This window comes from Dipodomys spectabilis, unplaced genomic scaffold, assembly GCF_019054845.1.
Source record: "Dipodomys spectabilis isolate Male_0828 unplaced genomic scaffold, ASM1905484v1 ptg000050l, whole genome shotgun sequence".
NCBI lineage: Eukaryota > Metazoa > Chordata > Mammalia > Rodentia > Heteromyidae > Dipodomys > Dipodomys spectabilis.
The window spans coordinates 6,903,115-7,047,293 of NW_024870727.1; the positions used below are offsets into that span (position 1 = coordinate 6,903,115).

Sequence of the window (144,179 nt, forward strand, 5' to 3'; positions counted from 1 at the left end):
GGGCTGGGAAGTTGGTTCAGCGGTAGAGTGTTTGCCTTGCATGCTTGAGGCCCTGGGTTCGGTTCCTCAGCACCACATAAGCAGAAAAAGCCAGAAGTGGTGCTGTGGCTCAAGTGGTAGGGGGCTTGCCTGGAGCTGAAGAGCTGAGGGACAGCGCCCAGACCCAGAGTGAGTTCAGCCCCCCACCGACCAAAAAAAAAAAAAAAAAAGACATGATGCTAACCAATGGAAGCTGAGCTCTAAAACAGGTGAGGAGGAGAGACATTTCCCAGTGGTGTGAGGGAGGAGTTTCTGTCTCTGTTTGGGGAAATAATTGGTGGCACTAGGGGTTGAACCCATGGCTTTGGGCAAGGTAGGTAAGGGCTCTACTGCTGAGCTACCTCCTCAGCTCATAACAATTTTTAGAAAGCCAATTCATCAAGAATACATAGCTGGTGGGCGGGGGGGGGGGGGAGGATGGGAAGGGGAAACAAAGGAGGAGGCTACAATGCTTGATTAGAAATGTACTCATTATCTTGCCCATGTAATTGTAACCTCTCTGTACAGTATTTTCACAATTAAAGAAAATACATAGGGGGGCTGGGAAGGTGGCTCAGTGGTAGAGCACTTGCCTTGCATGCTCAAGGCCCTGGATTTGATTCCTCAGCACCACATAAGAAAAAAGCCGGAAGTGGTGCTGTGGCTCAAGTGGTAGAGTGCTAGCCTTGAGCTGAAGAGCTGAGGGACAGCGCCCAGGCCCAGAGTTCAGGCCCCACGACTGGACCCCAAGAAAAACAAAAAACATAGTTGGGCAGCAGTGACTCACACCTGGAATTCTGGCTACTTAGGAGACTGAGATCCAGAGGACCATCTTTTCAAAGCCAGCCTGGGCAGAAAAGTCTACAAGACTTCATAACCACAAACAGCAGCAACAACAAACGGCAAGGCTGGAGTTGTGGCTCAAGTGGTAAAGTGTCAGCCATGAACAAGACTTAGTTTTAAACCCCAGTACTACAAATGAGGAGGAAGAAGAAACAGGAGGAGGAAAAGAAGAAGGAGGAAGAGAAGGTAGATAGGAGGAGGAGGAGGAGGAGAGGAGGAGGAGGAGAGGAAAGAAGAAGAAGAAGGAGGAGGAGGAGGAGGGAAGGAGGAGGAAGAGGAGGAGGAGGAGGAGGAGGGGGGAAAGAAAGAAAGAAAGAAAGAGAAAGGAAGGAAGGAAGGAAGGAAGGAAGGAAGGAAGGAAGGAAGGAAGGAAGGAAGGAAGGAAGGGGGAGAGAGGGAGTGATGGAAGGAAAGGAGGGAGGGAGAGAAGAAAAGGAGGGAGGGAACAAAGGAAGGAAGGAAGGGAGAGAGAAAGAAAAGGAAGGAAGGAAGAAAAGAAAGGAAGAAAGGAAGGAAGGAAGAGAGGAAGGAACGAAGGAAGGAACGAAGGAAGGAAGGAAGAAAAGAAAGGAAGGAAGGAAGGAAGAGAGGAAGGAACGAAGGAAGGAAAGAAAAATCTACAACCATCTTAAATGTGTACCAAATTTAGTACCTCTTGCCGGGTTTTTTAAGCTAACAAAAAATACTATGACTCTCATTTAATACAGGAGTTTGATTGGAAGATCACTTCCTTTACTTTTCTGGAATTCTATTCTATTTCAACTCACAGACCCGGGGCACAATCCCATAGTCTCCATAGTCACTCCCCACCTCCACCCCCCAACACCTCTGTTGTTTAGGTTCTTAGAACTAACAGTGTATATAAGTACTAATTCAGTTCTTCCAGCTGTGCGTTTCTATCTTTTGCTTTGGGTTTTTCACTTGTGTTTGTGGTGGTTGTTCTTGTTGTTTTACCATTCATCTCCTTGAACCTGGTTTAAAAAAAAAACAACAACCTTCAGCTACTGAAAACAAGTTGTTTGAAAGAGACTGGTAATCCCAAAAGACAACAAAGAGCCAAGCCAAGCAGCAGCTCCATGACATAAACCCTTCAGTTCTAAGTCGGTCCGAGCGCCTCTCCTCTGCTGCCAGCCCTGCACAACAGAAAAACATGAATCATTTAATTTCATCCACCCTGAAGAGGAGACACAAACTGGATGATGAATCCTGCTGTAAGTAGAATCATTCTGACATTTAGCAGCTTCTCCCACATCTAGCTTTTAAGGTGTGCGTAAGGTGGGGAGATTTAAATTGCTAGGATTCCTACTAAAAGATTTATCTCTGGCTTTTAGCTGATAAAACCTGAGTCAGATTTCTTTCACATTGTGTTCATGAGACATCTCTCCTCCAGGAAGCTTTCCTTACATTCATCGCCTCCTTCACCACCCAACCAGTCCCCAGGGGAAAAGAAAGCAGGGAAGTGGGCATTCTATTGATTCCCAAGAGGAATCACCGAAGCTTAGTAAACATTATAGAGAATTAAACTAATAAAAATAATGAAATAATAATAAGAGAGAAAATAATAATAATTCCCTTTTCTGTAACAATGAGTCCCCTGGCTCAGTCCAGGCCTTTGCCCTAGGTACTTGGTGTAAGGTCCGCTCCTGGATGGCCAGCAGACTCCTAGCAGACTCCACCCTCCTTGCAGCAAAGTCTCCACCCAGTACCTGAGTTACCTAGGCAACTGGGACACCTGGAAGAGGTCACATCTGCATCCACTGAGGTCACATCTGAATTTGATGTGGCCACACCTTTCTCCGCCCATACCCTAGATAAGGCCTAGCCCAGGCCCAGATGCCCTCTCTCTGCTCTTTTCTAGCTCTTCCTCAGCTCTTTCCTTCTCTTCTCTTTCCCAGCTCCCTTCTCTTTTCTAGCTCTCTGCTCTTTTCTAGCTCTTTTCTCTCTCTTTCCTCTCGCTTTCCCAGCTCTCTCTCTTTCCCAGTCATGTAGAGTGACACCCTTGCCTGGTCCCAGCAGGTCTACTGAATAAACCTACCCCTTACCTGTACTCGGCTACCTCTTTTTAAAAACCTAACACTTGGTAAGGATAAAAGATCAGAGAACATCTCCATCCCTTAGGGAAAATCATTATGTGTGGCAAGTAAAGCAAATTATTAGAGGATTATGGCCATGATTTGAGTGGGGATTTTAATAATAATGATGATACTACTACTAATAATAATAATAATAATAACATAGATGTCGGTACCCAGTAGATCTGTCTTTAATTCTTGTGTCTCAGGAGTCTGAAGTGTAGGGTCTCAAATCTGAAACGAGCCTGAGAAGAAGTCTGTGAGACTCTTAACCAGCAAAAAGCACCAGAAATGGAGCTGAGATTCAAGTGGTAGTGGGCCACCTTGAGTGAAAAAAAGAAAAAAAGTGAGAGCATGAAGCCCAGGGTTCAAGTACCAGTGAAGAAAGAAAGAAAGAAAAAAGAAAGAAAGAAAGAAAGAAAGAAAGAAAGAAAGAAAGAAAGAAAGAAAGAAAGAAAGAAAGAAAGAAAGAAAGAAAGAAAGAAAGAAAGAAAGAAAGAAAGAAAAGAAAGAAAGAAAGAAAGAAAAGGAAATGGATTATGAAAGAACCTTCTGCCATTCTGCTATTTTTTTATTATTGTGAAAATACCATATAGAGGGGTTACAATTACATGGGCAAGAAAAATTAGTACATTTCTTTTTTTTTTTGTCGGTCGTGGGGCTTGAACTCTGGGCCTGGGCACTGTCCCTCAGCTCTTCAGCTCAAAGCGAACACTCTACCACTTGAGCTACAGCGCCACTTCCAGTTTTCTGGTGGTTTATTGGAGATAGGAGTCTCACGGTCTCTCCTGCCCAGGCTGGCTTTGAACCGTGATTCTCAGATCTCAGCCTCCTGAGTAGCTAGGATTACAGGCGTGAGCCACCAGTGCCCGGCAAATTAGTACATTTCTTATCAAGCATTTGTTGTGCCCAAGTCGCAGGACCCCACCAAGAAAACCACGGAGAGTCAGACGTTTCAAAATGCAAAAGCAAGGTTTTATTTAGACTGGCTGTAGCTCAGGCCTCGTCCTACACTCCGACACAGCGGAGCCTAGGAGGAGAGCCCCAAGCTAAGGATTTGTAGGGCTTATAAAGGCACACAACCAGGTGTTTGATTACCACCACGTGTTGCTCTGCTAGCTGAAACAAGCAACAAATGGTTACTGCCTCATAACCCTTCATTCCCTCCCTTGACTTATTGTCCTGAGATACAATCTTGTGGCTCCAGCCCAAAACTAAACTCTAGTCCTTCTCTGACCTTAGCCATAAACAACAATACCAATAACAATCAGTCCATTTTTCTTTTCTTGAGGCATATGCGGAGTGGTTGGGTAGAATGCTTGGAGACTTCCAATGTTTCCCCACGGTCATCCAGGGCAAAGGGGTCAGCTGGTCTGGTGTGGGAGCAGTGGATCCAAGCAGCAATGCCATCCACCTTAAGGGCAGTGGGTGTAGCTAGTAGCACCATGTAAGGTCCCTTCCACTGTGGTTCCAGAGATCTCAAGTTGTGCCTTTAAACAAACACCCAGTCCCCTAGTTTAAATGAATGGGGGTTAGGAATAGAAGCAGAATCATATAATGCCCTAAGCTGGGGCCACATACTTTTGTGGACAAGCTGTAGATAGTCAAGTTTACATAGAAATTCAGTATCACTCAAATCGGCAAGCAATTCAGTCTGAAGGCTAGGGATAATGGGTGGGTCCATACATTATTTCAAAAGGAGTAAAGCCAAGCTGATAGGGTGAATTTCTCACTCTAAACAGGGCAAAAGGAAGGAGCGATACCCAGTCTACAACAATCTCCAAAGCCCATTTCGTTAAGGTCTCTTTTAGAGTCCGATTCATCTTGGTTTAGTTTTGGCATGTCGATATTTGCTAGGAAAAGTTCCATTTTTGCCAAGTTTTCAAACTTATTAGCATAAAGGTTTGAGATGTATTCCCTTATAATGTTCTGAATCTTGGTTGTTTCTGTGGTGATATTTCCATTCTCATCTCTGAGTTTATTTATTTGGGTGTATTCTCTTCTTTTTCTGATAAGGGGTCTGTCAATTTTGTTCTTTTTTTTAAAGAACCAATTCTTCATTTTGTTGATTCTTTCTATGGTTTTTTTTTGGATTCTAATTCATTTAATTGATTTAATTTTAATTATTTCTTTCCATTTACTGGATTGGGGTTTATCTTGCTGCTCTTTTTCAAGGAGGCTCAGATGTCTCATTAAATTGTTGCTTTCAGATCTCTCCAATTTGTTGATGTAGGAACTCAAAGCTAAATGGCCATTCTGGGTTTTTTTTGCCTTTTATTTGTGTGTGTGTGTGTGTGTGTGTGTGTGTGTGTGTGTGTGTGTGTGTGTGTGTGTGTGTGTGTTTTGGCCAGTCTGGGACTTGAATTCTGGGCTTAGGCACTTTCCCTGAGCTCCTTGTTGCTCAAGGCTAGTGCTCTCCTACAGCACTACTTCTAGCTTTCTCTGTAACTAATTGGAGATAAGGCTATCATAGAGTTTCCTGCCTGGCCTGGCTTCGAACCGTGATCCTCACATCTCAGCCTCCTGAGTAACTAGGTTTACAGGTGCCTGGCTCTTTTTTTTGTTTGTTTTTGTGTTTTGTTCATGGGGCTTGAACTCAGCCTGGGTCCTGTCCCTCAGCTCTTCAGCTTAAGGAAAACACTCTACCATTTGAGCCACAGCATCACTTTTGGTTTTCTGGTGGTTTATTGGAAATAAGAGTCTCATGGACTTTCCTGCCCAGGCTGGCTTTGAACTGTGATCCTCAGATCTCAACCTCCTGAACCCATATTTTTTACTCTTAAATGCATGGAACATTTAGCTTGTTTCATCTTTGTGTGGTGTATACTTTGTGTGTCCATGTGTGTGTGTCTATGTGTTTGTGTGGGATCTGAACTCAATGTAGTCTTGTTTAACTTTTATGCCCAAGGCTGGCCCTCTACCACTTGAACCATCCTCTATTTCTGGCTTTTTGGTGGCTAATTGGGGATAAGACTCGCACAGACTTTTCCCCCAGGATGGCTTCAAACCATGATCCTCAGATCTCAGCTTCTTGAGCAACTAGGATTCTAGATGTGAGCCACCACTACCCTGCTTTGCTCTATCTTAATTCCAGTTCATCTCAACATTTTTAATCAAGGAATTCACAAAATGGGAATGTTTCTGCCTCTAATGTTTTGGAAATATTGTGTTTGGGAAATATTGGACACACTAGGCTAAGTTCAACTTCAAAAGAGGAAGAGGAATCAATTGCGCCCTGGAGAGGTAGCTTCTCATAGAAGGCCTCTGAAGACTGTCCAGGACCTGGAATGTCTGAAGAGAAAAGGATTATGTGTATTTTTTAAGTATCTGCCAAAAAATATTCAAGGTTAAAGATACTACTGTCTTAGGCTGTGGCATAAATCTACAAATTAGTACCTAATGAGGTATAACCCACTCACATCATCGGTAACAGTGGTTTGAGGGTAGGATGTGGCTACATCAATTGACAGCCAGTTCAAATCTCTGAGGATGGAAGATGAGGTAGGGAGGCTCCAAGGAGATGTGGAGAAGGGAGGAAGGAAGGAAAGGAGAGGAGGAGGAAGGGAGGGAGGGAAGATTGTTACAAGAGTTTGTCACTTGCTTTACTGTGCTGGTCAGACTCTCCCTTGCTGGTTTTCAGAAAGATCTGCATTGCAAGAAATTAAGTCCAGCCTCTCTGGTTGACAGCTCAAAGTAACCAATTGCCAACAACCATGTTAGTTTGAACTACAGGTGTGGCTCAAGTGGTAGAGTCCCTGTCTAGCAAGCAGGAAGCTGGGAGTTCAAACTCCAGTAAGATCCCCTCCCCCCTGTCAAAAAAAAAAAGAGAGTTACAAAACATTATACCTTTGGGAAAATGAGAAAAGAATATGAATAATTCACCAAAGAAGTACAAATGGACAGTTAATACGCAATGTAAGTCATGTTCGATGACACTGAAAATAATCATTGTAATTGAATATTTGTGTTCACTCACAATGGAAATAAAACATCAGGAATGAATCAAGCCAGCATCTTTTCACCCAAAATATTAATAAGTGTTAAAATGAAAAATACCTAGTACTGAGGGGGAGCAAGGATTTGGCACTCATACACACTGCCTTTGGAAGACATAAATCTATAAAATCCTTTCAGATGGCAACTTGGCACTACATACCAAAAGTCTTAAAATGCCTACATAGTTTTGAGAAATTTCACTTCTAGGAATTTATCAAGTATCTTGTAATAAATGTAAAAGGGTTCTCATGACAAAATTGTATAAAACTTGAAAGTTGGAAATAGCTGTAATGTTCCATGAAAAGCAATTGGGTAAATAGATCATGGTCCATCACTGACATTAAGAGTACTCCAATATAAAAAGTGCAATTAATTCAATTAGTCTCCACTAAGAAAATACTTACTGGATAGTAAATGGCACAAAAGGAAAGTAGGAATTTTATCTATTTGGTCATATTTCAATGGAGCCAGAAATCAAATAATAATAATTTCCCAGATGAAGCACAAGTACAACTTCCCATTTTGACCTCCCAAAAGCTGGGCATCGTAGTACATGCTTGTAATTCCAGTACTTAGAGGCAGAGCAAAAAGGATCATGACTTTGAGGCAAGCCTGGGTTACAGATAGAGACAATCTTAAAACAAAGCTAAATGAAAATAGAACATCTCCTAAAAGCTTAGAATGAAATTGAAAGATGTACAAAAAGAAAAACAACAACAAAACGTAGATGAGGGTGTCGTGCAGAAATAGAGCACTTGCCTAGCACACAAAAGACCCTGGTTTCAGGGCCCTCCAGCCCTCCTGCCCCTAGGAACCCCTTCGAGGAGCCCGTCAGCAACAAACCCTTCGAGGTGGACCGTGATGGCCCTGAGGCCGAGGAGCCCATTGAGGAGGAGTTGCTCCTTCAGCAGATCGACAACATCAAGGCCTACATCTTTGATGCTAAGCAGTGCAACTGCCTGGATGAAGTGGAGGTGCTGACTGAGAACTTGCAGGAGCTGAAAGTGCACCCTGGCCAAGCAGAAGGGAGGCCCTGACTGACCAGCAGGGCAGCAGCCAGGGGACAGGAAAGGATTGGGCTGGGGGGCTGAAGGGAAGGAGGCAGGGAGGGCAGCTGGTTCCACAGGGATTAGGGGTAGGCATCTGCTGTATTGTGCTGGGCACTTTGGGGGCATTTCTACGCACATACAACAGGAAGAATCAGCATTCATTTGCTGGCTTTCCTGCTTTTTATTTTTTAAATTGGCGGGGAGGCGGCCCCCTGTCAAAGGGACATTCCATTTTGATGGCTGAGATCTACTCAACGGAGCTGTTGGGCATGGCAGAAATGGCTGCCAAGCACCTCTTGGCCTATTTGCTGCTACCTCACTTTGGTCTTGATGCATTATTACAGGGCAGCCTGTGATGAGGCCTTTCCTGTTGCCAAGATGGGCAGGTCCAGTTCTCCGCTCCAGCAGAAGCAAAGTCTGTGGGTTCCCTTTCACCAGGCCTCCTCTACCCTGCTCAGAGTTTCTGCTCATGCAGTGGAAGGAGGTGATACTGTGAAGGGAGGAGTTGGGTGCAGGAGGGCCCAGCCCCTTGGGGAGGAGGAGGAAGGGGGGTGAGCCCTGTCTGTTCTCCCCTCAGTGTAAGGAAGTTAAGCAGGGGTGTCAGTTTGAGTTTGATCATGGTTTTTTTGGAAATAAGAGTAGTAATATTAGTGTTGTCGGGGAGAAGTTTGTACCTGAACACTGGTCTGATGCAACGCTCAGGGGGAGCCCTCTCTCCCTCAGGGGGGGGAGGGCTGTGGCGGGGGATTCTGCTGTGAAAGGATCCAGCATGCAAGTCAGTAATTGGTGATCAGGAAGCTTCTGTGAAACGTCATCAGGAGAAAGAATTAAAATTACTTTCAAGGCTCTTGGATGAGCCTTTCCTTGAGGTTCATCCTAACCTGTGGCACTGATGAGCTATTTTCTTACACTTTCAGTATTAAGAAACTGCAGTGTTTGGCGAGGTTCAGGCCAGGATTACTTCCGTAGCCCTGTAGTACTTGAACTGTTCAGCGAAGGGCAGGAAGGGAAGTGGTGCATATAGCTCTGGTGCTCTGGCTGGCGGGAGCCATGCCCACAGTACCAGCCCACATGTTGCCAAGCAGGTGTGCTCAGCTCTGAGTAGAGTTTCTACAGTTATACTGATTAGTTAATGAACAGTTCCTGACCACTAGTCACTTTGTGTCCTTCACCAACCCTTGGCCATGCTTCCAACTTGCTGGTATGAGAATTGAGACTCATTTCCCACATTCTGGGAAGGTTCCTCTTTTTTTTTTTTTTTTTTTTTTTTTTTTTTTTTTTTATTGTAAAGCTACTATACAGAGGGTCACAGTTACATGAGTGAGGTTATGAGTACACTTCCTCTTGAACATTGTTACCCCCTCCATTGTTTTCCCCCTACCATCCCCTCCCTCCCTCCCTTCCCCGAGGTTCTTTTTTTTTTTTTTTTTTTTTTTGATTGTGATTAAATGATTACATAATTTCAAAGTCACAAGTTCATTCTAACTTCCCTGGAGCAAATTGTCTACCACAGTCTGTAATATATAACAGTGTTCACATGTTATATACCATATTTGTGATCAGCAGCATGAGGATATTTAGTAGTGGTTCAACCAGATGAGCGGGAGTTCTTTGTTTCTTAAGTCCTGTTAGTTTTGTCGTATCACTAACCTTTTGGATTTAGCATCCACTTATGAGGGAGACCATGTACCGTTTGTCTCTTCGTTCTTGGCTTACCTCGCTCAACATGATTCCTTCTAGCTCCATCCATTTCCCTGCAAATGCCATTATTTTGTCATTTCTAATGGCTGCATAATATTCCATTGTGTATAGATACCACAATTTTTGGATCCATTCATCTGTGGTGGGGCACCTAGGTTGTTTCCATATCCTAGCTATTGCGAACAGTGCTGCAATAAACATGGAGGTGCACGTGTCCTTGTATATTGGTTCCTGTTGTTCAGGGTAGATGCCTAGAAGTGGTATGACTGGGTCGTAAGGGAGGTCAATCTTTAGCTTTCTAAGGACCCTCCAGACTGCTTTCCAAAGTGGTTGTATAAGTGTACATTCCCACCAGCAGTGTAATAGGGTTCCTCTTTCTCCACATCCCCTCCAGCATTTGTCGTTGGCTGATTTGTGGATGTGGGACATTCTGACTGGGGTAAGGTGGTATCTCAGGGTTGTCTTTATTTGCATTTCCTTCACCACCAGGGATGATGAACATTTCCTCATGTGTTTCTTTGCCATTTTTATTTCTTCATTTGAGAAGTCCCTCTTTAGTTCCCTTGCCCATTTAGTAATTGGTTTGTTAGGTTTGGGAGGGATTAGTTTCTTGAGTTCCCTGTATATACAGGATGTTAACCCCTTGTCTGATATATTGCTGGTAAATATTTTTTCCCAATTAGTTGGTTGTCTTTCTAGCTTAGTTGCGATAGATTTAGCTGTGCAGAAGCTTTTTATTTTAAGGTAGTCCCATTTGTCGAGTCTCTCTCCAACTTGTTGTGACCCTGGGACTCTGTTCAGGAAGTTCCTTCCTGTGCCTATTAGTTCAAGTGTCTCTCCTACTCTGTCCTGCAGTAGTTTCAGAGATTCAGGTTTAATGTTAAGGTCTTTAATCCATTTTGAGTTGATGTTGGTGCATGGTGATAGGCTGGGGTCCACTTTTAGTTTTCTGCATGTGGCTGCCCAGTTTTCCCAGCACCAGCGGTTGAAGAGGCTGTGTTTCTTCCATTGTATGTCTTTGGCTCCTTTGTCGAATATCAGCTGGCTGTAGGCCTGTGGATTTATATCTGGATCTTCTATTCTGTTCCATTGGTCTTCGGGTCTGTTTTTGTGCCAGTACCATGCTGTCTTTGTGATTATAGCTCTGTAGTAGAGTTTGAAGTTCGGCATGGATAGCCCTCCCATATTGTCTTTATCCCCTAGAATTGTTTTGGCTATTCTAGGTCTTTTGTTGTTCCATATAAATTTTTGGACTGTTTTCTGTATTTCAGTGATGTACGTCATTGGGATTTTAATAGGAATTGCATTGAATTTGTATATTAATTTTGGAAGTATCACCATCTTTACTATATTAAGTCGGCCTATCCAGGAGCATGGGAGGTCTTTCCATTTCCTAGTGTCTTCTGCAATTTCTTTCTTTAACTTTTTATAGTTCTCATTAAATAGTTCTTTTACATCTTTGGTTAGGTTAATTCCTAAATATTTTATTTTTTGGGAGGTTATTGTGAATGGGGTTGCTCCCTTTATTTCCCTCTCTTCCTGTGCGTTATCAGTGTATAGGAAGGCAACTGATTTTTGTGGGTTTATTTTGTATCCTGCTATTTTGCCGAAGTGACTTATGATTTCTAAAAGTTTGGGGATGGAGTTTTTGGGATCGTGGAGGTATAGTATCATGTCGTCTGCAAAAAGGGATAGTTTCACTTCTTCTTTCCCTATGCGGATCCCTTTAATGTCTTTTTCTTGCCTTATTGCCCTGGCTAAGGGTTCTAGGACTATGTTGAAGAGGAGTGGAGACAGTGGACATCCTTGCCTTGTTCCTGTTTTTAGGAGGATTGGTTGTAGCTTTTCCCCATTAAGTATAATATTGGCTATTGGTCTGTCATAAATGGCTTTTATTGTTTTTAGAAATGTTCCTTCTATTCCTATTTTCTCCAGAGCTTTTAGCATGAATGAATGTTGAATTTTATCAAAGGCCTTTTCTGCATCTGTGGCGATAATCATGTGATTCTTGACCTTGGCTCTGTTGATATGCTGGATTACATTTATTGACTTACGTATGTTAAACCATCCCTGTGTCTCTGGGATGAAGCCTACCTGATCATAGTGTATTATTTTTTTAATGTGTTTCTGGATTCTGTTAGCTAGAATCTTGTTAAGGATCTTTGCATCTGTGTTCATCAAGGAGATTGGCCTGTAATTCTCCTTTTTGGTTGGGTCTTTGCCTGGTTTGGGGATGAGTGTGATATTGGCTTCGTAGAATGAGTTTGGGATAGCTCCCTCCTTCTCTGTTTCTCTGAAGAGCTTGAGGAGTATGGGTATTAGTTCTTCTTTAAAGGTCTTATAGAATTCTGCTGTGAATCCATCTGGTCCTGGGCTTTTTTTTGTTGGAAGACTTTTGATAGCTTCCTGTATCTCATTATAGGATATTGGCTTATTTAATTGGTTAACTTCTTCTTTGCTCAGTTTGGGTAACTTGTATTTCTCTAAAAATGCATCCATTTCCGCCAGATTTTCTTCCTTTAGAGAGTATAGCTTTTGAAAGTAGTCTGTTAGAATTGTTTGGATATCTTGGGTACGTGTTGTGATGTTTCCCGTGGCATCCCTAATCCTATTAATATGGGTTTCCTCTCTTCTTTTTTTAATTAATCTTGCCAACGGGCCATCAATTTTGTTTATTTTTTCAAAGAACCAGCTTTTTGTTTGGTTTATTTTGGTTATGGTTTTCTGATTTTCTAATTGGTTAATCTCTGCTCTCAATTTGGTTATCTGGCTTCGTCTAGTAGCTTTAGGTCCCATTTTTTCTTGTTTTTCTAGCTGTTTTAGTTGCAACATGAGATTATTTACTTGATCTGTCTCCATTCTCTTGATGTGGGCACTGAGGGCAATAAATTTGCCCCTCAGGACTGCTTTTGCTGTGTCCCACAAGTTTCTTTGTGAGGTGTTTTCATTTTCATTGAGTTCTAGGAAATGCTTTATTTCTTCTCTGATCTCTTCTGTTACCCAGGCCTTGTTAAGGAGTGTGCTGTTCAATTTCCATGTATTAGAGAAATTTCTGCGGTATGCTTTGTTATTGAGAGCTAGCTTGATTCCACTGTGGTCAGATAGGATACAGGGGATTATGTCGATCCCTTTGTATTTGCTTAAGTTCCTTGAATGAACTATGATATGGTCTATTTTGGAGAAAGTTCCATGAGCTGCTGAGAAGAATGTGTACTGTGTTGTTTTAGGGTGAAATACTCGGTAGATGTCAGTTAATTCCGCTTGAAGTATGGCCTCACTTAATTCGGTAGCTTCTTTGCCAATCCTCTGGTTGGTAGACCTGTCCTTTGGTGAGAGTGGCGTGTTAAAGTCTCCTAGTATTATCGTATTGGGATCTATTTTATTCTGTAAGTTTGAGAGCATTTGTTTAACATATCTGGGTGCACCGATATTTGGGGCATATAAGTTGATGATGGTTATATCCTCCTCTTGGATTGTTCCCTTTATTAATATGTAATGTCCGTCCTTGTCTTTCTGTACTGATTTTAATGAAAAGTTTATTTTGTCAGATATCAGGATAGCTACACCTGCTTTCTTATTGGGGGAATTTGATTGGTAGATCCTTTTCCACCCCTTCACTCTGAGTTTGTTTGTATGTTTGGCTGAGAGGTGGGTCTCCTGAAGGCAACAGATGGATGGGTCTTGTTTTCTGATCCAGTCCTCAGTTCGTTTTCTTTTAATTGGCGAATTCAGCCCATTTATATTAAGAGAAAGTATAGAGAGATGCATTGTTGTCCCTGCCATTCCGTTTTCCTAAGTTTTTCTTCTTTCCTTTCCTCCTGTGCTTGCTCAGTTAGACTTTGAGTAATGCCTGTTTGGGGCAGGTCCCAGTTCCTGGTTGCTTTCTTCAGGTTGTGTCCCCCCTCTTAGAATTCTTTGTAATGCTGGCTTAATGTTTATGTATTCATTTAGTTTTTCTTTGCTATTAAAAGTTTTCAGTTCTCCATCGAATGTGAATGCTAGCTTTGCCGGGTATATCAGTCTGGGTTGGCAGTTATTGGCTCTCAGGGCTCGTATGGTGCTTTCCCAGGCTTTTCTTGCATTCATTGTTTGTGTGGAGAGATCTGCAGTGATTCTAATTTTTTTCCCGTTGTAGTATAGCTCCTTCTTCATTTTTGCTGCATGCAGGATTGTTTCCTTATTATTCAGATCCATCATTGTTACTATTATGTGCCTAGAAGTGTTTCTCCTGGGATCTTGCTTGTTGGGTGTTCGATAAGCTTTTGTGATGTAGTTAAGATGGTCGTTTTTGAGGTGGGGAAAATTTTCATTGACTATCTTGTTAAATAGGTGTTGCATTCCCTTGCTCTGGAATTCCTCACCTTCGTCCACTCCGATTATGCGAAGGTTAAATTTTTTAGCATTATCTGCTTGCTCTTGAATTTCCCTTTGGTTTAATTTGAGTGATTTTTCCATATCTGTCACTTTTTGGTCCAGTTGGTGTATTCTGTCTTCTGTATCTGACACTCTACCTTCCATTTCATTCACTCTGTTGACCGTGGCTTCTATTGTGGTTTGCATGATGGAAATGGATCCCTTTATGGATTCAATGTTGGTTCTCAGAGTACTGATCTCACCTCTCAATGAGGTGATATCAGTATGCATTACCTCTAATTTGGCGTTTATCTCACTTCTTACTGAGGTTTGTGCAGCTTCTATTTTTGCATCCAATTTTTGTTTGATATCCTGTATATCTTTTGATAGTTCATCCTTGTGCTCTTTCAATTTCTGATCCATTTCTCGCTTTATTTCTTGAGTCATTGCCTCCAGCAACCCTTGGATGTAGTTTTTGTCTTCCATTCCTGCTTTGCTCCCACTGGGGCTCTCCCCTGCGTGGCTGCTGGCTTTTGAGGTGAGCTTGCTGTCCTGGGTAGTGGTAAACCTTGTGATTTTTCTCTGTGATTTTCGCATGGGGGTTCAGGAGACTGCTCTTCAATCTTGTTTTGGTGTGTCTGTCTTTGCTTGGTTGCTGATTCTCTATTGGTAGAGAGAGTCTGTGTCTGATCTGGATTCTGTTGGGAGCCTATTTCCAGCTGCTATTCACTTAGGATTCTCAGCTCTCTGCTGTAGCAATTCCCGCCTTTGGAAGGGTTGAGCAGCCTAGACTGCTTGTGTTTGCTCCTGCGGGTGCTCTTGGGAAGATCAGATGCTCTGGATGCACTCTCCCAAATACTGGAGTCTGCTATGGGCTCCTGATGTGTTTTTGTTTGTTTTGGGCTGGTTGTGGGCTTGAACTCTAGGTTTGGGTGCTGTCCCTCAGCTCTTCAGCTCAGGGCTGGCACCCTACCATTTGAGCCACAGCCCCACTTCTGACCCTTTTTGCTTTGTTCAGGCGCCGGTCCCCTGGCCTGGTTCCGGCCCCAGCCTGGAGCGCGCTCGTTAGGCCTGTGCTAATGTGTATACCACCTTGGTTATGCAGCCTGGAGGACACAGTTCAAATTTCTTCTACTGTTGGTAGTCTTGACCCAGGGGCACTGTTCCTGGCTTGAGCATTTAAGCTCCCTTCCCGGGGCGCTCTTGCTCTGGCCTGGCCAGCAGAGTGTGCTCCACTGGCTGGTGGGGCTCTCGAACAGTTCCCAGTTTTAGTGGGTCCTGTGGTCCGGGTGTTGGGGTAGGGAGTCTAGGTCAGGGTCTGGGGATTCCCTCCAGCTCTGGTCTCCCTTGATGGATTCCCTGTCCCCTGATGGGTACTCACCCTGTAGGTCGTCAGTTGTTGTTGCAGTCCGTCAGTTGTTGTTGCAGTCCGAGTTCAGTTGGGGTGGTTGCGGGCTGGGTTGGGCGGCCCCCCGCCGGGTCGTTGCGATCGCGACAGGTCCCTTTGTGGCGCTGCTGGTGCCGGGCGGCTTTGGCGGGATGGAGCCTCTCCGCTCCGGTGGAGAGTGATGGGTGGGGTGGGATCCTCCTGGAGACTCCCGGCTGGTAGGTTTCTCTGTTCCTGGCGATCCGCTGTTCTGCAATCCGGTACCTGGTGATCTGCAAGCAGCCCCCTGTGTCTCTGTGGCTCCGGCAGCCCCTGCCGGGCCGGCTGGCCGGCGGCTTGGCGCACTGCCGCGCGGCCAGTAAAGGTTGGGGGAGGGGTCTTCGCTCTTCTCTGTTCTGAAATTCTTCTTTTCCTCTCTTTCTTTTTTTGTTATTTTCCACCTCTGGTTTTTCTCTGAGTGTTCGTCTTTTTGTTGTTGTCGGTCTCTTGGGGAGATTAAAGGTTGGAACTCGAACTCTCTTTTTGGTTGGAGAGAGCTGTGGCGTTTCCCTACTGCCCCGTCGCCATCTTGAGAACTCCTCTCCGGAAGGTTCCTCTTGATAATGGGAATGCCTGAACTCTGGGTATAAAGAGCTTCATTTGTGTTTACTGGTTGTGTTTGTTTAGCACCTTCAGGGGCTTTGGGCTAAAGGAAAGTCCTGCAAGAGTGTGGGTGGGGGTGTGGAGGGACCTTTACATACAGGTTCTGTTCAAACAGGACTGGGTAGGGTTGGTTGCCAGTGTCAGCCAGGTGCCCACCTGGTGTCCCTGGCTGAGACAGGGACATCTAAGATGTTGCCTGTGTGGGCCTCTTTCTTCATGAGTCCCAGGTCCTAAAGGCCATTCCTGGGATTCAGGCTCACAGGCCTTTGCCTCTCTGCTTAGACTATGGTTTCCCTCTGCTTCCCATTATCATTGCTGTTCTTATAGAATGTGTCTCTTAATTTTAATTAGCATTGAAGTCACTATCAGTTAATATTCTGTAACTAAAACCTGGAGAAACACTTTTTTGTTGTTGTTGTTGGTCCTGGGATTTGAACTCAGGACCCAGGTACTGTCTCTGAGACACTTTCTGCTCAAGGCTAGTGCTCTACTACCTGAGCCACAGCACCATTTCTGGGTTTTGAGTGGTTAAGTGGAGATAAGAGTCTCCAGGGGACTTTTCTGCCCTGGCTGGCTTTAAAACATGATCCTCAGATCTCAGCCTCCTGAGTAGGTAGGATTACGAGCATGAGCCACCCGATGCCTGGCTACAAGAAACACTTTTCAGAGCTAGTTTCAAAAACCTTAGTTTTTGAAATCCAGCTCACTGGATACACTAAAACTAAAAGCAGATTCCTTGGGTCTTACTCTCCTGTGAAACATGACTGGAGAGAACTCATCCCTCACACACACACTTGTACCACTTATCAGAATTCATGGGTTACAGAGACAGGGTGATAGCTGAGAAAAACTGGCCTATGAATTGTAACCACAACTCCATGTCTTTACCTCTTGTCTTTACCTGACTCAGCTACTATCAATTGGTCCTATCATTCCTATTAAACAACTACCCCCCACACACACACTCTGTATTATTTAGTTTATTTTAAAAGTCATATAATTTTTCCAGTTCTCAAAAGAATGTGGTTGGTTTGATTAATTACCAAAGTCCCTGGCTGGACTTAGCTTTTGTGGCATTGAATATTGTAATTTTGGCCTATGGCTCTGGAGAAGATGAGAAGTTGAAGACAAGCCTTAGGTGAATTAAATCTGCCCACAATCATGATTTATTTGGCCTGTACTATGTTGGCCTACACAAAGAGGGAGCTCATAGCACTTCATTTTAAAATAAGAGCTATCAGCCAAGTGCTGGTGGCTCACAACAATAATCAGCTATTCAGGAGGCTAAGATCTGAGGATCAATGTCCAAAGCCAGCATAAGGAAGGAAAGATAATGAAACTCTCATCTCCATTAAACTACTCAGAAAAAATCAGAAGTGGAGGTTTGGCTCAAGTGGTAGAGTGCTAGCCTTGAGCAAAAGAAGCACAGCAACAGTGCCCAGGCCCTGAGGGCCAGAAACCTAAAAGAAAATAAAAGAACTGTCAGATTTTCTGGAAAATTCAAAGATCTGACAATACTTAGTTCTGTTGTTGCACTTCCATTTTACTTTGTTTTTGAGTTTCCATGCATTACAATCTAAGGAGGGTCAATTGTGGTATGTCCATACATGCATATGCACAGGCAATGTACTTGGAGCAAATTCACCTCCTCTACCACATTCCCCTTCCTCTTCTCTCCTTTTAACATGTGTTTGGTCAGTTTCCTTATGCTGCATACATATTGATATGTATGTAAAGTCTTTTAAGTCATCCCTCAGTACCCCTTCCTAGTCATTCATCCCTTTTTCCATTCCTGTTCTATTATCATTACACTTAGTTTTTGTTCCTATATTGCAGCAGTAGGCAAAAGCTAAATATTGGTCTCCTTAAGATGAACCATGTTGTCTATGTTTGCAGTCTCTTAACCAACTCCATGGCTTCTTCCATTGGCTGTCTCACTTCAGTTATGTACCTTGCCTGGCCCTTAAGTTTGTGAGGCTCTGGTAAGTGTTTTCTCATTGTTCCAATCATTTGCAACTGATGCTATTCTGTGGGTCTTGGGTCCTTTCTTTCTTCACCAAATAAAGAATTGAGCCAAGTGCCAGTGGCTCACAGTTATCATCCTGGCTACTCAAGAGGCTGAGATCTGAGGGTCACAGTTTGAAGCTAAGCCAGTCAGTAAAGTCCATGAGACTCTTATCTGCAATTAACCAAGAAAAAAACTAGAAGTGAAATTGTGGTTCAAGCAGTAGAGTGATAGCTTTGCACAAACAAGCCTGCCAATCCAGGTCCTAAGTTCAAACTCCAGAACCAGCACAAAGTAAGTAGCTAAAGAGATAAATGACAGATAGATAGATAGATAGACAGACAAACAGCTGACAAATCTTTGTATCCAAACAAAATCATACTTGCACAATTGTATTAGCTGCATAATTTCCAATTTTCTGGAGTTCTGTCAGTAGGTGTGTATGACTCTTTTAACCCCTTTCTCTTCCTCGGACTTAGAATAAGCATACAGCTGAACAAGTTCCCTATTCTCTGTACCATCCACTTCACTAAATCTAGCCTTCTTCACAAGATTTAGGATCTTTGCTTTGTGTTTATCACTCTCTGGAAACCTTGGAAGTCAGCAACAAATGGTGGGACTGGTTTCTCCTGTGGTCCATTCATTGTTTGTTATGCTACATGCCAAATGCAGTTGATAAATCTCAAGACCTTCTGAATGTCAAAACTCTGCCATAAATCCTTCGGTGAAGCAGCGTTGCCTGCCTCATCAGCCGTATATCAGTGCATAGGGGCCACCATCAGCACCATCATCGGCAAACAATATGCTGCATTTCCTGTGTCCAGAGGCTACCATAATGACACTAGGCAAAAGGCGAAAAGACTACTGTGATATGATCTCCATCACTGTCAACACAAGAAGGACATCTGGGAGCTTAATCTATTATAAAAAGTGCCTCGTTTGCAACTTGGACATCCTGTGTGATCTCTGATGAATAGAGCCATTTAGCGCCTTTGGTAATCACTGAAATGCTGCCTTGGTTGCCCAGTCTTTCCAAGCTGAACATAACAGGTCATTCTCTCTTCAATAGTCCCTAAAAGACACCGGGGTTTTGAAATGATAGACACCAGCAGAGGTTTGAGCTCAACTTCACAATTCACTTCAAAGCAATGTTAGCCTATTGTGGGTGTTTTATGTTGTGGCACATCCATCTCCTTTTCTGAAAGATCACATTTGTTTCCAAGAAAGCCCAACCTCATCAGCATTAAGATTGCGGTTCTATCACCTTCATCAATAGTTTTCTGCAAACCGTGGGCTCTGGTGCTTTCTTTCACAGGCTTTTCAACAGTCTTCGGAGATATTTGCATATAATAATATGGAGAATCTGATGAGTGAATGCACAATATGTTGAAACTGCTCAAGCAAAGATTGAAGATTATCACAAAGGCAGAGAATCGACTACAGCCCTATCTGTGTTCATAGCCCTGAATCTGTGTACCAATCAAAACAGTTTCACTGCTATGACAATATGGATTTGTAACACATTTTCCTTTCAAAGAGTAAGTTGAGGGTGTGTGTGTGAATTGTGTATGTCCATAAAACAAATATTTGGGTAGTGTAAGCCAGATAGCAAGGGATGTAGATCTTAGAATAAGAAAATAGAAGGATATATATGTATATGTATATATATGTATGTATATATATATGTGTATGTACAAAGACATATAAGTGTGCATATAGATATATGTGTATATATAGACACACATATGTATCAAGGTTAACAGCCACTATATCTAAAAGATGGGGGGAAAATAAGTAAAATAGGCCCTGCACTGCTGGCTTACACCTGCAATCCTAGCTACTCAGGAGGCTGAGTTCTGAGGATCATGATACCTAGAGCCAGCGTAGGTAGTAAAGTCCAATAAACTACTCAGAAAAAGCCAGAAGTGGCACGGCAGCTCAACTGGTAGAGTGCTAGGCTTGAGCAAAAGAAGATTAGGGATAGCACCCAAGCCCAGAGTTCCAGCCCCAGAACCAGCAATAGTAATAATAGTAATAACAACAACATTATAATAAGTAAAATAATAAGTAATAAAAAAATAATAAAAATAAGTAAAATTAAAAATAAAATAAAAATAGAGGGAGAGCAATTTAGCAATTTTTCTTACTTCATTGGGGCTTTTAATCTTTCTAAAATGAATATGCATCAAATTTATGGGTTAAATATGAGAAGTAGATAGAACAAAATATGGCAGAGTATTTTACACATGGAACACACAAGGACACCAAGCAGGAAAGCACCTCACAATATCTCCTATGCACTTACCCCGTAGGACTTCATTTAACATGTAACAGACTATTAAAACAGGCCCTTCTTGAGTCCCCTGCAGTGGAGGCCACCCGAAAGGTGAAAGTCAAACAATAAATGGCAAAGACCATTTGCAAATGTGGTGTCAGAACACACTGGCCTTCAACCTTTCCCTTACCACTACAGCCAAGGGAATAAAAAAGCTTTATTTATTCTTTTGTTTGTGCCAGTACTGGGGCTTGAACACAGGGCCGCCTCCTCTCCCTGGCTGGCACTTTCCCACTTGAGTCACATCTCCACTTTTGGCTTTTTGGCAGTTAATTGGTGAGAAGAGTCTCTCTTGGATGTATTATGCCAGGGCTGGCTTCAAACTGCAGCCTCAATGCTCAGCCACTTGAATAAGATCTCAGGCCTGAGCCAGACAGCAAAAGCGTTTGTAAAAGAAACCCACAGAGGAACAACTCTACCACGCAGCTGAGGTACTGGAGTCCCCTAGCACGAAAACCCAGGACCTGCCGCCAGACAGCAAAGATGCAATAAGAAAGAAGAGAGATTTGAGTTTCAAAAGATCACTTCCTCCTTAACACTAGCACTTTGGGTCCAAGCTACAGGAGGAGGCTTGTAACTTCAAACTTGTAAGTTCAAAGCTTTATAAGAAGACTGAAAGTAACAAGATAGACCACCGTATCCAAATGGAAGCATTCTGGGTTCTGAGACAAAGGAACACAGGACAGAAAATGTCACAAACAGGTAGAGAAGTCAACAGGCATAAAATAATGAGCCACCGTTGGGTGGGAGAGAAAGGTGCTTTAATTCTCCACTAGTTTCTGGTACTGAAATGCCACACACGCTGTACCTGTCTCCTTTAAAGGAGCTACAGAATACATCACCTACATCACCTAGGCTACAATACAGCTTCCATGCCAGCCCATGCCCATTCTGCCCCAGCCACTGTCCACTCTCCACACACAGCAGCTGCTTTTGTGTTACAGTTGTGAAAAATGCTGGTCTTGCTGGACATTGAAATGACTTCGGTTCAGTTTCTGGATGTGCAGAATAAAATGTGTGGTGCATTTCTTACAAGAAACTACTGCATTCACTTTGGGTATCAACCACATTCTTAGCTTCAGTTGACTGGCCCTACTCTCTTTCATCTTCTTTGGATAAATGTATTTTTCTTCTTGTATTTTTTTTTTTTTTTTAGATTTGAAACTGGGATTCGAACTTGGTACCTGACATTTTGCTCACTGGCTAATGCTCAACCAACTGGGCCATACCTCCAACCTCTATATAAATGTATTTAGGCAAGAAAACCTTAAGTCTTTCTGTAATATGCCAAGACAACACGTTCATCACAAATACCTATGGAACTAGCATAACATGACTTGCACTAAAAATTAATCTGGAATATAATTTGTGTTCTGATGATTATGAAGGTTTTAAGTCTGACATTGCCTCAAGGATACAAGAGAAGCATCAATTACTACTGTGCTATAAGTTTGACTAAGCAGATAAAGGAACCTAATGAATGGTAGATCTGATAATAAAAGAAGTTTGAACTTATTTCTAAATGATGAACGAAGAGTGGAAGCTGAACGACAGACTCAAATGAGGAAATGGAAACTCAATCCCAGAAAGAAGCAGAAAGAGAGATAGAAGGAGGAAGAGATGAGAAGAACAGAACAGAGGTAAGGAGGAGGGGGAGGGGGAGGAAAAAGGAGGAAAGTCCCTTATTCTTAACTGCAGAAACCCAAGGGATTCTAAATCAGGGTCAGAGGTAAAGAAAGCAAGCAGAAGTGAATCCTAAAAAGAAAAATTATTAAAATACCTCTACTAAACAACATTGGCAGGGTAGGGTGGGGAAAGGTAGATAAAGAAGGAAAAAAGTAAGAAATGCCAGTGGAAAGCATGTATAAGAAAGTCACATCCCTTATTTGCAATAACTAGTATATGTCTGAGTCAAGCAGAAAAGGTCAGATAAGTTGATATTAGGGGAATGAACCCCAAAACAAGTATTCAAATTTTTTTTTCTTTCTTGCTATTGTTTCTAACATATTTATAAGATGATTTCTATGTTGCTTTATATGTCCCTCCCCCACGGTATAATCCCTGCTTTCACTGTATTTGATGTTGGCATAATTTGTGGAGGGAAAGGGCAAAAACAAATCCTTTAACTAGGGATACAATGGTGGACCCATTGCAACAATGAGATGTTACAAAAACAAATCGTTTAACTAGGGATACAATGGTGGACTCATTGCAACAATGAGATGTACAAGTTGTTATGCTGAAAAATGAACTTGGGGGGGGAGGATCGGGTGGGGGAAGGTGGGGGGAGTATGGGAAGGGATGGGAAGGGGAAACAAGGAGGAGGCAACAATGCTTGATAAGAATTGTACTCGTTATCTTGCCCATGTAATTGTAACTCTCTGTACAGTATTCTCACAATTAAAAAAAAAAAAAAACCCACCAAGGAAAGAATTAAAAAAAAAAAGTCATGTCCAACAAGTATTGAAACTAATATGTGACAGCTTTTGAGAAATAGAAGGGAGCCCTGATAAGAAGCAAAGCTTCACTGGAACTGGACTCAGGAACATTGACCATTGTTTCCAGGGGTGAAACACCAAACTTATAATCCTAACACATCTTTGTACTGGATAATACTCAATTATAATGTCAATACTATACATTCATTTCCATCTTGTAAACTAACCTCTAAACAAAACCTAGAACTTAATGTTATTCAACAGAACATTATAATGGTAACAATATAAAATTGAAGGGGACGGGAGGGGTTCCATTGGCCTGCTCTGGGGGACAGTATAGCAAGATCGACGGAGCCAACCAGTTCTACCACTTACAATCTGGTAAGGTAACCTTGTACAAGTTATGTAACTGCTATCAGACTGTTTCGGCCTCTGAATAATGGTAAGCATATCTATTCCATAGGTCTGATCTGAGGATGAAATAAATTAATACATATAAAGGGTAGACCCATCTCATACCAGTAAGATTCAACCATTTAATAGTATCCAATACTAGCAGTTATGAAATGCTGCCTCACTAGAGTAAAAATAAAACAAAAGGGACCATTGTTTTCAACTGGAAGAGGAAAGAGCAAACTTCAGTTGATTAAATATGTCCCAGTTTCTCAGAAGCTTAATGAATGAGGTCTCAAGTTGACAAAAAACTGGCAGTATTTGTACTATAGTTAGGGAGTTATATAGATATAGCATTAAAAACACTGAAAACAGGGCTGGGAAGGTGGCTCAGTGGTAGACCGCTTGCCTTGCATGCATAAGGCCTTGGGTTCAATTCCTCAGCACCACATAAGCAGAAAAAAAAAAAAGCCGTTAGCGGCACTGTGGCTCAAGTGGTAGAGCGCTAGCCTTGAGCTGAAGAGCTGAGGGACAGTGCCCAGGCCCAGAGTTCAGGCCCCACGACCAGACCTCCCCCCCCCCAAAACAAACAAACACTGAAAACAGAAATAGTTATATATATATTGTCTCTTAATCGAATAATTATATCATTATTCTTTCAAAAATAATAATTTGGCAAAAAAATTAATTCTGAGCTGAAACTCTAAAAGCAGCATGAACATATCAAGCTGAATTATTCTTTTACAAGATTGCCTCACACTTGCTGGAGCAATAGCAAAGCCACACCTCTTAACAGCAAGACTCAATCCTTGGAGAAGTCGAATATTAATGCTTTATGTCACCTTTCAAATTCTACAGAAATGACACTGGCCTAGAGCCCACTTTATCCAAGCTCCTGTGGCTGTGTCTGAAGCTCCAGTATGTGGCTTGAACTAGCAGGGAGGGCCAGTCTCCCCCAAAGACTGCTATATGGGTTGTAGTTTCACATTTCTTTTCAATGATAACCGTGGACCATTCGGTATCTCAGTGATGCATTCTTCCCCACCTCTTAACATTCCTTCCTATGATGCTCAAATCTCCATTCTTCCCAAAGTACATCTTATGAAAATATGTTAGATGAACACAAGAGGAACTACAACACCAAAGATAATTAGACCTGCACCTAATGTGGTTGGTGTTTATCTTAGTGGAAGTACTGGTCCACTTTCCCCTATATAAACCTGTCTTATGTACCAGAACTATCTCAATGCTACCGAGCTCCTTCTGTCTGTCAGGTTCTGTGCTGAGAGGTGACAATCTCCTTTGACACATAAACTAGGTAACATTTAATACATTCTATGATACTGCACCAAGTATGTTGGACAGGTAAAAGGAGAACAACAGGGAAAGAGGAGAGTATAAGACTTTTTCAAGAAATCGGCCAGGAGCTGGGAATGTGGCTTACTGGTAGAGTGCTTGCGTAGCATGCACAAAGCCCTGGTTCAATTCCTCAGCACCACATACACAGAAAAAGCTGGAAGTGGCGCTATGGCTCAAGTGGTAGAGAGCTAGCCTTGAGCAAAAAGTAGCTCAGGGACAGTGCTCAGACCCTGAGTTCAAGTCCCAGGACTGGCAAAAAATAAAAAATTAAATTAAAAATAAAAAATTCAAAAAATAGGCCAGCAAAACTGGCATCCTAGAGAAAAGCACAGTATAGATAAAGGCAAGGTAAAGCTGGGTACCAGTGGCTCGTGCATGGAATCCTAGGAGGATTACTCAGGAGGCTGAAAGCTGAGGATTGAAGTTGAATGCCAGCCACGGCAGGAAAGCCCCTGAGATTCTTCTTTCTACTTGACTCCCAAAAGGTTGGAGGTAGAGCTGGGCCTCAAGTGGTAGAACTCCAGCCTTAAGTGAAAAAACGAAAGCACCCAAGTCCCATGTGCAGGCCCTAGTACCAGCACCAAAAAAGAAAACAAGGTAAAGAACAGAAGTAGAAATAATTGTTAAGAGGAATTGGCAAGCGACAGCTCGAGGAGGCAGGAAAGGACCTGATACTAGGTCTTCATGATATGCTAAAGAGCATGTATACTGTAAAGTTTTAGGGGTTATTGAACAATTATAAACAGCAGAAAACATTTGGTTATGGAAGCTCTCCTTAGCTATATCCCTACATATCCATGGATGAATAGAGGCTATCTATGAATAAAGGTTATAGAGGATGAACAGATGGACAAGACCAGTTTGGAGATTCATTGGACACTTTGCCAAGTTCTAAACCCAAGCAAAGTCTCTTCTTACTGAAGCCATCATTGAAGGAGGTACTTCCAGCTCACTTCCTTACATGGGGAGTTCTGAGACTCTAAGGTCTCAGAATGGCAAAGCCTTGCACACAAGTGCAACCTGGAATTGCCAGGAACTCAAATCATGGTGCTGGCATGGGAACCGAAAGCTGAGAGCAACCCTCCTACTTTTCACACGCCACGTGGAAACTTCCCACAGAACTGAGCAACTGTGGCCAATCCCGCTGAGCAATGTTAACTTTCCCTCCTTCTGTTTCTCTTCAGCATGGACAAGCCCAAGAAACCTGAAGAAAAGACTGCCTTGGATCCTGCTTTTGTGAAACTGAAAGGGACAGGGTAACTCTAGGAGAGTCACATGTGCCTGAAATAAAGCATGGTACTGCGAATGGAGTCGGGAGACTGGATCGATGCCTAGGATCTTCAAAATGCCCACAAGGATGAAGACGAGAGGTCAGCCTACCTGGCCTATCTGGATGACTCCTCCCAGGTCTGGCTCAGGTGACAAGGTAGACAGTTGTGTCAAAGAAAGCCAGAAAAAGGCGAAATGACAGTGGAGGGAAAAAGGGCTATTTCTATTCTTAAAAAAAAAACAAAAAACTGATTTTTAGTGTTTTATATGTTTCTAGAATACTTTTATTACGGAGCATACAGAAATTTGGACATGCAAAACTAATGAATGTCTTCGTTTTATATACATATATACACTAGTCCAGTGAGTCTGCAAAATGCAGAGAATATATATATCAAAATCCTAGAGCAGGTAGATAATGATGAAAACTAGAAGCATATCCTTTAAAATAAATAATTTCCTATTTTTTTTATTTTATTGCTAGTGTATATGCAACACTTTTTCCAGCTTCCTACTTTATCGCAGTTCTTACCTTGGAAAATGCCACCCTTTGAGGAAAATCATGTCTCCACTTTCAAGCAAATGATAAATATTTTCATGTTTTCCATTTTCTTGTCAGAAAAAAATGCATGCATACATACACATAAACACAAAATTTACCTAAAATCGGAAACCCACTACCCCATTCTGTAGGTTCCAGATTTTCAAGTTCTGTACCAGCTGGATGACGGTGGCTCATACCTGTAATCCTATTCAAGAGTGTGTGATCTGAGAATCCCCGTTTGAAGCCAGTCCAGACAGAAAAGTCCATGAGACCGTTATCTCTGATTAATTACCAAAAAGTTGCAAGTGGAGGTGTGGCCCAAGTGGTAGAGCACTATCTTTGAGCAAAAAAAAAAGCTCAGGGACAGCGCCCAGGCCCCAAGTTCAAGCCCCAGGACTGGAAGCTAGATTTAAAATAGAATTGGATGTAACTCATACAGAACTCTAGGCATTCATACACAGACCAAAGGAGGATACCTTAGGGGAGGAACCCCAAGGTATGTAACTCCTCTGAACATTTAAAGTACTACTTATCAAAACTAATTGCAGGAAATGGAAACATAGGTTTTGGTGCTGGCAGTGATGGTTGTGGTGTGTTTTTCACTTTTCTTCTTTGTAAAGGGGCACAAAAAAGGAAGGAGGAAGAATGAACAAATGCAGTCATGGTATTCAGTCAACACTACATGAAAAATGCAACTGTGAGCTAGAACCGGAGGGGGAAACTAGGGAAAAGTGAAGGAAGGGGTGACACTGTCCAAAAAGTACATATTACCTTGACTTCCGGATGTTACAACACCTAATAACAATAAAATTATGTTCTATAAAAATAACTCCCATATCAGATAGCCCAGGAGACAAAATGCTCTTTAGATTTAATAAAGAAATAAATAAGCCAAATACAAAGTAGAGCAGAGAGGTTAATGAGGCATTCACACATCTGTGAGAATTCATCTGAAGGAATTAAGACACTGGGAAGTTTTCTTGGGTTTGAACATTTATTTACAAGGTTTTTAGCTAATGTAACTATTTTTAAAATACAACAAAAAATTCATTTACTAATATCTGAAGCAGCACATACATAGTATAAAAAAAAGAAGCTATAGTCACTTAAACTATTAATGCAGGTAACTGAAAAATGCCCAACAATGAAATATTTGCAGTATCCCATAGGAAATTTAAAAAAAAACACATATTCCCAGAAGCTTGATTATTTTGTATCATCAACTACAAAAATACTATTGGAAATGGTAACATCAGACTTTGGAAGATACAACAGTAAATTTCTAATATTAAGACCACAATAAAATGTTACCACACATGTATATCTATGTACTTCACAGCAGATCATAATGCTAATGGTAAATTTGGAATGATTTCATAAAGAGATAAATAATCTTTACCACCATTTTCCATGGTCTTATCCTTTGAAATAAATTCCAATATAGTATCAAACCAAATCAAGATTTGCTAGTGGCTAAAATCCCCCAAAATATACTCACTGAAACAGATATAAGCTTATACTCATGTCTTGCTTTTACAAAATATACAGTTTTTTATAACTTTTCTTTCCTTATCTCAGTTTGTAACAATATGTTCAAACAATCTTATTTAAATGTTATACTTGTTAATAAAGGCAGAATTTAAAACCCACATGCTGGATCTTGAAAACATCTGAGACCAACTGAAAAAGAGCAGTTAAATACATCAAACAGTGTATTGAATGAAGTAAGGCCTCATTATTTAATCAAGAATCTCTGCAGGTTTTTATCTAGTAAGTATAATAATATCACTTAATCTCTGCACAAATGGAGATACACAAATATGTACTTCCATAAACATTCACGGATACTATACAAACAGAATCACAGTAGTATTTGACACCACCAGTAAAATTTATACCAAATAAATTTTACTATCAGGAGTTACAAAGCTACTGATACAATGAATAATAAATTACTGGTCTTCAGATGAGAATGTGAGCAAAAAGATAAATTACATCAAAATCAACATATTTTTTACATGAATTTCAAAAAATTTTCAAGAAGAAAATCAAATAACATAGTTTAGTGTTACTTATCTTCTTTCTAGCTTTCACCAAGTGCTAACACAAGTACCATTTAAGTCAGCTTCTTACTAGAGTATGAGGTGTTTATATATGCCTGTAATTTAAGATTTCTAAAGTTTCATATCAGATGAGTTGTGGATCTACTTAAAGTATGACTTCTCCTTTCAAAGAAGGAAGGAAGGCTGACAAGAGACGGAGACGGAATGCCCTGTAAAGACAAATATTTTACAATTAAAATTTTCCTTAAAAAACAAAAAATAAATTCCCCCCCAAAACCCATAACGTATAGTTCAGGAAGAAACGTCCTACTGATAATAGTGATGCTTAACTTTCTTCAGTGAGAAATTTTGTTGAGTAAGCAAGGTATATAAAATAAGTTCCAAGTCTTTGAAAAAAGAAAGGAAAAAACTAATGGTTTCTTCTTCCTCTTCCTCCTTCTCCTCCTCCTTTTTTGGGTGCTGGTGCTAGGACCTGAATTAGGAGCCTAGGAGCTGTCCTTGAGCTTCTTATACTCAAAGCTAGTGCTCTACTATTTGTGCCACAGCTCCACTTGCAGTTTTTTTTTGAGTAGCCCAGCCTCAGACCTTAGCTACTGAGTAGCTAGGATTGCAGGTAGGCACCATTGGGGTCCAGCTCTAATGATCTCTTATTGATTCATAAAGAGAAGTGAAAATCACTTCATTGGAGATAACTTTCTAAAATTAAGAAATTAATTTCCAACCACAGTTTGTATTATATATGCAACTTATATTTATGTGTCTACATATTATGTGCAATTTTGCTCCATATGAGTAAAACAGGAGCCCTTATTATAAAGCTGAGCTATCTAAATTCTTGTTTCAGAAGTCAGTTAAAACATGATCAGTAGTTTAAAAACAAAAGAAACATGAATATAAAAACCTAAGAATATATTAAAATGAATTATAAGACTCTGCTACTATGACCACACTTAGTGCCAACAAGGCAGCTGACTGTAAGTAAATTCTCACCAATGGAGAAAAATGAACTGGTCAAAGAGATAAAAGTAAGATCAAACAAGTGACAAAACAATGATATTTATACAGGTACAAAGCTTACATATGTTTACATAAATACTGTTAAGTCTAAAATTAAAAATCTTATTTGGAATGCAAATTTACATAAGAATTTTGTGAAATTTCTCTAAATTTCCTAAATAAGAATTTCTAATGGAATTTACTTTTCTGGACTGAAAAGAGTAATTGCTTTGCAAAAATATAGTAATATAAAAATATATTTACTGATGGGCTGGGAAGGTGGCTCAGTGGTAGAGCGCTTGCCTTGCATGCCTGAGGCCCTGAGTTCGAATCCTCAGCACCACATAAGCAAAAAGAAAAAAGCCGGAAGTGGCGCTGTGGCTCAAGTGGTAGAGCTCAAGCCTTGAGCTGAAGACCTGAAGGACAGCGCCCAGGCCCAGAGTTCAGGCCCCACGACTGGACCCAAAAAAAAAAAAAATATATATATATATATATACTGAGCAATATGCAAAGAAACTCTTTGACCTAAACAAGTTACATTTAAAGCAATAAAGTTGTGAATTCAAAAATCCCAACCCCAGTGGTGCTGTGGCTCAAGAGGTAGAGCGCTCACCTTGAGCTGAAGAGCTCAGGGACTGCACCCGGGCTCAGAGTTCAAGCTCAATGACAACAACAACAACAAAAATCCCAACCTGCCAACACCCCCCCCCCCCCCCAATAAGCTGAGTCAATGGAGAAAGAACATTTCCATTTCTTTCCATAAATACACATTTCAAATACTAATAAGCTCCCAATAAACTTCACGAGGCTTGTTTCTATTATTGCTTGGCATATCTCCTAATTCTTCACAAATGTCAAAGATGACTTTGATATACTTTTTTTAATTTGAAAAAAAAAATCAATATTTCCTTCTAGTAACTTTGAAAAAACTAGCTCAAAAGGCAGAATGATGTATAGATCGAAACCATGAATGCTGAGGGTGCCCACCAGTAGAGTCTGAACACTGAACATAAACACGCTTAGCAAATCCAATTACTCAGCTTGTGGAAACAGAATAGGTTATCCGTCAGAATAGAAACAAGCAATTGAGAAGAGGACATGAATGTCTCAAAAGATATTTTATGTTTTATGTACATAGTTTACATAAAATAACTACAAATAACTAATTCATTTTCTAAAAAAATTTCTATAAAATGCCTTTCTTTGAAGACTGTTTATAATAGTTATTATAGACTTTTTTTTAAAGTATTTTGATCTTGACAAAGCCTGTAATTTAACAAATGGATATTTATCCGCATTTTGTAAGCCAATTTGATGGATTAAATTACTTTGTATATATTTCTATAAGTACAACTGCTTTCTCATTGGTTTAGCCTTGATTCTTAAAAATCTATCAAGCATACTCATAAATTTGTCTATAATCTTTTGATGCGCTAACTGAAAATGTTTAACTAGCTTTTAAAAAATATTTACTGAATATTACGTGCTTTGTTTGTATAAATTTTCTATTATATAAAAGGCTACCACTGATTACACACTGGAGTTCCCACATGTGCTAGTAAGCACTTACGTGCTAACTCATTTCATCCTCACAGCTACTTAAACCCATTTTACAGATGGAGAAATTACAGAAGTATATGCAATAGCATGCCAAAAAACAGAGCCACGAACAGCAAAGCATGTCTTGAAGATCTAGGTTCCAAGAGTTCCTATTCTTAATTCCCATTCAAATTACTACTTGACCTATATGAACATCATAACACACACATGATTTTATGTATAATTCAGTTCTTATACTAATAGGCTAAGAACTGCTGACATCTTTTCTCATTGGTGAAAGGTAAAAGAAGAAGCATGCTGAAGGGAACACAGCTAAGAAGTGACAGTTTGCTTTTCTTATCCTACTGGGCTAATAAAACATTAACAAAAAGAGACATATCATTCCTATACTCGATGACAATAATACATGTCAGAAATTCCCTTATCTAATAATTATGAGTTGTGCTGTGGATTACCCAGAAAGTGTCTAAAACATAGACACAAATTTAGAATCCATATAATCCTCTAAAATTCAGTTTCAGAGACGATAATCCATTCATCAAAGAAAAAGTAAAAGGAATAATCTCAGTCAGTTATTGAAACCTATCTATATAAACAGAACCATATAAATATACATTAGTAAAGTGATCCAGATTGGAAGGGTTCTTTTCATCAGGATGGTAGAACATATATGAACCCCAGTAAAATCCCATACTGAACGAACTACATATTAAGTGTATCTCCAGTTAATGTTTTAGTTGCTTTAAATCAATAAAATTTAAAGATCTGATACATTAAAAAAAACATTGGGAGACATTAGTGTCTCCTTTTCAAAACAGTTAAATTCTCTATCAAGTCCATAAATATGTTTAAGTCTAGTGCATTAAAACACTTACTGCTAGTGATGACGTGCTAGACAGACGACTCAAAGTGTGCTTATCAGGACTTCTTCCCTCTGCCGAGCTATGGGCTGGCATCAGGGCCAATCGGAGAGCTCTCCTTGGAGTTTTGGAAAAAGAGAATGCTCTTGTGACCTACAGTTAAAATGAGTTGTAATTTGTTAAGGTAATACAAATTCAACACAGTCCATGAGACATTATTTTCTACAAGCAGAGTGTGCAGAACTTCCCATGATATAACAGTAAGAAAATACAGGATGCTGTAGAATACTGTGCATTTAGATAGTGTTGAAGTACACTGGAAGGAAGAAAGGGAGAGAAAAAAAGCTGGCCTGGGAGACAAGAAACCTGGATTCTTTTTAAGTTTTCTCTTTCTCTTTACCTTTTTTGAATTTGGCAGTGCTCAAAATTGGTCAACCTAAGATTCTTACCTGATTTTGTTAAGAACAGTTGTAAAATCATTCATCTCAAAGCACTAGTACCTCAATTTCTTTACTGAAAATGAAGTCATTCCTTAATCTTCATTCAATAACTTTATCTACTATACATGTTAAATGATGGGAGGGGGGATAATGTAAGGCCTTGCCTTCAAAGGGAAATCAAACAAAACAAAACTTGTAAACCTACCCAAACTACATGGCTACAAATTTCCCTGAACACTACAATTCTACTTCTTTTTCTAAAAAGCCCTATTACCAACACACTTATACAGTCCTCAGCAAGTCCAATGAGACAAGGAAGGAAGAAGACGGAAACCCACTTGTAGTGCCAGGAATGGATCAGATCTCTTACTTCACTGTGTCCTTTGCTGAAAAGATGAGATGCTATTTAAGATGAATGTGACACATCTAGATGTGATGCACCAACACTACATTACTATTGATCTGCTGTGCACAACATCACAGAAACAAGAATGAAAGGCACAGTTCACTACCAGAACCTCCGCCACAGGACAGCACTGAACTAAACCATTTTCTCTGTAGACCACTTCCTAGAACCAAGGAGTAGCTTTAACCCTGTATACACTGTCTTTACATTAGAGTTTATAGCAAAATTAGTTTCATATAATACCAAAAAGCACACTTTAGAGATATATGAAATAACTGCCCTAAAACTCACCTTCTTTGAAGTCTTTTTGATGGCTCTGGATGCTCTACTCAGCGTACTATCCATATCTTTTGTATTTACCTCAAAGGATTCTGGGTCAGCAGTGTAAATAAGGTTCTCCTGTTGAAAATTATACATCATTAATTTTTTTTAAGTACCAACTGATTCTAAATTCAAACCTATGTAAACAAACACAAACATACATACACTCACAATTTATAAATAAAGCTACTCAAATCTGTGATGCACTTCACAAAATTGCTACAATGAAATGCACCACTTTTATTGTTTTGAACTGTACTACTTTAAGGATAGTACACGATAAGTATTCAAAGTGAGTAATTCACAGAAAGAATCATGAACACCAAGACAAGGGGAATGAATATGCATCAATATAAACTCTTACTAATAACCATAAAACCAATCAGTTACAAAGTTACAAGATTTAATGCTTAGGTATAAAGACTACTACAAAATCAGTAACAAAAGCACTTTCCCTAAGAAAATCTGAAGCTGAAATTCAGACTTTTTTCTACTTTTCATTCCTTCCTGAGTTTGCATCTGAAAAGATCCCAAATGAGACTTAACTTGGGTGAGGCAGGCCTGGTGTACATACCTGTAATCCCAGCCCTCAGGAGACTCAAACAAGACAATGTAAATTCAACCCTGTGTCAAATTTTAAAAGGAGTTCCTGAGTAACACAGGTGTATAATACACAACTGCCTTGAAATGTACAGAATTTTATGTGAACATGTACTCAGTACTTTTTCCTGAGAGAGTTTCAGTTTCCATTGCTTTCTAGGAAAGTCAAAAACCTCATCAAAGACAAGAATCACCTGCTAAATTTAACCTTTAGATTTAACAAGATAATCAAGCAAAACAAAGTATTACTTGTCAAATTGAGTTGATTTTCAAAAGGAAATGAATGAGACAAAAATCTTTATGCATATGCCTATAAACAACTTTCCCTTGAAATGTACAGATCTAGCGTGTCAGCTGTTACACTGCCCCAGTCCTCTTACACTGTATTCTGTGGCCAGAGAGAATTTAACAGAGCCTTGTGAAAAGTGGGTTTGTCTGAAACTTCTCTCATATACAAAATGGAGTAAATACCTAAGCTCGCCTACAGAAGTTATACGGCTAAAAGAAGATAATACCCAGAAGTACTACGCTGAAGGGAAATGTGAAGCCTTTTTATAAACACAAAGTGGTAAATTATAAATGCCTGTTTGCTCTCTACCACTGACCACCACATAAGACAGACTCAGTTTGCTACAAGTTCTCTAATTTCTTCATTAGAACCACCATATGCTAAATGACTTCTGGGCTAATGTAATCCTAGCCAGGTAATAGTATTTACTTCTAATTGTCAATAATACTTCTTACTATTTTTACAGTTAAAAAGATTTGGGAAGACACACATTGAAAATTATATAAATCCCTAACAACTAGCTAGCTAGTATCTAAGTTTTTATATTCTTACAGGTATTTGCTTACATGTAAAAAAAAAGTTGTTTGTTGGAAAAGGTGAAAGAGAACAATGGAAGGGGTAACACTGATCAAGATGCATTATACTTATAAAACTGATTTGTTGAATTCAAACCCCTTTCTACAACTACCTAGAGAGTAATAAAGACAGTCATAAAAGCAAAAAAAAAAAAAAAATACTAGCTTTGTATCTTAGGTTTTTTCAATCCTGTATAACGTTATTTGTTTCCTAGACATTAAATTCTAAAACAAAGGCTGGGTGCCGGTGGCTCACGTCTGTAATCCTAGCCCTCAGGAGTCTGAGATCCGAGGATCATAGTTCAAAGCCAGCCCAGAAAGTCTGTGAGACTCTTATCTCCTATTAACCACCAGAAAACTGGAAGTGGCACTGTGGCTCAAGTTAGGTAGGGTGCTCTCCTTGAGCTGAAGAATTCACAGACAGCGCCCAGGCCCAGAGATAAAAAAAAAAAAAAAAATCTAAAAAATATATAGTTTTATACAAGCATTAAGAATATATAAGAATTATATATATATTATATTTGGGATATACAACATATTATATAATATAGAAATTATACATAAAGAATTATATCCACAAGATATATATATTTACATATACATATATATATATATATTCCTAATGAATAGTTGATGTGTCTTTTCTGATTATACCATTTCCTAAGGCAGAACATTAGAAATAGAGAAACATTCAGGTGCTGGAGGCTTACACTTGTAATCCCAGCAACTCAGGAGACTAAGACTTTGAGGATCATGGCTCTAAGCCAACTTGAGCAGAAAAGTCTGTGAGACTTCATCTTCAACTAAACAGTAACATGCTAGACTGCAAGGATGGGACCAAGTAGTAGAGCACCAGCCAAGAGCAAGAAAGCATCAGATCCAAGTTGTGCATACAATACATACAATAAACATCTAATATGGTTTGCAAATTTCACCTATATTTTTAAAAACTAATAGTAAGGTATATTTTCTCCATGTTCTCTGACTGTTAATACTTTCTTATTGTGAATTATTTCTTCATATACTTAGCCTATTTTTTGTATTGGAATATTAGCATTTTTCTAATGTAATTATGAATATGGTTTAAAGAAATAATTGGTCAGAGGGAAAGAATGATGGAAAGGATGACACTGAGCAAGATGTATAATACTCATAATTGACAGATTAATAAGATCTACAGCTAAACTCACAAAAGAATGTTTTTTTCATGTAAACACATTTCCATCATCCTGTTTTTGCTTTGTCTCTAAATTACAAAAAATTACAAAGCAATTTGCCAATGCTTTTTTGAATTGGGTCAACTTACACTTAAAAACTGAAAGCTGAAAATTTCAATGGAATTAGCTAGAAAATTACTTAAAGCTGTATGAGAATTTATTTAAAGTGACTGGCTAAAAAATTAACATTCAGTCTGGCAGGCATGGTGTTATATGTCGGCAATTCCAGCACATGGAAGGCTGAAGCAGGACAGTATCTCTAAGACCAGTCTGGGAGATAAGTTCAAGGCCAGCCTAGACTATATAGTGAGATCCCACCTCAACAATACAAAAGAGAGAGAGAGGGGCTGGGAAGGTGGCTCAGTGGTAGAGCTTTTGCCTTGCATGCATGAGGCCCTGAGTTTGATTCCTCAGCACCACTTAAGCAAAAAGAAAAAAGCTGGAAGTGGTACTGTGGTTCAAGTGGTAGAGCGCTAGCCTTGAGCTGAAGAGCTGAGGAACAGCACCCAGGCCCAGAGCTCAGGCCCCACAACTGGACCCAAAAAAAAAAAAAAAAGAGAGAGAGAGAACTACAACCTAATATATAGATAGAATTTGCATAAATTAATAATAAGATAAGCAACATCAATTTACCACAGTATTATATAGAGGAAATTGCCTAGGGCTAACCTAATAAATGCACATTTTCAAAGAAACTTTATTTATGGCTTTATTTCTGGAAAGATAGTCATGCTTCTGAAAGGAAAACCACTGGGACACGGGTATGAGACCTAATTCAGTGCATTTCATTTTTCTCTGATGTGCAAATATTATTTTCCAACTTAAAGAGTGAAAGTGATAGCATAGCTAAAAAGCTAAAATACTGGTAGACTTAAATTTACTCCTTAAATACCTAGAATGCAAAATATATCAATTATATATATCAATTATATATAATCTAAACTCCTAGGGCACCAATTTTGGTAATATAAATTACACATATTTAGACAAACTTTCTTCAATATAGGAAAAATATTCTCAGGACACTAATGCAATGCTTTCTATAAAGTTACTATGCATGAACTCTCTTTTGTTTGCTTTTCATGTAGCCTTGGGGCTTGAATGAAGGGGCTTGTGTTTGCTAGGCAGGTGGTGTTGCACTTTAGCCACCCTGCCCATCCTGTCAAGTCTTAAATGGATGAAAGGACTCAACTGAAAGTCAGTGAATATCTGAATTTATAAACAAATCATTTTTCATTACTTTATTTTTCAACTGGCACACATTTTTAGTATGAAGGGTTTATTATATATTTCCATTCGTGCACACAGGGCACTTTGAACAAACTCACCTTCTCTCTACCATATTCTCATTTCCTCCCATCCATCTCCCCCCACCTCTTTTCAAACAGCATTTGGTGGGGTCCATTATGCAGCCTTCATGTATATAAAGAACTCTAAAAGTAACATTTTCACAGCCTGAAATTATTTTGTGGTGTAAGAAAAAACAGAACATGAATATTTGCCGCCATCTGGTGGACAATACTTTATAAAATTCTTGCATTTTTGCTTATATCTTATTCTCATGTTGTTATCTTAGAATTTTCAGTAGTTTTTTTGTTGTTGTTGTTGTTTTTTGTTTTAAGTTTACATTTCAGTAGTGGGGTTATAAATCTGGAAAGGCCAGTTTAAACCCTCGAGTCTCACATCCTCACAAATGCAGAGGTCATTGCTACAACACTAAAAGAAAACCTCTTCTATACATGTATACCAGTCACTGTGAGAAAACATTCCTCCTTAAAACGACTAGCTCTGGAAGCTTCTGGCACACTGTTCTCCATCATTTTTTTATTTTGCCAGCATATGCTTATGTTTTCTACCATTGCTTCCCTCTATGAACCTTTTTGTGGAACAAATAAAATTTTTAAAAACTAAAATTAAAACACACACACACACACACACACACACACACACACACACACACAAAACAGTAACAAGCCATGTGCTAGTAGCTCACACCTGTAATCCTAGCTTCTCAGGAGAGGCTGAGATCTGAGGGTCAATTTGAAGCCAGCCTGGGCAGGAAAGTCTTATTTCTAATTAACCACCAAAATGCTGGAAGTGGAACTGTGGCTCAACTAGTAGACCACCAGCCTTGGGTGAAAAAGCTACAGGACAGTGCCTAGAACCTCATTACTGCCCTCTCACACACCCAAAAAAATATTAGGAACTGACCAGAAAATAAACAGGGAAAACCAGGAAGTAAATTTTAAAATGGCTATTTTAAAGAAACTCCATTTTCAAGTAAACACAGAAAAATGATTATCTGAGACTCTTAACAGATGGAATTGAAAAATGAATTAACAAAATTAAAAACATAATAGAAGGCATCAATATCAGGATAGATCAAACAGAAAAAAAGAATTAGTAAGTTCAGAGACTTACTTGAAAATACAGGCAAAGAAGAACAAAAACAAAAACAAAAAAGAAGAGGAAGAAATCTTGCAGCAACTTAGGCATTAAAGGAGTAAATATCTGGATTACTGAGGTTCAGTGATTTAAGCATGCCAAAGGAATATAAAAGCTTAATTAAACAAACGACAACAGGTAACTTCCCAAAGCTAAAGGATACACACATATAGGTACAATAATACCTGCTGAGTAAACACAAGGCCCTGAGTTCAAACCCTTGTACTGTCAAATAGTAACATTAACAACCACCAACACTATATTAGTATACTAAGATAGGCAATATAGAAAAATGCAAAATGGGACATTAAAACTTAAAAGTGAAAGGAGGAAAGGAGAACAAATAGGATTCTCTAGTACTGTATTTTCTCTAGTTTGTGGGAGAGTTTGATATTGTGATTTGTTTCTTTTTTCTTTTTTTTTTTTTTTATGGTCAGTCATGGGGCTTGAACTCTGGGCTTCAGCTCAAGGTGAGCACTCTATCACTTGAGCCAGTATCACTTCCAGCATTCTCTGCTTATGTGGTGCTGAGGAATAGAAACCAGGGCCTCATGAATGCAAAGCAAGCACTCTACCACTGAGCCACCTTCCCAGCCCGTGATTTGTTTCTCAACTTTAGGATCTTATTGAGTTGGTATCCTTTCAAAATAGTTATGAGACTTAAAAAGTTAGTTGAGACTTTAAACATGTTTTAAGTCTCATGATAATCTCAAGCAACATTCAGTAACAGACACACAATTAAGAAAACACAGTAGACCAAGAAGCACTGTACTTATAACCTGACTTATAAAATTATTAACACCTCTGTACAACTATATCATCATCATCGATGACAAGTTAATACCTTAACAAGATTTAAAGAATGAGAAATAGGAACTACAACCAAATTAGAAAATGAGTTATAAAATGTTGTGTATCAATAATTACCTTAAATATAAATAAATTATCCAATTAAACGACAGTGACTAAATGCAAAATCACATGGTACATTACAAAAATCTCACTAAATAAGTTAGGAGTTAGCAAGCTAAGAGAATGTGCTCTGAGCCAAGGACTCAGTCTGTTCCACTGTGCCTGACCCTTACAAAATATTTTCCGAAACAATTTATGAAACTAGTTTTTCTGCATCAACACAAAGCTAAAACTCCTATAGTCATTTGGAAGTCATTGGAAATGTACAGATTTAGTCTGAATGCCTGCCCTAGAAGTTTACACTTTGATTTTAGCCCAGCTTTCCAAAGAACTTACAGCGTCTGCTTTACAAATGGTGTTGGCTACGTGTCGACATAGCATCTTCAGCCAGTTTTCCTTGGGAAGGTCATCTGACGTCATCTGGAAACTGAGTAGCACATTTGCCTGCTCTGTTGGTGGCCTCACAAGCAGGGCAAAAGCATTATGGCAATCTAAGGTTCCAAAACAAGCATAAATATTATTAATTCCTTGAAGACTTGTAAGTTTCTTTGTATCACCAAAACTCAATGAACTTATCTCTTTTCCACATTACCTGCCCCTTTTTTTTATAGTTAAAGAACCTCATTATATCAAGTTGAAACATTGAATTTATAATACTGTTTATAATGCAAAGAGCCAACAAGAGAACTTGAAAACATTAAACAGTATTTTCTATTATACTTAATATTTCTATAATGAAGTTTAAGCAAATAAGAAATGAAGTATCGCTGGGCACCAGAGGATCACAGTTGGAATCCAGCTCAGGCAGGAAAGACTGTGAGATTCATTACCAATTAACCACCAGAAAACTGGAAGTGGTGCTGTGGCTCAAAGTGGTAGAGTGCTAGCCTTGAGTGAAAGAGCTCAGGAACAGTGTCCAGGCCCTGAGTTCAAGCCCCACGACTGACAAAAAAAAAAAAAATGTATCATTTCTTAAAAACCTAGAATTTAAGTTTCAAATTAGAAGAGCATTACAAGAATAACAACCTAGGGGAGGGATGGGTAAGCATGTTTTAAGAGATGACACATAAACTGCTCTGTTAAATGGCAACCCCTTTGTAAATAACTGAAGATATTAATTAAAAAATAACAACCTATTGAAAAGTAGATTTAAAGAAATAAATACCTAAATATTAAAACTTACGAACTACTTTGGATCAAGTTGCTAAAAAGAGAACTTATTTTAACCAAACAGCTCTTTTCTAACTAAAATATTCCTAAATGGATTTAAATAACTGATTCATATAATCCTTGTAAACCCAAACTTTGATCATGAGTGAAAACAGCTTCATTAGATGCTATGAAATTTTTCTCTAAGAATTTTTCAAGTGGCTTATGTCTATAATCCTAGTTATGCAGGAAGCTGAGATCTGAGGATCAACATTAGAAGACAACCCAAGCAGGAATATTCATGAGACTCTTATTTCCAATTAACTACCAAAAAGCCAGAAGTGGGGCTATGGATCAAGAGGCTCGTTAGTCTTGAGCAAATAAGCTCAGGGACAGTGCCCAGGTACACAGGTACTAGACAGGTAATTTCTTTTGGGTTCTGAAAAAATAAAAAAAGATAACTAGAATACTACTTTAATACATGACCATTTCAAAGCTCTTTGACTCATAAGGGATACATATAGTGCATAGGTTGAGGTAGCATTTTCATTTGAAACAACAAAACTTTGTACCTCAAAGTGGAACTGAGATCAAATTATGAGACCATCTGCCTCACCAGATCGACAACTATACCTAAACATAACTTATCCATTCATAAACACACAAGTAAATATAAGCTTTCGGTCTTTAACCAATAACTTACCAGTGGGCATACCATACCTTCTGTTTCTCTTATGTCCAGCACCTTTTTAATCTGAGAAAGAGGCATTAGATGAATATGCTTAAGAGAAGCAGGAGGTCGAGTATGGCCAGGAGGACTTTTAAAAGTGCCAATAACTTTATGCCGTTTTCTTGCTATCTGATTATAGAAAATAAAAATGTTGTAATTGGTAATACGAAGAAAAATTAGACCAAGCATTTAAAAATAAGTAACACTAATTACAAACACTGATCTAGAACTAATTTAGCACAGTTCCACTGTGGCAAAACCATGGCTGTAACTGTGTAGCAGAAATGCACATGGACGGGAATGTGCCAAAAATGTCTTAAGCCAGGGGCTGGTGACTCTTCCTTGTAATAATAACACTTAGGAAGCTGAGATCTGAGGATTGCAGTTAGAAACCAGCCTGAGCACAAAAATCCAAGAGTCTTAGTCTTCAATTAACCACCCAAAAGCTCGAAGTGAAACTGTAGCTCATGTCATAGAGTATCAGCTTTGAGAAAAAGAACTCAGGGACAGTGCCCAGACCACAAGTTCAAGCACCAGTAACAAAAAAAAAAAAGCTCCAGAGGTATGAAAGAGCTAGAAAGCAAGAGACTCAAAGTATGAAGGAGCTTTAAATAAAAAGCTTGCTCTTGGATCTCTGCCGAGTTCAAAACCAGAAATTTCAATTTAAGAGCAGAATTTTCAACATTTCAGATACTGTACACTGATTAAATAGCAGAGGAAATAATATAAAAAGTTCTTGCACTTACTATTTCATTCTACTAACCAAAGGAAGCATTAAAAAAGTAATTAAAAAATACATTAAACTGATGCTACAAGTTACAAATGCAATGTAATGTTTTAGGCTCTATCTTTCCCTTAACTGAATACACGTGTAAAAGAGACAGGTAAGGATACACTGGAAACTGAGCAAACTCAGAAAGGATCTTGTAATTTAGGAGATACCAAGATTTTGTGAATTTTATAAGATGTTCACACTTTCTCTCTTTTCACCTTCATAAAGTCCAAGTCTGTTTGCCTTTTTATTATTTTTTTGGGGGGGGGAGGGTCCGGTCATGGGCCCTGAACTCTGGGCCTGGGAGCTGTCCCTCAGCTCTTCAGCTCAAGGCTAGCGCTCTACCACTTGAGCCACAGAGCCACTTCCGGCTTTTTTCTTTTTGCTTATGTGGTGCTGAGGAATTGAACCCAGAGCCTCAGGCATGCAAGTGCTCCCACTGAGCCACCTTCCCAGTCCTGTTTGCCTTTTTAAAACATTACTTCCTACTGGGCACCAGTGGCTCAATTCTATAATCCTAGCTCCTCAGGAGGCTGAGATCTGAGAACTGAGATTTAGAGCCAAGGCAGACAAATCTGAGACTCTTATCTCCAATTAACCTGCAAAAAGCTGGAAGCACAAGTGTGGCTCACTCGGTAGAAAAAGCAGAGCAAAACTTGAGGCCCTAAGTACAGAAAAAAAGAAAGAAAAGATATAGGAAGAAATATATCCTTAATCCAAAATTAGCTTATTTTCTCAAATAATTTATTTTTTTAATTTTCTTTTTTTGTTTATGTGGTACTGAGGAATCAAACCCAGTGCTTCATGTATGCTAGGTGACTACTCAACCACTAAGCCACATTCCTAGAACCCAAAATTAGTTTAGTTTCAGTAAAACATCACTTGTCATATTAAAAAGAAAGCAGACTATAAAATGTCTATAAGTTTTCATCATGTTAAGAAAGTACCATGCTTCTCATTCCAACTTGCCAGAGTTTTACTTTTCTTAAAGAGATTAGACAATAAGAATTTACATAGCATTACAAACTTTGAAGTCCAAATTTATGTTAAGAAAAGGCCAGGGCTGGCTGGGAAGGTGGCTCAGTGGTAGAGCGCTTGCTTTGCATGCATGAGGCCCTGGGTTCGATTCCTCAGCAACACGTAAGCAAAAAGAAAAAAGCCGGAAGTGGCACTGTGGCTCAAGTGGTAGAGCGCTAGCCTTGAGCTGAAGAGCTGAGGGACAGCGCCCAGGCCCAGAGTTCAGGCCCCACGACTGGCAAAAAAAAAAGAGAGAGAGAGAATAGGCCAGTTCCTCTTAAACAATTCTGAGACAAAAAAGCTATAAGGGAATAGAGCAAAAAGTCACTAAATTTACTAGGTAAAAGAAATGGGGGCCAGCACTTGGAGCCAATAAGTGGTGGCTAATGGTGTGAATTAAAGTAGAAGGAAGCCAATGAGCCAGCTACAGGAGATATTGAGGCTATAAAAAAAAAAAATTAAAATATGTTACTGCTACACCAGGAATAAAGGACAAGACACTAAAGGGGTTGTTGCCATTGCCCAAGGATGAATGGAACCAGTAGACCTGGGAATAAAGGGATAAAACACTAATAGAACAGAGCCAGCAGACCTAGACATTTGAACAGGAAAAAATTTACAAAGCCTCAGGAAGTAAACAAATAGAAGAATAAAGACTATACACAAAAAAAGAAGATTAAAAATAAAGACTATACACAGTTAAACCCCTATGATAACTTAAAGTCAGATAAAAGAATGATTGAAATTGACTCCTTTGTCTAGCACTTATTTTCAAAAGTAGGAAGGAAAGACTAAAGTCCTTACTATGGGGACACAGTTTAAAATTAACTGGCACATATATTTTTTATGATCATTTATATAATGGTAATATTTTTAATTACTGTTTCTTGTTTTGGTCTTGGGGCTTAAACTCTGGGCCTGGGCTCTGTCCTTGAGCTTCATTTTGTTCAGGCTGGCATGCTACCACTTTGAGTCACAGCACCACACTCCAGCTTTTTATGAGTAGCTTATTGGAGCTAAGAGTCTCACAGACTTTTGTGCCTAGACTGGCTCCAAACTGCGATCCTCAGATCTCAGCTTTCTGAGTAGCTGGATTATGGGTATGAGCCACCATACCTACTGGGGACTACTTTTTGTACTTAAAAAAATACTATTGACCAAGTGGAAATATCATATTTCATTAACTTTATAACTAGAAAACTGAATCGTGAATACAAGTAATGCTGTGGTGAGATTATATTTCACTGCAACTATTCTGTCCAAGCATGCCTTGGTCTCTAAGATTCCCTTGTTTTATAATTAAATAATAATGTTCATGATATAAATAGGACAGTACTTCGAGAAAAGCAAAGTAGAAAAGGATAAAAGGAAGAGTGTCAACTTTAAAGAAAATGGAAAAGCATAATCATTTTGATGACAACAAAAGGAAGCTATCTAGTGTAACAGAAATATCAAATAACTCTTCTCCTTAATGTCTATTTCATCAAAATCAACTTTTTTCTGAGATAAAGAAAAGCATTTTTCATCCCTCTAGCCTGTTTAAAAACGTGCACTGAAAAGTTTTGCAAATGTACATAAACATAACCCAATTACTATTTGTCAGATATTGAGAATAGATGAACATTTTATTTGTTTTTGTGCCCATCCCGGGGCTTGAATTCTGGGCCTCCATGCTGTTCCTGAGCTTTTTTGTTCAACAATAGTGCTCTACTAGAATCAATTCCAAATGGATCAAAGACCTCAAGGTAAAAGCAGATATCCTGAAAACATTACAGAAAGGAATAGGAGAAACTCTAGGGCTCCTTGGTACCAGTAGAAATTTTCTTAATAAAGACCCAGAAACACAATAAATCAAAGAAAGGTTGGACAAATGGTATTGCATTGAACTGCAGAGCTTCTGCACAGAAAAGGACATAGCTAGCAAGATAAATAGAAAGCCCACAGATTGGAAGATCTTCACTAGCTATACAAAAACAAGAGCCTCAGATCCACAATATACTTAGAGCTCAAAAAATCAAATCCCCCAAAAACAAGTCCTTTCAGAAACAACCACCCCAAAGTGGGCTAAAGACTTAGAGTGACTTCTCTGAAGAGGAAATAAGAATGGCCAATATATGATAAATGAAGAAATGCTAAACATCTCTAGCCATAAAAGAAATGCAAATCAAAACACTGAGACTCTACTCCAGTAAGAATGGCCATTATCAAGAAATCTAATGACAACATATGCTGGCAGAGATGTGGCCAAAAGGGAATGCTACTATACTGTTGGTGGATGTGTAAACTTGTTTAACCATCTGGAAAGCAGAATGGAGGTTACTCAAAAGACTAAACATAGAGCTCCCCTATGACCCAGCAATCCCATTCCTGGGCATTTACCCAAATGTTTACAAACAAGACCATACTAAAGCTACCAGCACAACCATGTTCATTGCAGCATTATTTACCATAGCTAAGATATAGAACCAACCCAGATGCCTCTCAGTAGATGAATGGATCAAGGTGTGGTATATATACACAATGGAGTTCTATGCTTCCATCAGAAAGAATGACATTGCTACTCCATTTGTAAAGCAATGGAAAGACTTGGAAAAAATTATATTAAGTGAAGCAAGCCAGGCCCAAAGAAATGTAGGTTGCATGGTTTCCTTCATTTGTAATAACTAGAATATGTCTATGATATTCCTAGCAGGGGATCACAATAGCCCAATCGCTAAGTGCATAGGACCATATATAATGAAGCATACCAAGATGAACTTCAAGAATTGGAAACAAAAGATTATTATGTCTTGTATACAGTTATTTCTTTTTTTGTTGTTTTAGTTTTCTATATCCTTTGGCTTGTATATAAGTTTATCTGATCCATGGAAGAGAAAGGGAATCACAGAAACATCAGGGCAAAGGATATGAACTAATGCAATGATGATATTCACTAGACACTATGTTGGAAATGAACTTTACAAATTGGGGGGAAGGAAGTGTGGAGTGGTTAATGGGAGAAAATGAGGGAGGGGGTAACAGTTTAAAAAAAAATGTACTCATTACTTATGTAAGGTAATAATACTCATAAATAAATTTACAAATATAAGTTTATAAATATTTTATATATATATTTATTTTTAAAAATAGTGCTCTACCAATTAAGCCCCAGTTTATTTCTGGCTATTTGGTGGTTAATTGGAATTAAGTCTCATGAACTTTCCTGCTCAGGCTGGCTTCAAACCACAACTCTCAGATCTCAACCTCCTGAGTAGCTAGGATTATAGGCATGAGTGGCTTAATGCCTGACTTAGATGAAAGTTTTAGAATGATTACATCTAATCTCATATACTGATCACAATACATTCTGCTAATTTAGAGAAGAATCCAGAGTAAATAAGAAATCTGTAGCATTAAATTATCAAGTTTCTCTCTTCCCAACAAAATACTGGCTTAATCTTTGCTAGAAAAACTGCTCAGATTTCAGAAAGAACCCATAAAATAAGCAGGTTCCAAAATTCATAGCTTAGGCATTTATTTGTTTATAAACAAGTTATATTTTCATCTTGACTTAAATTTCAAGTTTTGGAAAATTAATCATACTTCTTAATTTGTATATGTTTGTTTTTTGTCAATTTACTGCAGTGCTAGAATCAAACCTACAGCTTTGCATATGCTAGGCACGAGATCTACCACAGAGTTAGTCTTAGCCCTCATACTTCTTAATAGTAGATCTTCTAAAAGCACTGTAAAAGAATATTAGTCTACTTCAAGCATCTATATTACACTTCAATCAAAGCTTGCTTGGTTGAAATATTCAGGAAAGTCACAGAGAACAGCTCTGTTATTATATATATCAAGTACAATCCTACCTCCAGGCAGTCATTGAAGAGGAAGAGAGTTACTTGTTCACCTCTGTCACAGGGGTACTCGCCTAGAGAAATTGTTTCAACTCGCTGCACTAAGCTTCGGTGAGAAGATAAAAGATTAGCCTGTAGAGATTGAAAACATTAATAAAAGAAATCAGATCATTTGGTACCAGAAATTTTTAAGAAGTTATCATTTAAAACAAAGCAGTGCCGAAACTGCTTATTTAAAAACTATAGAAAGAGATAGGCACTAGTGGCTCACGCCTGTAATCCCAGATACTCAGAAGGGCTTAGATTTTAGGATTGTAGTCAGAAGCCAAGCTGGCCAGTAAAGTTCTTAGGTTCTTTTTTCTACTTAACTACTATAAAACTGAAGTGGAGCTATGGCTCAAGAGGTAGAGCGACAATCTTAAAAAAGTTCAAGGAAAGCACCCAAGCACCAAGTTCAAGCTCCAGAAAACAGACAGACAGACAGACAGACACAGACACACACACACACACACACACTACAAGAAATAAACAATAATCAAAAAATTCTTACTGGGCATCCATCTACTTCATACACTACATCAAAAATTTGCTTTTGTGCTTCTGTTTTTCTCTTATCCTCATTGATATGCCTGAAAAAAATAATGGGTTACTTTCTAAAACATCTTTAAATACAGAATGGTACAAATACATCTCTTGTCACAAAAAAACCCCAAATGTTCTTTCATATGAATCTAATTTTGGTGAATGAATCAGATTTTTAAAAACCTATCTTAAAGTATCCTACTACATCAAACAATATGCCATACAATTTTTTTTAGTAAATTATGTCTTACACCCTACTCCATTTTTTATCACCATACATTTTCTAAACACATTAAGCCGGTACAAAACTTCCATGTTAACAAATAAAATGTCAAAGTTCTAAATGTAAGTTTAATCAAGGCTTATGTAAGTCATTCCCAAGTCATATGCTAATCACTTCATTGAAGCAAAAACTAAGACTATTGCTACCAGACAAATGTAATAAGATGGTGTGCATTTATCCATCTGCCTGAAACAACAATGAAGCCAATCAAAACAAAGAAACCTGATTTGATATCAGGGAACTGAGAATGTAATGATTGTACAAAAGCCTTGTCAGTGATCTTAACTCATTAAACATCAGAGTGCTCACACTGGTGACAAACCTTGTCAGTGTAAGGGAAAGCATTTGCTCATGGCTCACAATTAACACACCAGAAAATTCACAGTGGGGAGAAACTGCATGAGTGTAAGGAATGTATAAACCTCACTATTTTGTGGTGCAATACTAAAAAAGTGAGAAATATGGGAAAGCCTACACCAATTCAGAGTGTTAGGAAATCTTACAAAATGTAAGCAATGTGGGAAGACTTTTTTTTTGTGTGGGGGAGGGGGTTGTATCTTGTTCAACATGAGAAATTTCATGATAGAAAGCTCTAAATTTTAGAAATGCAAAAATCTTTTTAAATGGCTCAATCTTTAATTGACTTCAGAAATTTACATTAGTGAGAGGAACTATATGCAAGGAATGAGGAATATCCTGCTATGTGTGGTACAGAACTTAATTAACAATGGAAAATTCAAACTAGAGACTGTATGAATATGGAGAATGTACACTGAGAGTAATTATCTGCCAACTAAAATTACTGTACCCAGCAAAGTTGTCTTTTAAATCTGATGGAAAAATAAAGACCTATGTATATTAGGATTCCACGGCACAACATGCAAGAATGGCTGTCACCAAAACATCAAACAAATACTGCTAAGAATGGGATAGAGAATTATGCACTATTGGTTAGAATGTTATTTAGTCTGGTCACTAAGGAAATCAGTATGGAAGTTCCTCAAAAATCTAAAATTAGAAGTACCATACGATCCTACATGCTACATTCTATTTAATTATATATCCAAAGAAATCCAAGCCAACATGTTTACTGCAGCAATACTCTCAATAGCCAAGAAACATAAATCAGTCTAGGCACCTGCCAAAGCATGAACTGATGCATCGAATATTGTATATAAACTTAATGGAATATTATTTCACCATAAAGAATTAAATCACGCTTTTATTAAGAGGAAAATAAATGGACCTGCAGAGAATCATGTAAAGCAAGCCAGACAAAAGACAATCATGTCTGCAATTGTAGCTATTTAGGAGGCTGAGACCTGAGAACTGCAGTTCAAAACCAGCCTAGGCAAGACAGTCCATGAGACTCTTTATCTCCAATTAACCACCAACAAGCCGAAAGTGGAGCTGTGTCTCAAGTGGTAGAGCACTAGCCTTAAGCAAAAGATGCTTGGGCACAGCACCGACGCCCTGAGTTCAAGCTCTAATAATAATAATGATGATGATGATGATGATGATAATAATAATATGAAAAGATGAACTGGGTGACATTAAGAAGCACTAAACTCATAACCTACTTACATAATTGTAACCTCTTTGCACCACTACTTGATAATAAAAAACTAATAAATATACTTAAAAATCTTAAAATCTTAAGTTAAAAAGGTACTAAAAGAGAAAGCAAACCACAAGCCATGGGACTGTAACTGCAAATCCCATATATGACAAAAGGTTTTTTGTAGCTTTTTTTTTTTCCAGGGCTGAGGACCGAACCCAGGGCCTTGCGCGTGCCGGGCGGGCACCCTTCCGCTGGGCTAAACCCCCAGCCCCTGACAAAAGGTTTTTTAACTAGAAGATGTTCCATAAAGAACTCTCAAAATTTAATTATAATAACTGAGATGTGGCTTTGTAGTAGAGTGATTGTCTAGCATGTGCAAGGTCTGGAATCTGATCTTACTACCACAAAAAAACCAGTAAAATACAAAAATAAAATCTAGATGGGAAGGCACTGCACATCTGACAGAAATGACCAAAGTGAATGTTGACACTGGGTCTCGGAACTCACCAAACAATCTTAGTGGAAAAAGAAAATAGAAATTTTAAACTGGGCATCAGTAGCTTATGCCTATAATCCTAGCTACTCAGAAGGCTGAGATCTGAGGATCACAGTTCAAAGACAGCCCAGGCAGGCAAGTCTGTGAGACTCTATGTCCAATAAACTACATAGAAAAAGCTGGAAGTGGGGCTGTGGCTCAAGTGGTAGAATACTAGCCTTGAGGAAAGAGCTCAGAGAAAGCACCCATGCCTCAGAGTTCAAGTTCCAGGACTGATTTTTTTTTTTTTTAATTTGGCAGTTTATTAAAGAGTTGTCCAGGGCTGGGAAGGTAGCTCAGTGGTAGAGCGCTTGCCTTGCATGCCTGAGGCCCTCGGTTCGATTCCTCAGCACCACATAAGCAAAAAGAAAAAAGCCGGAAGTGGCGCTGTGGCTCAAGTGGTAGAGCGCTAGCCTTGAGCTGAAGAGCTGAGGGACAGTGCCCAGGCCCAGAGTTCAGGCCCTACGACCGGACCCCCCCCCCCCCCAAAAAAAAGAGTTGTCCATTCATTATTCTAACCTCATCAACCTTACCAGTAATTTAGCCAAGAGAAACAAAAGCACAATTTCAAAGATTTGTTTACAAATCCTCATAGCAATTTTCTTTATAATAGCCAGAAACTAAAAGTAATCAAAAAATAATTATGCTGGGGGGGTGTGGTTGGGGGATATGAGAACAAGACAAAAGAATATAACATTAGACTCAATTTAGATATAACCCTTAAAAATGTACATCACAGTGACAGAACAACAGTTGTCTTGGGATAGGTGGGACAGGAAGAGACAGAAAAAGGGATTACCAAGGAGCAAATTTTCTCCTCAGTGGGGAAAGAAAGTGTCCCTTACATTGTTGTGGTCAAGGTTTCAGGGGAGTATCACATATGTATCACAAAATTAGCAAATTATATTTTAATTATGTACTCACCCTAAGTAGAAAAATAGGCATATTAAAGTCACTAAAAACTTGTATCTATATCAATTTAATATCTGTAAAGTAAGCTGGATACGACAGTACATCTTTATAATCTTTGTACTAAAGAGACTGCTAGAGAGTGCTGGGGCAAGAAGATCTCATGTTTGGAGCCAGCCTGATCTATAGGGCAAGACTGTCTCAAATTTTAAAAATAAATATTTGGTTACATAAGCTATGGATATTTATGTTGTGCAAATTAAATTTTTTGTTTACTTCAATGGCAATTATTGAATTGGTGTTGTCATTATTTCCTTTATCTAAGAGGCTATGGTTGTTTCAACCAGCTATGATAAGCACTTAATCCCTAAACTCAAAAACCTCAAGAATTCTTATTTGACCAAATTCTATATGCCTTACAAACAAGTCAACATTACAATTCAATACTATAATTAGCTCTTGAATTCAACATTTACTAAAAATATATTATGAGCAAGACACATAAAAGCTAAAGATATTAAGAAGTAAATATGAATGTAAATGTAAACATACTAAAGTAACTTAGATATCCTTTGTAATTTGTCAATTTAATTTTAAATCTAAGGAATTAATAAGGAATTGAAACAATGTACTTACGTCATTACTTCTTTTAGTGATCCAATAGCTTTTTCTAATGTGCTTTTGTCAGGATTTTCATCAGCTGTATGCTTCTTAAGATCTGTAATAATAAATAATTTTTCCATGATTAAAAACAAACTTAAGCTGGGTATGATGGCGCATGCCTATACCCCTAGCTACTATTCAGGAGGCAACAACTAGAGAATCTTAAGTTCAAGGCCAGAAAAAAAAAGAGAACAAAACCTGCCTCAAAATCAAAAAGGGCTATGGGTATAGTTTGAAGTGCTAGAGTGCTCACCTGGCATGTACAAGGTCCAGTTCAATCCTTAATATTTTAAAAACAAAAAAGGAAATCAGGGCTGGGAAGGTGGCTCAGTGGTAGAGCACTTGCCTTGCATGCCTGAGGCTCTGGGTTCGATTCCTCAGCACCACATAAGCAAAAAGAAAAAAAAGCCGGAAGTGGCACTGTGGCTCAAGTGGTAGAGCGCTAGCCCTGAGCTGAAGAGCTGAGGGACAGCGCCCAGGCCCAGAGTTCAGGCCCCACAACCGGACCCCCCAAAAAAAGAAAAAAAAAAGGAAATCAGTAGCTTCCCATCTAAGGCTATCAATCTTAATATATTTTATTTTTAAAGATCCTATCTAATTTTTAGTTGAAAAAATGTTTAGCTGTGGAGCCAGTGGCTCATACCTGTAATCCTAGCTACTCAGGAGGCTGAGATGTGAGGATCATGGTTCAAAGTCAGCCCAGGCAGGAAAGTCTGGGCAGGAAAGTCCATGAGACTCTTATCTCCAATAAACCACTCAGAAAACCAGAAGTGGCTCTGTGGCTTAAGTGCTAGCCTTGAGCTGAAGAGCTGAGGGACAGTGCCCAAGCCCAGAGTTCAAGCTCCACAACTGACAAAAAGAAAAAAGAGAAAGAAAAAATGTTTAGCCAGGCATGATGACACAAGGTCACAGGTCTTCCATTTGAAGCCAACCTGGGCTCAAACAACCAAGACTCAAAATGAAACCAGTGGTACAGTGTTTGCTAAACCTCAACACACACACACACACACACACACACACACACACACACACACACACACACACACACACACACACACACACGCACGCACGCACGCACACTTAAAAGCTCTTTTATACATCCATCCTTTTAAAATTAACTATTGCCTCAAGTTCCTTCTAGTAAAACTTGGAGACTCCTCACTTCCTCCATTGTACTGAAAGATCCTCACACACAATGCTCAATTATGACGTAAATCATTATATATTTTGCATTTCACATTGATCCACATGTCTCAGTTACAAAGAGCATTTGGTGTCCTGAAGGGCCAAATTTTTTTCTCTAAGAAGCTCATACTAAATGTTATTATTAAATATGTTACTATGTTTCTTATACCATACTTGACACATATTAACAAACTATATTCAATCTAGTACCATGTGAAAAGCTCAGGATAATCATTTGATGGAATTCTATGCAATAAAAGTACTAGCTGAAACAACAGTGAAGACATACCCTGATTTTAAATAATCCTTAAAATCAGTAAAGCAAGATGTAGGGAAATCATTTTATAAGCCACTAATACTCAATTAACATAAACTAAAAAAGTGCCAATTTTAGAGTTTGTAGACAGTTCTTAACCAAAATATTTTACAGAAAAAATAAACACAAATTTAGCTTGTTATCTGCTCCATATACTACTTTAAGTTTATAGAGATCAAATTCTCTTATTTTTTGTACCTGGTCCAACTCTACCATCTAGCCTGGCCCCAAACTTGCAACCCTCCTGAGGGTAAGGATTACAGATGTGCACCATATCTGGCTCAAAATTCTTAACTGCAGACTTTCTTACTCTTTATAAATTAGCTTTTAGCTGGCCATTGATGGCTCACATCGGTAATCCTAGCTACTTAGAAGGCTAAGATTTGAGGATTAGTGTTCAAAGCCAGTCCAGGCAGCAAATTCCAAGAGATTCATATTTCCAATTAAACAACAAAAAGTCAGAAGTGGAGCTGTGGCTCTAGTGGAAAGCACTTGTCCTAAATGAAAGTGCTAAGGGAAGCATCTATACTGTTCAAGCCCCAGTACCAGCACATAAATAAATAAGTAAAGTTTTAAAGTATCTATCTTAGTACTACTATAGTAAAGCAAAGTATAAAGGAATATATGTATACTTTTCTTAAGCCAGAGCCAAAATTTATTCATAAAAACTGAGCTATATATAAAACTTACTACTGAGATTTGTAGTTTTATGTTCTTAAAAAGATAGATACTACAGGTTTCAACTGTATATTGAACAGTCTAAAATTAAAAGTAAAGTCTAAAATACACAGAAAGATCTAAAAACCTGGGACACATGAAATCATCTGTGAATTCTGTGCTATGTGAATATAAACTGATTATTAGTCTCATATCATCATAAGACTTTCTTTAAAAAATAGACAAAAGGATGCAAGTCAACACAGCTGACACCAGAAGGGGTTACCTTCAGGCAAGATTGTATTTTTATAGCAAGGATGACTACTTTTTACTTGTTTTTTTTTTATTCCTGGTCAGTCATGGGGCTTGAACCCTGGGCCTGGGCGCTGTCCCTCAACTCTTCAGCTCAAGAGAAGCACTCTATCACTTGAGCCACAGTGACACTTCCCATTTTCTGGTGATTAATTGGAGATAAGAGTCTCACGGACTTTCCTGCCCAGGCTGGCTTTGAACTATGATCCTCAGATCTCGGCCTCCTGAGTAGGTAGGATTACAGGCATTAGCCACTGGTACCTGGCTAGGATGACTACTTGTTAAGACAATTTACAATGATGTTTTCTAGGTAAAAGATAAATTTAAGTGCTAAAAACCTAAGAATCTCTGAAAAATAGAAGAATTTCAGCGATAAAACTGAGATGGAGACAAGGATGACTTACTGGTAGAGGCCTTCAGTTCAAATTCTAGTACCAACCAAAGAGAGAGGGCAAGCCAGAAAGAGCCAGAGAGACAAAGAACTATTCCAAAGAAATATCTAAAGTAATCTCCAACAGATCAGACAAGTACCATTTAAAAGTAATGCCACACTGGGTAACCTCTGCACTGGTCGGATGAGAAGTTCAACAAGGCTTTGCCGTCCACATTCTGGTTTAGCTTGGTTTATCTGAAAGAAATGTATTCCAAAAAACTTTTAAGTTTTTTTTAAGTCTCATGTAAACATTAACTTACACGTTTTAAATTACATTTTATCATTTGGGTCCTTGACAGGAACTAAAAAGAGACCTGGTAAATGAGCAGTACTTTCAGTTTTAAGCAAAGCACTGTGATGGAATCGTCTCCCAGGACTGAAATGACTCTTAGCCAACAAAGATCAACATCTCACAGAGAAAGTGTGCTTCTCTACACACCCCTAGGTATCCTGTCTTAAGTTTCATTTAAATCTAATTATTCAAAAGGAAAACATTAACTATGCTGACACCATAAGATAAACTAAAACAACGATGGAAAATTTTTTTTAAAAATCCTACTGGGAAATCTGTGTTTGAAGAGTTAAAAGTACATATAACTATTTTCCCTTTTCTAAATAAGCACTTACATTCAATATGGTCATTCATTCACCTGTCTGTTGACCTCTGCTACTTAACATATCTTTTAAACATCACTGTTACCAATAGGTCTGACCACACTTAACAGATAAACTTTACTCATTTCAATTTCTTTATTTCTTATTATTGTAATGTATTCCTTCAGCGATGATCCTCAGATTTTCACTTGAAAGAACATTAGTAGAGCACCTGCCTAACCACAAGGACCTGAGTTCAAACCCCATTTCTGCCCCCCAAAAATGTACATTACCTTCAGAAAAGCATGAAATCGGGGCTTCTGTTTTTCACATTTAATAATTGTTTCCTTGCTCATTTCAAAGAAGTTTACAAAAGGAGGGTAGGTTTTTACCAAATCTTTGGACTAGGAATAAGAAAGGGAAAATAACCATTAATTTCTTAGGCATGCCACCCTTGTACAATGAAACTTAGTCAGTCAGCAGTCACAATCTGATACATTATATGCAAAAGGAAACTCTAAGTTTCACAAGGCAAATGTATAAACTTATCCTATAAGCATCTCAGTAAGAAGATGCCAAGCAGCCTGTAGTCCTAGCTACTCAGAGGATGATATTTCAAAGATTTCTATTAAAAGCCAGCCCAGGCAGAAAAATTCCTAAGCCTCCATCTCTAAATAACCAGTAAAAAGCAAGGTTGGAGGTATGGCTCTAATGGGAAAGCACCAGCCAAGCAAGCTTGAGGTTGAGTTCAAACTTCAGTACTATCCAAAAAAACCACAAAAAACAAAATTACTGAACAAAGTGTATCAATTAGTACACACAGCATAAAACTTAAAAACTAAATAAAAACCCAGAAAGATCAAAGGTATTAAAGTGTACCATGTATCAATATAAACATGACAAGAAAATTTGAAAACATCCATAAGTAAGAAATATATTAATTACATTAGAGCTGATTCACACAGAAAATTTTAATTAACAATGATAACCACTATTAAGAAAACAATTCTATTATCGAAAAATCCAAGCAGAACAAGAAAATGTCTTGGCTAATCTTAGGACATTAAGAGTCATCAGAACAATTTCTGGAAATAATTCTGACATTTGGAATTCTCAACAAACCAGAAAAAAAAACATCTAAGACACAACAAGGAACGAAAATCAGGGCATGACCTCCAAAAACGGAAGTATTATGTTCCTGGTAGACAAGACTTTGAACTTTGCAAGTCCTATTCAAAGAGATTACAAAATTTATACAGTAAAGCCTGTTCATAGAACCTCATCATAATGAGTGCTTTGAATGTTTTATGTACTTACGCTAGGTATTTCTTGTTTTATTGGGTTTTTTTCTTTCAGTCATGGGGCTTGAACTCAGGGCCTGGGCACTGATCCTGAGATTTTTTTGCTCAAGACTAGTGCCCTACCACTTAAAGCCACAAAGCTAAATTCCAGTTTTCTGATGATTAATTAGAAATAAGAGTCTCACAGACTTTCCTGCCTGGGGTGGCTTGGAACCTCAATCCTCAGATCTCAGCCTCCTGAGTAGCTGAGTGAGCCACCGACACCCCACTATGATTTCTTTCTGTTTTTATTTTGGTTTTCTGAGACAGTCTCAATATGTAGCCAAGGCTGGCCTTGAACCTCTTGATCCTTCTGCCCTGCTCTCACAAGTGCTTAGACTGGCATGCAGCACCACATGCAGCATTTGTTTTTAAAGGACACCGGCCCTCATGCTCTGGACTGTACCCAGGGCCTCATGCATGCTAAGCAAGTGCACTACCATGAAGCTCCATCCCCAGATATGAGGTTCTTATCCTCAAATAGAAGCAGCAATTCATTAGGAACCTTTAAACAGAAAGACAGGAGAGTGAAAAGTATTATCAGTAAGAAAAAGAAAAGCTTATGTAGCAAGTTTGAATAAGATCACTAATCTGTGACCATTTATGAATAGTAAGTAATCTGACATAATATAATCTCACTGACCATAGTGAGATAATTAGTGTTATTCTAATGATGACCTTGTATTAGTCTATGTATAAGAAGCACAGTTTCAGCAGCTAAGAACAATACAAACGTATTTTATAAACTCAACTATGTCAAAGTTTGTAAACCTCTGATCATTTAAAGGATTTCCCTGAGTCCTTGATTAGATACTTCAATTTGAAACAGCAAAATTAAAATACTTACATATTTAAGAAAGATGTCACCAATGCTTTTGCTCTCATCCCAGTTAACAATTAGGTCTTCTAGATCATCCTAAAATCAAACCAATTGAAACATTTAAAATGTTTAAAAAGCTTGACAGCTTAATTGTACATCTTAATTGTGCAGCTTTTAATACGTCCAAGATATTCAACTGGAAAGAAGTGTCTTCATCTTAATTTGATGTGCAAAATAATATCCCACCCTTCTCCTCAACAAGGAATGTCTACAAACTAAAAATAAAGAAAATATAGTATCTAGTCAGTAAGACTAACTTCTCAATGTAATAGCTCAATAATGTGTCTTATTCATAAGTTAACTATTCTATTGAAACTATAAATTGATTGGCATTATTAATCTGAAAGTTAATCCTGCTGACATGCTGGTGCATGTCATTAAAAAGTATAGTCCATTAACAGGGTCAGCAAATTTTACTTAAAGGGACAGATGGTAAACAGTGAAGGCCATATAGTTTCTGTCATTACTGCTCAGCTCTGCAAAGTAGGAACCACCATAGACCATATATCAACACTAAGAGTGGCTCTGTTCTAAGACCCTCTGTACCCTATCAGGTAGTAGAAAAGATTTGGCCCATTAACCACAGCTTCCTAATCGCTGGTCAACAAAGATCTCCATGGTCATGTTAAAATATTACATACTCGTAAAAATTTAGAAGACATTTATAAACTTCACAAGAAAAGAAATGACAAAATGAGATGCCAAAAAATGACATTAAATAATTAAAATTCTAAGTAATTTTACTGCAAAAATCAGTAAGCTCTTTTTTGGGAGGTGGGAGTGATATAGGGCTAGAACTAAGGACCTCATCTGTCAAGTTCTTCACTCACAGTTGGCTCTCTACCACTTGAGCCTCCAATTAGGGCTTTTTGCTGGTTAACTGAAAATGCAAGTCTCTCAGATTTGTTTACCAGGGCTGGCTTCGAACTGCATTTCTCAGATCCCGGCCTTCTGAGTAGCTAGCATTATAAGTATGAACCACAGGGCCCATCTAGTAAGTAACCTCTTATCAGAGGGTCTCAATGTAGCATCTCAAAAGCCTAGGAAACACATTCCATGGACCCCATGAAATTAAAACTATTTTTCTAATAAAGAGAGGAAGGTTGGGCAAACAGGTATAATATTCAATGTACATAACGTGTGATAATAGAACTAAGTAACTATGGTGGCGTTGGGATAGATGGAGGGGATAGAGGGAGGGGGAGAACGATGGAACACTGATTAAGACTGAACTCATACATGCGTACGTTGAAATGAAACTCATTTGTTCAACAATTTAAACAATAATTTTTAAAAAAACTAGTTTCACTGTAATTCTAAGGTATTGACTTTTCTCTCTCCTGCAGCACACACAATGTGCAGTACTCTACCAGAGCAAAATCTAAAGTCACTTTTCTACTAAAAAGAAGGAAAAAAACCCTATACACAATGTAAATACTGTGCTTCTCACTGTATTGTCTTAGAAATTAGTTCTTTTTTCATAACAATGCCATTTGTTATTATGTAATGGGTCATTTTAAATAAATTAATACTTGCACCGGTGGCCCATACCTGTAATCCTAGCTACTCAGGAGGCTAAGATCTGAGGACCATAATTCGAAGCCAGCCTGAGTGAGACTCATACATGCAATTAGTCACCAAAAAAAGTAGAAGTGGAGCTGTGTGTAGCTCAAGTGGTAGAGAACTAGCCTTGAGCACAAATGCTCAAGGACAGTGCCCAGACCCTAAGTTCAAGCCCTAGAACCAGCACAGAAAGAAAAAAAAAAAAATAGATACACTGAGGCTGGAAATGTAGCTCAATGGTAGAATGCTTTCTTAGCATGCACAAGGCCTAGATATGATCCCATCACTGAGAAGCAAAACACAATCCGTTATCCCAAGCAGAAGAGGTTCTGCTGGAGGGTGGGTGCTATCAGAAGCAAGCTGGACAACAAAGGAGGTGGATGAGGATAAGTAAGGTTCCAAGTAGTTTGTTTGCATGTATGAAAAAAGAACAAGGAAACACATGGAAATTGCTTTGCGGAAGAAAGAAGGAGTAAAGTAAAAGTGGTAGAGAGGGTAGACTGACTTGGAGGGAGATACATGTAGACAATGAAACAAAATCCCCCACATCCTCCTATAATACTAATGTATTCATTTGTCAGATATCACACCAAAAGTACAGTCCATTTTTTAAAAGGTAATCAACTGGATTTCATCAGATTTTAAAACTTTTAAAGAAACATATCCAGAATTTTAAAATACTTCTAACTCAATAAAATGACAGCCCAAATAAACAGTAAGTAGGAGAGACTGTAAGGAGGAGGATCTCATTGAAGAGGCCAGCCCCTGGGAATAGGCAGGACTTTATCTAATTTAAAAGCAAAGAAGGGCTGAACTATATGGGAAGGGAAATAGGCAAGAGAAACATGACATTTGGAAAAAACTGTGAAACAAAACAAAATCCTCTCTACCAAAGAAATCTAGTGATAGCTTTCTAAAGCATAAAAGATATAAAAGATTAATGTCTTTAAAAGACCTTAACTGGAAATAAAGATAAACTAGCTTTTAGAGCAAAAAGAATTCCTTTAGAGTTCATATCAAGTTTTGGAAATTAAATGAAACAGATGGAGGATTCTGATAAAAGACAAAATACATTCAGTAAATGGTACTTTCACTAACCTACAGTTTTGCTAACTCACAGATCATTTATACTTTTTACTCATAAGGCATACTAAAAAGTTTTATGTATCTGTCTAAAAACATTCCATAGTTCAGACTGATCCTTTTATTGGACTATAAAAATAAACACCAATATGGGAATTTTTTTAACAGAAAACAGTGCTTTTGCTCAAATATCATACAGGAAAAATAAAAAGGAACAACACTGCTTTCCCCTAGTTCTTTTCTTCAGTAGTGAGAGTGGTAAAACCAACACCAACACATCAGATGAAAGCTCATTGCTGAGCGAGTCCCCAGGCTCCAAGCTAGCATGTTGTGCGTATATGTCCGTGTGTGCCTGTCCTGGGGCCAGAACTCAGGGCCTAGAGACTGTCCCTGAGCTCTTTTGCTCAAGACTAGCACTCTACCACTTGAGCCACAAGTTGATTTCTGGCTATTTGGTAGTTAACTAGAAATAAGAGTCTTTCAAGCTTTCCTGCCCAGGTTGGTTTCAAACTGTGGGCCTCACATCTCAGCCTCCGAGTAGCTAGGATTACAGGTATGAGCACCAGCACTGGGCTGTAAGCTGTTTTGGTTTTTGCTTTTACATAAGTAGTTTAATGAGACTCCACCTTGACAGCATGGAGACACAAATCTAAAGTCGCAACTATTCAAGAGGTTGAGGCAAAAGGCTCAAGTTCAAAGTTAGTGTAAGATTCTAACTCCAAAAACACGAACAAGTTTTTGAGTAATAAGAATGTTAAAATAGGTTCTATTGCGGGTAGGTACCAGTGGGATGGGGAGAACCAACTGGAGAGCAAAGGGGGTAATATGGTCAAAATGCTTCATATATAAGTATAAAAAACAATAAAACACTGAAAAGTAATAAGGGGTGAACTTGATCAGGATATACTCTATGCATATATGGAAATGTCACATGAACCTCCCACACACATAACTAGTGCATGCTAATAAAAACAATCTTAAAAAAAAAACCTAGAGATGAATAGAAAAAAATTGATACAAGAAAACTAAATGTAAATTAAGAAGTTTGTTTTTTGTTTTTGCCAGTCGTGGGGCCTGAACTCTAGGCTTGGGTGCTGTCTCAGCTCTTCAGCTCAAGGCTAGTGCTCTACTACTTGAGCCACAGTGCCACTTCAGGCTTTTTCTGCTTATGTGGTGTTGAGGAATTGAACCTAGGGCCTCATGCATGCAAGACAAGCACTCTACCACTGAGCCATCTTTCCAGCCCCACAGGTTTTTGAATGTTAGGATATGGACCTTATCTAAATATATTAATACACAATGTGCAATTTTGTTAAACTTGAGTCAAGTAATACCATCAACAGTGTGTAAACTTGTCAACTTTAAAACACTATGTGGTTATAGAAACTCAGTCTTTAGCCAAGACAATCACAAGGGAATGGAGCAGATCTTTCCAAAGTATAAGGTATTGGGGTTCAAGATGTGAAACAAGAAATAGAGCACATGCCTAATAAGCATGCAGCCTGGAGTTGAAGCCCTAGTACTGGAAAAAAAAAAAAAAGGAGGAGACTGGATATTGCTCTCCTTGCTTTAGAGACTACAATTTTTCTATCCCTATAAAAACAAAGAAAAAAACCCCACAAATACATGTTATTATGTTGGCAATACATGTTTATTGTAAGATCATTCTAAATTCTCCATACAATATTTTCATATGCACAAGTCTAGCCATTATACAAGGATGAGGAGTGAGAAAAGTGAAAAAAAAAAGGTTGTTGACCAATTAAATAGAAAGTAAAAGAACAAGTTTCAACTATATACCTAGTTAGGGCTCAGGATGCTTGTTCAGTAGTAAAGCTTTTGTCTGTCATATGCAAGGCCTGGGTCACATGCACGCATATGCAGTACACACTAACATATGCACAAACATATACACTAAAAAAGCAAACAGATACTACTTAGCTAATAGGAAACACATGTAAGGTTAAATATAGAACAACTCAATAATATCAATCGAACAAAATTTACCTTTATCTTAGTGTGGACATCAAAGATATCTGGGATGCTACCAAAGATAGTTTTAATCTCTTCTGGTGCAAGAATAGGCCCACCACGTTGTCCTTCTTCTTCCAATGGCACCTGAAATAACTGATTGGGGAAAACAGAAGAATATGTTAAGAAGACGGTGGTAAAAAGAAAAACAAAGGTAAAATACACACAATGACAAGATGTTGAGATGCTGATAGAAAAGAATTAAAAATGTTCCTACATTTAAAACATTTTTTCTTGCAACACTGCCTATCCTACTTATATTGCATACTCTGTATGTACATATGTGCACATAATAAACATAACCCTTAAAAATTAATAAAAGCCAAGCAACTACTCAGGAAGCTGAAACATGAGGATCTTGATTCAAAGCCAGCCCAAGCCAGTCCAATCATCATTTGCCAGGCACCAGTATCTCATGATTGTAATCATAGGTATTCAGGAAGCTGAGATCTGAGGATCACAGTTCAAAGCCAGCCTGGGCAAAAAGTGGGAAACTTATGAAAAAAACACCATTTAAAAAATAACCAAAGAGCTGGAATGTGGCTTAGTGATAGTGTGCTTGCCTAGCATTCATGAAGGCCTGAGTTTGATTCCTCAGTGCCACTTAAACAGACAAAGCTGGGAGTAGTGCTGTGGCTTAAGTGGTAGTTTACTCACTAACCTTGAGCAAAAGATCCTCAAGGACAGTGTCCAAGACCTGAGCTTAGGACTGGCAAAACAAACAAAAAAGTAGCTCCCCCCATTGTTTTGTATGTAGTGTTCCAACTCCATGGTGCACATTATCATTACAGCAAAATCAGTACAACAAACCACAATTTACAGTGCTCAGCAGCCCCATGTGGTCAGTAACCATCATATTGTATACCAGATGTACAGAGTTAAGGAAGAAATATAAAGCATGAAATCACTAGGACAACCTATCTTGAGACTATACAAGAATAATATAGGTTCTAGACTAGTCCTGAGAAACCCGTATCTCCAATTAGCCAGCAAAAAGCTGGAAGCAGAAGAGTGATTCAAGTGGTGTAGTGCTATCCTTGAGCAAAAAGTCAAGTGAGAATTCAAGGCCTTGAATTCAAGTCCCAGGATTGGCACAAAGGAAAAAAAAAAGAAGACAGTACAACATCCTTGGGTTGTGGGGACAGGAACCAGTGGGAATGGGGAGAGCTAAAAAGGAGAATAAATGGATATGGTAGTCTGTTTGCATGTATAAAAATAAAACAATGAAACTTGCTGAAGTTGTTTTAAGGGGGAGAGTGATAGACAGAGGTAAGGCTGAGCAGGATGCATTGTTTACATGTGTACAAATATCACAATGAAAACCCTAGTACCACTTACGTTAATTTAAAAATTTGAATTAAAAAAATGGATGAGTTGTGCACTAGTAGTTAATTCACAACTGTAATCCTAGTTACTCAGGAAGTCTGACCCCAACAGCCTAGGCATAGATGGCATATCCAATTATCCGTCAAAATGACAGACTGGAAGCTTGGCTCAAGTGGTAGCACTAGCAATAAGTAAGCAAGCCTGAGTTCAAGCCCTAATAATGGCATTGAAAAAAACAAACAACAGAAAAATAAAAACAGTCAGTTGTCGGCGGCTCACGCCTGTAATCCTAGCTACTCAGGAGGCTGAGATCTGAGGATCGTGGTTCAAAGCCAGGCCAGGCAGGAAAGCCCTTGAGACTCTTATGGACAGTGCCAAGACCCAGACTTCAAGCCCCATGGGGGGGGCGCAAGCAAAGAGAAGGAGAAGGTATGGAGGGTTAAATTGGAGAATTCTATACACATGACATGTATTAAAACAGAACAAAATCTACTGAATTTGCTCCAAGAAAGGGGAGAAGAGAAGTGATTGTAGGAGTGGGACACATTATATACATGGAGTACATCATGTTAACTCCATGGACTATAGGAAAACCTCACAGTGAAGCTCCTATGTACAACTAATTGATCCTAATTAGGGAGAGAAAAACTAAGTCTAAAATCGTCACAAAGAACTATAAACAGGTTTAGCAATCGGCATTCATTCGTAACTTTTGGCATCACATCTAGTTGTGGCACATATGCTTTTGTAATTGGTCCCCTGTCATATTCTGCTTGTGTCTCCATTAATTCCCACATTCTTAACAACAAAATCCAAGCCCAGATCAGAAACTACCTATCATTTTTTTCTATTAAAGATAACTGTGGTGGCCTCTACTTCATTTGCTTGACAATATGTCAGCCTAGCTCCTTCATTACCTAAGACAAATTTATTCCTTCTTTCCAAAGATACCAAAATAATGTCCTATTACTGTCTTTCAGAATCTGAATTTCAGTTTATTCCTTAATATCTTCTTCAATTATGTTCTGAGGAATCATCAGAATTACTGTTTATATTGAGAAGTAATTCCACAGTACATTTTATTATCAGTGAACAATGAGTTAAACATCCCAATGTGATTAAGCACTGTTGATTTCATATGTGATATTTAATGGTCAAGAAAGAGACTTCTTACATCAACTTGCCAACTTTGCAACTATTTGGACAATCTTTTGCCACATATACACAACAGTAAGTAAAGCAACAGCTCTGGAAAAGATATCTTTAAAAGTTTCTATCATGTCTGAGTATAAATGTACTCCCTTGACATCATAAAAATTTTTTTTTAAAAAATGTGATCTGGGTGCTGGTGGCTCACACCTGTAATCCTAGCTGAGATCTGAGGATCACAGTTTGAAGCCATCCCAGACAGGCCAATCCATGAGACATTTATCTCCAATAAACCACCAAAAAGCCAGAAGAGCTGTTGCTCAAGTGGTAGAGCAACAACCTTGAGTATGATAGCTTAGGGACAACATCTAAACCCTGAGTTCAAGACCCAGTATCAGCAAAATAAAAAGTAAAACTATGAAAGTTGTCAGGATCCCAAACGGAAGCACGAGTGTCAACTTTAACCCAAAAGAAGTTGGGGTGCTGGGAAGGTGGCTCAGTGGTAGAGCACTTGCCTTGCATGCCTGAGGCCCTGGGTTCGATTCCTCAGCACCACATAAGCAAAAAGAAAAAAGCCGGAAGTGGCACTGTGGCTCAAGTGGTAGAGCGCTAGCCTTGAGCTGAAGAGCTGAGGGACAGCGCCCAGGCCCAGAGTTCAGGCCCCACAAACGGACCCCCCCACCCCACCCCCAAAAAAAGAAGTAAAGTGGGCTGTCAGATACTAAGTAAGAGCACAAACACTGCCTGACAAACTGCAAGTTTGCAGAAAGGTCATCACAGCCTGGCACAAAAGGACCTCAGGAACCTCAGATTAAAACCACTACCACTGGGGCTAAGGATTACGGCTTCAAAATAGATGACATAATTTCCTCAAATCTGTCTTTAACAAGTCCCTCAACCTCAGTTTCTTTGAATAAATCCACCATTTACTATGACATGCATACTAGTCACAAATAGCTATCATTTGTGTTTAAAGAATCTGATTCCTTTAGATTAACAGGGAACCTGTGAAGCTCTGAATCAAATTAAGTCCTAAGATCAACTACTAAAGATCTTGAAAGTCATTAATAAAAATGGTGCTATTTCTTTTTTTTTTTTTTGGGGTCCAGTCGTGGGGCCTGAACTCTGGGCCTGGGCGCTGTCCCTCAGCTCTTCAGCTCAAGGCTAGTGCTCTACCACTTGAGCCACAGCACCACTTCCGGCTTTTTTCTTTTTTTTTTGCTTATGTGGTGCTGAGGAATCGAACCCAGGGCCTCATGCATGCAAGGCAAGCACTCTACCACTGAGCCATCTTCCCAGCCCAAATGGTGCTATTTCTAAATGAATAAAATTCCAACTATAGTCACTTACCAGCAGTTTGTCTGCTTAATCACAGACCTATTAACACTAACAAAGTACAGCCAATACAAGGTAACAGTAAAAGTAAATTTCCAAATAAAACTTTTAAATTCTCTACACATGCTATGCAGTTCAGTGGATGAAGAGGCTCAGTCAATCCCGAATCATTATCAAATTGCTGTGTTCTCAAAATCCACCCCTACAGAAGCAAGGGTGCTCAAAAAGGGTGCTCAATGTGCCTAATGACAGCAAATAAGTAAAAATTTGAAAAATAGCTTTCTTTAATGGAAGTTGGGCAGGGCGGGAAAAATGAATGCATGGCCTCAGTATAGCACTCAATTCTATGCAGGCTGCACATGTGGGGTTTCTACAGTGGTCTCCCTTGCACCACACAGCTGCAAACATCAAGGGTCTGCTATCTATTGGCATTTGTAGTATCTATGTTCAGTTTGTATTTGTGTATAATTTTCTTCCAAAATCCAGTATTTTTTATTTTTATTCTTGGGAATTTTTGTGTTGAATGCTAGGAATGAACCCAGTTAAGGTAAGCACTCTACCTCTGAACTACAACCCTACCTCTTAAAAACAGTATCTTTTGGAAAAAACAAAACACAACCAGAAATAGTGGTGTATGCTCATAATTGCAGCATTCAAGAAAATGAAGCAGGAATGCTTCTAGCTTAAGGCCAACCTAAGCTCTGCAGCCAATTTGATGGGGGTCATGGCAAGACCCAGTCTCAAAAAAAGAGTAAAATACAAATAAAAATACAAAGCCAAAACAAGATAAAAATCTTTGATTTTGCACTAACAAATGTGGAAATCATTTTACAAATTGATACTTACTTGAATAATTGTTGCCAAAATATTTACATAATTGCTCTCAGTCTGATAGAGCTCTTTTGCAACTTGCCACCTGGCTGACTGCTTTGAAGGAACTGGAGTAGAATTTTTGGAAGACTTAGTACAAGATTTAGGTGTATCTGAAAGTGTTTAATAAAAAACAAACAAACAGGTAAACACTTAATTGGAAAACAGATCTAAATACAAAATATTGTAAGATACAGATTTTTTATTAAAGCAGAATTAATCTCTCATAGGATAAAGGCAAAAAACAGAAGGGTTAAAAATATTACTATTCCAAATCAACATTATACTAATAAATAACTTAGGCTCTTCAGTAATGTCAATGTCATTAAAAAGGAAGGATTCCAAAGTAGAGGAAAATAGAAATAATTAACAAACTTTCTTTTGCCAGAAGTGAGAGTAAGCCATTAGTGAGAGAAGTAGAGAAATGAGAAATGTGCATGTTAATTTTTTCCTTATAATACATATAATTGTTATTTAAGAAATGCCTTAAAAGACTGTGATGGCATATGAGTTATAACCCCAGCATTCAAGAGACTGAGCAGGATAATTGTGGGTTTGAGGCCAGCATGAGCTACACATTGAGACTTTGTCTCAACACAATACGAGAGCTAGCACATAGCTTACTGGTATAGCACATGCCCAGCATGAACAGTTCAATTCCAGTATTAACAGGGTAAAAGACAAGAAAAAAGAAGTTCCTCTATACTTTCAGAAAGCCTTTTAGGTATTCTCAAATTTAGTGTGTGTGTATATGTATGTATATATGTGTGCACATGTGTTTATTGATGTGTGCTGAGAGTAGAAAAGACTTTAAAATTTTAAAGCAAGTATGGCAAAAACTTAGAGAACCTATATAAACATTAGTCTTTGTAAAGATAATAAAATGGAGAGCAACATGAAAAAACACTTAAGTTTAAAAAAAGAGAAGAGGGTTATGATGATTACTCGATTACAATAGTAGAAAACTATATACATATGGAGAAGGCCTCAAAAAAATAACCAACGTTGAATAAAAAGTTCTTTCTTTAGTTCAAAGTATCTTAATAGATTAGAGTGGCTGGTCATGCCTGTTTCAATAATTCCTTTTGTTCTCTAATTATTGGCCTAAACAATCTACTAAAAATAGGGGAGTGGCCAGATACCATGGCTCACTTCCATAATCTTAGCTATTCAAAGAGACTGAGATCTCGGGATCTTGTTTCAAAATCAGGCCAGGTAGAAAAGTCCATGAGACTCTTATCTCCAGTTAACCACCAAAAAAGTGGGAAGTGGAGCGATGGCTCAAGGGGTGCCAGGTTCAACCCCCAGTTCTGGCACAAAAATATAAAATAGAATTTTTAAAATAACTTTAAAAAAAAGACAAATATAGAGAGATAATAGGAACTATGTCAGTTCAACACAAAGTAAATTCACCCTCCTATGATTTTTTTTTTTTTTTGGGTCCGGTTGTGGGGCCTAAACCTGGCTTGGGCGCTGTCCCTCAGCTCTTCAGCTCAAGGCTAGTGCTCTACCACTTGAGCCACAGCGCCCAAACCGGAAGTGGTACTTTTTTATTTTGCTTATGTGGTGCTGAGGAATCGAACCCAGGGCCTCATGCATGCAAGGCAAGCACTCTACCACTGAGCCACCTTCCCAGCCCCCTCCTATGATATTTTTAAGCTAAGGTTAAGAATCTTTTTTGGTTACTCATAGGACTTGAACTCAGGGCCTAGGCACTGCCCCTGAGTTTTTTGTGCTCAAGGTTAGTACTCTACCACTTTGAACCACAGCTCTACTTCCAATTTTCTGGTGGTTAATTGGAGATAAGAGTCTCATAGCCTTTCCTGCCTGGGCTGGCTATGACCTGTGATTCCCCAATCTCAAAACCCCTAAGAAGTTAGGATTATAGGTGTGAGGCCACCAGCACCCGGCCTAAGAATTTGCTTTTTAAACAGTTCTTGTCATTCTTAACTGGACAAGTTACCTCTCTGTTCCTCAATTCAATCATCTGTGAAATGGAGATAATAAAATCTATTTAACAAATATACAAAATACATAAAACACTAAGCATGTAGTGAGACATCATCCAATGGAAGATTATGCTTAGTGCTTCCTGTCTTTTCTCCCCATTGAGAACAAAGGTATTAAAGGCAATTAAAGGCTTTTCATATTCATTGTAGTAAGGATTTACCTACATTTTAATAACCACTCTATATCATTAATCTTAAATTTTCATTTTTAAATGCCAATTACCTCCACAGTTAATGCTAGACTCTGGTGTGTTGGAGATATCTAAGAGTGACCCTATAGAAAGGGAATGTTCAGCAGATGGACGCTTCCGGGGAGGGAAAGGTGACATGTCTGTCTCTCTTGAGAGCTGAGCAAGTGTCTCTTTTAAACGACGTCTTTTGCGGTTGCTGTTTGGAGTATTTAGAGAAAGCAATGACACGGATTTTTTGAGCTCCGGAGTATGAGCCTACAATCAAAAGCACAAAGGATGTGTATTATTTCCCTGGTTCTTTACTGAGACAAAGAAAAATACATTTATAAGTCTGACAAAAACATGGAGTATGTACAATATGGTACCTACTTTAATACTTCACACTCTAAATCATTAATTTCCAAACTAAAACCTCAGAAAGACTGCTATTGTTTTAGTAAATGTCATTGCTCTTCATGTAGACCCAGCATGAAGGCTGGATTTTCAGGTTTCCATTCTTCTATTGACCATCTTTTTAAGGACATCTTCTCCCTTAGGATTCCCCATTATCCTAATGGATAAATCCTAACTCTTTAGTATATTAAAAACTTACTGATCCTGCCTATGTATTAAGTTTTAGTTTTATCTACAGGATTTCCCACACTAAACTACTTGCTATTTTAACACTATCGAACTTTTATAACCTCTCACCTATTGTTCTAACTTAAATGTCCTTTACCTGATTAGACTGGTATTGGCTTAGTTATTTGCCCTTCTCACTCCTGATTCAGTCTCTCAGAGTGAAGCTCTCTAGAACATACTTGCCAATAAAGTTGTAAGCTTCTAAACATAAGTCTCATTATTTATAATGGCATAATCAAGAATTACCAAAGAGAATGAACGTGTGTTATACTAAATTAAATGCATTGTTTCAATTAAATCTACATAGATTAAGGATTTTACTGGATATCTAGCTACTTAATTATTCTAAAAGCCCTAAACATATAATAAAATGTTATGTATACTAATACCAGGCTCACTAAGCCCAAACTATCATTTTTATATAATCAAAACAAATATGTGGGGATGGGGAACAAACCTGGGGGAGGAACATACCTTGTGATAAAAATACATAGTTTCTCCAGCACGGGCATCCATCTGAATGCTTCCCCAAAACCACTAGATGAGAGAAAGCATTTTAATTGAGAATTAACTTTAGCTTATGAGAGAAGTTATTAGTAACATTTGCTTATTTTTTATATCTAATTGCATTGACTTGCCTCTTGCTTGACAACATAAAGTTTCTTTGAAGGTTCAAATGGAAGTTCTTTAACTGTATTCTCTTCAACTATAAGGTGAGTGCATCTCTCATCTCCCACTGGTAAATAGTTACCTCCTAAAAGAGGAATGTGTATAAGCACAAGTAAGCCAAACTCATCTCTAAACCCCAATCTCTAGAGAAAATTAATTAGGAAAACATTAAGTAGGTCTGGGGAAAGAAATATAGAAAAGTTTTTAAACTACCTTGCATTTCAGTCATCTCTTCCATATTTGTCCTTTCTTCATCTGAAAATCCCAGGAAACTTAAAATGCAATCTTGAAATGGAGGAACTTTAAATTCATTTCTAAAGTCATCAACTGCTGCACAGAAATTCCTAAAAACAAAATACTTTTCTAAAACTAGCTTAACATATTCTATTATTTAAGTATATCAATTTGCAAGTCTGCAGTAATTCTCAAGGTCTCAACATAAGGTTACTGAAATACATCTGAATGAGGCAATGATGGCTCATGCCTGTTATCCTAGCTACTCAGGAGACTTGAGATCTGAGGATAGTTCATGAGACCCTTATCTCCACCAAAAAACCAGAACTGGAGGCGTGGGTCAAGGGCTAGTTGTGAGTAAAGAAACCATAGGAAGCCGAGCGCTGGTGGCTCATGCCTGTAATCCTAGCTACTCGGGAGGCTGAGATCTGAGGATGGCAGTTCAAAGCCAGCCCGGGCAGGAGAGACTGTGAGACTCCTATCTCCAATAAACCACCAGAAAACCGGAAGTGGCGCTGTAGCTCAAGTGGTAGAGCGCTCGCCTTGAGCTGAAGAGCTGAGGGACAGCACCCAGGCCCAGAGTTCAAGCCCCATGACCGGCAAAAAAAAAAAAAAAAAAAAGAAACCATAGGAAAGCATTCAAGCCCCAGTAGCAGAACAAAAAGAAATAAAGAAAATACATCTAGTTATGAAATGTTCACAAAAACTTGTTTTAAAAAAAAACTGTGGTTGAATGAGCCTTGAACTGAATTGTTCAGGGACAGCTCCCAGGCCTAGAGCTCAACCCCCACAACTGATAAGAAAAAAAAAAGAAAGAAAGAAAAGAAAAGAGAGATCTTTCATGCGATTATTTCTAACATATTTATAAGATTATGTCTTTGTTGCCTTGGATGTCCCTCCCCAATGGTATAACCCCTGCTTTCACTATATATGATGTTGGTATATGTGGAGGGGAAGGAAAAAAACAAATTGTTAAAACAGGGATACAGGAGGACCCATACGAAGGGATGGGAAGGGGAAACAAAGCAGGAGACTACGATGCTTGATAAGAAATGTGCTCATTATCTTACCCATGTAATTGTAACCCCTCTGTACAGTATTTTCACAATAAAAAAAAAAAACAAAAACTGTGGTTGAGAATATAGCTCAGTAGTAGCTTGTGCTTAACATATTAAGACTCTCTAGGGTCACAGCCTCTACGATGTATCTGTAAGTCATCCAGAAATTAACTTCTGAAAAAAAACGTTAGGATAAATATCTTTACAAAAAAATCCAAGCCCTAGCTAGATAGTGAAATTATACATGTATTCTAAAGGTCCATAATTTCACAAAATTATGTAATGATTTAGTACCACAGCAAGAACAGAAAGCATGAGATTGCAAAGCTTAGCAAACAAGGTAATGGTTTTACACATTAATTCAAATATCTCTACATACACACAAACAAAAAAAAGAACAATCTCAATACTCAGAGTCATTATTAGCAATTTTAGATTATTTATAACCAAAATTATTTCACAAAGCGAAATGAAACCCCAAGATATCTTAGATGTCTTTAATTTTTTAATTTAGATTCTACTCCCTAGCTACCCAAACACTGAATTCAGTTTTCTATATTATCTAGGAATTTAAGGGGATGGAGCATTTGTTATTGTTATGAGAAGTCTCACTATGTAGCACAAGTCAGCCTCAAATTCATCATCATCCTGCCTTAGCCTCCCAAATGCTGGGATTACAAGCACTCACCACCATGCCTGGCTAAAGAATTTAGTTTTAGGCACATGAATTTATCTTTCAAACATATGTTGAAAAAAGAAATTAATTGTATGTCCAATTCAAATACCAAATCACTGAACTTCTAAAAACTTACTGCTCATCCCGCCTTTCCCATGCTTTATAAATCCATTCTGGTTTCACAATTGGAGTACCCAGGCTCACAGCAACCTAGAAGTATTAACATTAAATATAATGAATTTTCATCTTAAATGACTGCATTTAAGTTACTCCTACATAATTACATACACACATTTTTCATACAGTTTTACATTATAGTTATAAAAGAAATGAATAGTAAGAACTGTCTCACAGTCAGGCACTGGTGGCTCACACTACGAGGTACTCAGACGAAATCAAAAAAGGATCTCAGATGGGAAGGGATGGGAAGGGGAAACAAAGGAGGAGGCAACAATGCTTGATAAGAAATGTACTCATTACCTCGCTCATGTAACGGTAACACCTCTGTAAGGTATTTTCACAATTAAAAAAAAAAATCTCACTTCCATATCAGCCAAATTGGTGAGGCTCCCCTTCCTTTCAGTGAATAAGGATTGGTTATGTCCAGAAAGGCCCAGGGAAAATATGTAACACAGGGCTTAGGACATGGCTCATGGAGAAGAATGCCCAGAGTTGAAACTCAGAGAAATAAATTTATTTAGATGATGGTTAACTAAAAACAATCTTTGATTAAGTGGACTGCCATGAAATTTCAATTTGTCTTTTGTTCCTGTTAACTTCCTTGGAAAATGACCAAAACAATGCCTACAGAAAAAAAATATATACATATATATAATATATACATGTATAATATATATACATATACATATATATAGCTGGGCACTGGTGGCTCATGCCTGTAATCCTAGTTACTCAGGAGGATCTGTGGATCGTGTTTCGAAGCCAGCCCAGGAAAGTCAGGAGGAAAGTCTGTGAGACCCGTATCTCCAATTAACCACCAGAAAACCAGAAGTGGCACTGTGGCTCAGAGGTAGAGTGCTAGCCTTGAGCAAAAGATGCTCAGGGCCTAGAGTTCAAGCTCCAGGTCTGGCAAAAAACAAAAGAGTAGAGTAGAGTAGAAAAGAGGAGGGGAGGGGAGGAAGGGGAGGAGAGGGGAGGGGAAGAGAAATCTGATTAAGTCACTTTAACCTTAGACATGAATTAAAAAATTTACCTAGGGCTGGGAAGGTGGCTCAGTGGTAGAGCGCATGCCTTGCATGCCAGAGGCCCTGGGTTCGATTCCTCAGCACCACATAAAAGAAAAAAGCCGGAAGTGGTGCTCTGGCTCAAGTGGTAGAGCGCTAGCCTTGAGCTGAAGAGCTGAGGGACAGTGCCCAGGCCTAGAGTTCAGGCCCCATGACCGGACCCAAAAAAAAAAATTTACCTAAAATTAACATCCACTACATAATGACACTGAGGAAAGTGGGAACAAATGACAAATCTGCAGTAGTATTAACCACAATTCTTAGGACTACAGGAATGGCTTAAGCGATAGAGAGCCTGCCTAGCTACAGTGAAGTTCTGAATTCAAACACCACTCTGCCAGAAAAATAAACAAAGTTTTCAGGTGGGCACAGTGCTGTAATCTCAGCATCTGAGAGTGAAGCAGGATGATTGCAAGTTCAAGGCCAGACTGGGGCTGCTGAAGGCACAGCGCAAGTGATAAAAGCTATGCCTAGTAGGCACAAGATCCTGAGTTCAAACTTGTTCTTTTATAAATTTTACAAGCTAAATCACAGATTGTTTATAAAAATAGAACTCTGCTCTTACAAAACTTACTTAGACAAGGCTGAAAACCCTTCTCACAGATCCCAATGCCCTCATAACCAAAGCAAAGCATCTTTGCTCATGCTATACATATCCCAACCAATAACACTACTCATACTACTACCTCCCTCCAGCTCTACTGCCTTCGTAAAAATATACAACATGAATTATAATTTTTACCACGTATACTGAAAGCCAAAGTGACATTTCTTATCCTCAGTAAACATAGAAAAGCAGACAAGTAAGTGATACTCAACCCATTCTAAAATAATATTATACATTGAAATATGCAAAAATGTCATGTTTACATACCCGGAATTTTTCTCCTTCTGTACAGTTTGCCACCAAATGTGTAACTTTTGAATTAAAGTCTTTTCTAATAACTCCACCCATATGATGAACTAATGTCACCAATCTGACCTCAAAAGAAAATTGAGCAATATTTCATTAATTTGAATAAAATTTTAAATAATTTACAATTCACACAGCACTTGCTTCTTTTTAATGTGCAAGTAAGATTTTTATAAAGATACTAAATTTTATGTCAACTTCTTAAGATTATTTTGTCACAGGCAAAATTGTATATAGAAATAAACTTAATATAAATTATTCTAGAAAATTAAGGTAATTAAAGAACTGGCTTTCATAATTCCTAAATGTACCACTCATTTTAATAACACTATATTTCCTAAATATCTTTTTATACTACTATAACATCAAGATTCTGGCCACAAAATTACTGTAGTATTCATGAATTCTAATATACAAAACACTGTGAAGCAAAAATAGTTTCAATGGCTTATCTGGGGGAGTAAGACTACTACCTTAAAGCTAGACTTAGATATTTAAACACAAAGTTCAAATTAGTAATAGAGCTGGTTAAGCAGATCAGTTAAGAAGATCAGATAATTAAATCATAAACCAGTCATTCTGGACAAAAACATTTAGCTCTTTACAATGCTCTTAAGAATTTGTTTTTTTTTTCAAAATATTTAGAACTTGATATAGTCGCAATACGTTCTCCTTAAATATTTGTAAAATAAAGTCATAATGCCAAATAATAAAGCCAATTTAAACAAGCCAATTAATTTAAGGTTTTTGTTTTGAAAAACAAAATCCTTTGAGATTGTGTTTTGTAATTAATACTTACTAGCTCTTCTTTCTTCCTGAATCCAGTAAAGCATAAAACTAGATTCATCATACTTGTACAGTACAGCGGCCGACATGAAAATGGCAAAGGCTGAGGATACAATTTTCAATCTGTGAGCTTTCTTTTCAGTAAAAATTAGAAGACATCTTTTTCAAGCTAAAAGTATTTCTCCTCTTACAAATCAACTTCACCCCTTTAAAACTTTACTTGCATTTCTAATATGCAACAACGACAAAACAACAAAAATTCAGATCACAAATTTCAGATTAAAAAAAATTCCTAGGCAGGTGTGGTAATGCATGCCTGTAATCCTAGTATTTGGGAAGCTGAGGTAGGAGGATCACATGGTTGAGGCCAGCCTGAGCTACACAGTGAGACTCTAACTCACAAAAGAAAAAAAGCCAGCATGGGTGGTTCACGCCACCAGTTACTTAAAAAGCTGAGATTTGAGAAGCACAGTTGAAAGCTAACATAGGCAGACAAATCTGACTCCCATCTCCAATTAACCGCCAAAAAAAGAAAAAGAAAGAGAGAGGGAGAGAGAGAAAGAAGGAAGGAAGGAAGGAAGGAAGGAAGGAAGGAAGGAAGGAAGGGAAGGCAGGCAGGCAGGCAGGCAGGCAGGCAGGCAGGCAGGCAGGCAGGCAGGCAGGCAGGCAGGCAGGCAGGCAGGCAGGCAGAAGTGAAGCTGTGGCTCAAGTAGTAGAATATCAGCCTTGAGTGAAATAGCTAAAGGACAGCACTTCAGTGTCCCTAAGTTCAAGCCCCAGTTGTAGCAAATAAATATTTCCCCATGATTCCTCAAATATATTTTATTTTCTAAGCATATTTTACAACTAGAAAATTCAACATGAGGAAAGTATCTAAATTTTTTATTCCAAAATACACTCTGGCATACATTAAATAACTGTAAGCAAAGAGTTATAGACTCATATACTACTACAAATGCTTTCAATTAATATTATAAAACAAATTAAAACATTTAAATGAATTAATAAAACAATTAATAAAAATAATAAATTTAATAAATTTAAAATAATTAATAAATATCAAGAAATTTAATAAATTTAAACCAAATAGGATTCCCAGTCTTGAAGTTAAAAAAAATGGAGATGTTTAACATAATCATTGACTATGAGTGAAGTATTAATAAATGAAGCCCATGACCACAAATACATTCTAGAAATTCTGGAAAATGCAAGCTAGTTCTTCCTAAGTCTAATCTTACACAGATCACTTGAATTTATAGTAATCATAGGTAAAAATCATTCACAGGCCTCATAAATTAATTCACCTATTTTTATGAGTATTAAAGGTTTTCATGTGCTCTGGCATCTGTAACAATAGACACAAACTGACAATAAAAAGGCAAGCTTAAAAATGGCAAAACCGGATGGGAAGGGGAAACAAAGGAGGAGGTAACAATGCTTGAAAGAAATGTACTCATTACCTTGCCCATGTAATTGTAACCCCTCTGTACGGTATTTTCACAATTTAAAAAAAAAAGGCAAAACCTAAATAACTAAAGAACAGTTTAACAAAATGAATACCAGGAAGCAGAAACGTGTTTGGGAGGAGTAATGGGGAAAACACAAATGGAGGAAGGATGGGAAAATGCAGACATTACAATTGATATACATTATATAAAAACTGAACTATGTAAAACTTGATGGTAGGGATGAGAGGGTAAAATGGTTCTCTCATTATGAATGATGGTCATTCTTGTAATCCTAGCTACTCAGGAAGCTAAGATAGGAGGATCTCAATTAAAAAACAGCCAGAAAACAAAAGTCCATGAGAAGCCGGGCATAATCCTAGCTATTCAGGAGGCTGAGATCTGAGGATCATGGTTCAAAGCCAGCCCAAGCAGAAAAGTCCATAAGACTCCAATTAACCACCAAAAAATACCACCAGAAAACACAAAGTGGCACTGTGGCTCAAGTGGTAGAGTGCTAGCCTTGAGCTAAAGAGCTCAGAGACAGCTACCAGGCCCCAGAGTTCAGGCCCACAACTGACAAAAAAATAAATTAAAAAAAAAAAAAAAGTTCAGGAGACTCTTCTGGCCAATTAAGCACCTGAAAAAAGATAGAAGTAGAGCTGTGCTCAAGAGTGCTAACCTTGAGCAAAAAAAAAACTCAAGGACAGGACCCAAACCCTGAGTTCAAGCCTCACGATCAAAAAAGATGTAGTAGACTCACAGCCTGACTTACAGAACTGAAACCCCTTTATACAACTACTAAATAAATAAACAAACGTGCAAAACCATGGTGTTGGGAAAGATGGAGAATAATAATGGAAGCAGTGATACTGATCAAGATGCACTGCACTCATAACTGACATTGAAATGAAACCTCTTTTGTACAACTACTTTAAGGTACTAACAAAATGGCAAAAGTAACAAAACTACATAGGAACTAATCATATTGAAATGTTTAAGATAGGTTCCTAATTCTAAGCTAAGCAGCAACTGATAAAAATGAGAATGTATTTTCTGTTCTATATGGGGAAAAAAGAAACATGCTATGTTATCTCTTTCAAGACACTACAGATAGTAAGAATTATGTTACACTTACTATTTCACATTAAAAAGCCTTAAATTTAAACTACTAAAGTTTATAATGGGAATTAAAGGAATATGAACAATGGCTGTTATTCTTCTTGTAAGTCTTGCATACTCTCAATAATTTCAATAAAATCTGTTCATTAAAAACTTAACCTTGAAAAGTAATAATAAATATATATATACATTGTTCCTTACCTCTCCCTTTTGTGCACAGCTTAAAAGAACAGGTGGTCCAATAATTCTACAATCAGCCTTGTGTAAGTCATTAAAGACAGAATCCTGGAAGTCCGGAACCACGAAGACATTCTCAAATTCTGGGGAATCCAAACCTTCAAGTTCATTCACTGACTCCATCCTTGCATAAGACATTTGCGTTTCCTTCATTTTTCCCCATATAGTGATTGGAAATAAAAATAATTTATAGGCCAAATAAATCAAATCTCTTGCATAGCAACATTTTCAACATCATTAGATTTAGAAAACTCACATATTCAATCGTGATAATCAACTTTACATGTAAAAGCCCTGATTTCTTCATCCACTTATATTTTTCCAAAAAATCTTGTCAATCCACATTAAAATCTTTTTGCTGGTCTTGGGGTTTGAACTCAGAGCCTAGGCACTGTCCCTGAGCCTCTCTGTGCACAAGGCTAGTGCTGTACCACTTGAGTCACAGTGCTACGTCCAGCTTGAGTAGTTCATTGGAGATAGGAGTCTCACAAGGACTTTTCTGTCCAAGCAGGCTTTGAACTATGATCATCAAAGACCTTAAATTTAAAGATTATTAAAGGGACAAACTTCTGATGATAGTAGTATGATAGTAGTAATCCCAAATATCATCTAGTATGCATATTAAGCCCTAGAAAATTAAAATGCTGTAATTTTCTTAAGTATGTACATTTGGACAGTAGAGTACAGTAAATGTAACCCACCTACATTTCTTCCTGTACAAATTAAATATCCTCAGAAAAAAATTCTAATAAAAATAACAGCACATAATATTTGTAAAAAGGTTTTAATCTAAATGTGCAGAAGAGAAAGATGTGAGGTGTACAGGCAGTTGTAGGTTAAAGAAAATTACTGATAGTGACTCACAGTTAACACTTTATACTATGTACCTAGAAAGAAAGAATGAAGACACAAAACAGCCTACTTAATTCCAGAGTAAAAAGAACAAGGGGGAAAAACTGGATAGATGTGTCAATTATTTGTGCCTAATATGCATGAGGGCTGAGTCTCAGCCCATTGGCCTCTCAGCACTCCAAACCACAAATGAAGAATGAAGCCTCATTTCAGAGGGGAGTGGATCTGGAGATAAGGGCTTCAAGCAGGTAATTAAGATCTATGAATGGAGCTCTAGACCAATTTCACTAGTATTCTTACAAGAAATTTTGACTCACAAAATAACAGCAGAGATGTCCAGACACAGAAGGGGCTAGGGGGTGTCGGGAAAAGCTCCATGAGGACTCCACAACAAGCAGGAAGCCACTGGCAAACCAAGATATAAGGCCTCAAGAAACAGTAACTGACACCTTCTTCTTGGACTTCTAACCTCCAGAACTGTGAGAGTAAATTTCTTCTTAATCTGGTCACTGTTATTTTTTTCAAGCAGACTGAGCACACTCAGCTGAGACGTGAGGTGAACCTCAGTGGAGAGTGCCTGCCCAGCTGGCACAAGTATCTTTCATACACTGAAGCAAATTTGTGAGAATTATCACTTACTATGCTTTGTGATTTCAGAAAAACAGATAATATATAAATATATAATAAATATTAAAATATATAAACATGTAAATAAATATACAATCTATAATAAGTATAATAATATAAAATTAAAGAGGGAAAAGAAGCTTAAGAGTGTAAAGAAAATTAGCCTGGTACTAGTTGCTCAAGTCTATAATCCTAGCTACTCAGGAGGCTGACATCTGAAGATCATGGTTTGAAGCAGGCTCAGCCAGGAAAGTACATGAGATACTTATCTCCAATTACTCATCAAAAAGCTGGAAGTGGAGCTGTGGCAAATGGTAGAGTTCCAGTCTTGAACAATGAAGCAAGGGACAACACCCAGCCCCTGAGTTCAAGTCCCAGTACTGGCATAGAGGGGGAATAGGTTTAAAGACAACTACCTGATCCTGTACATTCTGAGTCATTTAAATTTAGTAATCAAGTTCTTTAAATGATGGAATTATTTCAAATAGATAGTATAGTTTTGGGTTTCAGGTATACCCAAAGTTTAAAACTAAGTTTAAAATAGTTTCTCTTTGTCTAGTTTCAAAATACACAGAATATACCCAGGCCTAATTCCAATCACCATCAGTGGAACGAGTTGATTAAGGGAAGTGCAGCATGCTACATGCAATGAGAGTGTCACCTACCATGGTAACAATACTTTTTACTAACTTTTCATCCGCTTTTCCAGGACAACTTTCTTTTATCTTTATAACAGGGATTTCCATTATTTTAATAGTCTGTGAAAAAGAGACTTATGTATAAGATTAAGAAGGTGATGAGGGAAATTATTAAACACTGATGGGGCCAAAAAAAAATCTTTTTTAAAAGTAAATTGTTAATCAAAACTCCATACCTCTAGGGCTTTTACAAGTTCTTCCTGTTTTCCAGCTTCTTGAACCATTATCACTCGAGTTTCAACCTGAGGCATTTCTTCTATTAAAATGTAAAATGTTTAAATATGTTAGTCAAGTACTAAAAACATAGTAATTGCTTCCTCAGCTTCTGGCTATATAGTAAGCCTTCTATCTTTGAGATGATAACATTCTCAAAAATTGAAATGACATCAGTCCTAATTTAGATAGAAATATCTGGCCATACTCATGTTAGAAAATATATTGTGACAGAGTAAACAAATATCAATAGCCCTTTTCTTCCAAGTGCATACACTCTCAGGAAGTTATCCCATTTGCAAAGAAGAAAGGGCACTTAGCCAGTCAGGACTGAATAAATTCTAGCTTAATTGTGCAGCCAGAATTTCTATGCACCACTGTACAAAAAACGAAGCAGAATCAGCAGTAAGATGTTCCCTTCTTTTCAAAGTTAAGGAACATTAATCTAAACAATAAACAGAAAATCTGAATAGCAGAGAATGATACTATCATATCTACTTAATATCTATGCTTCTAACTATTTTTATTACAATTACACCCTAAGAAAATCAACAGTAAGTTCAAGATTCAAACAGTAATTCAGGGTTTTCAGAGCAGATAGTAAGCCCAGTATTTAGGAGGCTGAGACAGGAAGATCAGGTGTTCCAGGCCAGCCTGCACCATATAACAAAGACCTTAGTCTCAAAAGCAAGCAACATAGATAATAACAGGTTTTACCTTCAACATTTGAGGCAGATCCAATATACAAGTTTTCCTTAGAAGCGTCAACAACTTTAGCCTCAAAAATAGAACAGTCTGCCAAGTAAGTCCTTCCCAAGGTCGATATTGATATACTATTGTCAGCCATTGTTTTCTATGTTGGCTAAAAAAAGAAAATACATGAAAAAGAACATGATCATTGGGCAAAAATAAGCATTACAGGGCTGAGAAGGTGGCTCAATGGTAAAATGCTTGTCTTGCATGCATGAGGCCCTGGGTTCGATTCCTCAGCACCACATAAAGCAGAAAAGGCTGGAAGTGGCACTATGGCTCAGGTGGTAGAGCTCTAGCCTTCAGCTGCAGAGCTGAATGGTGCCCAGGCCCAGAGTTCAGACCCCACAACCGACCAGGAAAAAAAAAAAAGCATTACAGGCAAAAAAAAAAAAAGCATTACAGTTTTTTTAAAAAATATATCTACAGTAGGTAAGAAGTACTATCCTTAAAAAAAAAAGTCACTCTATTTCTCCTGAGCTTTGGTTTCGCCTCCTGTAAAAATGTTAATATCAGAAATTACAGAAATATAGTGAAAAATAACAAAATAGATCACAGTAACACAGATCAGACATAATATGCATCCATTTCTATTACTATGTCTATTATTTATAGCACCATAACACCTACCACCATCAATAATACCAACAAAAACTTACCATTCTTACATTGCCTTATTCTCCCTTCCCAAATCTCAAGTATCTCCAGGACCTAGCCTCTTTTTCTCTCTGCCCAACGCCACAATATGGGCACTTAGGCAAACACAACCTGAAACAAGTTTGAGGTCAATTTCTTCAGCAATCTCTCTCTCTACCTGATTTTTAGGTATGGTTCTAAAAGTAAGTAACTATCACTCCTTTAACTCCAAAGAACACCCTTTCCAATTCTACATTGTTTAGTTTAGTCCACCCAATTCTATATTGGTTACAGTTTAGTCCCTTCCAATTCTCCCTTAAAATCCACCAGTCCACATACCAGGTATATTGGAGCAACAATGTAGCTCTCAGCATTTCTGAAAGACAAGTTACAATGTACGTCACAACTATTTGTATTTAAGGATTCTCTACCTAGCAAGTCTTCTAACTTTTGATCTACCACTCTCAACTTACTCTGCATCAGAACTTCTGATACAGAACTTCTGAGTTAGAACTTCTGCTTTATTGTCAGTATCATATTAATTTACAAACATCTCTCCTTATCATTTGACAATTTAGTATGAGTTAGTGCCAATATAACTCTGGTCTATGAAAGAAAATAAACTTTAAGACTTTTGGGACTCGGAAAAGTTGAAATAAGGCAAGTAAAGAATAGAGAGAATGTTTAATTGGTTTTCACCAGTTGGAGCATTGGAGGTATAGCTAAGATGTAGAGTGTTCACCTAGCATGCCTGAGCCCCCAGAACTCAGAAAAAAAAAAAGGGGGGGGTGGAGTGCTAATATTAGTTGATTAACTGGAAGTAAATTCCTAAAATATTCAATAAGTTTAAACTAATATAACAAGGAAGACTCTTCTTTACCTGGAGGTACACTTATGACCTACCCTTTTCCTATTTCAGGGTAATAAAACATACAAATAATTGTTCCATTCTTAGTAAAGAAAGAGTTCCAGCTGGGTGTGGGAGCTCACACCTGTTATCCTAGCAAATGAAGAAGCTTAAATCTAAGGATTGCTGTTCTAAGCTAGTATGGGCTGGAAATTCCATGAAACTTTTATCTCCAATTAGCAATCAATAGGCTGGGAGTGGAACTGCTGCTCAAGTGAGAGAGCGCTAACTTTGAACTACAAAACCCAAAGACAGAGCCCAGGCCCTAAGTTTAAATCCTAGGACCAACACAAACAACAAAAAGTTCCAGCTGAATGCTGAGGAGAAACACTAAGGTATGAACAGCATTTCTGAATGGTGATATGAGGGATTGTTACATGCACACACCGACCTACAACAGTTGTAAAGTTTTCAGTTAGGCAACTTGGCTTCCTGTCTCAGTTCTGTATTTAGTAGATTAACTATCATTGTCTAGATGGATAAAGCAGTCTAACTAATACAATTCAAATCCAGTTGTGATGAAAACTAAATACATTTCAAAAAAAAAAAAAGAAGGAATCGTTCTCATGTAACATTCACAACGTGGATACTGCTTCTTCTTACAATGCGTGCATAATCACTATTCTAAGGTCCTCCAAAGGAGAGCAACAAGGATTTTAAGAGTCTTCATTCAGAGTTAACAACAAATTCAATCTAGTCCTTATTTTAAATCTCCTAAATTTAATCATTTCCAAGGAATGAGAAAAGGCTCTAAAAAGCTTTCAAAGTTCTCTTTTAAAAAAAAAAAATGTTTACAGGCATTGCACCTGTAATCCTAGCTACTCAAGAAGCTAACATCTGAGGTTCACAGTTCAAAACCAGCTCAGGCAGCAAAGTCCATGAGACTGTTACCTCCAATTAAAAACCAAAAAGCTGGAAGTGAAGCTAAGCCTCTCAAGTGACAGTGACAGCCTTGAGAGAAGAGAGAGAGAAAAAAAACAGGGACAGTGCCCAGGACCTTAGTTCAAGCCCCAAGACTGGTGGTGCAGGCCAACATTCCGGAAGCAGTAGAAAGTGTGGGTTATATAGTGAGAATCTGTCTCAAAACTCAAGTGATATGACAAACTCAGAGATATGCACCAATGTGCTTTAAGCACTGGGAAAAAAGGAGGGGCTGTCTAGTAAGCCCAAGGCCCTGAGTTCAAACTCCAGCACCACCTAAAAACAAAACCCAACATTCATAGAGGTTAGCTATGAAAACTCACTTCCAATGTTCTACAGTATAGCAGGGTAACTACCACTGACAAAACTTGTGTATTTTAAGTAGTAGATAGGATTTTGAATGATCTTACAGAACGATAAATGTTTGAAGAAATACACTAATTACCTGACCTGATCATCACACATTGTATACCTGTATTTAAATGGAACATGCCAGCCCAGGCACTGGTGGCTCATACCTCTGTAAACCCAGCTATTCTTGGGAGGCTGGGATCTGACAATTACAGTTCAAAGCCAGCCTAGGCAAGAAAGTCCATGAGACTCTTTACCACCAATGAACCACCAGAAAAGTGGAAGTGGTGCTGTGGCTCAAAGTGGGAGCTAAAGAGCTCAAGAACTGGACCCAAGCCCTGAGTTCAAGCCCCAAGGCCAACCAAAGAAAAAAAAAATAAATTAAATTTAAAAAATAGAACAAGCCTGAGGTTGTAAATCAGTAATAATGTGTTTAGCATGCAAGGGACACTAGATTCAATCCTGAAAAGAATCAAAAGAAGAGAAAGAGGAAGATGAGGAAGAGCAAGAGAAGGAAAGATCTGACTATCCCCCAAACCTTTTACAATACTATTTATATTTTCCTATGCTTCCTTCTTTAAAAAGCATCAGTGATTAACACAATTAAAATTGTTTTCTACGTATATCAATTTATTCTGAAAACAGATCTCAAATTTCTACAGACATAATTCAACATAATATCCAACCATCCAATTTCAAACTGGAAAACACCAACCATTTCCCACATTCTTGTACTCTAGCAGCTTCTAAAATAAGCACAGTAGGATATGGATTCCTGAATCTACTCAATTCACCCAATGACAAGACTTCATGGGGCTTTAGATGAAACACAACACATGGACCTTTTAAAACAAACACTTGCTTTACTTTTTCCCTTTAAATCGGTTCATTTAGCTACCTTCCAGGAGGAAGAACCAAAATGTCATTCATTGTGGGGCGGCTGGGGAGGTGACTGGCACCAACATCAGGACGATACAAGAAATCAGATCGCCAGAGGTTGGTTAGGTGTGCATGAATGGGAACGTACAGTTTTGAGCAGATCTTGGGCTCTGATGACAGTCAGCACGTAGTTACAGCTTAACGTGTGGCAGACACCGACTGATCTCTTTTATGGTACTTTATTTCATCTCGGTGCTCGTTAACCCCGAAACCATACACAGGTGGGGCAGGGGAGGGGCCTGATGGGCGGCCTGGATTCAGGAATGGAGTCTAGGGACACCTCCCGAGTTATCTCCGGACCTAGGCGCCGCTGACCCTGAGGCTTTCCATTTAAGGCTAGCGCTCAACCACTTGAGTCACACAGCACGGTCTTTTTATTGGGGGTGGGCGGGGGGGTGTGAAGGGGACGGGGTGGATGCAGTTCATTGGAGATCAGAGTCTCACGGACTTTTCCTGCCCGGGCTGGCTTTGAACCACGGTCCTTCAGATCTCAGCTTCCAGGGTAGCTAGGATGACAGGCGTGAGCCACCGGCGCCCGAAGTCAGAAGCAAAATCTGAACCAATAAATCCAACTTCCCCCCACCCTCCTCCCAGGGACGAAACTCCCCCCGAGGGCCCAAAGGCCGCAGGCGTCCCCGGGGACGTCCCGAGGCCCGGCCGCCCGCCACACCCCTCCGCACACCGCGCTCCCGCCCCGCGCGCGCCCGCCCCGCGGGCCGGGGGACCGGCCGTCCCGCCACTGCACGCCGCGGGTGGGGCAATCCGAGGCCTTCAGGCCCGGCAATCTGAGGACCTCAGGCCCGGCAATCTGAGCGTTTCAGGCCCGGATCCCACAGCCGGGAAGCCTGCGCCGGGACTCCCGGAAAGCGCGGTCTCCCACCGGGGCGAGGACGCTGACCGCAGGCCCACGGGGCCCGTGGCTCTGAGGACGTCGCCCGCTCACTCCCGTACACCACACCACACCACACGGACCTCACCAATCTGAGGGGCGGAAAAACAGTCCTGGGAGACCGGCTTCCTTCAGGGGTGCAGCCCGCTGCCGGAGACTGCCTTCTTCTCCAACTCAAAAAGCGAGCGGCGCCCTCCCACAGCCATGCCAATTGGCGCGTGAGGTCAGCTTCCTCCCCATAGGCCCGCGGCTCCAGGACGCCGCTGATTGGTCGTCGCTCAACGCCCGCCTCCCTACAGAGGGACGACTGATTGGTGGAGCGTGTGTTTCAAATGAGCCCAACGGCTGGAAATGTGGAGACGTCGCAGGTTCACAGAGAAGTAGCCCGGATGTGGCCACGAGGTGGCGGTGTTGATATCTGGGGAAGTTGCAGGTGTCTCCGTGGCTACCGCTGTTTACCGGGTAAACAGACCCTTTCCCGCGGAGGACCATCAACCTCCGGCTTGCTTGCTATTTTTTTAAGTACCATTGTATCCTTTGCAATTTTTAATATTTCTAGGATTTTTCTAAAATATCTACTCCCTTGCATTAAATAATAATAATAATAATAATAATAATAATAATGGGCAACACGATCGGTTGGAGCTCCGAGTTTTTTAAGGAAAAAGCTTCCTGGTGTCCCCCTCCCCCTCCGTGGGAAAGTTCACTCTCCTCTAAACTCCAGCCAAAGAATGTATGGCTTTTTATCTTGTGACTAACATTGCTAGTATGAAAACAATTCTTTGTTCACCTTCTCAACATGCAACACAATTACAAGAATATATAACAATCTGTTTAAAAACAATTTTTTTTTTTTTGGCTAGGTATGATGGTCCAAGGCCATAATCCCAAAGCCAGGGAAGCTGAAGCAGGAAGATCAGGAGTCAGAAGTCCATCTGGACAGGCACCATAAAATAAAATAAAATAATCCCCTTCTGCGGGTGACTCTTGCCTGATTGTTGATTTAAAACCCTAAATCTTCAAAATACTTTGAACTGAATACTTAAGATTTAAACAGGTTCTTGGGGGGGGGGGGGGGGAGGAATGTTGGTTTTGTTGGGGTTTTTATGGTTTTTGTTTGTTGTTTTTTTTTTTTAATTGATTTGAACTTGGGGCCTTGGCACCGCTCCTGAGCTCTTTTGCTCAAGGCTACTGCTCTACCACTTTGAGCCACAGCCACAGAAACTTCCAGTTTCTGAGTGGTTAATTGGAGATAAGTCTCATGGCGACTTTTCTGCCCTGGCTGTCTTGGAACCAATATCCTCAAATCTCAATTTTTGGATTATAGGTGTGAGCTACTAGCACCCGATTCTTGGAGATTTTTTTCTTACAGCTTCCTCATTTTTTTAAACAAACACAGAGTGCCTAAAAAGTTTATCATGCAATCCACAAAATGAGTGAAGTGGTCTATAATCCTGATTTTTTTTTTTTTTTTTTTTACTTGACAATGTTTATAGGCTGCTATTCATTATACTACTGTAATAACTGTTAGGGCAAAAGAAAAAGAAAGATAGATTTGAAATTTTCCTTTGGATTGTGCTTGCATACTTAAACGTGGGTGTACCCAGCATTCCAAAAATTCTCATCCCTGAAAATCTATTCAGCTACTGTGGAAAGCAGCCTACTTCCTTTGTGCTCTGCTAGAACTGGGCTTTCTGCCCAGATCTAATGGTGGATTATATGTGGTATCACTGCAGGAAAAAGCTGTACATGATTTATCTCAAAGGATATGTGGCAGTTTATCTAGCAAACAGCAAAAGCAATCACCAGTCTCTGGTTTCAGGTTTTCATTTTTTCAGTAAAGTAGTGTGTGTGTGTGTGTGTGTGTGTGTGTGTGTGTGTGTGTGTGTTTTCAGTCCTGGGATTTGAACTCAGGATTTTGCCTCTTGCTAGGCTGGCACACCGCCACTTGAACTATAGCTCTAACCTTGCTTTTTGCTGATTATTTTGGAAGTGGAGTTTAGGAAACTTTTGCTCAGGGCTAGCCTTGAACTGCAGTCTTCCAGATAAGAGAGATATGAACCTCACAGACTTTCCTACCTGGGCTGGCTTCAAACCTTGATCCTCAGATCTCAGTCTCCTAAGTAGCTAGGAGTCTAGGAATAAGCCACTAGTACTAAGTGCAAATTTTTGTGAATTGTAAGGTAACCATTGAAATTTCAGGAGTACAAAGATGAGTCAGGAATAGATACCTGCCTCTCAAGTCCCCACAATCCTGTTAGGGAGAGTAGTGAGTAAATAAATAGTTACAATGCAGGGGAGGGAAGGAAAAAAATGGTTGTACATTTCTAGATTACTAAGCACATTACATTATTTAATTCATTAAGAAAGCCAATGAGTAGACATCATGAAGCCTCATATTTGAAAACATTAGGAAAGATCTGACTTTTTTAGTACATATATGTTTTAATATATTAATTTTATTATTAAGGTGCTGTACAGAGGGTCACCATTTCATGTCAGGTATTGAGTACAATTCTTTTTGGACAATGTCTTTTTGCACAATGTTTCCCCTTCCTGTCCCTGCCCACAAATTCTGTAGTTCATTTTCCACATAGTGTATGGATATACAATGGATATACTATAACTGCATTTGTTCACCCTTCTTTGTCCATTTCTGTGCCCCTCCCTTTTTTGTGTGCTGGTACTGGGTCTTGAACTCAGGGCCTGGGCACTGACTATAAGCTTTTTTTTCTCAAGGCTAGTGCTTTATCACTGGAGCCACAGCTCCACTTCTGGCTTTGGGGGGTTAGTTAAAGATAACAGTCGTATGGACTTTCCTGCCTGGACTGGTTTCAAACTTTGATCCCCAGATGCCAGCCTCCTGAGTACCTACACTTGTGAACCACTAGAGTCCAGCTTCATTCATGAAAAGGAAGGAGACCCTGGCAGCAAGGAGACTGTTGTAACAGTCCAGGAGTCATGGTCCTAGGCTCATGAACAAGGAACTTGGTAATTTAAAAAAGAAGAAAATGGGAAAGGTAGGATGAACAAAAAGTTGAAGATTGCTGGACTAGCAGACACAGGAGAATCATATAAAGTTCAATGAGAAGACAGGTTTCTATAATTGGTAGCATGCTGTGGGAAGCTGTCATTATAGCAAGAAGTAGTGTATTCTCAGAAGCCCCTGCCCTTGTTCCTCCAGGAAATAAAATTATTAGAGTGACTATGAACACTAGTCTATCCTGGACTGGTGCTAGATTACAGCCCTTAAAGGATTGCTATCCAATTAGTTTATATTTTGCAATGATTTTAGGAGTTTTAAAAATAGTGCTACTCTGTGGGGCTCCAGTGGCTCTTGCCTGTGACCCTAGTTATTCAGTAGGCTAAGATCTGAGGATCACAATTCAAAGCCAGCCCATGGGCAAGTTTATGAAACTCTTATCTCCATCCAACTACCTGAAAACCAGAAGTGGAGCAGCTGTGGCTAAAGTGGTAGTATTCTAACCTTGTGCACAAATACTCAGGGACTGACTGCACCTAAGCCCTGAGTTCAAGCCCCAGGACTGGTACCCTCCCCACCCCCCACAGAAAAGAAAATAATGCTACTCAAAATATGATCAGAAGCCAGGTGCCAGTGGCTCATACCTGTAATCCTACCTAGTTAGTAGGCTGAGACCTCAGGATCTCAGCTGAGATCTGAGATCAGATTCCAAAGCTAGACCAAGAGAGAAAGCTCATGAAACTCTTCTCTCTAACCACCAAAAAGGTAAAGTGGGGCAAAAAGACAAAATGGAGCTGTAGCTTGAGTGGTAGAGTGCTAGCCTTGAGTAAAGAATACTCAGGGACAGAGCCCAAGCCGAGTTCAAGCCTGGGGCTATCATATATACATACATACATACATACATACATATATATATATATATATATATATATATATATATATGTAATGACCAGATTCAGTTTGTGAGCTCACAATGAGAGAAGTATAGAAATTGAGAGTAAGCATTTAGAAACACTGGTGCTGGTACTACAGGTGACTTCAAGGCCTGTGGTTCTTGCTGAGCATTTTCCACTCAAGGCTCCTGCTCAACCACTTGAGCCATCCCTCCATATATAGCTTTTAGCTGGTTAATTAAAGGTAAGAGTCTCTTGGATTTGTCTACCCAGGCTGGCTTCAAACCTCAAGCCTCAGATTTCAGCCTCCTATGTAGCCACAATTATAAATGTGATTGACCATTGCCAGCAAGCATTTAGAAGCTTTCACAGCAAGTTAATGTTGCTTTGTCAACCAACCACACAATCAGAGTAATTTAACAAAAATATCAGGTTAGTGTGGTCACACTTACCTATAGTCTTAGCTACCTGGAGGCTGGGGCAGGAGGATAACTTGGACCCAGGAGTTTGAGAACAGCCTGCATAACATAGTGAAATGATAAATAAATAAACAAAATCATGCTTCAAAGCTAGGTCCAGGTAGAAAGTCCGTGAGACTCCATGTCAGCAAAATGAGCTCCCTTCCCATAGTTTAGTCTACTCCTTCCTTTCTCCACAGCTTAGCATGCTCCCTTCCTAGGCAACACTAGGCCAGTGTAGCAAAGGCAGTAAATAATCAACTTCCAACCCCCTTTACCTTGGGATGGCACTTTTCTGCAGCAGCTACCACCATATAAAGCAACAAGAGCCACTTAGAGTGACCTTCAGGTCTGGGCAGTTGCAAGACCCTAATCTACTATTTGGATAGCAGCCATAAATCCCAGTCATCATGAGGAAGCCCCTGACCCACACATCCACACCAGGGTCTCCACCTCCTAGCCCCTTCTAGGTTATATAACCTTCTAGGTTATAACCAATATAATCTATACATAACCTATATAACCTATAACCTATATAACCTATAACCTCCTAGGTTATATAGGTCACCCCAGACAATAGCTGGTGCTTCTTCTCACTTCTCCCTTGTGAGAAGGATTCTTGCCACCCCCCCTTTCCTGGAAATAAATCTTTCTTTGTTCACTGTACCTGGATGTCTGCATGGTTCTCTGGCAAAGTCTAATCTTATTTAAGCTTACACTCCATTTTCAAGTAACCATGAAATAGCCAGAAATGGAGCTGGGAAGAACACCAGCCTTAACTGAGAAAGCAAAGAGGTAGGACCCAGGCCCTGAATTCAAGCCCAAGTATTGGTACACGTGCATGCACGCACACGCGCACACACACACACACACACACATTCATAGAATGCAGAACCTCCTTCATCCTCCTTGTTAATCCAACCTGGTCCTGGTAGTGCCCACCCCCAATGGAGTCTATTTCTCTGTTCTCACTTTTCACACTATGAAGGTTGTTAATTTTCAAATGTCCATCTCCAGCTCAGACACCTCTCCTGAGTGCCAAAGACATACAATGAACTGCCTACCTGCATCTCCTTTGGAGAACTTCCACGTTGTGAAACTAATCGCCAAATTGAGATCAATAGAAATCTAAAAGTTTTAGAATTCCATTTCTCCTGTATTTTTTTTCTTCTTCTTCTTTTTTTTTTTTTTGTCAGTGGTGGGGCTTGAATTCTGGGCTTGGGCACTTTCTTCAGCTCAAGGCAAGCGCTCTGCCACCTGAGCCATAGCGCCACTTCCAGCTTTCTGCCTGGGCTGGCTTTGAACTGTGATCCTCAGATCTCAGCATTCTGAGTAGCTAGGATTACAGGCGCCCGGCTTCTCCTGTATTTTCTAAGCAAGTGGTACCACCCACTTAGTTGCCCATGACTCTAGAAATCTTGAACTCTTCTGGTCCTTCTAGCTTTACCTCCAATGTAATATCTAGCAATCTTGAGCATCTCTCTTTGGAAATCTGAGTCTTTTCTATCCCTCCCGCTACCCAGTTCAGGACTACAACACTCTTACACATACCATCAATTATTTCCAGGCCAGCATCCTATCTAGCTTCTGCCCCAGATAACAGTTCTATAGTATCAGAACAATCTCTTTAAATGCAAATCAGATTGTGTTACCCACCCTTCAGCCCTGAGGTTGGTTTCATCTTCCTTAACTTGGCAAGCAAGATTCTCCCTTCCAGATCCACCTACTGCCCCCTTCCCTTGCCAAGCAGGGAAGACCCACTTGGTGTTAGGAGTTGGAGTCCCAGGGTCCAACTTAGGCAGGGCACTCTACACTGTGGCAAGATATTCATGCTTAATTTGAAACTAACAGTAGCTTTACATAATCAACTTTACCTTCCTACAGTTTGTGAAAAGTTACTGTTCAGAAAGAAGATGATAAACTGGGTGTGGTGGGCCACACCCATAATCCCAGCATTCTGGAGGTTGAGATGGGAGGATTACAAATTTACAGCTCACCTGGACCAGAGAGTGAAACACTTGCAACCCAACATTTTGTTGGTTCCTTGAAAATAAAAATCTTAAAAACTATTCTGCCTGGGCTGGCTTCCAACCATGATCCTCTTACATCAGCCTCCTATGTAGGTAAAATTAATGGCGTGAGACACCAGTGCTCAACTCTCACCCTTGAATTCTTTCTTCAGTGAGACAGAGAACCTGTCATTTCTCAGGGTTGAGTTTGTTCATGGCATTTGACCTGGTTGGAAGGAAAGCTTAGCCTAATGGCTATTTTTCTAAGGCAGGACTGTTTACAAGGATTTACAGGTATTTACAAAGTGCCAGAAAAACCCCAAAGCAAAGTACTATTGAAGAATTACAAAATATTCCAAATTAATTAATTCTTGAACACATGGCCCAGAAAAGCTGGGAGGCAGTAAGACTTTTAATAACAAATATGAAAAATTTAGCATAAATTAGGGAAATACCATGGGAAAAAACATGAAATTAATGTGATGTAGATGATCAAAGAATTTGTAAAATCAACAACTTCTTAATAGAAATTGGCTGCCATATGCTATTAAATAACTTGTCCTTGTGGGTGCCAATGGCTCAGGCCTGCAGTCCTAGCTACTCAGGCGGCTGAGATCTGAGGATGGATGTTGTTCAAAGACAAGACTGGGCAGGAAAAAAAGGTTTTGAGACTTTTTTCCCCAGTTAGCCACCAAAAAGCCAGAAGTAGGGCTGTGGCTCAGGTGGTAGAATGCTAGTCTTCAACAAAGAAAAAGAAAAAAGAAAGAAAAGAAGATCAGGGACAATGTCCAGGTCCTAAGTTAAGCCCCAAGACCAAAACAAGAAAGGAAAAGAACCCATCTGTGAGTGTTTTTCAGAGCGTGAAGTCATCTCTTCCCACTTCATAAGAAAGAACAAGAATTCATTAATCAGATGATAAAATCTCCAGCACTGATTACAGGATTAATGTTGAAATTCTATTTACAATGTAAGCCTCCTTTTACAATGTAATTTCACATAAATTAGTCACAAACATTGAGAAAGCTAAATCATTCATTTTACCTAAGAAAAAGAAAAATAACATTGGGCCCAGGAAAATCTGCAAACCATGGAGTTTAAAGTTTCTCTGTTTCTATCAATGATACCATTTCTAGCCACATACACAGTTCTGTGATATAACTGTGATCACTCTTGTGCTAAAGCTATTTTACTCATCTTTTGCTTTTTCCCCAGTATGTTACTTTTTGGTGAGAGTTCTTGTATTTCCCTTATTAAAAGACTTTTTTTTTCTTTAATCTGTCATGGAGCTTGAATTCAGGGCCTGGGTGCTGGCCCTGAGCTTTTTTCACTCAAGACTAGTGCTCTACCACTTTGAGGCAGAGTTCCACTTCTGGTTTTCTGGTGGTTATTTGGAGATAAGAGTCTCATGGACTTTTTACCCCTGCTGGCTTCGAAGCCCATATCATCAGATCTCAGCCTCCAGAGTAGCTAGGATTATAGGCGTGAGCCACCAGCGCCTGGCCTATTTATTAAAGACATTTTAAGGCTTCATGGGCCCTTTAAAATACCTTGTGCTATGGGCCGGGCGCTGGTGGCTCACGCCTGTAATCCTAGCTACTCAGGAGGCTGAGATCTGAGGATCTCGGTTCAAAGCCAGCCCGGGCAGGAGAGACCGTGAGACTCCTATCTCCAATAAACCACCAGAAAACGGGAAGTGGCGCTGTAGCTCAAGTGGTAGAGCGCTCGCCTTGAGCTGAAGAGCTGAGGGACAGCGCCCAGGCCCAGAGTTCAAGCCCCACGACTGACAAAAAAATAAAATAAAATAAAATAAAATAAAATAAAATAAAATAAAATAAAATACCTTGTGCTAAAATTCTTATAGAATGCCAGGTGCTGGTAGTACATACCTGTAATCTTAGCTTTTCAGGAGGCTGTGATCTGAGAATCACAGTTTGAAGTCACTACAGGAAAGAGAGTCTGGGAGACTCATCCCCAGTTGACCACCCAAAAGCCAAAAGTGGAGGTGTGGCTCATGTGGCAGAGTTCTAGGCTTAAGCACAAAATAAATTAAAAAATAGCTCAGGGACAGGGCTCAGACCCTGAGTTCAAGCCCTAGGACATCTTACATAATTAGTAAATCCAGTGTGTGTGTGTGTGTGTGTGTGTGTGTGTGTGTGTGTGTGTGTGTGTGTGTGTGTGTGTGTGTGTGGTGGGGGTACTGGGGCTTGAACTCAGGACCTGGGTTCTGTCCCTTAGCTTTTTTGCTCCAAGGTGGTGCTCTACCACTTAAGCCACACCTCTATTTCTGGCTTTTGTTTTTGTTTTTGTTTATTTGTCAGCTGTGGGGCTTGAACTCAGGGCCTAGTTTCTGTCCCTGAGCCTCTTTGTGCTCAAGGCTACCACCTGAACTGCAGCACCAGTTCCAGCTTTTGAGTGGTTTATTGGAGATAAGAGTCTCACAGGGACTTTTCTGCCCTGGCTGGCTGCAAACCATGATCCTCAAATCTCAGCCTCCTGAGTAGCTAGGATTAAAGGCGTGAGGCACTGGTGCCTACCTGTCTGGCTTTTTGATTGTTAATCACAGGTAAGAGTCTCTTGGATTTGTCTGCTGAAATCTGTTTTACTCTGCCCAGGCTGGCTTTGAATCAGGATCCTCAGATCTCATTCTCCTGAGTAACTAGGATTCAAGTGTGAGGCTTCAAAGAATATGATAGGTACATGGCACATTATCACTGGGAAACTCCTTCCTACAATGAACTTATAAGAAGGAAAACACAAAATACAAGAAACTGGCATTTGGACCTGTGGCCTAAGGAAGGTCTGCTCTCACCCAGTGTGAGTAGGGTACCTTCCGGTGGCTAAGGCCTCTCCTCTCCCCTCCCCTCCTTTCCTCTCTCCCCTGGGATATCACAACTTCACATCTACTCCTGTTTGGGTTCTGGAATTTGCATCAGTGGCTTCACAATTCCTCCGATGTTCAGCATCAGAATGGGAACCAAGTCCCCTCCTTGTTTGGACTTGAGCAGTGATTCAAGCTTTCCTAGCTCTAGCTTAAAATAGGACTCTTCAGCCAAGCCACCTGTAATCCTAGCTACTAAGGAGGCTGAGATCTGAAGATCATGGTTCAAAGCCAGCCTGGGCAGAAAGTCCCTGAGACTCTTATCTCCAATTAACTACCAGCAAACCAGAAGTGGCACCAAGTGGTTGAGCACTCGCCTTGAGCTGAAGTGTTGAGGGACAGTGCCCAGGCCCTGAGTTCATCCCCCATGATGGATCAAAAAAAAAGGGACTCTAGCCTCTGTAGTCTCATGGGACAATTCCCTGAGGAAATGGTCTCTTTTGTGTGTCTCTCTGTACCTTCCACTGCCTGCACAAGCCTGATGAACAGGGCGAGGTGCAAAGGTCATGAGGTGCTTAACACACTGTGATGCTGTATAAGCTTAAGTATTGTCAGCTCCTTGGTTTATTATTTCATGCCTAGATTATAAACATATATCTGGTTCTTGAATGTGTACATAACACAAGAAGTCTCATTATATTAAAAATTATTAAATGATTTTCCCAGGGATTACAGGACTATACACCTTTAAATGTTACCAATGGTATTTACTTTAGTCTGAAAATCAGAGGAAATTCCTTTTCTTTCTTTCTTTCTTTTTTAATTTTTATTTTTTTTTAATTTTTTTGGGGGTCCGGTCATGGGGCTCTACCACTTGAGCCACAGCGCCACTTCCAGCTTTTTTTTTCCTGCTTATGTGGTGCTGAGGAATCGAACCCAGGGCCTCATGCATGCAAGGCAAGTGCTCTACCACTGAGCCACCTTCCCAGCCCCCTTTCTTTCTTTCTTTTCCTTCCTTTCTCTCTCTCTTTCCTTCTTTCTCCCTCTTTCCCTTCCTCATACTCTTTCTTTTCCCCTCTCTTTCTTGTCTTTCTTTCTCTTTCTTCTCTTCCTCTTTCTCTTCCCCCTCTCCCTCCCTCCCTCCCTCTCTTTCTTTCTTTCTTTCTCTTTCCTTCTTTCTTCCTCCTTCCCTTCCTCATGCTCTTTCTTTCTCCCTTTCTTCTTTCGCTCTTTCTCTTTCCCCCTCCCTCCCTCCTACCCTCCCTCTCTCCCTCAATCCTTCTCTCTCTCTCTCTCTCTTTCTTTCTTTCTTTCTCTCTCTCTTTCTTTCTTTCTTTCTGTCTGTCTGTCTTTCTTTCTGTCTTTCTTTCACTGTGTTGCTGTGTAGCCTAAGCTGGCTCTCAAGCCTCAAACTTTCAACCCTCCTGCCTCAGTCTCCCGCTGGGATAATAGGCATGTATCACCTTATTCAACATTAGTTTTCTCAATCGGTAAACACTCAATAATCCGACAAAAGATTTCATTTCATTGAATCAAGAATATAGCTCCCTTAACCTTCCTTGGTATGGAGACATGGAGAATCCTAAACATCACCTCAGTGATCTCCGAATTCTGAATGTATACTAAGTACTTAACTAACACATAATTGGGGAATATGCGCTCCTCCTAAAACAAAATTCAATGGTTGTTTTGTAAAAACAATCCATAATAAAACACACACATAGTGTTTGCTTTAACTAGCCTGACCTTACTTTGTGGAGTAAAGTAAATTTTCAGAGGGATTATTTATTTTGAGTTACTAATGCAATGCAAACTAATATTCTCAGTGTGACAGGATTGGGGCAGTAGATCTTGTATAAAATGTTGATGGCTCACACCTGTAATCTAGGCTATGCAGGAAGCTAAGATCCGAGGATCATGGTTCAAAACCAGCCAGAGAAGGAAAAGTTCTTGAGACTCTTACCTCAAATTAACCAACAAAAAGCCAGAAGTGAAGCTATTGCTCAAGAGGTACAGTGATTGAACAGAAAGCTCAGCTACAGCACATAGGCCCTGACTAGCGCGCACACACACACACACACACACACACACACACACACACATATAAAAATCTAAAAGATAAGACCAAATTGTTTTGTGGGTTTCCTAAATGAGTAATCAAGTCTAGTACTCATCTTGTTCTATAGTTCTCTGAAATTTTAATTTCCTGTGAAGATTAGCTTCTACCATCCTGCATATATCCTCACACAGAAGGATATACAACCCTGTTTAGAGCTTATGTATGGAGCCAATAACTAAAATTAAAAAGCATTTTAAAAAGGAAAAATATAAAAGAAAAATATCACATTTTATTCGAAACACTATTGAAGTATCTCCTACAAATAAATGTTTACCTCCAACCTTGAACAGATAATCAACATTCTCCTGGTAATCTCACATCAGTTCTGTACCTACAGTTATCTCACTTCTGTGAATTAAATTTATAGTACTATTTTAAGATGAATAATGCTATATACTAGCCTTTTTGGGGGGGGGGGGGGGAGAATCCAGTCGTGGGGCTTGACCTCTGGGTCTGGATGCTGTCCTTCAGCTCTTCAGCTCAAGGCTAGCGCTCTACCATGTGAGCCACAGCGCCACTTCCGGCTTTTGTTTTTTCTGCTTATGTGGTGCTGAGGAATCGAACCCAGGGCCTCATGCATGCAAGGCAAGCGCTCTACCACTAAGCCACCTTCCCAGCCCCAGAAATGTTTTTCTATTGTAAGGAAAGGCTTTTCTCTTTATATTACATTGGAACTGACTTAGGGATTTTTATGTTACTCAATGGTTTCTAGGTGATTTGATTTGGTGATTTCCTTTTTCTTTTTGCGCTGTTATGGGATTTGAATTCAGGGCCTGGGAAATGACCCTCAGTTGTTTTGCTCAAGGCTGGCTCTTTACCAGTTGGGCCATAGCTCTACTTCTGGCTTTTGGTAGTTTATTGGAGATAGGCATTACATAGAGGTTTCTGCTCAGGTTGGCGTCGAACCGTGATCATCCTCAGATATCAGCCTCCTGAGTAGTTAGGGTTACATGCATGAGCCACCAGCTCGGGGCCATTTTGAACCCTTTTTTTGGCACGCAGCTTTATCTTGTAGTTTTCCTGTCCCAGCTTGGAATCAGCCTTTTATCTAAGGATGTTGGAGCAATGAGCGTGTGTTCTCTTTTTGGAGACCCGGATCTGGAAAGCAAGACTTGAGACGCTGATGGACCATCGCTTGAATTATGAGGAATCTACTAATTCTCTTTTTTTCCACCGCTCATCAGCTGAAACTTGCATTCCATTATAAGTCTGGGTCAAGAGAGAGGATTTTTATTTATTTATTTTTATTATCATTATCTGTCTCAACACATCGTCATTTTGAATCCAGAATTGCCCAGAGACTCTAGCCAGAGGACCCCCTCACCCCTTCCTATCCTCCCAAAGGATTCCAGCTTCCCCATTCAGGGCACTGCCCAGCTGCAGTACCGGGCGCGTCCTCCGGGGTGCGCTGCGCGCCGCCCGCGGCGGCTTCCTCCAACCTGGGACCCCGGGCACGGCTTCGCCCGGGCACCGGGGAGGGAGAGGGCACGTCCGCGTCCGCGCGGCCACTTCCTCCCGACGCCGCCGGTGATTGGCTCCCGGGCTTATCATAAACGCGGAGGAGCCGCTGCGGCTGGCAGGAAACTTGCTACAGGGCTTGCGGGTGGCATCGCCGGGGACCCCAGGCCGGGGCACCATGAGGTCGTCCTTGGTCCTGCTGACCGCGCTGGTGGCGCTGGCCGCCTATTACATCTACATCCCGCTGCCCAGCTCCGTGTCCGACCCCTGGAAGCTGATGCTGCTGGACGCGACTTTCCGGGGCGCACAGCAATTGGTGAGGTGCAGCCGGACGCTGCTTCCCTCTCCCTCCCCGTGAGCGGTGCATGGGGGGGGGACAGATGGGAGGATGGATGGATGGATGGATGGGAGGATGGATGGATGGATGGATGGATGGATGGATGGATGGATGGATGGATGGGTGGATGGGTGGATGGATGGGGGACACCACATTTCGCCACCGTGTTGCACGAAAATGCATGTTTGTGCTCTCCTTATTTTTCCTCCAAATGCAGCGACGCGATCGCCCGACACGTTCGGGGTATCCCCCCTTCGCCCCTCTTTGCAATAGGAGAGCCCGACCTGCGTGTGTCGTGCCCGGGGGCTGAAGTTCCTGCACGGGGCTTCACCGCTGTGCAACGCCCCTCCCCCGCCCCGAGAGTCCCTCCCCCTCCAATGCCCTCCCCCCATCCTCCACCCCCCACCCCGCTTCTTGGTTTGTGGGGTCAAAAGCCGAATCCCTCGGGCATCGGAGAAACCACTGGCCTGCACCCCCATCGTCCCCCCACCCCCCACCATCGAGGCCCCGCATGGAATGGGTTAAATGTTGGGAAACAGGTTCAGGCTGCCCGAAAAGCAGAAAGGAGAAGCTGCAGGCAGTGCAGCAGGGCGGGTGGAAGGGCTCTGGGGATGGCGGGCCAAGGTCCCCCAGCATTCAAACCGCGTGATCGCCCCCGTTTCACCGGTGCTGCTTCTCAGCCCCAGAAAGGCGGTCCGCAGGCCCGAAGGGCTGCAAGGTCCGGGAGGTGGTGCCCTTCTGCGTTTTCTGTCCTTGCTGGTCAAGGAGATAGATAACCTTTGCCTGGGCCCGAAGCCGGCGTTCACCGGAAGGGTAGCTTTGCCCTCTTCTGTATGCGGGTGTGTGTTTCTACACCCCCCTCCCGGTCCCCTGGAAAATGTATCCGGCTCTGGATTCCATGATAGAAGGTATTGTGTTCTGTAACAGAACTACAGCCTGAAGCCAAGGCCCGGCCCTGTGAGTGGATAGTATTTCTGAATAGACTGCCTTATCTAAACTCTTCTTGTGTTGGGGATGTGTATACCAGTATGAGCGTTTGAACGCAGGATCTCGGTTTTGTCCTCGGTTATGTCCCAGAGCATTCCGTGTGTGTGTGTTGTGTGTGTGTGTGTTGTGTGTGTGTGCGTGTGTGTGTCAGGGCCTGAACTCAAAGCCTGTACTGTCCCTGAGCTTTTGTGCTCAAAGCTAGTGCTCTACCATTTGAGCTACAGCTCCACTCCAGCTTTTTGGTGATTAATTGGAGATAAGAGTCTCTGGACTTTCCTGCCAGAGTGGGCTTTGAACCACAATCCTCAGATCTCAGCCTCCTGAATAGCTAGGATTACAGGTGTGAGCCACCAACACTGGACATCTTAGCTGTTTTTGCTAAAGGCTGGCACTCTACCACTTGAGTTACAACTCCATCTTTTGCTTTCTGGCAGTTAATTGGAGATAAGAGTCTCAAGAACTTTTCTGCTCAGGCTGGTTTAAAATGGTGATCTTCATATCTTAGCCTCCTGACACACTAGGATGACAAACATAAGCCATCAGCATCTGGCTATAATCTATGTTATTTTTGCAGAGTCCTTTCAGAAAGACAACTAGACAGAGAAAAATCATGTTTGCCTAAAGGATTTAGATTCCTTTTCCCTGTCTGTGGCTATGCCCTATTCAAAGCTTACTACTGCCAGGCACCAGTGACTCACACCTGTAATCCTAGCTACTCAGGAGGCTGAGATCCTAGGATCACAGTTCAAAGCCAGTCCAGTCCAGACTCTCAACTCCAATAAACCACTACAAAACCTGAAGTAGTGTTGTAGCTCAAGCAGTAGAGGGCTCACCTTGAGCTGAAGAGTGCAGGGACCAGCATCCAAGCCCAGAGTTCAAGCCCCATGACCAACCATTAAAAAAAAAGCTTACTACACACCTAATGGTTGATTCCAGTTTCCAACTCCAAGGCCTAGCTTTGTCAAAGAAAGTCTGAAGTTACAGACTGCTATTCTGCTTCCTGCTGCTAACCAAAGTGTTGGCAGTACCGTACTCCAGCATTGTTACCAAAAACTCAGTCTTTATATAGCACCCTGGAGTCCCTCCCTTTCCTCCTGGAAATATGTAATGTGCAATCAACACCTTTCATAGATTCTGGAGAAAACTAGTGTTTACCCAGATGGATTAAATGGTCACCCATAGTACATTCAAAATCAGGAAGAGTTCAGCACTGAGTGTACCACTAGCTTTACTTGTATTCCTGAGCTACTTCGGAGGCTGAGATTTGAGGATTGATGTTCAGAGCCAGCCTAGACGGGAAAGGCCTTGAGACTCTTGAGACTCTTATCTCCAGTTTCCACCAGGAAACTGGAAATGACACTGTAGCTCAACGTGGTAGAGCACTAGCCCTTGAGCTAAAGAGCTCAAGGATAGCATCCAGGCCTCAAGTTCAAGCCCCATGACAAAAAGAATAAGGAAAAAGAAAACAGGAAAGGAGAAACTGCTATGCTGGCAGCAGATTATTCCAAGTTTTCAGGCCACCAAGGAAGTCTTCCTTATCCTTATCCCATATAATTTGGGGAAAACCAGTTGTGAGATTAGCTTTTCTTACTCATCTAGACTGCTGGGCCACAGAGGGCAGGGTTATGTGGGGTCTATAAGTGTCTATAAGTGTCCTGGCCTGTGTTTGGAAAAGGGAAGGGGTTGGGCTGCATTCTAGCAGTAGATGAGATGACAGGTGTCCTTACCTGACACAGCAGATCAAGAGGCCATCTGTCACTTTACAGAGGAATAGCTCTTCTCACTTCTTTTCTGAATTGTGAAATATGGACAAGATCATGAGATCACATGAAAGTATTTTCTGTCCAGGCACTGGTGGATCATGCCTCTAATTCTAGCTTCTCAGAAGGCTAAGATATGAGGAATATGGTTCAAAACCAGCCTGAGCAGACAAATCTGAAAGACTCTTATCTCCAGTGAGCCAGGAATAAAACAGGAAGTTGAGGTAGAGAACCATCCTTGAGTGAAAAGTCAAATAAGAGGTCAGGGCCCTGAGTTCAAGCTATGGAGCTGGCAGCGGAGGGGGCCATGGGAGAGGGATTTAATCAAGACCAGAGCCTTATGTACATTTGTCAAGCATTGTACAGCTGGATTGTCCTTGGCCAGGGAGTGAATTTAAATGTCTGAGACCTGTAGTTATTCTAATTTGCCCTTGAGAACCCATTAGGAACTACGGGAGAATCTGTAGGATTGCCCATAGTCCCTAATGGGTCCTTAGATAGCTAAAGGTAAACTGGTACTGGGGATGTAGCTCAGTTATAGAGTGCTTGCTTTGCAAGTGCAAGGCCCCAGCTCCCAACCCCAAGGGCAAAGTGGGAACAGAGAGAAGAAATTGAGAGCAATGTGTGTCATTGAAACCTAGAGAGAGCTATATTCCATTGCATGGCATAAACTTTCTCCATCAAATAATTTTGACTTGAATCAATTGGTTCAACTACAATATAAATGAAGCCATTGAAGAGATGAGGCATGACCTACTTCCTAACAGCTGCACCTACCCAGTATCAAGAAAAATGAGCATGGAAGGCTCGCTTATGCCTGTAATCCTAGCTACTCAGGAGGTTGAGATCTGAAGTATAGGGGTTTGAGGCCAGCCTGGGCAGGAAAAGTCCATGAGACTCTTATCTCCAGTTAACCACCAGAAAGCTAGAGGTAGAGCTGTGGCTCTACCCAGCCCTGAGGGAAAACACTAAGGGACAGTGTCCAGACTTTGAGTTCAAGCCCCTCTTCCCCCCAAAAAGCCAAGAAACATGAGCACTAATCTATCCTCTTGTCCTTGGCAGATGCCTCCCTCCGCCCCCTGTATCTCCTTTGTGCAGGAGGCAGATTACAGGGATTATGTTTGTGCTACTTTTAGGCATCCTCTGGTATTACCTAAACAGAAGCTGTATGGTGTCTCTCAACTCATCCCTGACACCGATTCTACCTAGGCGGTCTTCTAGGAACCCTTAAAAAAATCCTGGTGCTCTGCTGTCAGACACACACACACACACACACACACTCTCTCTCTCACACACACATTCACATGTATGCACACAAACATGCATGTGCACATACACACAATATTACATTTATATAGAATCTGTGAGAGATAAATATTTTTTACCAGTGTTTAAAAAAATCACCTACCACCCCATGATTTCAGTTGCTACAAAACTTGAAAAACATTACTCTAAAAAGTGACTAAAAATGTATTGCTGTTATAATGTATTCTGTTTAAACTATTCAAGTCATATTTGCTGCCAATGAGCCCATTCCCATTTTATTGGTATAGATGAGTTGCTCAGAATACTTGGTTGATAATTTGGCTCTACGAGTGCAAGGGGATAATATAGGCAAATTTCAGTGTTACAGCAGAGCCTCATTAGACTTGTGAGTGGAGAAAAGTTGTGCCCGGCACCGGTGGCTCACGCTTATAACCCTAGCTACTCAGATCTAAAGATCATGGTTCAAAGCCAGCCTGAGCAGGAAAGTCCGTGAGACTCTTACCTTCAATTAACTACCAAGAAGCTGGAGGTGGAGCTATGGCTCAAGTGGTAGAGCACTACCCTTGAGCACAGGAGCTCAGGGACAGTGCCCAAGTCCTCAGTTCAAGCCTCAGCACCAACACAAAGAAAGAAAATATAAAAGTAGGCCTGAAAAGACCAGTGGAGCAAGGTTATGAAAACAGGATGGCAGAAGACAGAGGAAGAAAAAGTGTTTAGTGAAGTTCTGAAAGCTGATTTCAAACTGGTACACAAATGCTATACAGAATTGCTTCTTTTAAATTGTCACTTCTTTTGAATTGTCATTGCCAATCCATAAGTTGATTATGCCAGTCAGCTTCCTCAGAAGCACAGATCTGAGAGTTCAATCCCCAGTACTAGTGTAAACACACACCACACACAAACACACACACATCCCTCCTTGCCCCCAAGACAGTGAAACATGGGTTGGGTGATGAAAGGCAGAAAAATTTGTAGGGGGGGGGGGGCGCACATGGCCAAATCTGTGGTTTAGAACAGCCGTTGTCAGCAATGTTTGTGGGTTTGTTTGATTTCCCCCCAATGCTGGGGACTACACCTAGGTCCTCCTACATACTAGGCAAGAACTAGACCTATCACCTATACCACAAGCCAAGAACATTCCTTCTCTGTGCAGTGGAGAAAATGGCATTTAGGAAAGCAAACTTGAAAGCCAGAGATAATATTTAGGAAGGACTGATGGGGTAAGAGCTGGGCCTCTGGGGAAGGGAGTGGGGGAGCTGCCCATCAGAGCTGCTGCTGAGAAAGAAGCCAAGAGGACCCATGAGGGCAGACTCTGGGCTCAGCGGGTGACATCGCTCTGCCAGCAACCTGTCTAAGGGTGACGACAGCATGTGGAGTCTTATTGTTGCCTGTCAGGGGCACTGGTCTTAGGCTAGTGCTCATGAGTGGCTAGAGCTCTGGAATGTAGAGACACATTTGAGAGCTTGTGGCCATTGGGTGGAATACTTTCCCAGTGTTTGAAAATGCTGGAAAAGAATACGGATGAAGATGAGAAGGCCTATCTACGTGCAGTGGCTCACGCCTGTAATCCTAGATACTCAGGAGTCTGGGGCCTAAGAATTTACAGTTCAGAGTGAGCCTGGGAAGACAAAGCTGTGAGATTCATATCTCCAGTTAGCCAGCCCGAAGTTGGACTGGAGACATGGCTTTAGCTATAAACAAAAAACTCAAGCAAGAGCAGGAAGGCTAGGTTCAAATCCTATTAGTGGTATGCACACACACACACACACACACACACAGAACCAAAATAAAACGTGACTTTCATTTATCTTACATAGCCCTCGAGCTTGATTATGGGTTTCACCTCTGCCACCTGGGTTAGGAATTTACAGCAAGCAGAGGTCGGCATCATTGCTTCTGTGTCAGCTAAAACCCTTGCAGGTTCCTGGAAAGATGGTGCCTCCCCTAGATCACTTGATTCCATGGTGCCAGAGGCTGGCATGGAAGCCAGCCCCGCTGGGGTGCACTGTGCAGATGCTGTGGCTGTTCTACTGCTTGGGGAGAATTGCATGGTCTGAATGACAAAATGCAACCAATTTATAAGGTTATCCAGATGGGTTTCACATACAGCGCCAACACTGATACATTTTGAAGAGCTATAAGAAATGATTTTAAGACAGGCCTCAGTGACTTATGCCTACAATCCTAGCTACTCAAGAAGCTGAGCTCTGGATCACCATGCAAAGCTAGCCCAGGGGAAAAAAAATCGTCCATATTCCATCTCCACATTCCCTGGGGGTAGGGAGATGATATTTCTCATCTTATGTGCTTAACCCCAATAAAACCAAATTCACACACACACTCCATCTCCAAAACCACCAATGAAAAGCTGGACTGGAGGTATGGTGCAAGTGGTAGAGCACTAGCCATAAGCAAGATGAGGTGCAGTTGAAGCCCTGGTACTAACACATATGCGCACATGTGTGCATAAACACACACACACACACACACACACACACACACACACACACACACACACACGGTTTTCAGCTGGAGATGGTGGTATACATCTATGGAAGGTGAAGGAAGTATGATCTAGAGTTCAAGAGAAGCCTGGGCTATGAAGTGAGGAGTTGTATCAAAAAAAAAAAAAAAAAGAAAGAAAAAGAAAAAGATGGAAGGGATGACATTGGTAAACATGCTCTGTACTCATAAACTGACATGTAATATAATAATAATAATGAAATAATAATCATATTAATAAACAAATCTTGGCTATGGAGGTGGCTCACTGGTAGAGCCTTTGCCTCGCTTGCATAAGGCCTTGGGTTCAATCCTCAAGATGAAAAAAAAACTTAAAAATTTAAGAAAAACCCCAAAATAGAGACACAAGAGGTTTTATCTTTGTCACTGTTGTTTTTAATGTACTATGTGATTTTTTTTTTGTTTCATCTGTATGTTCCTCCCCCATGGTATAACCCCCCTGTTATCACTGTATTTGATTCCATTGCCCTGCATCTTGTATATACATTTTTCTGATTTGGGGAGGGGAGGGGAAATAACAAAATGCTGAAATAATGATACAAGTTGACTCATTGTAACAATGAGATATTCAAGACACAATGTTGAAAATGAACTTTACAACTTGGTAGGGGGAGGAGTTTGAGAGGTGGGGAGGGAAGGGATGGTAGGGGAAAAACAAAGGAGGGAGTAACAATGCTCCACAGGAAATGTACTCACTACCTTACTGGTGTAACTGTAATCCATCTGTACAGTATCTTTACAATAAAATATATTAACAAATTTAAGGAGATTTAAAAGTATTTCAATATATGTAAATATCAGTCTAGATGGCTTACCTATGACCTATTTATAGTGTATCTATGGGAAAGGTCATGTTTAGACAGTTTGTGACTGTTTGTGTTTTTATTATCATTACTATTAAACAGATAATCTGGTCACATATATCTAGATTTCCATATAACATAATTTTTTGTGTGTGAGTGACAGGGACTGTTAATAATCAGACCAGGAGAACAGATTTTTGTTTGTTGTACTTCTGGCTTTTTGATAGTTAACTACAGATAAAAATCTCACAGAGTTGCCTACCTGGGCTGGCTTCAAACCTCGATCCTCAGATCTCAGCCTCCTGAGTAGCTAGGCTTACAGGTGTGTGCCAGTGGTGCCTAGCTCAGGACAACAGTTTTTAAACCAGAACTTTCCCAGATGAACTGGGTAGATGATTATAGTACATGTATGTGACTTAAGACCATTAGCTGTGTAAACAAAGTTGTAAACTGACCTTGTGCTCCAATGCCTGGTGCTCCTCTAGCCCTTCTGCCTTCCTTTCCCTATAGAACAAAAATACTAAGTTCCTTAGCTGGAATCACTTCTAAAGAGTTCATCTACTTGCTTTTGTTCTTGTGGTTTGAGACAGGATTTGTATGAGGCCCAGGCTAGTCCAGAACCCACGATCTTCCTTCCTCAGCCTTCTGAGTGCTGAGATTACAGGTGTGTGACACTAAGTGTGGCAAGAGATTACACACTTGGGTCTGACACCTTTCCTCTTATTCCCTTTGCCTCATATGTCCCACCATCTCCTCATCTTTCAACATCAACTCCAAACACATCTCTTTTTAGAACTTCCTCGTCCCCTCATAACCCTAATCAGCTTTCATTTCTCTTTGTGTATCCTGCCAGCGTTTCCTTTTGCTTTTAGAGCCCTTATACATCTCATTCCTTGGATTGGCATTTTTTCCTTTATGGCTCTCCACCAAGTCATCTGCTTTCTTGCCATTTACCACTTAATCCCCTCTTAGTGTTTACGGTTTGGTTTGAGGATTGTTTATGATAGACAAACTGCCAAAAAAAAACAAAAACAAACCCAGAAACAAAAATCAGGGATTCGTGATTCTGTTTTCAGTTGCTTCCTCTTTGTTACTCCATCTATTCATGGGACAAAACTTTTGTTTCTAAGTGCTCCGGACTCACAACTTAGCCAAAAATGGCTTTTTGTATCATTTCCCAGCTTCTTTTTTTTTTTTCTTCCAGCCTAGCAGTTTTCTGGGGTTTTAACTTCCTCATCATATGTTTAGAGATTTATGCTTGCTTTTCAATTTGGAATGGCTTAGCTACCTGTTTCCAGCTCTAATTGCAATTGTTGGCTATGCCTTCAAAGATTAGTGGCAAATTTCCTACATTTCACTTTTTCTCTTGGATGGGCTAAGTGGTGAGTGTCCCATAAGACATGAATGACAGTCCCGCTTTGAGCTCCCTGTTCTGTAGTATTGTCCCTGCCTTGAAACTCAAATTAGCTTTCCTTTGAAAGTTTGAAATCTAAGGGTTTGGTTTTTTTCTTTTTTTTTTGTCAGTCATAGGGCCTGAACAGTGAACACAAGGCCTGGGCACTGCCACTAAGCTTATCTGCTCAATGCTATCACTCTACTACTTTGAGCCACAACTCTACTTCTGGTTTTCTGGTGGTTAATTGGCGATTAGAGTCTCTTGGGCTTTCCTGCCCAGGCTGGCTTTGAACCACAATCCTCAAATCTCAGCCTCTTAAGTAACTAGGATTACAGGCCTGAGCCACCAGTGCCTAGGCTATTTTTTTTAATGCCAGTCCCTGGGCTTGAACTCAGAACCTTGAGCCCTAAGTTGCTCATAGCTGGCATACTACCACTTGACCCATGTCTCAACGATTTTTGCCTTAAGTTATTTTTCAGATGAGGTCTCCCCCCTCTTTTCTTTCATTGTTTGTCCCAGCTGGCCTAGACCATGATCCTTCTATTTACATCTCCTGTGTACCTAGGATTGCAAATGAGTGTTATAATGGCTAGCATTTTTAAAAATTGAGATATGCTCTCACTAACTTCTTGCCTGAGCTAGCCTCAAACCATGTGCCTTCTTCCAATGTCTACCTCCCAAAAAACTGGGATTACAGATATAAGTTACTGTACCCAGCTCGATATCACTTTCATACTAAATAGTAAAATATATAAAGAAACATTTGTTCCCCAAGTAACTAAATTTATGCTAGTGGGTACACCTATGGGAGCATGTTTTACAATCATGACTCTTTTTTTTTTTTTTGGTGGGTCCTGGGGCTTGAACTCTGGGCTTGGGTACTATCCCTGAGCTCTTCAGCTCAAGGCAAGTGCTCTACCTCTTGAGCCACAACGTCACTTCCGGTTTTCTAGTGGTTAATTGGAGATAAGAGTCTCATGGACTTTCCTGCCTGGGCTGGCTTTGAACTGTGATCCTCAGATCTCAGCCTCCTGAGTAGCTAGCATGAGCCACCGGCGCCCGGCGACTCTTTTCTTCTATCTGGCATTGTGCCTTGACCTCAGGGCCTCAAGCTCTTGCTTAGCTTTTTCACTCAAGGATGATCCTCTATCACTTGAACCACACTCCACTTCCAGCTTCTTACTGGTTAATTGGAGATTAAGAGTCTCATGGATTTGTTTTCCCAGGCATAGAACATGACCTTTATTTTGTTCTAACTATAGAGTCTAGATTTCTCCCTGTTTTCCTCTCATTTTACCCAGTTCTTTCTTTCCTTTCTTTTCCAGTGTATTTGCTTGATTATGTCTATGTAATTTCTTTCCCTAAGTAATTCTGTCTCCTGTGCCTAGCTAGAAATTCTGGAGTCGAAGGGACCTGATCTGTATACCCAGATCTTCAAAGTTCCGGGCACAAGCTGGGTACCAGTAGCTCATGCCTGTCATACTAGCTATTCAGGAGGCTGAGATGTGATGATTGTAGTTCAAAGCTAGTTTGGGCAAGAAAGTCCATGAGACTCATATCTCTAATAAATTACCCCCTTAAAACCAGAGTGGAGCTATGGCTCAAATGGTAGAGTGCCAGCTTGAGCAGAAAAGCTCAGGGAAAATGTCCGGGCCTTGAGTTCAAGCCCAAGACTGGCATAGAAATTGTAGCCAGCACAAACTTCCTGAGAGAATAATGAATGAGACACTCAATGTCCCTGGACAGCTTCCATAGAGAGAGTGTTGGTGATACCTCCCTTAGGACATAACAATTGATTGGCAGAACCAGTCCTCAGAATTACTTGCTTTTGCCCTGGGTTTCTGTTTCCTTTCCATAAAGGGCCTAAGATAAAAACATGTTAAACTGACCACTGCTTTAGAAGGCATGAGTTTAGAGGCAACAGAAAAAAGAAACACAGCAATACTGCATATTCATCTATCCATCCATCCATCCATCCATCTATCCATCCATCCATTCTTTCATTTGTGTTTATTGAACAGGATTTCCCTTTTGGCTTTTGTTGTGGTTTTGACAATATCTCACTGTCTGGAACTGGAATTTAAAATTCTCCTGCCTTAGCATGCCAAGTGCTGGGATTCCAGGTGTGTTCCACTGTGCCCAGCTTTGAATACTAATTATGTACAGGGTAGTATTCTAGACCTAAGGGAACAAAGATGAAGGAGATTACTCTGGAAGCTTGATAAGGAACAAGTTTCAAAAGCAGAAGCTCGAGTCAAACCCTGGCAAGCACAAAGGTAGGAGTGAGTGTGCAAGGAGTGAGCTGGACGGAGTGATCCAGAAGAGGTGCACTTGAGATGGACACTGAAGGATGAAGAGGAGTTTGGTCATAAGGAGGAGGGATGGAAACATCAGTACAGGCAGGCTCCTGCAGCTCAGTTCTCTGCATCTTAGAGGAACTGTGGGTGGCCTGGGTGGGGCAGGCAAGTCGGGCAGGCAGGGTGTGTACAGGGAGCATACAGACTGCTTGTAGGTGAAGGGTATGTTTGGACAGTGGTGGGTGTCTGAGAATTTTTAATACCCATAATCTCTGAATGTCACTGCTGTGTTCAGGTGTCCCCACATTTCCCTTTAGTAAATTAAGACTGAATTACTTTTGTTCTGAACTCAGAGCCTTATACTAGACAGGCTGGTGCTCTATCACTAACTCATGTTTCACTATAAAAAGTTAACCAGGGCTGGGAAGGTGGCTCAGTGGTAGAGCGCTTGCCTTGCATGCATGAGGCCCTGGGTTCGATTCCTCAGCACCACATAAGTAAAAAGAAAAAAGCCAGAAGTGGTGCTGTGGCTCAAGTGGTAGAGTGCTAGCCTTGAACTGAAGAGCTGAGTGAGGGACAGTGCCCAGGCCCAGAGTTCAGGCCCCACAATGGGACCCCCCCAAAAAAAATAAATAAATAAATAAAATAAAAAGTTAACTTTTTTTTATTTTTTTACAGTAGCCTGTAATCCTAGCTACTAAGAAGGCTGAGACCTAGGGATCTCTGTTCAAAGCCAGCCCAGGCAGGAAAGGCTGTGCTATGAGAAGCATATCCAATTTACTACAAAAAGGCTGAAGTGGAACTGTGGTTCATAAGTGGTAGAGCACTAGCCTGAACACAAAAGCTAAGGGACAGTGCCCAGGCCTCAATTTCAAGCCCCACAACCAACACACACACAAACACACATACACACAAACACACAAACACACACACACACACACACACACACACACACACATACACACGTTGAACATAAACTAGGCATGCTGGGATACACTTGTAATTCCAGTACTCAGAAGGCCAAGGCAGGAATATCTTGAGTTGGAGGTAGACTTGGGCTACATTGGGAGTCCTTGTCTTAAAGAAAGAAAGAAAAAAGAAAAGAAAAAGCTGAGTACATTTTGAATCTGGGAGAACAGATAAGCTGCATTCCCAAGCCCAGTTGATGGCAGGGTCACTGAAACCTTCAGCCCTTGTTCTCTGTACAAAATTCCCTCCCCTGCTGTTCTGCTCTCTGGTTCTGTCCTTTGGTACTTTTCCCAGGTTGGCTCCTTGAGCTGTTCTGATCGTGTCTTTGTGCCTCTGTTATTCCCATGGCAACCCTTGAGGTACGTCTCACTGACTATATTCCAAGTAAATCCTGCAGGCAATCCAGTTAAGACAGTCTTGCTCTAAACATCTGCAGTGTTCTGAATTCTTCCTGTAAGCTGTGCTTCATAAGAAAGATGCATAGATCGGAGAAGAGTCATTAACTTGGAGGATCCTGCACTTTAATAGAAACACCCAACTCTGGGAGCTTTGACTTCCCTCTTATAATCAGAGCTACTCGGGAGACTGAAATCTGGAGGATCAAGGTTTGAAATGAGCCTGATGCGAAAAATCTGTGTAACTCCATCTCCAAAATAACCAGCAAAAAGCTGGGCCAGAGGCATGGCTCAAGTGGTAGTGAGATGGGAAAAAAACTGAAACACTTGGATCCTATTGTTTGTTTTGTTGGTGTTGACCAGGTTGAACAATAGGTCCACAGATAAAAGAGTGGCAAAGCATGATTTATTGAGGAAAAGATCAGCAGAGCTCCCAATACATGGGAGGGCTACTGTTTGGAACATTTTGTTCAGGTGTTAGTAAGGTCTTTCAGGAAGGAGCTACAGGCCTCTTGAGGTCATTGAACAGCCTGAGGGCCATGTCAGCCCTCTGACCCAATCAGAGGCTTTGTATGGCGTGCATGCCCTCTTCATACTTCCTTTAGCTCCTCCACTGGGTGCCTTTAGGCAGTAATCTGCAGTTCACATGCAAATTTTCCTGGGGCCACAAGCCAGGGCCTGATGCCCAAGGCCCACAAAACAGGACAAAACTATTCTAGGCTATGGTGAGGGGAGCAATCTGGCATGGAGTAGGAGGGGAGCTTAGCCAGGATCTTTTCTCTTACTCTCAGTGGCATGCTAGACTAGCAAGCAGGTACATAAAAAGAAGGGTGAAGATAGGAAGGGAGGAAGAAAGGAGGGAAGAAAGAGGGAAGAAAGGAAAGGAAAAAGAAAGAAAGTAAGGAAAGGAGGAGAAAGAAAAAGGAGAAAAAAGAAAAATGAAGGAAGGAAGGAAAAAGGAAGGAAGGAAGACAGAAAGAAAGAGAAAGAAAGAAAGAATGAAAGAACGAAAGAAAGAAAGAAAAGAAAGAAAGAGTATGTGCACAGGTAGTAGGGCTTGAATTCAGGGTCTGGGTGTTGTCCTTGAGCTTTTTATACTTGAGCCACATCTCTCCATTTCTGGCTTTTTATTCATCAGAGATAAGAGTGTCTGAATTGTCTGCCTGGGCTGGCTTTGAACTTGAATCCTTGGCTCTCAGGCTCCAGAGTAGCTAGAACTACAGGCATTATCGATAGGCACCTAACAAGACCAAGTTCTTTAACAGCAAGCATAACAAAATAGTAATCATTGTCCAAAGCAAACTTCCACTGAAATTGACAGACCTTTTGTTTGGTTCATCAGAAATGGTTATGGAAGGTTTAGACATCTGAACCCTAGCAGACATGCAAGAAAGGTCTGATCCTGGGCAGAAAGATTGCAGACAAGGAGAATTTAGATTAGATTTGATGCTGTCAAGACATGGCTTCTGTCTTCCAGGTCTGAGGCAAGTGGAGTAGGAAAGTGGGAGGATGGGATTACAACAAAAATTAAGTGTGCAGTTAAGAGTAAGGCACTGGTGGCTCACACCTGTAACCCTAGCTACTCAAGAGGCTGAAAGATCAAGGTTTGAGACCAGCCTGGGCACAAAAACCTGAAAAAATTATATCTCTAACTAGCCAAAGCTAGAAGTGTAGATCAAGTGGTAAAGTGCCACCAACGAGGAAGAAAGGTGAGTGAGAAGGTGAGGTAGTGGATTCAATTGCTAGTACCACCAAGAGAATTCATAAGTAAAAGATCTAAGAGACAGAGTATTATATGTCTTGTTATATAGTTTCAGACATTTGAGAAGCATCAGTGTCCTTTCTTTACCCTCCTCCTCCATCTCTTCCTCTTCCTTTTCTTTTTTTTGTGCTGATACTGGAATTTGAACTCAGGGCTTGGACCCACTCCCTTAGCTTTTTCACTCAAGCTAGTGTACTATCACTTGAGCCACACCTCCACTTCTGGCTTTTTGGTGGCTAATTGGAGATAAGAGTCTCACAGACTTTCCTGCCAAGGATAATTTTGAACCTCAATCCTTAGTTCTCAACCTCCTGAGTAACTAGGATTACAGGCCACCAATACCCAGTATCAGGTAATGTTTATGTAGGCAAAGTGTTCCTGCTCAGATTAACTGAGTAGACCTGTTGGCAGAGAGTAAATTCTGCCAGTAGGGTAGGATTTGGAATACAAACTCTAGGATTTCTGATCTACTTCCTTTCTCCACCTTGATTTTAAGCCTTTTTCTTGCTAAGGCTGCAAAACCTGTGAGATGGGAGAGGCCCAGCTTTACATTCTGCTTGGACAGAGGTTGTATTTTGAGTTTTTGAGTAATAACAGAGATGAATGAGTCACAATAAATTAAACAAGGGTGTACACTCATGTTCTTGTATGGCTCTGGGTGTGGCAATTTTTCTGAGCCAACAGTGTGCCTAAGATGATTTCAATACCCATCCTATTTTTGTAAGATTCAGAGAAGCTGAAGTTCAAATGGTCGTGAATAACCCATACACACGAGTGTGTCATATATTATTATGTATTTTATGCAGTATGCATCTATTAATCTTAATCACCTGTGTGGTGTGTACAATGTCTATGTGTACAAAAGAGTATGATCATTGTTAGGAAACTGAGTCACGAGGGAACGAGCAGGAAACAATCTCAACAGACCAGATCAACTCTAATGAAGAGTTGAAGAAGAACACCATGAAGAAGAACTCTAATGAAGAGTTGAGGAGAGTCAGGAGACACAAGGCATGACATAATGGCAGGGGTGGAGGGACATAAGAAGGCCATAGTTAGGGGGTAGGGTCACAGGGAGCTTGAGGGTTCAAAGGGACTCTTGAATTTTTTGTCTGTCAGGTCAGGGAACCTATTTATGTCCCCTGCCCTGTGTGCTTCTAGGAAAATTCAGGCACCTATCACCTGGGGATGGGAAGGGTGTGAAAAAATGAAATTTAACATTTAGATTAAGATTCTGGGCTGAAGACTAGGCTGAGGAATTTTGGGAAGGTCTCGTGGGGAAAGAGTAGTCAGTGGGCCAAGCCATGGAAGCAATGCTGAGTTATGAGAACAAAACAGGTTCCCATTATTTGAGACCCTAGAGGCATATAAAAGATCGATGATGATGGGCATCATGGTCTTTTCTAGCTATTTCCTGCTCACATAGGGGTGTCGAGGAGTCACTGGGCTGGGATCTTCAGGGTCTGGGTCTGCACTGAGCAGAGCAGGGTGGTGTTAGGGAAGCCTTGGGTTGCCTGCAGTAATAGGGTGGCCTTGACTTGCTCCCAGGTGTCCCTGAGTAAGGGTTTTTATCTTGTTAATGAGAAACTTTTGAAAAAGATTAAGAAATCTGGGCCCAAGAAAGAGGAGTAAGAGGATGACTGTTAAAGATGCTAATAGCCAAGGAGATCACTATGAGAGGGAATCCCATCAGGATGTCTGTTGGAATGACTCCCATCATGATGACGTGTTCCTGTAAAAAGGCTCAAAAGTCCCCCTTGTGCAGCAGTGAGTAAGTCAAGCCCACATCTATTTGGTAAGGGCTGTAAGGTACTATGACCTCCTGGGTCAGCCCCTGGCACAGTACCTGTGACATTTTGATACCACTGGCTCTGAGGACTCTACCTGGCATGGCTAATAGAGAAATGGCAATAGTGGGGAAGCCCCAAGAATGTTAGGGAGGCCTTCAGATGAGTGAAGCATCCCCCCTGGGGAGAACTATGGTATCAGACAAAAGGGTGACAGGGTGGCAGGACTGATTTATAGGAATGATGCATAAGAACACACCCTGGTCTCAAGCCAGAGAAGTTCCATTTGGAGCACAAAACCCCAATGTGGCCCATTACAGGTAAGGAGGAAGTTCTATGTGGACTGGGGGCAAATCTGACAACTGGGTAAGAGAGAGCATGGTGGACTGGTTGAGAATAACAATCAGATATTGTGTGGGGTCTCGTTTTGTACAAATCCAGCAGTCAAATTTAGGGCCGGATTGGAATGGTAAAGGGAACAGCAGGGGGCCTTTTCACTTCCTGTAACTGGGCTATCGATGTCTGCTGAATGGGAGAACCAGGAAGGTGCCAAGGCCAACGATCCTGACTCTGTGAGATAGCTAGGTATGGGCATTAGATAGGCATGCTTATGAACTATTTTCTTTGGTTTCCTGGCTCTAATTACTTTTGAAGGGACAAGCACAAGTGACTCCATGTAGGATCTAATGCCATCGCCTCTTATCTGAATTTTTCCAACAGTCTCTGGATGGTCACTCATTGCCAGGACTAGCTCTGTCCTGGTAGGTCTGGAAGGTATCTTCTCCTTGCTAGGATATTGCTGGGATGATGTGTCCCCAGTTGGCTGAATCCCACATTGGAAGGGGTGATTGACAGGTCAGGTGCCAGTTGGTGCCAATATCCTTTTCTTTCCAATTTCAGCAACAAGGAGATCAATAGAAATAGTTTGTAAGCAGGGCTTACCTGGAACTTACTAATAGTCAAATTTGACAAACTTTTAAGAGTCATCTGTCCCTCTGTGGATGACTGTAATTGCTACAGATGATCAAATTTGTAAAAACAAGGCTTAACAATAGCCATTATTAAAGTTTTAAAACAGTAACTGATTAAACAAGTGTATATAGTACTTTAGGATACTAATTAAGATTGAAACCACTGTAGATGTCACTAAGCCTATTTGATTATAATGAAGAGTGCAAGAACACAGGAGCTTAGTATCTAAGGCAGTTTAAACATTTGAGAAACAAATACTAAACCACAAAGAATAGCATTATAGTTTTACATACTTATTTAAAAGGTGATCTTGACGTAAACAAACAAATGAAAAATGAATTTTGTTTAAAACTTGACAAGCTTAATGGAACACAAGCAATTACTTTCATAGGTGGGATACTGGTTTCACATTAGTATATTAATCTTCATTTTGGGGGTAAAAACCTTTCAATTAGTTTTTAAATTGGGAAAAACCTCTAGATTAATTTTTTAAAAAATAATAGTCAAATTAACTACATATCAAGTTCACTAACTTTACTAATAAACTCTATATCATAAGAAATTAAGGCAGACTCATACAATCTTCTATTTACTGGAACCTTCTTTTTTTTTTTTTTTTTTGGTCGGCCGTGGGGCTTGAACCCTGGGCCTGGGTGCTGTCCCTCAGCTCTTCAGCTCAAGGTTAGCGCTCTACCACTTGAGCTACAGCGCCACTTCTTACTGGAACCTTCTGTAGTTAATTTTTTTCCATTTTAGAACAAGCATTTAAGACAATTCTTACTTTTTAAATCCTTTCTTATCTAAAGAAACCAGTTTGTGTTTCCTTGATTCCTTCCCAGTGCTTTCTTTACTAACTTCCCACTTTCTTTACATTTTCTTGTCTTCTTCCTGATTTCTTCTTTAGTTTGTATTTTGAATTCTTAAAAATACTTCTAAGCGGGGCACTGGTGGCTCTCACCTATAATCCTGGCTACTCTGGAGGCTGAGATCTGAGGATCACAGTCCAAAGCCAGCCTGGGCAGGAAAGTCTGTGAGACTCTTTCTTCCAATTAACCACCAGAAAACCAGAAGTGGCGCTGAGGCTCAAGTGGTAGAGCTCTTGCCTTGAGCTGAAGAACTCAGAGACAGCGCCCAGGCCCAGAGTTCAAGCCCCACAACTGACAAAACAAAACAAAAACTAATGAAATCTACTCACTCTCTCCGTTCCTCTTCATTATAGTTCTGGAATTCTTAACCAGAACGATATGGCAAGAAAAGGACATTAAAGGGATCTGTTAGGTCTGCCCTGGAGAACAACCCCTCCCTACTTCCTCTTCACCTGCCTGAAACCAGTAATCATCCGAGAAGAGAAGAAGAGAAAAAGAGAGGAGAGAAGAGAAATGAGAGAGGAGAAAGGGGGAGGGAGGGAGCAAAGGGGGACGGGGAGAGAAAAGAGAAAGGGGAGAGAAAAGAGAGAGAGAGAGAGAGAGAGAGTGTCAGAGAGAGTCAGAGTCCTGTTGAGCCGGATTATACAGGGAAAGGCAGGAGGTGGGACCAGAGCCGATGGGGGTGATGCCTGGGGGACCTCTCACTGTCTGATGGTGGCATGACCAGGATGGTTCAGGAAACATCCTCAGTGGATGAGGAAGTGACCTCAGAGCCTGGGATCCTTTGCTGACTCACAGTCAGGTGATGGGCAGTCAGGTGATTACTGGTTTGAGGCAGATGAAGAGGAAGCCTGGGAGGGGCTGTTCTCTTGGGCATACCTAACAGAATCCACATAGAGAAAGAAGAAGTTAAAGTATCTCTATTTGATGATGACATGATTTTACACCTGAAGGACTCAAAAAACTCCACTCCCAAACGCCTAGACTAATTGACCACTTCAGCAAAGTAGCAGGATATGAAATTAACCCACAAAAATCAGTAGCCTTTCTGTATGCCAACAACATACATGCAGCAAGGGAAATCATGAAAAAAAAAAAAAACCATTTGCAATAGCCTCAAAAATATAATTTCTTGTAACTAACCAAAGATATAAAAGATCTACTTAGTGAAACTACAAAAAAATCTAAAGAAAGAAATCAAAGAGGACACTAGGAAGTGGAAAGGCCTTCCATATTCATGGGTAGGTAGAATCAATATTGTGAAAATGGCTATACTGCCAAGAGTGATATGCAAATTCAATGCAATCCCCATCAAAATCTCAATGATGCTCTTTACTGAAATAGAGAAAACATTCAACAAATTCATACAAAACAACAAAAGACCTAGAATAGTCAAAGCAATTCTAGGCAAAAGAAGCACTGCAGGCGGTACCACAATACCAGATTTCAAGCTCTATGGTAGAGCCATAGTAACCAAAACAGCTTGGTATTGGCAAAAAAAAAAAAAAGTCCCAAAGATCAATGGGACAAATTAGAAGACCTAAAAATAAAACTACATACTTACACTCATCTGATATTCAACGAAGGAGCCACAGACACACAGTGGAAAAAACACAGCCTCTTCAACTATTGGTACTGGGAAAACTGGGCAGCCACATACAGAAAACTAAAAGAGGATCCTTGCTTCTTGTTAGGTTTTTAAAAAGAGGTAGCCGATTAAGAACAGCACCAGCACGCATGTGGTATTCAGGTAAGGGGTAGGTTTATTCAGTAGACCTGCTGGGACCAGGCAAGGTTGGCACTCCACGTGGCTGAGAAAGGCCTGGGAATGAGAGAGAGCTGGGAAAGAGAGGAAAGAGCTAGAAAAGAGCAGAGAGAGGGGTAAGAACAGTAGCACTCACGTGGTATTCAGGTAAGGGGTAGGTTTATTCAGTAGACCTGCTGGGACCAGGCAAGGTTGGCACTCCACGTGGCTGGGAAAGAGAGAGGAAAGAGCTAGAGCAGAGAGAGAGCAGAGAGAGCTAGAAAAGAAGAGCAAGAGAGCTAGAAAAGAAGAGCAAGAGCTAGAAAAGAAGAGCAAGAGCAAGAGAGCTAGAAAACAAGAGCAAGAGAGCAAGAGAGCTAGAAAAGAAGAGCAAGAGAGCGTCTGGGCCTGGGCTAGGCCTTATGTACGGTATGGGTGGGGAAAGGTGTGGCCACATCAAATTCAGATGTGACCTCAGCGGATGCAGATGTGACCTCTTCCAGGTGTCCCAGTTGCCTAGGTAACGCAGGTACTGGGTGGAGACTTTGCTGCCAGGAGGGTGGAGTCTGCTTGCCATCCAGGGGCGGACCTTACACTTCTGACCATGCACTAACATGAACTGGATTAAAGACCTCAACATCAGACTGGAAACTGAAACTACTGCAAGACTGAGTAGGAGAGATATTAGAACTTATAAGTACTGGCAGGAGCTTCCTGAATAATGTCCCAGGGGTACAACAGATAGGCAATAAACTCAACAAATGGGACTACATCAAAATAAAAAGTTTCTGCATAGCCAAAGACATAGCTACTAAACTAGAAAGACAACTAACCAATTGGAAAAAGATTGTCACCAGTAATACATCAGACAAAGACCTAATACCAATATACAGGGAGCTTAAGAAACGAATCCCTCTCAAACCTAATAAACCAATCACTAAATGGACAAGAGTTAGCTCTCAGACTTCTCAGAAGAAGAGGTAAGAATGGCAAAGAAACATGAGGAAATGTTCATCGTCCATGGCCGTAAAGGAAATGCAAATCAAAACAACCCTGAGAATACCATCTTACCCAGTTAGACTGGCTAATATTCTGAATTCAGACAACAAATGGTGGTGGGGATGTAGAGAAAAGGAACCCTACTGTACATCCACCATTCTGGAAAGCAGCCTGGAAGTTCCTCAAAAAACTGAACACAGACCTTCTCTACAACACAGCTGTAACATCCTAGGCATCTACCCTGAGCATCATGAACCAGGATATGACAAGGACACCTGCACCTCCATGTTCATCGCTGCACTGTTTACAATAGCCACGATATGGAAACAACCCAGATGCCCCACATAGATGAGTGGATCCCAAACATGTGGTACCTATATACAATGGAATTTTACACAGCCATTAGAAAGGATAAAATACTGCGTGGAACTAGAACAAATCATGTTGAGGGAGGTAAGCCAAGATCAGAGAGACAAACCGCATGTTCTCCACCGAGTGGCTGGGCATCCCCCAAAACAGATTAGCCAGAGGAGGCCCTAGGACTACTTGTTCACTGGAACTTTCCTTCTTGAGGGCCCTTCGAGAGGGAAATCAAATATTTACCTCACAGTGCCCAAAGGGAGTTGCTCACAGGAGAAATGTCTGCTGGTGGGTGTAGGTGGTCTAGTGGCAAATGAGTTCCCATCTGCAGGTTGTCAGAGAAAGGGAGAGAGGAGATTTGGGGAGACAGTGGGTGTAAGGTTGGCCAATAGGAAACTGCTACGTGGTCTTCAGGTGGAAAAAGACAAGTTTATTCTGAACTGCTCACCCCTTATGAGGTGCAGATGTGCAGAAGGGGTGGACACCTGGCAGGATTGGGGTTAATGTACGGAGAGGGCAGGGAGGAGGAGTGGCCACAGTGGACGTGGATGTGACCTCAGAGTCTGGAAACCTCCTATGGTCTGAAAGTGGCATGATGGGGAGGTCCAGGATGTGATCTCAGAGAAAGTGGAGGTAATTTCCCCCAGGGGTGCTAGTCACCTGGTTATGCAGGTGCTGTGTGGAGGCTTCTGGGGAAGGACATGTGCAGTCCTTTGTGGAAAACAAAGGGGAACGTGCAGCCTGGCATGGAGAAAATGCTAGGCAGACCTAGCATTCCAGGCTTTTGATAGTTATAAAGGTGCTGGTTCTCTTCGGCTACTTCCTGCTGGCAAGGGGGTTGATGTTAGGGTTAGAAGGTAGAGTTGTTTGTCTGGACCGGGAGAAGGCAGCAGGTGGCAACTGTTCCTTGTTGATGAACGCGTGTATGTGTCCTTGGATCAAATCTGAGAGAATCTAACAAGGTAGGGGCTCAGCAATAAGAAAATATATCAGAGGGCACACAATGGCAGAAGGAAAGATTCAGGGTAGAAACTTAAAAATTGGATGACTTTGCTAATTTGGCTGTCTCCTGCATTCCAGGAGGTCCTGGAGTTGGTAGAAAATGTCCACCGCTAACTCTGACATTTGGTGACTAGGAAGGGGAGAGCATGGAAGACTGGTTAGGAACAAGCAGTCAAAAGCTGGGGCTAGATTGGAGTGGTTAAGGGCCTGATGGGAGGCCTTGGTAGATATCTGGATTACCGAAAATGTATGGGAGACCCAAGAAGCTGCCAAAGCTAACAGTCCTGAGTCTAAGATTCACTTTAAGTTCCTGTCCAGTTAAAAGACAGGTATGAATATTAGACAGGCTGCTCATTAAGTATTTTCTTTTGATCTCCAAGCTCTAGTTAGTTGTGAAAATGCAGGCACAAAGTGACTCCATTTAGGATGTGACATCATCTCCTCTTACCCCTCTCCTGGTCCCTCGTCACCAGGACTGGCTTTGTTCCAGAGGTCTGCTCATTGCTGGATGGCTTGTCCCAGTTGACATTTTTTGTTCCTTGGCCTGGGTTGCTGGGATGGTTTATTCTAGTGTTCGCATTTTTGCTCATTGGCCTAAGTGCTGTCCCTGAGCTCTTTTTGCTCAAGACTAGTGCTCTACAACTTGAACCACAGTGCCACTTTCAGCATTCTGCTAGTTAATTAGCGGGAAGAATCTCAGAGGGACATTTTTTGCCTGGCTGGCTTCAAACTGAGATTTTTAAACCAAGTGAGCCTTTGCCACAAAACCTTTGAAATTCCCAGTTCAAGCAACAAGGTGATTAAAAAGAAAGTTAAGCAGGACTTACCTGTAACTTGTTGAGAATTGACCAACAAATAGTTGCAAGAGTTATTTATTTCCAGGTCTGGCTAAATGTTACAGAGGCTAAAATCAGTAATGACAAAACTCAGTAGACATAGTGAGAGTTTTCAAACAGCAACTGATTAACTGAATATAGCACTTTAGGATACTAATTGAGATTAAGACATTGCAGATGTCCCTAAGCCTTTTGATTACGATGAAGAATATAGTGTAGTCAATGGTCCTTGTAGCTCTGCATCCAAAGTGTCTTACATACTTGGGAAGCACATATTAAAAACTTGACAAACAATAGTGCACAATTCCTTCCTTCCTTCCTTCCTTCCTTCCTTCCTTTCTTTCTTTCTTTCTTTCTTTCTTTCTTTCTTTCTTTCTTTCTTTCTTTCTTTCTTTCTTTCTTTCTTTCTTTCTTTCTTCCTTCCTTCCTTCCTTCCTTTCTTCCTTTCTTTCTTTTGTTGTTGGTCATGGGGCTTGAACTCTGGGCCTGGGCACTGTTCCTCAGCTTTTCAGCTCAAGACAAGTGCTCTACCAATTGAGCCACAGTGCCACTTCCGGTTTTCTGATAGTTTATTAGAGTTAAGAGTCTCATGGGTTTTCCTGCCCTGGCTGGCTTTGAACTGCGATCTTCAGATCTCAGTCTCCTGAGCAGCTAGGATTACAGGCTTAAACAATTACTTTCATAGATGGACATAAAGAATGACATGCTAGTTTTACACCAGTGTATTAATCTTGACCTTATTTAAATCACAGTCAGCTTAGTTACATACCAACTTTACTTATCACCTCTATCTTATAAATTTAAAACATACTCATACCATGCTGGTTTTATATCAGTATATTAATCTTGACCTTAAAAGTATTTAAATTTAAAGTTCAATGTTAGGCCATGGTACACATGCTCACCTACATTGAGATCAAATTGCATTATACTGAGAGATTAACTTTTTTTTTCTTAAACTCTCCTTTTAAAGCTTTTCCAATTTTTTTTCTTTTACTACATCCCAAGAGGGACTTTTCAGGAATACTAATTTTATTACCCATATTATTGTCAGGTATTTCTGATAGTGGAAAGAAAACTTTACACTTAAATATATGATACTTAGTCTCAATTTTTAATAGTGGGGAGGACTGATATTTTAAAGAAACCCTAAGTCCTCAAGAAATGTAAATTTTGTTATGCCAAATAACTCCTGATTGCAGTGCCAGATTACCTTGAACAAATTTACAGAGACACAGACATATATGCATGTGCATGCACATACACACATACACATACACACACACTTGTGCACATAGGTTTTAAGGCATGCAAAAATGAATATTAGCCATAGGCTCTTTTGGAAGCAACATGAATTATTTTGCCCCATATGAGAGAATTACATGGTTAGTGTTAGAAAACTTAAAATTTACAAGGAAATACTTTTGCCAATAAACAAAACAGCTAACAAGATCTAGGCAATTAAGACATATGAGCATACAAATTCACCTTTGAACACTTGACTTGGGTAGGTAGGGGTAGCAAGAAAACCCACCACGTGGTCAAGATGGCAAAAAACAAGTCGGGATGGTAAGAAGGCTTGATGGAGTTTTATAAAGTAAAGCAAGCAAGCAGATGGGGGCAGCGGGCTGTTGTGGGGGAACTTCTACAAGAAGAGGAAAGTTAAAGTTAAGCAAGTAAGCCGGCAGACAGATAAGCAGAAAAGCCAGACACACTGTGAGAGTGCTCTCAAGAAGAGACAGAGACAGTTTTAGGTAAGAGAATTCAAGCCAGCATGGCTAGCCTTGAAGAGGGAACTTAGGGGTGTCCCCAGGACCCTGCCTGTCTCTCAACTCTCAAGGGCACTAGCAGAGAGGCCCCTGGGGGGGGGGGCGGTGGGAAGACAGGAGGAGAATGAACGCCTAACAAGACAAGGAAAGTTACCTTTCTAGAGAAGATAGATGGGAGCAGAGATGAGCAACTTGAATTGAAAACCTTCAAGGCCTTGCTCACCAGATCTCGTGGTGGGGTTTGAGGGCCATCTTCAGCCTTTTCTAAGAGAAAATGAGTTTTAAGAATAACCGTACCCTTCTTCTTAGCATAGTGCTGATGTGCCCTGAGGTGATTGAGAAATTCAGCTTGAATTTCATCAGGTCCTCTGGGTAATCTCCAGGTTCTCTGGTGACTTGGCAGGAATGGGTTGCCCTTGTGCCAGGGAGATAGGGAAAGTTGGACAAGATTGGCAGGGGGAAATACAAGCGCGGAGGCTAAGAAACACCTGGATGTATAGAACTTCGAACCATTTGCCATTGCAACAGCAGAAATTGTCCAAGTCTCTGAGAATAGTACAATCACAAGTCCCATTTTGGGGCCAATGAGACTGATTATCTAGTCTACATATTGACCAGGCCTTATTGCAATAAGAAAAAAGAATAAGACACTTTGGCTTTATAGAGTCCTTAAGAGAAAATACATCTAGAGACCGTAGGAGGCAGCCTAGGGGGGTGTCCCGGCTCTGTGGCAGCACCCCACTGGAAACACAGGAATGAGTCTGGTGAGCACAAAGAGGTTACAGGAAGGAAGGGGTCCATAGCCTTTTTGGTCTCTTTAAAGCGAGGGCCAAATTTCTGAATCAGGCATTCCCAGAATGGACAGTGACCAGCTTGAGGCCTTAGGAGCTCTCTGGCATGATACCATGTCTAAAAGACAAAGAGTCAAGGAACTTATAGAGTCAAAACTCACCAGAAACAAGTGTGGTGGGAGAGCAGGGTGACATGGATTGTAGGCAACAGCAATGGTGAAAATGGGAAGTCCAGCATGGAGTTCCTGTGGCAGTTTGGGCCACGAAAGGATGTGATCGGGATGTGGATTCGCCTTCAGAAAGAGAAAAGCACAGGGAATTCGGCCATTCCTGACTCAAAAGCCCCTCCGGGTGTTCAGCACCATTATATAAGGTTGGCCGATAGGAAACTGCCATGCAGGCTTCAGGTGGAAAAAGAAGAGTTTATTCCAAACTGCCAGTCCTCACAAGATGGAGGTGGGCAGAAGGGGTGGACACTGGAGGGGGGGGGGGGTTGGGGTTAATGCAGGGAGAGGGCAGGGGGGAGGAGTGGTAATGGCAGATGCGAAGGAGCCATGCTGGGGAGGTTCAGGATTGGCCTCAGAGAAAGGGGAGGGAACTGCCCCCAGGGGACCAGTCACCTGGGTAAGGCAGGTGCTGTGCAGAGACTTCTGGGGAAAGACATGCACAGTCCCACATAGAAAGCAAAGGGAGAGGGAGGGGAGTCTAAGTGCCCACTGGCATGGAGAAACATGGGCCTTTCCCCAGGCAGTCCCTAACAGCTGGCTAACAGCAGAGTTTACCAATCCAGTAAATAAACTGCCCACGTAGGCAGCAGAAGCGGTGGCCCAGTGAGGGTGGAGGCTTCCAGTCACGCACAGGCCACAGTTTACGGGTGGGTGGGATGGGGTGGATGGGGAGGGGGATTTTGCACCTGTTAGTAGTCTCGAGGGACTGTCTGGCTCTCTGAAAGCCGCTGTTTCAGAAAGGAAAAAGAGGAGAGGAAGAAAGGGAGGAGGGGGGGGGGGAGTGGGAAGGGGGTGGGGAGGGAGAGAGATTTCCAGTTTACCAGTAATTATAGACCTAGGTCGAGGCCTAGCGTCCCTTACATGGCATTGAGGCGTTCTGGCTGCTGTTGAGCTATAGCAAGCAGGAGGGACCGACTGGCTATCAGAAGGATGCTGAGGAGGAAGAAAAAGAGGGGAGACAGTGACTCTGTGTGTGTGTGTGTGTGTGTGTGTGTGTGTGTGTGTGTGTGTGAGATAGAAATACAGCATCCCCTACAAAGATGAGAGTCCTCAGGGAACACTGTTCCCTGTGAGCAACCCAGCTGTTAGGAAACTGAGTCACAGGGAAGGAGCAGGAAACAATCTCATCAGACCAGATCAACTCTAATGGAGAGTTGAAGCGGAATGCCATGGTAACCTGAGGAGAGTCAGGACTCCAGAGGAGGCAGCGGCGGCAGGGGAGGAGGGGCCTAAGCAGGGTCATGGTTAGGGGGCAGAGTCACAGGAAGCTCCAGGGTTCAAAGAGTTTCCCAAGTTTATGGTGCAGGTCTGGTATGTCAGGTAACTATTCTTTAAGTCCTGGCTCTATCTGCTTCTAGGAATTCGGGTGCGGATCACCTGGGAATGGAGGTGAATTCCACGTTTAGATTAAGATTCTGGGCTGGAGACTAGGTTGAAGAATTTTGGAAAGATTTCCTGGAAAAAGGGGAGTCAGGGGCCAGGCCAAGGGACCAGAGCTGGGTAATGAGAACAGAGCAGATTCCCATTAATTATTGTCTGCACCTGGTTCTTCAGACATCGTAGATATCTATTAATTTTCTCTGCCTATAGGATTAGAGGTTGGCCATTTAAGGAATCATTTGTAGCCGAGTGCCAATGTCTCTCAAGGCTGATATTTGAGGGGATCACAGTATGAAGCCATCCTGGGCAGTTAAATGGAGCTGTGGCTCAAGTGGTAGAACACTAGTCTTGAGCAAAAGAAGCTCAGGAATGGACCTCAGGCCCTGAGTTTAAGCCCCAAGACCATCAAAAAAAAAAAAAAAAGATTGAAATTGGAAGCCAGCCTAGACAGAAAAGTCCTATGAAACAAACCAACAACAACAAAAAGTGGTGGTGTGGCTGAGTGTTAGAGTTCCAGTCTTGAGCTAAAATACCAAATAAGAGCTCTAGGTCCTGAGTTCAAGCTCCAGTACTGGTATCGAGAGAGAGAGAGAGAGAGAGAGAGAGAGAGAGAGAGAGAGAGAGAGAGAGAGAGAGAGAGTGAGCTATATATGTTATCTCACTATATCTATCTATAGATATATGTATCTCTACATATATAGATAAATAGATGAAGGGATAGCTCCTGATAGAGCTATCTCATCTGTCTATAGATATCTAGATTACATATAGAGATAGATAGATAGATAGATAGATAGATAGATAGATAGATAGATAGATAGATAGATAGATAGATAGATCTATAGTGCTGTTACTGTGGCTTGTACTCAGGGCTTTGAGCTCTCAGTCGGCTTTTTCACTCAAGGCTAGCTCTCTACCACTTGAACCACACTTCCACTTCCTGCTTTTTGCTGTTTAAATGGAGATAAAAATCTCAGACTTTTGGGGAGCCTTTGAATTTCAGTCCTCAGGTCTGAGCTTTCTGAACAGCTAAGATTACAGGGGTTAGCTGCTGGTGTCAAGCTTATCCCAGTGTTGCTTTGAGTGATGATAGTCTCCACAGTTCCAATTTTTATTTTCCTCATCCTTGTAATTACTGCTTTACTTAACAGATTACCCTCTGTTACCCTCCCAGAAATGGTCTTCTGCCAGGTGCTGTGTGAAATACCTGTGGTACCACCTACTTGGGAGCTGAGATATTAAGACAGCTACTTTGAGACCAGCCTGGTCAACCTAACATGACCCAATTTCAAAAAACAAACAACAAAAACAAGTGCTTTCCCCTCCCTAGTCCCCTCCTTCTACAGTCTACTGATACTCATTTGAGTGAATTTATGCCAGGCCCTGGGTGGCTCATACCTGTAATACTTGCTACTCAGGAGGCTGAGATCTGTGGATCATGGTTCAAAGCCAGCCTAGACAGATAAGTAAGTCCAAGAGTCCAAGAGACTCTTATCTCCAATTAACCAGCAAAAAAGATATGTGGCTGGAGTGGTATTCCTCCAGCCTTGAGCATAAAACCAAGAGTGAACATTAGAACTTGAGTTCAAGCCCTAGTACTGGTATACACACAAAAAGTCAGTTCATCTCATCTATGTTAGACAGCCATTTAGAACTGTCTGCTTCTTCTCTGCCAGGCTGTGTTTTCTAACAAAGTTTCTCCATCACTCATAATCATCTATCATGTCTAGTCTATGCTTCAACATGTTTGCTTCTTGAAAGCAGTCCCTTATCCAAGCTCAGGACAGTTCCGATCAGAAAGGCACTGAGTCAAGGTTGGCTCGATTTCCTCAGTGATCCTCACCTTGCCCTTAGCAGTGCCTTGGGAGTTCAAACCCACACTTTATCTTGCCTTCTCAGACATTATTGTCTAATAGGCGTGGGGTTGGGGCTGAGGCATTAGTAATTTCTAGAAGCCTCCAGGTGATCTAACCTGCTGCTAACTATAAGAACCATTGGCCTGTGTGATAGAATAAATCTTCTGAGTGATCTGTTACGTACCCCAGAGGTTTTATATTCTCACAGTAATTTAGGGAAAGGAGACTGGATTTGTTATTTTTAGCATGTGGAATACACACACACACACACACACACACACACACACACACACACACACACACACACACACACACACACACACACACACACACACACACACACACACACACCAGATCAGAGTGATGTAATAACTTTGGCCAGTGGTGGAAGTCAGATCTGACTCTCATTTTGGAGCTGTTTGTCCTGCTCTCCAGTGGAGGGGAGCCAGTCTGGGTGTTGTTGAGTCACAAGGCAGGGAGCATTGCCCAAATGGCTTGGTTGTATAACATTGAGAAAATGTGCTTCTGGCTTTTGTTTCCCTGCAAGAATGAGCTTGGAAGGAAGTCAGCCCACACAAAGGCTGTCTGTATCTCCCTGGCTTCTGCATTTGTAGGGTGATTTTGTTTTTCTCTCTAGGCAGAGCACTTAATCTTACTTTTGTTAAGGTTTTGCTATTATCTTCCTCCTCCTCCTCCTCCTCCTCCTCCTCCTCGCCTGTTCCTCCTTTCTCCTTCTTCTCCTCTTTCTCCTCCTCCACCTTCTCTTCCTCCCCATCCTCCTCTACCACCTCTTCCTCCTCCTCCTCCACCACCACCACCTCCTCCTCCTCCTCCTCCTCCTCCTCCTCCTCCTCCTCCTCCTCCTCCTCCTCCTCCTCCTCCTCCTCCTCCTCCTCCTCCTCCTCCTCCTCCTCCTCCTCCTCCTCCTCCTCCTCCTCCTCCCTTCCCCTTTTTGGCTGATACCAGAGTTTGAATTCAGGACTTTGAGCTTTTTTGGCTTCATTGCTAGGCTGGTGCTCTACCCTTGAGCCATGCTTCCAGCTGAAGAGCTTGGTGGGAGTGGGTTTGCTAGTTATTTTGGAGATGGAATCTTATACATTTTTTCTGCCTAGGCTGCATTTGAGCTGTGATCCTCTGGATCTCAGCTTCCTTAGGAGCTAGGATTACAAGTATGAGTGACTAGCACTCGGCTTTATGTTTTTGTTCGTTTTTTGAGACAGAGTTTCATTATACTTCTCAAGTTGGCCTGGAACTCTTGATGCTCTTAATTCAGTACTAGCATTACAGGTGGGCACCACTGTATCAGGTCAAAAATCTTGACATAACCAAAAATTGAATAACCATTGAATTGTGTGTGTGTGTGTGTGTGTGTGTGTGTGTGTGTGTGTGTGTGTGTGTATGTGTTTCAGTACTGAACTTGAACTCAGGACCTTGTGTTCATTCATTTTTCTTGCTCATGGTTAGTGCTCTACTACTTAAGCTACGCCTCCAGTCTGGCATTTTGCTGGTTACTTGGAAATGGAGTCTCATAGACTTTTCTGCCTGAGCTGGCTTTGAATCTTGATCCTCCACATCTCAGACTCTCAGGTGTGAGACACTGGCACCTGGTCCTCTAAATCTCTAAAGAAAGCAGTAGAGAGTAAGAAGGTGGTATCTTAAAAACCATGAAGAGAATATTGAAATAATTGGATTATGTTAGGAGCCAGTCATAAGGGTATTAGAATAAAGAAAGAGCAGAAAATGACCTCAATAGACGAGATCAACTCTAATGGAGAGTTGAAGCAGAATGCCATGGAGACCTGAGGAGAGTCAGGAGATACAAGGCACAATGGCAGCAGGGGTGGAGGGGCCTAAGCAGGGTCATGGTTAGGGGGCAGAGTCACAGGGAGCTCCAGGGTTCAAAGAGTCTCCTAGGTTTTATGGTGCACATCTGGCAAGTCAGGGAATCTATTCTTTAAGTCCCCTGCCCCATCTGCTTGGAGGAATTCAGGTGCCTATCACCTGGGGGTGGGGGGAGGGAATTTCATATTTAGATTAAGATTCAGGGCTGGAGACTAGGCTGAAGAATTTGGGGAAGATTTCCTGAGGAAAGGGGAGTCAGTGGGCCAAGCCATGGGAGCCATACTGAATTATGAGAACAAAGCAGATGCCCATCAGATTATACTTGCATGGTGGGCTTGAAACTTTCCTGGATTATCAGTGATGGCTTCCAAAATACATTCATGGTCATTTTTCAACACTTAGGTTTCTTAAATGCTGAATTGTTAATTCTTCCTTTGACATTCTTGCACATTTGGTTTCTGAATTCTGATTTTCTCTTTATTCTCCTTGTACTTCTCCAACCTCTTTAGATTTCTTTCTAGCCTATAAAATAATACTTTCCTCCATGATATGTGTCCCTGAGTCCAGGTTAGGCCTCTGCTACATCTCCTCAACCTTCTTGTTGTTTCAAGATAGTTAATAGTTCACTGTGGCTGGCATCCCGCCCCCCACTCCCCCCAGGGCCTGATCTCTTCATTGGGGTACTGTTTATCTAGATGTCCTTTTATTTTGTGCCAGTCTTGGTGCTTGAACTCAGAGCCTGGCCTCTTTTGCTTAAAGATACAGCTCTACCACTTGAGCCATAGGTCCATTTAGATCTTTTTGCTAGTTAATTGGAGATAGAGTCCCATGGAATTTCCTATCCAAGAGGACTTTAAACCCTAATCCTTAGATCTCAACCTCCTGAGTAGATAGGATTACAGGTGTGAGCACCTTGGCTTTCCCATCAGCTTTAAATGAAATAATTTAAAAGTAGCGTTTATCTCACCTTGCCCGGCCGGTCTGCCTGTGCCGCTGTTTCTCATGCCCTAGTGAAACCCCTCAGTGTCCTTGATCCCTTCTCTTTGTACCTTATGATGCCCCCTGTCTATTCCCAGTGTCACCCAGGCTCTGGGGAACTCCCTTGCCCCACTGCATCCCCCACATCCCTTGCGGGCAGACCCTCATTTGTTCTAAGTGGACAGTAACTAATTCATGTAGCATGAAAGAGAACACACATTGCATTTAACTTAAGGTGTATTGGACTCCACTACATTCTCAGAGCTCTTGATTTTTGCCTCTAGTCTCTTGACTGTTCTTCCCAAAGCTTAGGCTCTTTTATTTGTTTTAAGTGTTTAAAGAGCTGGAGTAATGGTTCAAGTGGCAGACCACCAACAGTACTTCTCCTCTCCCCCCACCAAAAAAAAAAAAAAAAAAATCTTGCCAGGCATGGGCAATGCTAGACACTCAGAATGCTGAAATCTGAGGATCATGGTTTCAAACCAACCTGGGTAGCAAAGGCTGAGAGACTCTTATCTCTAGTTAAGCACTCCAAAAAAGCCAGAAGTGGAACTATGGCTCAAGCGATAGAGCACTAGCTTTGAGAAAAATAGCTCAGCACCAGCTCCTAGGACCTGAGTTCAAGCTCCAGGTCCAGCACCAAAAAAAAAAAAAAAAAAAAATCTCATTTATAGTCGGCTGAGGTAGCACATGCCTGTAATCTCAGCAGAACTCTCCAGAAGATGAGGCAGGAAGATTGTAGGTTCAAGTTCAGCCTGGGCCATCTAGTAAGTTTCTGGCCAACCGGAGCAAGATCCAGTCTCAAAAACAAACAAGCAAACAAAAACCTTTTATTGCTGGGCACCTGTAACCCTAGCTACCCAGGAGGCTGAGATCTGGAGTATTTGTAGTTCAAAGCCAACTGGGCCAAGAAAGTCCAGGAGATTCTTTTTGTTTGTTTGTTTGTTTGTTTTTTGCCTGTCATGGGGCCTGAACTCTGGGTCTGGGCACTGTCCCTCAGCTCTTCAGCTCAAGGCTAGTGCTCTACCACTGGAGCCACAGCGCCACTTCCGCTTTTTCTGTTTATGTGGTGCTGAGGAATCGAACCCAGGGCCTCATGCTTGCAAGGCATGCACTCTACCGCTGAGCTACCTTCCCAGCCCCAGTCCAGGAGATTCTTATCTTCAATTAACAACCAGAAAAGGCCAGAAGTGGAGCTGTAGTTCAAGTGGTAGAGCAGTAGTTTTGAGATAAAAAAGCTCAGGGACAGCACCACCCAGGCCCGGAGTTCAAGTGCCAAGAATGGCATAAACACTTTTATTTTACCTTTGAATAATGTCGTCACTTAAATGTGACATTTAAGTGATTGTTGTCTTTCAGCTGCTTATTTAGTCTGACAGGATCATATCTATATTGCAAGCTGTAATGAACAGTCTTCAGACATTTTTGTTTGTGCTGCAACTTAAAAACATGAACTCAAATCAAGACTTCAGCTGTCATAGAATTTCCCTTAAAAACTAAACTCTTAGAGGAAGCTTAGGGAACTCTACAAGCTTAAAGGAAAGAAAAAAATTGAAGGAAAGTGGGGAAACACCAGAAGAGGCATGTTTACCTACTAAGTCCTGGGTGTACCCCCGTATTTGTATTCTTGTGATGTGTGTCATGCGTAGGTCCCTCATTAATCTTTATTGCGTGACAGCTGGATGACATTTTAACTTGATTTGTTCATTACTATAACCAGATACTCAAGGCAGGTTACTTTACTGTAAAGAGGCTGCTTCAGCTCACAGTTCCAGAGGTTCAAGGGCATAGCATCGGCAGCCTAGCTCTGGCAAGGACCATAAGGGGAGGCAGCCATGTGAGAGGGAAATCACTCAGAAGGCAAAAACAGATTCAGGGGTCTGTTCAAGGCCTTTCTAACAACTCATTCTCTCAGACAGCTAACTCAGCACCTGAGGGAATTACCTTAATCCCCTCTGAGGACACACCCCCAATGCCCTGAGGTCCCCTTATAGGCTTCTCAACTTAAAGGGCCACCATTTGTCTGTCACATCAGCAAGCAGAGGCCTAAACTTCCAGCCTATAAACCCCTAGGTTCTAGCACCTACCTCGGGTGTTTCTCATGACAGGGATCTCATTACATGTGGACAGAAATCTTGCATTAGGGAATCTCAGGAATCTCTGGTGCCACCCAGTGCAAGTCATGTAGGTCATGGGCCCATAGCGACAGCCAAAACTGAATCTTTAATTCAGTACATCAGGCACTGGTGGCTGATGCCTTGTAATCCTAGCTATTCAGGAGAATAAGATCTGTGGATCCTAGTTCAAAGCCAGTCTGGGCAGGAAAGACCAAGAGACTCTTATCTTCAATTAACAAGCAAAAAGCTGGATGTAGAGGTATGGTTCAAATAGGAGAGCAGCAGCCTTGAGTTGAAAAGTCAAGTGAGAGTTGAAGAACATGAGTTCCAAGCTCTGGTACATATACACACATACTATATGTATATGTGACCTATCAGGATGAAGTCCCTTAGTACAAGTAACCTGTTAGGCTTGGACACCAGTGGAAGGGGAAGGTAAATGCCGAGGGTAAAGGAGGATGAATGTGGTCCAATGACCTTTTTTGCAGATATGCAAATTGAACAGTGAATCCTGTTCACTTTGTCTTAAGAAGTGTTGGGGAGGAAATACAGGAGGGTGGCAGAAGGGGGGAGGTTGGTAGAGTGTAATCTATGCTTATAAGGAAATGTCATAACTAAACCTATCACAAACTAACATATATGAGTAAAAATCTTTGAAAATCTGTACACTCAGACTTGATAGTGTTTGGAAATCATGATGATAGTCTTTCATACAGAAAAACTAACATGCAAGATCTAGATTTCCCTACAGTACACACAGGGAAAAACAGGATTTGGAGAGGAGAATTAAAAAGATGTTTGCCAGCATGAAATGCCCACTGACCTCAAATCCATACCATGGAATAAGAGAAATGAAACTGGCCAAAGGTAAAATCGATGGCTCTGCACTCTTAGTGCATGATTCATGATACAACCCAGCCGCTTGTTGAGTTATTTATGTGGGCAGAGTATCACATTATTGGCTCTCCCCACACCTCCTCCTCCCCTCTTTCTTGCTGATACACAGAAACTCTTTAGGTAATCATCTATGTCTTTATTATTTTGTTTTTGTCTTGATGCCAGTTCTGGGGCTTGAACACAGGACCTCTTGCTCTTGCCTAGCTTTTTCTGCTTAATGCTGCTTTACCCCTTGAGCTACATCTCCACTTGTGGGTTTTTACTGGTTAATTGGAGATAACAGAGTCTCATAGACTTTCCCCCAGGCTATCTTAGAACTATGATCCTCAGATCTCAGCCTCCTTAGTATCTAGAAATACATAAATGAGCCATCAGTGCCCAGCTTTCCTAGTTATTTCCAGGGTAGGGTCCCATTTTCTACTCTGCACATGCCTGAGCCAAGATCTGCCTCCTTCAGGCTTCCAGTTTTCTCTGGAATAAGAACATGCTGCCAGGCCCAGCTTCCCATTCATGGAGACATAGTATGTATGCTCAGGCTTCCCTGGTACCATGATCTTCCCAATATCAGCCTACCATGCAGCTGGGGCTGAGAGGAGTGTACCACTGTGCCCAGATGTAGGTCAAGAACGGGGCTCACAACTATTCCTCTTGGGCTAGCCTTGGACTGCGATCCTCCCTTTCTCAGTCTCCCAGGATTACGGGTGTGAGCCACCTGTATCAAGCCATACTTAGCTTCTTTCTCTTTCTTCTTTTTCTTTTCTCTATTTTCTTTTCCTTTCTTTCTTTTTTTTTTTGGGGGGGGGGTCTGGTCGTGGGCCTGAACTCTGGGCCTGGGTGCTGCTGTCCCTGCACTCTTCAGCTCAAGGCTAGCACTCTACCACTTGAGCCACAGTGCCACTTCCGGCTTTTTTTTCCTGCTTATATGGTGCTGAGGAATTGAACCCAGGGCCTCATGCATGCAAGGCAAGCACTCTACCACTGAGCCGCCTTCCCAACCCTCTTTTCTCTATTTTCTTACCTCCTTCTTTTCTTCATTCCCTCCCTCCTTCCCTTCCTTTCTCCCTCTCTCCCTCCTCTCTTTTTTCCTTCCTTCCTTCCTTTCCCTCCCTCCCTCCCTTCTCTTTCTCTCTCCCTCCCTTCTTCCCTCCCTCCCTCCTTCTATCCCCCACTCTTTCTTTCTTTCCCTTCCTTCCTTCCTTCCTTCCTTCCTTCCTTCCTTCCTTCCTTCCTTCCCTTCTTTCTTTCCTTCCTTCCTTCTTTCTTTCTTTCTTTCTTTCTTTCTTTCTTTCTTTCTTTCTTTCTTTCTTTCTTTCTTTCTTCTTTTCTTCCTTCCTTGTGTGCTGCTCTTGGGGCTTGAACTCAGGTCCTGGGCACTGTCCCTGAGCTTATTTGCTAAAGGCTAGTCCTCTACCACTTGAGCCACACCTCCACTTCTGGCTTTTTATGGTGATTAATTGGATATTTTCTTGCCCAGGCTGGCTTGGAACCACCATCCTTAGGTCTTAGCCTCCTGAGTAGCTAGGAAACAGGCACAAAGAACTGGTGCCTGGCTCATTTTCAGTTTTTGAAAGAATCTTCTATTTAGGTTGTTGAGTAACCTTTTAATTTCTAATTTATCCATGTAGTTCTGATATTTGCAAATATTTTCATTTAGCAGTTTTCTGGATTCTTTCCCCACCTAGCTTTCTTATTCCTGTCTTCCTTCTTCTTAATGTTTGTTCTGATCAGCCCCCACCCACCCCTCCCCTGCACTGCTGTAAACAATCCACAGGGTTTTAGTAATCCTGTGGGTGCGAGTTAACACAAGTTTATGTGCCTTGAATGGCTTGGACCAATAGAGCCCATAAAGAAAGCAAAACACAGGCCAGAAAGCAGCGAAGCCACTGCTACCTCTGTGTTCGTAGTGCGGCATTCTGCACTCTCCAGCCAGCTGTGCAGCAAGGAAGCAGAATGGGTCCTGCTTGCTCTTTGTTAATTATTGTACAGTGTTGACAGACTTTATTATGTCCATGCACCATGTCTTGGCTAAGGCATTTATTTATTTATTTAACTTATTCTGTGTGTTGGTGAGTATTGGGATTTGAACTCCAGGCCTCACACTCTTGGTTAGGCTTTTCCACACTCTACTACTTGAGCCATACCTTCCACTCCTGGCTTTTTTAATTGGAGATAAGAATCTCGGGGATTTGTCTGCCTAGGCTGGCTTTGAACCTTGATCCTCAGAGCTCAGCCTCCTGAGTAGCTAGGATTACAGGCATGAGCCACCAGTGCCCTGTAGCCAAATAATTTAAGTCGATGGTTGGAATGTTCCTGTATATTTCACTTATTGACTCATGGACGTACTTATTGTGAAGAATGTTAACAGTTATTTCACTTTTTCACTAACTTTGACAGTGGATGACAGGGACAGCACATATAAAAGCTGAATTGTTTCAATACTCACTTGCTCTGTGTATGCGTAGACTTGCTGGCAAATACTTGTACCCTAATTCCTAACATAGCCACTCATTATTAGATTAATTGCCTCTTATTCTTCTTTTGCATGAATACTGGAGAAATGTTTTGGGTGGGGCAGTAGGGATAACCGGTGTTTGAACCCTGCACCTTGTGCTTGCTAGACAAGTGCTCTGCCACTTGAGCCATGACCCTAGTCCTTTATGCTTTGGTTATTTTTCATGTCCGGTCTCACATTTGTACGCAGGCTGGCTTGGACCACGATCCTCCTACTTCTACTCAGTAGCTGGATGACAAGTGCCCACTCAACTATTTTGTTGAGACTGGGTTTTGCTGTTTGCTCAGGTTGTTCTTCTTGATCTCTGCCTTCTTAGTAACTGGGATTATAGGCATGAGCCACTACACCCGGCCTAGTTTTGTCATGATTCAGTGCTTTCCAGCTTTGTTCATGTGTGTAATAGGCAGTAATGGTATAAATAAGGGACACTGAAGAGCCTAGTGGCTTAAAGGTTAAGAGGGACCTGTACCCTCCTTCATGGCTGAGCCTTGTGCACACAGTAGGAGCTGGGGTATGCTATATTGTAGCCATTCTGCACTCCTAATTTCTATAGCATCTTCTGAAGATATTAAGAAGTTCAGCGATCATCAGGGTTCTGTTTGTACACTACAAAATTGCAGTGTTCCCTTCCTCAGCAACCTGAATGCAGAATAGGAAAAGAGGAAGAAACTAGAGGGGCGTTGGCTGGATGGGTGACTTAAGCCTCTCTGTTGTTCTGCTTCTAAATGCTCCAGCTCTGCGAGCCTTGTTCTCCATCTTCTGTACACGCATCACTGTCTCCTATGCTTACAACAACAACCAGATGCCCTTATGTAGATCAGCTTTGGAGCACTTTCAAAATATTTAAATGCAGCCAGACACTGGTGGCTGGCTCACGTCTGTAATCTTAGCTACTCAGGAGGCTGAGATTGGAGGATCATGATTTCAAGACAGCCCAGCCAGGAAAGTCCATGAGACTAATCTTCAATTAACCACCAAAAAGTCAGAAGTGGCGGATTAGCTGAAGTGATAGAATGCCAGTCTTGAGCTCAAAAGTCAAGTGAGAACACGAGGTCGTGAGTTCAAGCTCCAGTACAGGTGTGCATACACACACATGCGTGTGCACGCACATACACAAACATAAGACAGGACATCTCATATAGGGAAATATGTTGTTAGCTCTAAGAACAAAAGATGAATATACCTGTGTGCCAATGCCTCATACTTCTAATCATGATCTAGAGGATCACATTTTAAAGCCAGTCTGAGCAGAAACATCTGAGAAACTTCATCTTCCAAGTTACCAGCAAAAAGTTAGTCTGGAGGTGTGTGGTTCGTGTGGTAGAGTGCCAGCTGAGCAAGCAAGCCGAGCAAGTGTGAAGCCCCAAGTTCAGATGTATGGGTCCAAAAGTGAAAACAACTTGTTGCTGTGTGGCAGGTATCCAACTGCAGACCAGTGTGAGTTCTTTGTGAGAATTTGCGCACCGAGCTGGTGGTGTTATTCTCACCTAGCAAACCCTTTCCTCTTCCAACCCTCCTTCCACAGAGTAACCTGATCCACTACCTGGGGCTGAGCCATCATCTGATTGCCCTGAATTTCATCATCATTTCTTTTGGCAAGAAAAATGCGCTGTCATCTGCCCAGGTGAAGGTGAGGGACACTGCCTTTGATGGCGTGGAAGTCCGGGTGTTTGAAGGGTCGCCAAAGCCGGAGGAGCCCCTGAGACGGAGCATCGTTTACATCCACGGAGGAGGCTGGGCCTTGGCCAGTGCCAGTATGTTCCTGCCAGCTTCACCTGGTTTGCTTTGGGGGTGGCAGTGGGTAGATCAAATGGGCAGGAAGAGACAGTTCATTTGGTGCTCAGTGAGTGTCCACTTATCTTAATTGCCCAGGCCACCAATGATAATACCTCTTTATCAATCTTTAAAGGATCCCATTTTATTTTTTATAATTATGTATGCATGTATTTAGTGTTGGTCCTGAGGCTTGAACTCGGGACCTGGGGCACTGTCCCTAAGCGTTTTTGCTGAAGACAAACTCTGTACGATTTGAGCCACAGTTCCACTTTTTTTTTCTTTGCTAGTTAATTGGAGAGAAGAGTTTCATGAACTTTCCTGCGTAGGCTGGCTTTGAACCTTGATCCTCAGATCTCAGCCCCCTGAGTAGCTAGGATTATAGGTATGAGCCATCGGCGCCCAACATGGTTTGTTTCTTAATCCAGACTTTTGAAAATGTTTCCTGTGATCCAAATTATAGCCTTATTTCTTAAGTGTCCATAAGAGTGTTTTTCTTCCAAGCAAAGTCAGGTCTCACTGAGTGTGAGAGAATTCACTTCACTTCTCTTGTCCTGACATCTATATACTACAAGAGCTACCTCTTGATACACATTAGCAACATTTGTATCAGCCTATGATACCAAAAATTAAAATGTACAACTATACAACTATTAAAAAGAGATACTCTTCTACTCAGGAGGCTGAGACCTATGTATTGTGGTTGTAAGCCAGTCCAGGCAGGAAACTCCATGAGACTCTTCTACTCTACTACTCAGAAAAAGCCAGAAATGGTGCTGTGGCTCAAGTGGTAGAATACTAGCCTTGAGCTGAAGTCGCTCAGGGACAGTGCCCAGGTCCAGAGTTCAGGCTGGCAAAAAATAAAAATAAAAAAAGACATTCTTGCCAAGTTGAAGGATATTTTCTTTGGAGCGGAATCCTTTTCCTGAGTAGAATGGAATCAGAATGGCAGGTTACTAAACAAAACACCCTCAGGCATAAAACCTGTTTCATATGATTTTTTTTTTTTTTGGCAGTATTGGGTTTTGAACTCCAAGCCTCCTGATTTTAAGTAGATACTCTCTACCACTTAAGCCATTCCTGTAGCCTTATGTAATTTTTTTGGAAGGGGGTGTCCTCAAAGTTGCTAATCACCACTGAACCTTGCCTCTAGCCCTGATTTTTCCTTGCTATTTTCAAGTAAGGTCTCGTTCGCTGCTCAGGTGAATGTCTGAGTGCGGCCCATCTATGTAGATAAGGCTCTCTGGTAGTTAGGGTAATAGGCACATACCACCACACCCAGTCATTAGTTGAGAAGGGCTCTCTTGATTTCTATTTATATTTTTTGCACTGAACCATGATTCTGATGATTTTAGCCTCCTAAGTAGCTGGGATCGCAGGAGCGAACCCTCAGCACTGGGCTCTTTTTCTTTTTATTTGTCCTGACCCTTGAACTCAGGGTTTGGGCCCTGTCCCTGAGATGCTTTTGTTCAAGCCTAGCACTCCACAGCTCCATTTCTGGTTTTAGGTGGTTAATTATAGACGAGAGTCTCAAGAGGCTCCTTTCCAGGCTGGCTTCAAACCTTGATCCTCAGATCTAGACCTCCTGAGTAGCTAGAATTACAGGTATGAGCCACTGGTGCTGACTCTAATTTTTTTTAATGGGGGTAAGATCTAAAAACATCACTTCTCATAGTAATTTCATTTTGTCAATTGTTTTGTTATTCTCTGATTCACATTTTCTTTTTTTTTTTTTTGGTCTGGTCATGGGGCCTGAACTCTGGGCCTGGGCGCTGTCCCTCAGCTCTTCAGCTCAAGGCTAATGCTCTACCACTTCAGCCACAGCACCACTTCTGGCTTTTTAAAATTTTTTTTGCTTATGTGGTGCTGAGGAATCAAACCCAGGGCCTCTGGCATGCAAGGCAAGCGCTCTACCACTGAGCCACCTTCCTAGCCCTGATTCACATTTTCAGTAGATGTTTACTGAGTATTTAGATTTACCACAGACTAAGCTGTTTCTGGGGTCTAGGACTTGGGGTGCAGAAGGCCAGAGTTGAAGCTGGGTGCTGCTGGCTCACGCTTATAATCCTAGTTACTCAGGAGGCTGAGATCTGAAGATTGTGGTTTGAAGCCAGCCTGGACAGAAAAGTCCCCAAGACTCTTCTCTCCAATTAACCAGCAAAAAGCTGGAAGTGGAATTGTAGCTCAGGTGGTGGAGTTGCCAGTCTTCAATGACAAAGCCAAGTGAGGGCTTGAGGCCCTGAGTTCAAGCCCCAGTACTGGCACACACACACACAAAAAGCCAAACATATTGAAAGGAAACAAAATATGCCTTTCCAGTTCGTTATAAGACAGAAACCACATGTGATATTCACATGTGCACAGGTATTTATTTCAGTGAGATAATCCACACTTAGCAGACTTGAAGAAGGGATGGTGTTGAATGAGCAGTTTGATAGCAGTTCCTCTTGTCTCTTTCAGAAATCAAGTACTACGATGAGCTGTGCATGGCGATGGCAGAGGACCTGAATGCTGTCATTGTCTCCATTGAGTAAGTCACCCATGCTAGGTGCACAAGTTTTGATAACAAAGGCATCTCGATAACAGTGTAGTGATTCTATTATACAGGGGTTTGAGTGCAAAATGCTCCATTTGCCCAGAAGTTACACAGCATCATCAGAAAAAAAGACTTTTAGTATAATTGAAATACAGTTATTTATGTTTGCATATTTATTTCCTTTCTTCCTTTTTTCTTTTCTTTTCTTTCTTTTTTTTTGAAAAAGGGTCTCACTCTGTAACCCAGACTAGCCTAGATCACACTGTGTAGCCAGTCTGGTCTCAAACTGAGATCCTCCTGGCTCAGCCTCCCGAGTGCTGGATTACAGGCATGTGCCACTTAACAAATATGTCTCACCATGCCTCACCTTATATCATTATTACTAGTAGTGTGAATTAACATTGTCCTTTGGATTGAACCTATGGCCTCATATGTACTAGAAAGTTCACCATTCTAAGTTGAGCTATATTCGCAGCCTACCTTCTTTTTGTTGTTTTTGACCCAGGGCCTCACTGTGTGGCCCTGGTTGGTTTGGAGTTTGAGGTCCTCCTGCCTCAGCCTCCTGATTGCTGGGACTACAGGCATGTGCCATTTGTGGGCATTTGCAACCACACTTAACCTGTATGCCTGTGTGCCTGTGTGCATGTGTGTGTTTGTGTGTGTGTGTGTGTGTGTGCATGCGCGTGTGTGTGCAGTACTAACGCTTGAACTCAGGGCTTCATGGTCAAGGTTAGTGTTTTACCATTTCCATTTGAACCATGCCCTCACCTCTGGCTTTCTGCTGGTTAATTGAAGATAATAGTCTCTCATATTTGTCTTGAGTGGCTGGCTTTGAACCCTGATCCTCACATCTCACTTCCTGAGTAGGGGGAGCCAATGGTGCTTTTCAAAATTATTATAATTTTATCATTATCACATTCTAAAGATCAAACCCATGGCTTTATGCATACTAGAAAATCATTCTACCCTTGAGCCTACTTTCATTTTGTTTTTGTTTCTCTCTCTCTCTCTTTTGTAGGGGGGGGGGTGGTCTCTGGGCTTGAACTCAGAGCCTGGGGGCTGTCCCTGAGATTTTCACTCAAACTTAGAGCTCTACCACTTTGAGGCACAGCTCCACTTCCAGTTTTCTGGTGGTTAAGTAGAAATAAGAGTCTTACAGACTTTCCTACCCAGGCTGGCTTTGAACTGTGATCCTCAGATCTCAGACTTCTGAGTAGCTAGAATTACAGGCATGAGCCACTGGTGTCTGACTATTTTTATTTTTGAGTTAGGGTCTTACTATGTAACCAAGGCTGTCCTCAAACTCAAGAGTCTCACTCCTCAATCTCCCTAGGGCTGAGATTACAGGCATGCACTACCATATCTAGCCCTGCCTATTTATTTTGGCTTTACAAACTTTTGGGAGTGAAACAATACAAATACAGCTATCTTAACCATATAAGTTTGATGTTAACTTTTTAAAAAAAAAAGTAAAAAGCAATAACGATAGTAAAAGAATCTCTCTTTAGATAAGGTTGGAAAAGCTATTTTCATTTAGTTCATTTACATGACTTGGACCTTAGAAAGTAGAAATGTGTTCAACAAACCTTAATGGTATAATTGTTAATAATGATAGTGTTTTGAATTGTCTCCACCATTTCTTGCATGCTACTTTTCTAGGTGACTAAGAAGACTATGAATAAGAAATTCAGGCCAGGTGCTGGTGGCTGAAGCCTGTAGTATTACCTACTCAAGCGGCAGAGATCTGAGGATCCCAGTTCTATGCCAGCCTGGGCAGATAAATCTGAGAGACTCTATCTCCAGGTACCAGCAAAAAGCTAGAAGTGGAGCTCAAGTGGTAGAGCACTATTCTTGAATGGAAAAAGCCAAGTGAGATCTGGAGGCCCTGGGATAAATACCATATATATATACCATATATATATATATATGGTATATATATATACATACATATATATATATACATACATGTATATATGTATATGTATATTTAAGTAGAGCACTTATCCAGTGTGCTAGGTTCAATCCTCAGCATTGACAAAAAAAAAAATTCCTTGGTACAAACCTGTAGACTAATTTTTCAGTTTTGGTGACCAAATAATACAGTTGGATGGAAAACTGTTTTACTACTGCTTGGTTTTAGTACCTTTTTGTTTTCAAGGAAAACTTTTAAGTTAGCCTCTCTTTTTCTTTAAATGGTATTTTTACTATCTTTAAGTAGTTGTACAAAGGAGTTGCCATTCAATCAATCAGTTTATAAGTGCAAAGTGTCTCGATCAATGTCACTTTCATTATTTTCCCTAATCCCTCCCAACCTCACCCCTCCCTTCAATTTCCTAGTTTCCTAATTTTTCTCATTATATCTCTAAGGTGTTGCTTTGATTTAAAATTTAAAACCAACACTTGGGTTGTTGGCCATTATGGTGCCCCAATTGAGATCACAACTTCATTTCTGTGTGTCTTTGCCAGTACTGGGGCTTGAACTCAGAGCCTGGAGCTCTAGCTTAGCTTTTTTCCTCAAGGTTGGTGTTCTACCACTTGAGCTAGATTTCACTTCTGACTTGTTGCAAGTGATTTGGAGGTAAGATTCTCTTGGGATTTGTCTCCCCAGGCTAGCTTTGATCCTTGGTCCTCAGATCTTAGCTTCTTGAGCAGCTAGGAGTACAGCTGTGAGCCCTGGCTGACAAGAAGGCTTTGTTTTCTTGGTGCTGATTTTGGAGCTTGACCTCAAGGTTTTGCCTTCTTGCTTGGCTTTTCTGCTCAAGGCTGGTGTTTGCTGCTTGATCCACACCTCCACTTACAATGATTTGCTGGTTAATTGGCGACAAGAGTCTTGGACTTTTCTGCCCATGTGGCTTCTAGCTGCAATCCTCAGATCTCAGCCTCTGATTCCCTAGGATTATAGGCTTGAGCCACTAACACCTGACTAGAAGTTTTGTTTTTGTTTTTTGTTTTTTAATTTCAAGACAACTATAATTCCAAGGACGGATGTTATCTTAATTTCCTTTTGGGCCCCATTTTTATAATATACCATCCAGATGCGGAGCGCTGGTGGCTCACGCCTGTAATCCTAGCTAATCAGGAGGCTGAGATCTGAGGATTGCAGTTCAAAGCCAGCCCGGGCAGGAGAGACTGTGAGACTCCTATCTCCAATAAACCACCAGAAAACCAGAAGTGGCGCTGTAGCTCAAGTGGTAGAGCGTTTGCCTTGAGCTGAAGAGCTGAGGGACAGCGCCCAGGCCCAGAGTTCAAGCCCCACGACCGACAAAAAAAAAAAAAAAAAAAAAAAAAAAAAAATATATATATATATATATATATATATATACCATCCAGATGTTTACCAATGGAGTGCTGTCATGAGGAGTAGTACATCATGGTACACAGGATGCCCAGCCCCTCACACAAGTCCCTTACAGTCATGAGGTTAGGAACCCTTTCTGGGTGTTTAGAATCAAAACAAGTAATCATCTTTTGGGGTTCCTAGCACCCACCTCGTTCAAGACTTCAAACATGCATGCTAAGTACGGACAGACTGACAGACAGAGTTGTCCTGGGGATCAGCTGAGCCAATCGGCTCTGAAAGGACTCAGATATTCTAGAACACTAGACAAATCTGCACAACTAGTGTGGTAGCCCATAGCACAAAAGCCAGGCTACACACCTATTGCCCAGTGTGTGTTTGCGATCCCTAGCACTTGTTCTTTTTTTTTCTCCACCAGGCAATTCAGGTTCGGCCTGGACACAGAGGGCATTATGACCTGTGCTCGAGTTGCGACACAGCCAGAGTCAGATGACTGTGTTTTCTCTCTCGGAAAGAATGTTGGGAGAGCTCATGTGGCAGCATATTTCCTCTCTGTAGCTTTTCTCTCTCACTTTGCTTCTATGAAGAACTATTAGACACATGTACATACACACACATGCACAGATACATGCGTGGGACTGGAGTTTGAATTCTAAGTCTCAAAGTTGCTAGACAGGTGCTCTGCCACTGGACCATGCCTACACCTTTTTGTGCTGGTTATTTTTTAAAGTTATTATTATTATAAAGGTGATGAAATCTCGGCAGGTCTTACTTTATATTTGCTAACTTATTTTATACTCATAAAACTCAGTGTGAGTTATAAATATTTGTTCAATGAAGTACAGCATTAGAACCATAAGATAAAAAGAAGGATTAATATCTTTCTATAAAAGAGAAAGTGCCATTTCTCAGCCTTGTGGCTAAGACCAAATGAAAAAGATAAAGTGCAAATAATAAAGTATAGGTATGTTGGATATTATTAAATTCTACAGGGGATTTACCTTGCTTTTTATTTATTTAATTTTTGGTTTGTGTTTGCTTATAATTTAATTTCTTCTTTTTTTTTTCTTTTGGTCGGTCGTGGGGCTTGAACTCTGGGCCTGGGCGCTGTCCCTCAGCTCTTCAGCTCAAGGCGAGCGCTCTACCACTTGAGCTACAGCGCCACTTCCATAATTTAATTTCTTTATCACATTTACAATCTATTGTGTGGTGGT

The 144,179-nt window shown here is 40.8% G+C and overlaps 2 protein-coding genes across 5 annotated transcripts in view; one reads left to right on the forward strand and one right to left on the reverse strand.

The window, feature by feature from the left end:
* Nucleotides 1-21,908: 21,908 nt before the first annotated feature.
* Ect2 (epithelial cell transforming 2) lies at nt 21,909-85,430 on the reverse strand. 4 transcript variants are annotated; one of them, XR_006147326.1, is made up of 26 exons: nt 85,274-85,430; nt 80,515-80,659; nt 79,761-79,840; nt 79,552-79,644; nt 77,372-77,554; nt 74,617-74,706; nt 73,779-73,886; nt 71,797-71,870; nt 69,906-70,036; nt 69,662-69,777; nt 69,498-69,560; nt 68,435-68,657; nt 66,179-66,315; nt 61,499-61,618; nt 56,813-56,881; nt 54,919-55,029; nt 54,130-54,226; nt 51,102-51,183; nt 47,146-47,224; nt 46,608-46,727; nt 40,958-41,096; nt 39,425-39,579; nt 33,021-33,128; nt 31,899-32,036; nt 28,303-28,676; nt 21,909-21,919 (listed from the first exon to the last, which is right to left on the reverse strand). XR_006147326.1 is itself a non-coding variant. In XM_042678911.1 (25 exons), the coding sequence occupies exons 2-25, from the start codon at nt 80,642-80,644 to the stop codon at nt 28,587-28,589; spliced, it is 2,736 nt and encodes a 911-aa protein (XP_042534845.1). In that variant the 5' UTR covers nt 80,645-80,659; nt 85,279-85,430; the 3' UTR covers nt 27,370-28,586. The 4 variants fall into 4 exon arrangements, 3 of the variants coding, with proteins under 3 accessions (XP_042534845.1, XP_042534844.1, XP_042534846.1); XM_042678911.1 differs by lacking the exon at nt 21,909-21,919 and having other exon boundaries at nt 27,370-28,676; nt 85,279-85,430; XM_042678910.1 differs by lacking the exon at nt 21,909-21,919 and having other exon boundaries at nt 27,370-28,676.
* Nucleotides 85,431-97,965: 12,535 nt separating this feature from the next.
* Nucleotides 97,966-144,179, forward strand: part of Nceh1 (neutral cholesterol ester hydrolase 1) — a 56,762-nt gene continuing 10,548 nt past the window's right edge. The window contains exons 1-3 of the mRNA XM_042678914.1: nt 97,966-98,244; nt 136,884-137,112; nt 139,592-139,661. Of these exons, the coding sequence (XP_042534848.1) occupies nt 98,107-98,244; nt 136,884-137,112; nt 139,592-139,661 (437 nt within the window). The 5' untranslated portion in view covers nt 97,966-98,106. The remainder of the gene's footprint in view (nt 98,245-136,883; nt 137,113-139,591; nt 139,662-144,179) is intronic.

Bases quoted from the DNA above. Each gene is read 5' to 3' on its own strand.
- Ect2 (XM_042678911.1), bottom strand. From the start codon at position 80,644: ATGGCTGACAATAGTATATCAATATCGACCTTGGGAAGGACTTACTTG. The intron at 46,728-47,145 runs GTAAGAATTTTT...CAATCTCTACAG, and splicing joins ATGAAGTAGATGGATGCCCA to GCTAATCTTTTATCTTCTCA. The intron at 39,580-40,957 runs GTATGGTATGCC...TTGGAACCTTAG, and splicing joins GGACATAAGAGAAACAGAAG to ATTGCCATAATGCTTTTGCC.